General features: G+C 40.4%; 6 protein-coding genes and 1 pseudogene across 7 annotated transcripts in view; 4 read left to right on the plus strand and 3 right to left on the minus strand.

Annotated features, from left to right (window-relative positions):
* The window catches only part of LOC117503336 (zinc finger protein 513-like), a 12267-nt gene extending 3733 nt beyond the window's left edge, over positions 1-8534 (plus strand). Inside the window, exons 3-5 of the mRNA XM_034162555.1 lie at positions 2676-2807; positions 4322-5071; positions 6037-8534. Of these exons, the coding sequence (XP_034018446.1) occupies positions 2676-2807; positions 4322-5071; positions 6037-6953 (1799 nt within the window). The 3' untranslated portion in view covers positions 6954-8534. The remainder of the gene's footprint in view (positions 1-2675; positions 2808-4321; positions 5072-6036) is intronic.
* An 11121-nt stretch (positions 8535-19655) lies between these two features.
* Positions 19656-30669, plus strand: LOC117503337 (annotated as a pseudogene).
* A 2635-nt stretch (positions 30670-33304) lies between these two features.
* On the minus strand, positions 33305-68588 carry snx17 (sorting nexin 17). The gene is made up of 15 exons (XM_034162845.1): positions 67877-68588; positions 58729-58803; positions 54356-54473; positions 52013-52077; positions 50523-50633; positions 49784-49874; positions 47710-47797; positions 43428-43497; positions 42550-42642; positions 42172-42375; positions 37910-38038; positions 37119-37196; positions 33984-34082; positions 33882-33896; positions 33305-33794 (listed from the first exon to the last, which is right to left on the minus strand). The coding sequence occupies exons 1-15, from the start codon at positions 67934-67936 to the stop codon at positions 33675-33677; spliced, it is 1416 nt and encodes a 471-aa protein (XP_034018736.1). The 5' UTR covers positions 67937-68588; the 3' UTR covers positions 33305-33674.
* A 1263-nt stretch (positions 68589-69851) lies between these two features.
* On the plus strand, positions 69852-77189 carry atraid (all-trans retinoic acid-induced differentiation factor). Its single transcript, XM_034162593.1, has 7 exons — positions 69852-69972; positions 70067-70200; positions 74314-74382; positions 74841-74912; positions 74993-75114; positions 76792-76892; positions 76974-77189. Exons 1-7 carry the CDS (start codon positions 69880-69882, stop codon positions 77076-77078), a joined length of 696 nt encoding a protein of 231 aa, XP_034018484.1. The 5' UTR covers positions 69852-69879; the 3' UTR covers positions 77079-77189.
* A 3466-nt stretch (positions 77190-80655) lies between these two features.
* Positions 80656-89295, minus strand: eif2b4 (eukaryotic translation initiation factor 2B, subunit 4 delta). Of its 2 annotated transcripts, none has more exons than XM_034162421.1 (13): positions 89214-89295; positions 87681-87718; positions 87416-87590; positions 87096-87296; positions 86928-87010; positions 85338-85429; positions 85103-85217; positions 84123-84199; positions 83390-83492; positions 82542-82669; positions 82236-82413; positions 81088-81268; positions 80656-81001 (listed from the first exon to the last, which is right to left on the minus strand). In XM_034162421.1, exons 1-13 carry the CDS (start codon positions 89233-89235, stop codon positions 80802-80804), a joined length of 1593 nt encoding a protein of 530 aa, XP_034018312.1. In that variant the 5' UTR covers positions 89236-89295; the 3' UTR covers positions 80656-80801. The 2 variants fall into 2 exon arrangements, with proteins under 2 accessions (XP_034018312.1, XP_034018311.1); XM_034162420.1 differs by having other exon boundaries at positions 87096-87299.
* Positions 89296-117794: 28499 nt separating this feature from the next.
* nme6 (NME/NM23 nucleoside diphosphate kinase 6) lies at positions 117795-123012 on the plus strand. The gene is made up of 6 exons (XM_034162499.1): positions 117795-118000; positions 118472-118567; positions 118868-118970; positions 120773-120812; positions 122342-122502; positions 122692-123012. The coding sequence occupies exons 2-6, from the start codon at positions 118475-118477 to the stop codon at positions 122841-122843; spliced, it is 549 nt and encodes a 182-aa protein (XP_034018390.1). The 5' UTR covers positions 117795-118000; positions 118472-118474; the 3' UTR covers positions 122844-123012.
* Positions 123013-124759: 1747 nt separating this feature from the next.
* baalcb (BAALC binder of MAP3K1 and KLF4 b) lies at positions 124760-128721 on the minus strand. The gene is made up of 2 exons (XM_034162500.1): positions 128492-128721; positions 124760-124986 (listed from the first exon to the last, which is right to left on the minus strand). The coding sequence occupies exons 1-2, from the start codon at positions 128646-128648 to the stop codon at positions 124820-124822; spliced, it is 324 nt and encodes a 107-aa protein (XP_034018391.1). The 5' UTR covers positions 128649-128721; the 3' UTR covers positions 124760-124819.
* Between the last annotated feature and the right edge of the window lie 15458 nt (positions 128722-144179).

Raw genomic sequence — 144179 nt, forward strand, 5'->3', positions numbered from 1 at the left:
AAACAAAAATTCTGTCCATTAGTTCCTGGTATTATTGAACAAGTAATATAATTATTCTATTGAAGCAGAGTAGGAGATATAGCTAAGGTTAAAATAAATCAATAAATCAACACAAATATATCAAGGACTTATTCTCAACGTTGCACTTTTTGCATGTTGCAGTTTTACCTTGTTTTAGAAACATGTTTTTTCTAGGAAATGACATTTCTACCTTTACAAAAAATGTATTACTGTGTGTTAGTATGAAGCACAAACAAACTGACAATACAAGGTTATGTCTTTAACATTCAACTTTAAATGATAATGCTAAATATCAATGTCCCACAAAATTGATGGGAAAAAAAAGTGCTACTTTTGGGGTAAATTTCATGCATATCTCTGGAACCGTGCGGAATTTTTCCATGAAATTTTCAGTACCTGTCAGAGAGACTATAGGCAACTCACAGATAAATCTGGATGGTGCCAAATAAAATAATGGCTTGTTTATGACAAATGCAATGCAAATCAGCAGTTGGGCTTCATTATTTCTGAACTAGGCCTATATACACCAGGGGTGATGCATATTGTGAGATATGGATGCGTAATTAGCACCACCTGGTAGATATTACTCATCCGTATCACGCAATATGCACCACCCGAGGCAGCCATATTGCATTTTGGGATGGTGTGGGGAGTTTATGCGGTAAAAAAACTTCAAAATCTTGCTAGTTTGGATCAAATATTTAGCTGTGAAATCTGACATTATCAGAAGGCTTTTCGAATTTGACTCCTAAAGAGCAGAGGAAGCCATATTGCATTTAATATTATACATGAAATTTGTGTAGACGAGGGTGGTACAAATAGGAGTGTACTAAATCTTAATTTACACCTCAGTGGTGTACATAGCTTTTGCCATCATGATGACTCTCAAGATAATCTTATCAGATATTCCTGCCATATGTGGTACGTTAAGAGCACTCTAATCTGCTCGGAAGGACGTCAGGAGCGCTCAGACCGCAAATTGAGGATATTCCGCATGTTGGATTGTCTCGGCCTGATATCACAGCGTGTGTGTGGTGTCCCCCGACCACAAATGTGAAAGCGAGGTGACTGAAGCACAGAGCGGAATCCAAAATTAAAATGGCAGTCATGTCTCCACTCCTTTAAAGAACGCCTTTCTGTTTCTTTTTGGATCTTTTTTTTCCCTCTGTTTTAAATAGTCCACAAACTATCTCTGTTTGTTTACTCTAAAGCCACATTTAATCACAAGAGATTTTGCGAGATTTCCTGTCTGACCTGGGAATGTTTGTGTGTGAAATCTTTTTTTTTTTTTTTTTATCTCTGTGTGTGGTCTCTCAGGTATTGGAAATCTAATGCCGATTTTAAATTCTTGCCGGGTGAACCAGGCTTAAGTTATAAAAGAAAATGTCCGTGACAGCAGCAGTAAGTGTTTACTGTCAAACAGGAATAATCCGCTCTAAACCACTGTTTGTCTGTGGTGAGAACACAGACAGCTCGGAGGTACACGGTGCTTGTTTAAACACTTGTCAGTCAGCAAACATTACAAATGTTTGACTGCTGCAGGCTCCATCAAAAATGTGCTAACATATACGACGCCCTTCATGTCCTCACGTTAGTTCTGGATTGGACCCGTAACAGGCTGAGACGGAATCAACCCGACTTTGACAAAAATTTAATGTTCTACACTCCACATAGTGTACTTCATCTGCATGACTCACACAGACGCACACCAGTTTGTTCCACTGATTTGACCTATTTTGCAAGATGTTACAAAGAGGAATTAATTTATAACCTCACAAAGCGACGACTGGAGCCTGGGCTTCCAGTTTTAATATAACACTGTGCAGAATGCTAAAGCTCTCTTTCAGTGTCATTATCGTCTGTACATAACGCTAGAAAGTGACTCTCGCACCATCACCTACAGTCTGCCGCTGCAGACGATAGGAGCATTGTCATAACGACAGACGTGACGGACAACATGCTGTGCAAACTACGCAGTAGTATTTACATTCAAAGGTACTTTGAGCTTGTGGATTCTGCCCAATTTATCATATTCGTTCTAATGGTCTGAACTTATTTGTTGTTTTTCTATTCTCCATATTGTGCAACCATTGTTTTTATTGTAAGATAAGTGGGCTTCTGTAACCCACCACAAGAGGGCAGCATTACGCTAAAATAGCTGAGGATTTGTGGAACAGTGGAAAAAGAAGTTGGATTATTTGTCCCCCCCCCCCAGTTGATGCACGTGTGTAATCACAGCGATTCCACCTTGAGCCGTAGAGAGACTCTGCACTCCGCCGCCTGGCTGCTCGTTTTCAGTCTCATTCTTTCAGTCACTCTTCAGCGTTTGACAGTTTGGAATGTAAATCTGGTTTCTTGAGCCTCGTCATCGCACCAGCATTCTGCTGACTCGTCATACTCCGCCATGTCCTTAAATTTGTCTGCTTGTAACTTTTTGAAGAATGTAGCAATGCGACTGGTTTCAGTTTTCTGTCCGCCCGAGAGAACAATTTTAAATATTGCGTCAAGAAGGAAGGAAAAAAAAAAACTGTCTGGGACACACTGCGATGTTTGTTGTTCTTCTGCCTCAGGTCTTTTTCAGCAGCTCGATTCAGATGAAGTAGAACTTGTTTTTCTAATCATGGAATGTTTCTGTTGGCTCTCTTTGGCTGTAGTGGATTCTGAAGATGGTTTAGCCTTTGAAGCTCCAGGAAACCTCACCTTAGACACAGACTTCTTTCTCGGACAAGAGCTTGAGTTTGGTGATCCTGATAATGACAAGCTTCTAGTCCTGGAAAAGTTCTCAGGTTTGTAATCAAATGTTGAATTTGTGTGTAAAGGCAGAGTACATCCTGTTTTTCCCTCTCTGTGTGTGTCTTTGTCTCTTAATTACTGGTATTTATTTATTTATTTTTTTTGTCGTGTGTTTGTGTGTTTGTCGGTCTTAAGTGAGTATTTCCATTTTTATTTATTTAAAATTGAGCTTAAATAGCATCAGAATATTTAGTGTGTGCATGCAGGGGTTTGCCATTGTGAGCTTTTGGCCATTTTATTTTTTTGAAAAGGATTGCAGGTTTTGGTTACACACTGAAGGGAGTGACTGCTGACACCTCCTGGTCATTATCATAAAGTACAGTTTAACCCACAGTGTTTGGTTTACAGGAATGATGTTCATGAAAGGACAACAGGTTCATTCTGCTTCACGTAAGCAGTTGGTGTTTTTTTTTTTTTTTGGGCTTCTCATTGCCATAAAATGTTGGGATAAAATAAATGCAGTGGCAGACTAGTGCACTTGTTTCTCAGATATCCTGTGTGACGGCTGGAGAAATGAAATTTCAGTTGCAGCTCATATTTCCCATCATGACTCTGTCACAGAGAGTGAGGTGGAAAAAAAGCCCTGAAAAGTAGAAAATGGAGCAGAGACACCATTACTGTATAAGGGGTCATAAAAATAGGACCATTACCATCAAGGACGCCATTATAAGAAGGCATTTATTCATCATCATCATCATCATCATGCTGCCTGCTCTCCCACTACCCTCCTGCCATTACCATTTCCCCCCTCATCATCATCATCATCTAGCGTCATCATCGTTATCATCAGCCGCAGCCTCACCATTACAGTCATCATTAGGCTCTGTAATCATCCGAGGGGCTGCGGGGGGGGGGGGGGGAGGTGCAGGATAAAAGACCAGTCTTGGTTCTTACCTTCCTCACATCCTCAGTCAGCATCTGAATGGAGCCGCTTCTCTTTGTGCCGTGTGGATCTCTTTCTGAAAAAGCACATGTTCCAGACGGCGGCATCATCACCGACTGAAGTGGAGGAGTTTTCGTTTTTGCGGCTTTCTTCTTTACCTTTGTGTTTTTTTTTTTTTTTGTTTGTTTGTTTTTTAAAACCGTCAGGTGACCGCTAATTGATGTTGACTTTGCTGGTAGCTCTGTGAGCACTCTGGGTTTTTATTTTTTTTCATTTGACAAGTGGAAGAGCAAGGATGTCGTTTTGGTGGTGAACTGCAGATGAGAGTGGACTGACAGGTTTTTTTGGCGGGGGTTTGTCTGCACCTATTCGTTCCTTTGTAGATGTAACGTTGGTAACTGTTTTACTCCACAATGAAGGCTTTATGCCAAAATGCATGTTGTTCTGGTTTAAAAATAATTAGCATATTTCATTTAGTCACTAACAGCTGTGACCATAACAATATTATTGAGATATGAAGCTTGTGTGTGTTTTTATGACTTGTAAGTTTTGTTTCATAGCAGAAATGTGCTGATTTCATTTATTCTATCGATGGGAAACTGTTTCTTGTTTCTTCCTCTGCAGAAGTAGCTGCTGAGATTGGTTTCTCGGTGTATCCTCTGGGTGATGACGAGAGTCCGCCCTACAGCCAGCTCAGCATGGAAAGCGACATGGACAACTCGCACAGTGTAAACGACGGTGGACAGAAAGACGGCAGCCAGGGGGTCCAGCCCGAGCCCACTTTTCCTCCCTACCTGTCCTGCAGAGGCTGCGGTCAGCTCCGGGACGACCCTCTCAGGCCTGGCGTGGACCTGGTCGGTCCGTACTGCCTCAGGTGCTGCAAAGCCTCCAGGGAAGCCAAAAGCACAGACTTCTGTTCCCCATTTGGAAGCATGAGTGGGATTCGTTCCAGTTCCCATTCGCAGCTCGAAAGCGAAGGTGCGACAAACGGGATGGGTGAGCAAGGGCTGACGGCAGAGGACAAGACGCCCAAACTGCACTCGTGTCACCTCTGTGGCTTCTCCTCACGCTACGCCAACCACGTGAAACGTCACATGAAGGTGCACAACGGGGAGAAGCCGTTTAACTGCCTGCTGTGCACGTACGCCTCGGCCCAGCTGGTGAACCTGCAGAGACACCAGCGCATCCACACGGGGGAGAAACCGTACAAATGCGACAGCTGCACATTCGCCTGCAGTTCACTCGGGAACCTCAAGAGGCACCAGCGAATGCACGTGCCCCCCACAGGGGTGGGACAGGACGCCCCGCGGCCTGCCAGTGGACAAACCAGCCAGAAGACGCAGAGCGAGGAGAAAGGCGGTGCGTCAGCCAAGGGTGTGTATGGTTGAATTTGTCCAGTGGAATGATTCATTGATTAATTGCAATAATGAGTAACACTTATCTGAGCGTGCACATTGATATTCACTGATACTGTGTGAAAATGCTGCAAGGTTGTGCAAAAACAGTCACCATCTGCAGAAATGTTTCTATGGTAACTGCTTAACATACGCTTAGTGTGCTTTAAAAAATGCTATTTAAATGTTGAGATACACAATCTGTATGTAGGAAACACAGTGGACTTTAGAATGGACATTTTCTGCTGTTTTTAAAAACAAGTTGACAATATTTGTAATTTGCACACATCCTGGGTGTGACCTAAACTCCAGCCAGGACTGCAGGTGGTCCTACACAAAGCCTTTTTGGGGGACTTTAGTCTCTTCAAATCTTTGCACTGGAAAAAAAGAGTCCCCAACCTGGAACATTCTTTCTCTGAGCAAGGATGCACCTACTTGTGGTCTGGACACTCAGAGTTGGAGGTCCCTGGTTATGCAAATACCTTTGCAGAAGAACAACAGTCCAAGTCTTGAGGGTCCTGGTGCTTCCTGTCTTCCTGTGTAGTTAGATGTGGATGCTAACAAGTGGTGTAAAGCAAGTTGATGTTTTTGGTTTGAGGTCTTTTTGGGTGCTGTTGGAATGACTTTGTGTCAAATGAACAGATATTTTAGGAGACTCGAGAGGTGAACTACTTGCATTGTGAGGGAACATCAGTTAGAACCATGTGAAGTGTTATTCTGGGTGTGATCAATCACACAAACGTGTGGTGTTGAGATGCTAACCTTTCACCTGCTTGCGACAGATGGTAGTTCTGGGAGTTGGAGATGGACAAACTGTCCCTCCAGGTTGCTCCCAGACACGATTAACACTAATTTTGTAAACTGTCTTCTGTAAATTGTGCTGAGCCTTTTGATCAGCTACAATCATGAAAGATTTATAACTTTGCCACCTTTTTGATGTTTCAGATGTTTCAAGGCCGACGTCAAACTTGGGTTTGGGAGCTCAGAACAGTGACTACCTAACGGCGTTTGATGGGTTAAAGGGGGACACGCCGCTGCCCATACCAGCCTCCAACCACCAGTCTCCACCTCTGCTGGAAACCACAGGCAGCAGTAACAGTGTGCCGAGTAGAGGGGGCATGGCAGACGGCACCCTCCCCCCTTCTCTCTTCCCTTTCACTTGCCGGTTGTGTGGCATTGTCCTCGAAGACGAGGACGGTTCCTCAGCCCAAATATGTGCCAAGTGTACTCTCGAAATGCTGACTAAAGACTCCTCGTCATCGCCAAACAGCCCGGGTGAACGCAGCGACAAGGTGTACACCTGCGCCGCTTGCCCCTTCCTCACACACTACCCCAACCACTTGGCGCGCCACATGAAAACACACAGCGGAGAGAAACCATACAAGTGCCCACAGTGCGACTACGCCTCGGCACATTTCGACAACCTCAAACGCCACCACCGGGTGCACACGGGCGAGAAACCTTACAAGTGCCATTTGTGCGACTATGCTTGCGGGAACCTGGCCAACTTGAAGCGCCACCAGCGGGTGCACTCGGGCGCCAAACCCTTCCAGTGTGCCATTTGCAGTTACAGCTGCAACCAGAGCATGAACCTGAAGCGGCACATGCTTCGACACACGGGGGAGAAGCCGTACAAGTGTCAGGAGTGCGGCTACACTACGGGCCACTGGGACAACTACAAGCGACACCAGAAGAAGCACGGCCTGGCCACAGACGGCTGGGTCAAAGTTCCGACGACTGGAAATGACGAGGACAGCGCGGAGAAGAGGATGAGAGCGGGAAAAGATGCCGGCGTCGACATGCAGTATGTGTCGAGAGAGGGAGGGCAAGTACGCCCCTGTTACAAACATGAGATTGTATAAAATGTGACTCAGTAAAACTAAGCTACCAGCAAACAGAGCCTTTACGTTGTTTGAAGGTATGTCAATTCGTTTAGTGTTTTGTCTTCATAGGCTGCTACTTTGTCCATAGAATCCTGCACAAATATGAAAGATTGTTATAACGCCTTTGGATCATGTTCATGTTTGTCTTCGACTGTTGTGGGAAAACAGATTATTACCGTCTCATTGTGTTCAATCACATCAAGCCAATTCAGTTTGTAACACTAGATTCCAAATATCAAAGCAGTTCCAGTCTGTTTGGGTTAGCTCTAGTTTTTTTTTTTTTTTTACATTAAATCCATGATTTGCCGTGGAGGTTTACACACTGCCTACTTGAAAACTTAATTTCTGTGTTTATTCCACTGTCTGCAGCAGGAATATATCCACACACACACGTGCAAATCCACACTGCGTTTCTGTGACTCGGCACAATGAAGTCCTGCACAAGTGCACTGTGTCTGTTTTAGAAAGATCAAAAGTGCATAACTTGGGAACAAAGGAAAATCTGTCAGAATCAAAGTTTGGAACTTCTTGATTATGACTTTCTTTATGGCTAAATATTTGTGAACTTAAACTCTTGCACAAACAAAAAAAAAAATAAAGTTGAAGGCCATGAGATATCTGGTGGTGGGAAAAATAGCGATGCAATGAGCGTCCTAGTTTGCATGAAAGACCAGATTTTACGTCGGCCTAATATGACACGGTGCAGTCTGGCGCTAAACTAATCCCTTCCGTTTAATAATGTATGTACTACTAGTATGGTGCTGTTTAATAGTACTAAGCTGATTTTAATCATTTGACAAGTTGTTTGATGAGCTTGAACATGCAAGTCTCCATCTTGAATGGTATCATTAAAAAATAAGACCTCAGGATCACAAAATGCCAGAAAGACCAGTTTTATGTCTGGAGCCAGTCGTCAAACTGAAACTTTTTTTTTTGTAGTTTTTTTTTTTTTTTTTAAGGTCTGTAATATCATTTGATTGTAACATTCAGGAAAAAGCACAACCACGCACAGCTGCAGAAAATGTCACATTTGGAAGATGTGTGGTGAACAAAGCGCTTTCAGACACTCATTTGTGACGTTATACATGAATGTGTTTCATAATTGTATTTGCTCCACAGAACTGTCGCCATTCACGTTGATTTATTCTCTTCCTCTGAGTTCCTATTGACTGTGAAATCGGTCCGTTCTTTTGTACTTGAGGGAGGGAGGAAAATACTTGGTAGTCAGCATGTATGTAATACTTGTTTTATGTTGTAACTGTAATACACTGCTAGAAGTGCATACTTTAATATATGTAACATTTTCAATTCTGAATGTGTGAAGTGGCATTTAGCTAGCAGTGTGGGAAACATGATCATTTTAAGTAATTTCTTTGTGAATTACTGATATGCAAGTGAGATTTTTCAGGTCACCAACAATGGAGTGACGGAACAGAGCAGTGAATCCACGGATCAGCGGACGTCTCCATTTTTGTCTTTATGCAGTGTCTCACATAAATGCCTTAAGTGAGGAATTTGAAATACTACATGCATAAAGTTGATTTCATTGAATGTCACCAACAGACCACTTCTCATTTTTTTTCTGTCACATCTTTTTACACACATATTACTAATACAGGATTTCATACTGCGGACAGGAACCTGTGGTTTAACAGGCGCTACAACGCCCCAGGCTGTCAGATAACAGACACATTAACTGACAACAGTGGCTAACATCAGTTTATTTGATATGACAAATGCACCAGACAGCCATCACTGACCCAAGCACTAAAAAAAAAATAAACACGGAATGAATAAAGTCTATACAATCATCTTAAAATCGAATGCTAATTTATTTCTAAAAACGCACTTTAAAAGTGTAATTTGGCACCTACACTAACGTTCAGGGCCATGCGGTGGCCATGTTCTTGGGTTCTGACAGCAACATAAGTCGAGACACTTTTTTTTTTTTATATCAGTCTACTGTTGAAAGCGTATGGCGCTGAATGAAACATTTCTATGGAGAACTTTTTGTTGACAGTTCTGGCTTCCGGCAAATGTAAAACTGGATCAGTTGGCAGGGATTCATGTTGAGAAACTTTAAAACACTATATAGCGCAGAAATAAGGAAATGTCATTTTACAACCAGCGTGTTGTTCTTTGTCTGCTCTCCTTAATACATTAAGCAATCCTGAGATGATTTACATGCGTACTTAAAAAAAAAAAAAAAAGCTCAAGCGCCACTCGCCAACAACAAAATTATGAAAAAATTTGTAAACAGAATTCTAAGGAAGAAAAAAAAAGTACCCTAAACACGATGTAAACAATAACTGTTAGTCCCATTGAACAATTTGTTCTATAAATCTTAGTTTACATTTGATATGATTAAGCTATGAATGAAATGTTCAGAATACTTGCGTTGCTGGTAGATTAATATACAAAGTGACGTGATAATTTGTTGTGCAAAATGCTTTAGTAAACTATAATTTGGTATTTATGAGAAACCTTAAAAAGAAGTCATGGATTTACAGAGCCCCGGTGCTCTAGCTTCGACTCAACATTCATCTCCACATGTAATACTGTGCAAAACTGCGGCTTCGGCAAGTGCAAGAGGCCCAGTCGCGTCAGCCCTGCGCTACGTCGCACTGGCTGACGCTAATGTGAAGTTTCAAGCAAACCTCATCTGTCGCGTTTTTACAACCTGCGAGGCAAAAAAAACTTAAGGCATCGCACAGTGAAGGCAGTATGAGTGATGCGAAAATGCCATCGCTAACGCCTCGTGGAGTTTTCTTCAGACTTGGCACATGAGCAGCGTAAAAAAAATAAAAAAAAATAAATGAAAGCGACGTTTTGGTGTTAAGCCGAACATTTAACATCTGTACGCTGAAGGCTTTACGGTAGTAATTTCAGATTATTTCAAAAACATTTGCTGGACTCTTGCTGTGCGATCACTAGTGCCAGGTCGTACATTTTGCTCTCCAGTCGGAAAACACGCAGCCAGTCAGTTTTTTTCGTGCTCAAAGTTAAGAATATATTAATTTCCTTTGTACCTCCAAGAAAATTTTAACTGCATTAGATGAAAACAGCAACGCAAATACAAAAGTAGATAGAATTTGTTGCCCGGTTTACACCTGCAGCTTTTGGTGCTATTTGTAACGCCATGAGTTCAGCAAGATGTCAGTGAATCAGCTGAGATGAGCTTTTAGAGTGTGATGAAAATTAAACGAGCATAAGGCAGCAATTTCTCCAGGAAGAAGCTACAATCTTGCAAAAAAGAAAAGAAAAAAGACACCTGTGCTCTGCTCGGCTCAGCTTATAATGTCTGACGTCCTGTTTGTGACTCTGGAACAGGGGGACTTCAGAGGTCATCGTCCCCGATAACCTCAAAAGCATAGTTGCCGTGGAATTCGTTGCCGCTGATGTCATTTGCCGAGTTTGAGGCGGTGATCCCTCGGAGAGACACGGAGCTCAGCTTGGTCTGAACGGAATAATCAAAGCCGATTAGCAGAAGCGGTAGCGTGCACCTCTCGCAGTGGAATTAAGTGAAGAAAAACGATACTCACTGAAAGTTTGACAATTTGTTCACGGTTTGTGTCTGGGGAGTCCTGCAGCCAGATTAACATACATTGTAGTACGCTCCCAAAAAACAGTTCAAAACCAAAATTATGTTTCAACTATGCTATATCTCACCAGTAGAGGGGGAGATTTCACAGTTTGCTGACCGTCTGGCCTGTGGAGGGAACCGTTGTGTCGTTTCTTCAGCAACTACACAATGACATAAGAAATGGAGAGTATGACTAATAATATGACAGCAAAATCCACAAAGTTCTGAGTCGGGCTGATTTCAGTGCAGCGGCCAACGACAAAAATACAACCCCTGGAAATAATTATGGAATCACCGGCCTCGGAGGATGTTCATTCAGTTGTTTAATGTTGTAGAAAAAAAAGCAGATCACAGACATGACACAAAACTAGTCATTTCAAATGGCAACTTTCTGGCTTTAAGAACACTATAAGAAATCAGGAAAAATAATTGTGGCAGTCAGTAACGGTTTACTTTTTTTAGACCAAGCAGAGGGAAAAAAAATATGGACTCAATTCTGAGGAATAAATTATGGAATCACCCTGTAAATTTTCATCCCCAAACTAACACCTGCATCAAATCAGATCTGCTCGTTAGTCTGCATCTAAAAAGGAGCGATCACACCTTGGAGAGCTGTTGCACCAAGTGGACTGACATGAATCATGGCTCCAACACGAGAGATGTCTATTGAAACAAAGGAGAGGATTATCAAACTCTTAAAAGAGAGTAAATCATCACGCAATGTTGCAAAACATGTTGGTTGTTCACAGTCAGCTGTGTCTAAACTCTGGACCAAATACAAACCACATGGGAAGGTTGTTAAAGGCAAACATACAGAAAACTTAAAGCAATATGTCTCAAAAATCGAAAATGCACAACAAAACAAATGAGGAACGAATGGGAGGAAACTGGAGTCAACGTCTGTGACCGAACTGTAAGAAACCGCTTAAAGGAAATGGGATTTACATACAGAAAAGCTAAACAAAAGCCATCATTAAAACCTAAACAGAAAAAAACAAGGTTACAATGGGCTGAGGAAAAGCAGTCTTGGACTGTGGATGACTGGATGAAAGTCATATTCAGTGATGAATCTCGAATCTGCATTGGGCAAGGTGATGATGCTGGAACTTTTGTTTGGTGCTGTTCCAATGAGATTTATAAAGATGACTGCCTGAAGAGAACATGTAAATTTCCACAGTCATTGATGATATGGGGCTGCATGTCAGGTAAAGGCACTGGGGAGATGGCTGTCATTACATCATCAATAAATGCACAAGTTTACGTTGATATTTTGGACACTTTTCTTATCCCATCAATGGAAAGGATGTTTGGGGATGATGAAATCATTTTCAAGATGATAATGCATCTTGCCATAGAGCAAAAAACTGTGAAAACATTCCTTGCAAAAAGACAATAGGGTCAATGTCATGGCCTGCAAATAGTCCGGATCTTAATCCAATTGAAAATCTTTGGTGGAAGTTGAAGAAAATGGTCCATGACAATGCTCCAACCTGCAAAGCTGATCTGGCAACAGCAATCAGAGAAAGTTGGAGCCAGATTGATGAAGAGTGCTGTTTGTCACTCATTACGTCCATGCCTCAGAGACTGCAAGCTGTTATAAAAGCCAGAGGTGGTGCAACAAAATACTAGTGATGTGTTGGAGCGTTCTTTTGTTTTTCATGATTCCATAATTTTTTCCTCAGAATTGAGTGAGTCCATATTTTTTTCCCTCTGCTTGGTCTAAAAAAGTAACCGTTACTGACTGCCACAATTTTTTTTTCCTGATTTCTTATAGTGTTTCTTAAAGCCAGAAAGTTGCCATCTGAAATCAAATCAAATCAATTTTATTTATATAGCGCCAAATCACAACAAAACAGTTGCCCCAAGGCGCTTTATATTGTAAGGCAAGGCCATACATAATTACGTAAAAACCCCAACGGTCAAAACGACCCCCTGTGAGCAAGCACTTGGCGACAGTGGGAAGGAAAAACTCCCTTTTAACAGGAAGAAACCTCCAGCAGAACCAGGCTCAGGGAGGGGCAGTCTTCTGCTGGGACTGGTTGGGGCTGAGGGAGAGAACCAGGAAAAAGACATGCTGTGGAGGGGAGCAGAGATCAATCACTAATGATTAAATGCAGAGTGTGCATACAGAGCAAAAACAGAAAGAAACACTCAGTGCATCATGGGAACCCCCCAGCAGTCTAAGTCTATAGCAGCATAACTAAGAGATGGTTCAGGGTCACCTGATCCAGCCCTAACTATAAGCTTTAGCAAAAAGGAAAGTTTTAAGCCTAATCTTAAAAGTAGAGAGGGTGTCTGTCTCCCTGATCTGAATTGGGAGCTGTTCCACAGGAGAGGAGCCTGAAAGCTGAAGGCTCTGCCTCCCATTCTACTCTTACAAACCCTAGGAACTACAAGTAAGCCTGCAGTCTGAGAGCGAAACGCTCTATTGGGGTGATATGGTACTATGAGGTCCCTAAGATAAGATGGGACCTGATTATTCAAAACCTATAAGTAAGAAGAAGAATTTTAAATTCTATTCTAGAATTAACAGGAAGCCAATGAAGAGAGGCCAATATGGGTGAGATATGCTCTTTCCTTCTAGTCCCTGTTAGTACTCTAGCTGCAGCATTTTGAATAATGAAGGCTTTTCAGGGAACTTTAGGACAACCTGATAATAATGAATTACAATAGTCCAGCCTAGAGGAAATAAATGCATTAATTAGTTTTTCAGCATCACTCTGAGACAAGACCTTTCTAATTTTAGAGATATTGCGTAAATGCAGTCTTAGTTTTGTGTCATGTCTGTGATCTGCTTTTTTTCTACAAAATCAAACAACTGAACATCCTCCGAGGCCGGTGATTCCATAATTTTTGCCAGGGGTTGTATAACTGAAAATAAAACCAGGTTGCCCATTTGACCGAGTCTGCCCGAGTAACAGCTTGCGTGTGTCTCGGGGAGCGGGCGTGCTCTTTGGGAGAGGTTTTTAAAACATACAGGTTTTGAACAAGTTCAAAATTTTGGGGAATTCTGTCAAATTGGAAATGGACTGCTTCAACAACTTTTCATACACCAAGCTTATCCCTGGGTTATCCTTAGTGGTGTGACAATTGTGTGAGGTCGCTACTAGGGAACGTTTGGCACCAAACCTGGTTTGGTGCGAATGCTGGTCAACCGCGGTTGTACCTGTGCGATAGTTACCGCATACCAACCTTTTTGATGCTGCCGCCCGACTTCTTCACCATTAATTCATCCACCATCGACTGCAGGCAGATGCTCATCATGATTGCCTGAAATAAGAGTAAACATCCGTCAAATGTGGACTGTTCCGTTCGTGGTATTTCTTATTAAACCTCTACAAAGTGTACACTTCAGTGAAACTTTGATCAGTTTTTAAATTTGTCTTTTCACAAGTTTTGATGCACAAAAACTAAACTTAAGTCTGAGTCAGTGCAAAACAATCCCACATTCTTGTGAAATGGTTTTGTCTGGTTGTACTTAATGGCTCTGAACTGTTTAAATGGAGTTTTCATTAAGAGCATTCCAAACTGCAATAATGACAAAAAAATGGCAATTTTTAATTTTGCAGCTGCTTGAATCTGAAATGAAACTTTTGTTCACAAAATCCCTGTTTGTGATATGAAAAATTCTGCTGTTTCGGCTTCCTGTTTGTTCATTTTCAAAGGCGTGCACAGACGTTTGTAGACAGAAGCACAAACTAAAAGTGAGCCTGACTCCGAACCAGCCAACACAAATTAACAAGTCTTTGAAGTAAATAAAGCCAAACCAGTCAGCTGTGTAAAATGAGCCATCAGCAGTGATGTTCCGAAACCAAACAACTAAATAAAAGGAGGAAAACGCCACAAACCAACAGAATGTAACAGACTTTCCGATGTGACGTTATGTCAGTTTAGCTTCATAGTTATGAAAATTACCACTGAGGGGGTTTAACAGTGAGATCTGCACAGTTTAACCCCCAGATGGATGCTGGTGACCTCTGACCTGTTGGCTGGTGATGGTGACCCACTGGAGGCGGTCTTTGCTCATCAGGTACTCGAAGGCCAGTTCCAGTTTGACTTCGCATTTGGCTGAGCTGTAATGATTGGTCGTGCCGTTGGATATCGGTTACCTGCTGCGGGTGTGAGAAAAAGATCTAAAATAAAACCAAAGGTGGAGGGTTGCAGCCGGCTGTTTGTCATGCACTGCTGTGGTCCAAACGGAGAGAATTAATTGCTTGGATTTGACACAAATGGCAGTGGCCACCAGACTGAGGCTGAAAAAACAAGCTGATGCAACTTCAACTACACCTCCTCCTAATTTCCATCATCCATCCAGGTCTACGGTGCATTAAGCAAGCAAAACAAACCAGATTTGTCAATGTGATGCATCAAAGTTGCATCACATTTACATCTCTGTATCCTCATTAGACATTTACTCTGATGGACTACCCAGCAGTGGGGAATAAGTTTCATTACACTAGAAGTCTTTCAGAAAGCGCTGTAACTAGGTTAAGGATATGATTCCTCTTTATGTTCTCTAATGCCATATACCAACACAGTGCAGAGTAGCTACTTAAACTCTGTAAGTGAGCTAGAGTATCTCGTCAATAGTTTTACATCCTCACTGAAGACAACTTTGGTGCTGTAGCTCCTCTGAAAAAGAGAGCTTTAAATCAGAAGTGCCTGACTCCGTGGTATAACTCACAGCTTAAAGCAGATAACCCGTAAGTTGGAGAGGAAATGGCGTCTCACTAATTTAGAAGATCTTCACTTAGCCTGGAAAAAGAGTCTGTTGCTCTATAAAAATAAGCCCTCCGTAAAGCTAGGACATCTTACTACTCATCACTAATTGAAGAAAATAAGAACCCCAGGTTTCTTTTCAGCACTGTAGCCAGGCTGACAAAGAGTCAGAGCTCTATTGAGCAAGGTATTCCTTTAACTAGTAATGACTTCATGACTTTCTTTGCTAATAAAATTTTAACTATTAGAGAAAAAATTACTCATAACCATCCCAAAGACGTATCGTTATCTTTGGCTGCTTTCAGTGATGCCGGTATTTGGTTAGACTCTTTCTCTCCGATTGTTCTGTCTGAGTTATTTTATTAGTTACTTCCTCCAAACCATCAACATGTCTATTAGACCCCATTCCTACCAGGCTGCTCAGGAAGCCCTACCATTATGTAATGCTTCGATCTTAAATATGATCAATCTATCTTTATTAGTTGCTATGTCACCACAGTCTTTTAAGGTGGCAGTAATTAAACCATTACTTAAAAAGCCATCACTTGACCCAGCTATCTTAGCTAATTATAGGCCAATCTCCAACCTTCCTTTTCTCTCAAAAATTCTTGAAAGGGTAGTTGTAAAACAGCTAACTGATCATCTGCAGAGGAATGGTCTATTTGAAGAGTTTCAGTCAGGTTTTAGAATTCATCATAGTACAGAAACAGCATTAGTGAAGGTTACAAATGATCTTCTTATGGCCTCAGACAGTGGACTCATCTCTGTGCTTGTTCTGTTAGACCTCAGTGCTGCTTCTGATACTGTTGACCAAAAATTTTATTACAGAGATTAGAGCATGCCATAGGTATTAAAGGCACTGCGCTGCGGTGGTTTGAATCATATTTATCTAATAGATTACAATTTGTTCATGTAAATGGGGAATCTTCTTCACAGACTAAGGTTAATTATGGAGTTCCACGAGGTTCTGTGCTAGGACAATTTTATTCACTTTATACATGCTTCCCTTAGGCAGTATTATTAGGCGACATTGCTTAAATTTTCATTGTTACGCAGATGATACCCAGCTTTATCTATCCATGAAGCCAGAGGACACACACCAATTAGCTAAACTGCAGGATTGTTTTACAGACATAAAGACATGGATGACCTCTAATTTCCTGCTTTTAAACGCAGATAAAACTGAAGTTATTGTACTTGGCCCCACAAATCTTAGAAACATGGTGTCTAACCAGATCCTTACTCTGGATGGCATTACCCTGATGTCTAGTAATACTGTGAGAAATCTTGGAGTCATTTTGATCAGGATATGTCATTCAATGCGCATATTAAACAAATATGTAGGACTGCTTTTTTGCATTTACGCAATATCTCTAAAATTAGAAAGGTCTTGTCTCAGAGTGATGCTGAAAAACTAATTCATGCATTTATTTCCTCTAGGCTGGACTATTGTAATTCATTATTATCAGGTTGTCCTAAAAGTTCCCTGAAAAGCCTTCAGTTAATTCAAAATGCTGCAGCTAGAGTACTAACAGGGACTAGAAGGAGAGAGCATATCTCACCCATATTGGCCTCTCTTCATTGGCTTCCTGTTAAATCTAGAATAGAATTTAAAATTCTTCTTCTTACTTATAAGGTTTTGAATAATCAGGTCCCATCTTATCTTAGGGACCTCATAGTACCATATCACCCCAATACAGAGCTTCGCTCTCAGACTGCAGGCTTACTTGTTCCTAGGGTTTGTAAGAGTAGAATGGGAGGCAGAGCCTTCAGCTTTCAGGCTCCTCTCCTGTGGAACCAGCTCCCAATTCAGATCAGGGAGACAGACACCTCTCTACTTTTAAGATTAGGCTTAAAACTTTCCTTTTTGCTAAAGCTTATAGTTAGGGCTGGATCAGGTGACCCTGAACCATCCCTTAGTTATGCTGCTATAGACTTAGACTGCTGGGGGTTCCATGATGCACTGAGTGTTTCTTTCTCTTTTTGCTCTGTATGCACCACTCTGCATTTAATCATTAGTGATTGATCTGCTCCCCTCCACAGCATGTCTTTTTCCTGGTTCTCTCCCTCAGCCCCAACCAGTCCCAGCAGAGGACTGCCCCTCCCTGAGCCTGGTTTGCTGAGGTTCTTCCTGTTAAAAGGGAGTTTTCCTTCCACTGTCGCCAAGTGCTTGCTCACAGGGGGTCGTTTTGACCGTTAGGGTTTTTACGTAATTATTGTATGGCCTTGCCTTACAATATAAAGCGCCTTGGGGAACTGTTTGTTGTGATTTGGCGCAATATAAATAAAATTGATTTGAAATTGATTTGATTAGATGCCCTTTTAAATACTAAAACTTCCAAGATGATTTGTTTTAAACTAATTAGTTTTAGTTCTAAGAAACTGGTGGGGATGGACTAATTTATCGATTTGCCTGTTACAGGGTGCCTAGGAATAACGAATTTGTTGTGATTTTCAGTGTGAATGGAACAAGTTCTCTCAATAGCATTATTCTAAGTAAGAAACCTCATGAAATGTCGAGCAGAAACGTGTTCATTTTCACGTTAGAAAATCAGTTTTCCTTTATAAATCCATTCACTTGTCATTAGAGGCAAATAAAAACGGGGGGGGGGGGGGGTTCACAGATCTAACATCAGTGGTTTTTGAACTTTTCTACTCATTACATTTTCATTTAATACAATAAACCAAACAAATTTTGTTTTACTGTCCATTCAATGCCATTTTTTTTTTGGACATTCCAAATTGTGTTTACCGCCCACCCCCCCAAATCGCTTCACAAAAACAAGCATCTGTCGCACACGGCAACTGTTTGGATGCGTTTCTCATCTAATAAACGACGTGTTGTGGCTGCTTTGATGAGAACTGGGATTCTGATTCGGCTCGGGGGGGGAGTGCAGCGCTGAACATTTTGCAGGAGAGAAAATGACTTTGACCTCCAACAGCGAGCTGAGGAATGACTCACTGTGCTGATCCATGTGGGATCTCAGGCTGTGACCGCATGAGCCAAAATGAGCTTTAATTTGAGCTCCGTGTCTTTGGAGACTCATGAAAAGGCTCAACTCTTAGAACAGTAGCACGACGCCAACGTCAGCTAGTTCCCCAACCGCCACTTAAAGGGAGCCAAAACTACATACATCCTGATATTTCTTTTTCCTTGTTTTGTCTTCCTCAAATGTTTGTCTTCCTCAAATACATACATAGCAGACTGCATGTATGAACTCCGAAGTTTTAACTTCCTAAACAAACTGGGTGGGGACATGTTAGAAGAAAGCAGAGGCTGTGACATACATCACAGAAGTCTAAAATTAGCTCTTTCAGGCCCAAATAATACTTAAAACAGGAAATTCTCTGCACCCACAACCAGAATTGTAGCACTTAGGAAGTTCAACACTGAATGCTGTCGAAACCTAAGTGGCCAATGACGAATTCCAACTTTCCGATGTAGCGTAGCAATTAGTTTAGTGATAAATTCCGTTTGAAGGTGTGTACTTACAGACGAGGTGACCCGCCAACACCTCATGCGCGTGACCTTGAAGCTTCCCTCTTTCATCTGGTCATTGGGCAGCTTGACGTGGAAGTTGAGCTCGTTGTTGCCGGCGCTGACGATGACTTGGCAGCCCTTTTCGGGGAAGTCCGTGATACACGGGTCAAACTTGATGTAGCCATAATATTTCAGTGTCTGCCCTAGATGGATGAACTTCAAAAATAATAACAATAATACATTTTTTGGTGAATTCTAATGTGGGAAGTCTGAAATATTACACAAACTACTGTAATCAATATTAACGTTAAAAAAAAAACCCAAAGTTAATTGGATTTCATGAACTGACAGCAGAGTCCGAGCAGTCAAGGAGAGTTTTCCAAGCTTACTTCTTTTTTGGAGCCTTTCTCCTGCAGCGACTTGAGCTGCCTCTGCTGGTCTTTGTTGACAAGTATCCATCCTCGCTCAATGTCAGACACCGTCTGGCCACGCAAACACAAGAACTCAGTATTCGTGCAGGAACAAAAATGATTAATGCTTTGTCTCAATATTTTGTCCAAACAGCGCAGCAAAACATTTTTTTTTTTTTTTTTTTTTTTAAATACAGGCTCATGCACACGCTCACAAAAAAATGCATGTTTTGCTTGACTTTTTAAAAATGTCAAAGTAGTCACCTCAACAGTTATCGTTGTCTGATATGAACAAGGCCACAAGACTCAAGTCGTCAAATTAAAAACATGCTAATATTAAAACAGAGGAACCCGATTGATGGATTGATTTGAAATAGCACACTTAAAAAAACAAAAGTTTTAGCAATGCGTTGTGTCATGTTGGGTTGTCAAAGGTTCTTTTAAAAAAAGGCGCCGTTGCTCTTATTTTGAAGGGTTAAGCTGGAAGTGGTGTTTGATGATGGCGGAGCACAGGCGAATCAGAAAATCAATTAAGTTATGAAAAATAGCGTTAATTGCCTTTCTTTGTCGCTCCGGCTCTTGACGAAATGGCGGCTCTCCAGATGCTGTCCATCAGAGTTAAAACGCTTCACGGCTAATGGCCAGTACAGCAGAAACAAGAAGCGCCGCAGTAAACTGGATTATTTACGTGTTTTAGGTAAGTTAGCATGACGGCTAGCTGACGAAGTTGACGTTAGCTTTCGACTGAGAAATGAAGCTTTCAGTTAAATGTGTGAAAAGTAACACTCGGCCTTTAATCGCTATGATACATGCTCATTAAATTATAGTTTTTCCTGAAATTGTACTTGCGATTAATAAGGAATTGGCATGTTAATTTGCAGTACTGAACCATATGGTGGTTTCTGGGCGATTCATGAAAACTGACGGGAAGAGTCCGATTCATTTTATTTTCAGTGAGTGTTGTGATAGTTCAAATAAATATACTGTTTGTGTCGTGTTTGTCAAACGCTGAGAAGAAGCTTTGACGAAAACTGAGGGTTTCTTTTTTTTCGCGACACTCGAAATCGATTCGTGGAGTTTCACGATCCATGACGTCACCGCCGCAAAACGATGCGTGCGTCAATCCGCGGCTTCGCTTAAATGCTCGACACATGGTTCAAAGCTACGGCAGCTCCCGTAACACTGCTGGTTTGCGTGCCACTTGACGATTACTACCACAGACTCCGAAAGGCTAGTTGTGGTGTTCATCAAAAATATTACTGACATTCATTTTGTCGTTGAATTACAAAAAAAAAAAAAAATGCTCTGTTTCACCTGCAGTCATGATTGCTCTCCAAGAGCTAATATGTTAGCTGTTTTGCTAAACAGGCTGTGTTGATCTTTTCTGTTTAGTGTTAACATAAGTAAATACGATGTTTATTCCCATGAGGCTTTGCATAGGACATCTGATCAAAGTACTTCATGTGCTGTCAGTTCTTGTAATTTTGCCTTTGCACACCATAAGAGTTTAAATGAAACTGGAGATGTGCCTATCTTATAGAGTTTCAGCTTTGATTCAAGGGGTTAGAAATATTCACAACTGTAAGTTGTCCCTGTCAAATGAAATTGCTGTCCTTCTGTCCGGCAAAACCTTCCACGTCCTAAAACTCAAGATCCATTAAAGTCTGAGATTTTAAATTCTTGCATGAGGAAGTTTGTTTACCCAAAGACCTGTGTGCTAAGTTTTCATTAACTTCTGATTATTCTCACTCATGTTTTTGGTGTTATATGTAATTACTAGAGAGCTCTATAGAAATTGTCACTCTTTTAATGATAAAACTTGCTGCTTATTATTAAAGGTTTATTTCCTACAGTAGTTTTAGTCTGGGTTAAGGTCTGACAGTCATTATATCAACTTACTTCTTGCCTCGAAGGGCAAACTTGCTTGTAATGTTAACCATTTATGAATTATAGCCACAAAAGTAACCATCTACTGCAGCTAGATGATTAAAAGTAAGCACCTGCAGACATTCCTCAGCACCTGTCGTATATTAGAGAGGGAAGGAAACAACAAACAGTATGGAAAAATGTATAACCATAAGACGTTAAAATTACACGGTCACAAAAATGCTTTATAATAACAGCAGACTCATATCGGTTGGCCAATAGTATCAGCTGGTATGAGACCTTCACAAACATATTAGTGTCTGTTATTTGTGCCGATAACTTATTTTACCAACTAAACAGTGCAAAAAAAACAAAAAAACAAACAAAAAAAAAAAACACTTGTCTGTTTGAAGTGGTGTTGTTGTATATTTTGCCAAGCACAGAGTCTTTCCAACAACATTTACAATGTTGTCAAGCATAGCTGGGACCTCCATCACTCCTTGGTCACATTTAGTTAAGAGACAGAGGCAAAGTAACCAGCTGCCATTTATTTTCATTCAGAGTGGACATTTTACAGCCATGAGACAAGTCACTGCTATGACGCCAGCTAGTCAGGGCCTAAATAGATGTCAATTTTATGCAAATTATGAGGGATGTGATTTTATGCAAATTATGAAGGAGTGAAGGTGGCGCGATGTACGTTGGTGTTTTATGTTTAACAAAAAGCCTCAAATACATTATTATATTTCTTCATATATCTGTATCACCCCCCCCCCCCCCCCCCCCCCCCGCAAAAAAAAAAAAAAAAATCCATACTAGTCTGGCTCTACTATGTAATGTTTGTAAACTTGTGGTGATGGCAAAAATATTTTTCTGTCTAATTCTGTAGAAACACTGAACACTGTCTTTGAAACGGGTGTAAGAATGAGCTGATGGTTTTGGGAGTCTCCAAGAAGACCTTGCCAAAAAGAGAGGCTGACTGGAAGATGCCAAGAAAAAAACAGCAGAATCCACAGCCAGTCAAGTGTAAGTACTCTGGATGATGCTATGGTGTAATTAAACAGGTTTTTTTTTTTCTTTTTTTCCTGCCACATGTTTTAAATGTAGGATTATTCTGTCTGTCATTGCATAAAATCTTGTTAATGTGACTACAGATAGAGGAGATATAGCTTTTATACGGATAGGAAGTGGTCGGTAGTTTTGTATGATTACATTTGGACCTTGGCCATTAAAATTACATGAAATTAGGACATTGAGATGTGGATTTTTTTTTTTTATGATCTTTTTGTTTTTACATTAACTCTCTAATGTCCTTGATTCAAGACAAAGTAGTTGCTTATGCATATCTTAAAAAAAAAGAAAAAGAGATCAACATCAATCCAGAACTAAACCTATCGCCTAATGTGGTGAACACATTTTGGAATATTTTCACAATGGCAATCCTCTTGGTGGCCTTTTACATTTATTTCATCTCTACATTGATAAATGTGGTAAACCAGTTTCTGTTCAGATGAGCCTTGGCAGCATTGAGGCCCCTCTGGGCGTGTGCTTGTTACATATGGTTGTGTGTGCAGATGGCTGTCCGTGGAGATAAATATATAACAGGATAGTATTTCTATCACCGGAGCCCAGCATTTCAGAGTGCACCTGTCATCACTGCCTTTGATTGTTTTTTGTTGTTGTTTGTTTGTTTAGGGCTGACTATTAATCACATTATTGCAATAGTCATTAATGAAACAAACCATTGTGAGAGCCATGATGAACGGCTTTTAAAATGAAGTTAAACAAGCTAGATGTTAACCTGCTGAGAGCAGAGCACAGACCTGAGTGTTACTGAGAGTTTAGCAGCTAGCAGAGGCTGCTTTTCCCTTGTGTTTGGGTGCTTTCTAGTAACAAGTTAAACTGTCAGTGAGATTTCTTTCAGTTCTGACAGAGGTGAAGCATCACAGCTGCAGCTGATTACCTTTTTTGATATCCCCCCCCCCCCCCCCCCCCATGCGTGTATGTAATGCCTGGTTCACACGGCAAGATAATTAGGCCGATTTCGGACCCGATCTTCCGCTTCCGACAATCTTAAGGACGCCCCGACTATTGTGATGCGGATTGGCTATAGGCCTAGTTCAAAAATAATGAAGCCAAAGTGTGACATAACCATCAAAATTTAAAACTGGTCTTTTTTGTGAAATGTTATCATTTTAGGTCTGGTTATATACCAGAGTTTCAATATTTCTATTGGTCTCGGTTCAGTCATTGCTAGAAATTATCAGTGCATATATACTATAATGTGCTAGAGCGTAACGCTTGCGACAACAGTTGGAGGTATCTTCTTTAGTCTGCAGAAGCCTGAAACAAAAATTCTGTCCATTAGTTCCTGGTATTATTGAACAAGTAATATAATTATTCTATTGAAGCAGAGTAGGAGATATAGCTAAGGTTAAAATAATCAATAAATCAACACAAATATATCAAGGACTTATTCTCAACGTTGCACTTTTTGCATGTTGCAGTTTTACCTTGTTTTAGAAACATGTTTTTTCTAGGAAATGACATTTCTACCTTTACAAAAAATGTATTACTGTGTGTTAGTATGAAGCACAAACAAACTGACAATACAAGGTTATGTCTTAAACATTCAACTTTAAATGATATGCTAAATATCAATGTCCCACAAAATTGATGGGAAAAAAAAGTGCTACTTTTGGGGGTAAATTTCATGCATAGCTCTGGAACCGTGCGGAATTTTTCCATGAAATTTTCAGTACCTGTCAGAGAGACTATAGGCAACTCACAGATAAATCTTGATGGTGCCAATAAAATAATGGCTTGTTTATGACAAATGCAATGCAAATCACAGTTGGGCTTCATTATTTCTGAACTAGGCCTATATACACCAGGGGTGAATGCATATTGTGAGATATGGATGCGTAATTAGCACCACCTGTAGATATTACTCATCCTTATCACGCAATAGCACCACCCGAGGCAGCCATATTGCATTTTGGGATGGTGTGGGGAGTTTATGGCGGTAAAAAAACTTCAAAATCTTGCTAGTTTGGATCAAATATTTAGCTGTGAAATCTGACATTATCAGAAGGCTTTTCGAATTTGACTCCTAAAGAGCAGAGGAAGCCATATTGCATTAATATTATACATGAAATTGTGTAGACGAGGGTGGTACAAATAGGAGTGTACTAAATCTTAATTTACACCTCAGTGGTGTACATAGCTTTTGCCATCATGAGGACTCTCAAGAGATCTTATCAGATATTCCTGCCATATGTGGTACGTTAAGATCACTCTAATCTGCTCGGGAAGGACGTCCAGGAGCGCTCAGACCGCAAATTGAGGATATTCCGCATGTTGGATTGTCTCGGCCTGATATCACAGCGTGTGTGTGGTGTCCCCCGACCACAAATGTGAAAGCGAGGTGACTGAAGCACAGAGCGGAATCCAAAATTAAAATGGCAGTCATGTCTCCACTCCTTTAAAGAACGCCTTTCTGTTTCTTTTTGGATCTTTTTTTTCCCTCTGGTTTAAATAGTCCACAAACTATCTCTGTTTGTTTACTCTAAAGCCCATTTAATCACAAGAGATTTTGCGAGATTTCCTGTCTGACCTGGGGAATGTTTGTGTGTGAAATCTTTTTTTTTTTTTTTTAGCTCTGTGTGGTCTCTCATGTATTGGAAATCTAATGCCGATTTTAAATTCTTGCCGGGTGAACCAGGCTTAAGTTATAAAAGAAAATGTCCGGGACAGCAGCAGTAAGTGTTTACTTGTCAACAGGAATAATCCGCTCTAACCACTGTTTGTCTGTGGTGAGAACCAGACAGCTCGGAGGTACACGGTGCTTGTTTAAACACTTGTCAGTCAGCAAAACATTACAATGTTTGACTGCTGCAGGCTCCATCAAAAATGTTGCTAACATATACGACGCCCTTCATGTCCTCACGTTAGTTCTGGATTGGACCCGTAACAGCTGAGACGGAATCAACCCGACTTTGACAAAATTTAAATGTTCTACACTCCACATAGTGTACTTCATCTGCATGACTCACACAGACGCACACCAGTTTGTTCCACTGATTTGACCTATTTTGCAAGATGTTACAAAGAGGAATTAATTTATAACCTCACAAAGCGACGACTGGAGCCTGGGCTTCCAGTTTTAATATAACACTGTGCAGAATGCTAAAGCTCTCTTTCAGTGTCATTATCGTCTGTACATAACGCTAGAAAAGTGACTCTCGCACCATCACCTAGCAGTCTGCCGCTGCAGACGATAGAGCATTGTCATAACGACAGACGTGACGGACAACATGCTGTGGCAAACTACCAGTAGTATTTACATTCAAAGGTACTTTGAGCTTGTGGATTCTGCCCATTATCATATTCCGTTCTAATGGTCTGAACTTATTTGTTGTTTTCTATTGCTCCATATTGGTGCAACCATTGTTTTATTGTAAGATAAGTGGGGCTTCTGTAACCCACCACAAGAGGGCAGCATTACGCTAAAATAGCTGAGGATTTGTGGAACAGTGGAAAAAGAAGTTGGATTATTTGTCCCCCCCCCCCAGTTGATGCACGTGTGTAATCACAGCGATTCCACCTTGAGCCGTAGAGAGACTCTGCACTCCGCCGCCTGGCTGCTCGTTTTCAGTCTCATTCTTTCAGTCACTCTTCAGCGTTTGACAGTTTGGAATGTAAAATCTGGTTTCTTGAGCCTCGTCATCGCACCAGCATTCTGCTGACTCGTCATACTCCGCCATGTCCTTAAATTTGTCTGCTTGTAACTTTTTGAAGAATGTAGCAATGCGACTGGTTTCAGTTTTCTGTCCGCCCGAGAGGAACAATTTAAATATTGCGTCAAGAAGGAAGGAAAAAAAAAAACTGTCTGGGACACACTGCGATGTTTGTTGTTCTTTCTGCCTCAGGTCTTTTTCAGCAGCTCGATTCAGATGAAGTAGAACTTGTTTTTCTAATCATGGAATGTTTCTGTTGGCTCTCTTTGGCTTGTAGTGGATTCTGAAGATGGTTTAGCCTTTGAAGCTCCAGGAAACCTCACCTTAGACACAGACTTCTTTCTCGGACAAGAGCTTGAGTTTGGTGATCCTGATATGACAAGCTTCTAGTCCTGAAAAGTTCTCAGGTTTGTAATCAAATGTTGAATTTGTGTGTAAAGGCAGAGTACATCCTGTTTTTCCCTCTCTGTGTGTGTCTTTGTCTCTTAATTACTGGTATTTATTTATTTATTTTTTTTGTCGTGTGTTTGTGTGTTTTGTCGGTCTTAAGTGAGTATTTCCATTTTTATTTATTTAAAATTGAGCTTAAATAGCATCAGAATATTTAGTGTGTGCATGCAGGGGTTTGCCATTGTGAGCTTTTGGCCATTTTATTTTTTGAAAAGGATTGCAGGTTTTGGTTACACACTGAAGGGAGTGACTGCTGACACCTCCTGGTCATTATCATAAAGTACAGTTTAACCCACAGTGTTTGGTTTTACAGGATGATGTTCATGAAAGGACAACAGGTTCATTCTGCTTCACGTAAGCAGTTGGTGTTTTTTTTTTTTTTTGGGCTTCTCATTGCCATAAAATGTTGGGATAAAATAAATGCAGTGGCAGACTAGTGCACTTGTTTCTCAGATATCCTGTGTGACGGCTGGAGAAATGAAATTTCAGTTGCAGCTCATATTTCCCATCATGACTCTGTCACAGAGAGTGAGGTGGAAAAAAAGCCCTGAAAAGTAGAAAATGGAGCAGAGACACCATTACTGTATAAGGGGTCATAAAAATAGGACCATTACCATCAAGGACGCCATTATAAGAAGGCATTTATTCATCATCATCATCATCATCATGCTGCCTGCTCTCCCACTACCTCCTGCCATTACCAATTTCCCCCTCATCATCATCATCATCTAGCGTCATCATCGTTATCATCAGCCGCAGGCCTCACCATTACAGTCATCATTAGGCTCTGTATCATCCGAGGGGCTGCGGGGGGGGGGGGGGGAGGTGCAGGATAAAAGACCAGTCTTGGTTCTTACCTTCCTCACATCCTCAGTCAGCATCTGAATGGAGCCGCTTCTCTTTGTGCCGTGTGGATCTCTTTCTGAAAAAGCACATGTTCCAGACGGCGGCATCATCACCGACTGAAGTGGAGGAGTTTTCGTTTTTGCGGCTTTCTTCTTTACCTTTGTGTTTTTTTTTTTTTTTGTTTGTTTGTTTTTTAAACCGTCAGGTGACCGCTAATTGATGTTGACTTTGCTGGTAGCTCTGTGAGCACTCTGGGTTTTTATTTTTTTTTCATTTGACAAGTGGAAGAGCAAAGGATGTCGTTTTGGTGGTGAACTGCAGATGAGAGTGGACTGACAGGTTTTTTTGGCGGGGGTTTGTCTGCACCTATTCGTTCCTTTGTAGATGTAACGTTGGTAACTGTTTTACTCCACAATGAAGGCTTTATGCCAAAATGCATGTTGTTCTGGTTTAAAAATAATTAGCATATTTCATTTAGTCACTTAACAGCTGTGACCATAAACAATATTATTGAGATATGAAGCTTGTGTGTGTTTTTATGACTTGTAAGTTTTGTTTCATAGCAGAAATGTGCTGATTTCATTTATTCTATCGATGGGAAACTGTTTCTTGTTTCTTCCTCTGCAGAAGTAGCTGCTGAGATTGGTTTCTCGGTGTATCCTCTGGGTGATGACGAGAGTCCGCCCTACAGCCAGCTCAGCATGGAAAGCGACATGGACAACTCGCACAGTGTAAACGACGGTGGACAGAAAGACGGCAGCCAGGGGGTCCAGCCCGAGCCCACTTTTCCTCCCTACCTGTCCTGCAGAGGCTGCGGTCAGCTCCGGGACGACCCTCTCAGGCCTGGCGTGGACCTGGTCGGTCCGTACTGCCTCAGGTGCTGCAAAGCCTCCAGGGAAGCCAAAGCACAGACTTCTGTTCCCCATTTGGAAGCATGAGTGGGATTCGTTCCAGTTCCCATTCGCAGCTCGAAAGCGAAGGTGCGACAAACGGGATGGGTGAGCAAGGGCTGACGGCAGAGGACAAGACGCCCAAACTGCACTCGTGTCACCTCTGTGGCTTCTCCTCACGCTACGCCAACCACGTGAAACGTCACATGAAGGTGCACAACGGGGAGAAGCCGTTTAACTGCCTGCTGTGCACGTACGCCTCGGCCCAGCTGGTGAACCTGCAGAGACACCAGCGCATCCACACGGGGGAGAAACCGTACAAATGCGACAGCTGCACATTCGCCTGCAGTTCACTCGGGAACCTCAAGAGGCACCAGCGAATGCACGTGCCCCCCACAGGGGTGGGACAGGACGCCCCGCGGCCTGCCAGTGGACAAACCAGCCAGAAGACGCAGAGCGAGGAGAAAGGCGGTGCGTCAGCCAAGGGTGTGTATGGTTGAATTTGTCCAGTGGAATGATTCATTGATTAATTGCAATAATGAGTAACACTTATCTGAGCGTGCACATTGATATTCACTGATACTGTGTGAAAATGCTGCAAGGTTGTGCAAAAACAGTCACCATCTGCAGAAATGTTTCTATGGTAACTGCTTAACAATACGCTTAGTGTGCTTTAAAAAAATGCTATTTAAAATGTTGAGATACACAATCTGTATGTAGGAAACACAGTGGACTTTAGAATGGACATTTTCTGCTGTTTTTAAAAACAAGTTGACAATATTTGTAATTTGCACACATCCTGGGTGTGACCTAAACTCCAGCCAGGACTGCAGGTGGTCCTACACAAAGCCTTTTTGGGGGACTTTAGTCTCTTCAAATCTTTGCACTGGAAAAAAAGAGTCCCCAACCTGGAACATTCTTTCTCTGAGCAAGGATGCACCTACTTGTGGTCTGGACACTCAGAGTTGGAGGTCCCTGGTTATGCAAATACCTTTGCAGAAGAACAACAGTCCCAAGTCTTGAGGGTCTGGTGCTTCCTGTCTTCCTGTGTAGTTAGATGTGGATGCTAACAAGTGGTGTAAAGCAAGTTGATGTTTTTGGTTTGAGGTCTTTTTGGGTGCTGTTGGAATGACTTTGTGTCAAATGAACAGATATTTTAGGAGACTCGAGAGGTGAACTACTTGCATTGTGAGGGAACATCAGTTAGAACCATGTGAAGTGTTATTCTGGGTGTGATCAATCACACAAACGTGTGGTGTTGAGATGCTAACCTTTCACCTGCTTGCGACAGATGGTAGTTCTGGGAGTTGGAGATGGACAAACTGTCCCTCCAGGTTGCTCCCAGACACGATTAACACTAATTTTGTAAACTGTCTTCTGTAAATTGTGCTGAGCCTTTTGATCAGCTACAATCATGAAAGATTTATAACTTTGCCACCTTTTTGATGTTTCAGATGTTTCAAGGCCGACGTCAAACTTGGGTTTGGGAGCTCAGAACAGTGACTACCTAACGGCGTTTGATGGGTTAAAGGGGGACACGCCGCTGCCCATACCAGCCTCCAACCACCAGTCTCCACCTCTGCTGGAAACCACAGGCAGCAGTAACAGTGTGCCGAGTAGAGGGGGCATGGCAGACGGCACCCTCCCCCCTTCTCTCTTCCCTTTCACTTGCCGTTGTGTGGCATTGTCCTCGAAGACGAGGACGGTTCCTCAGCCCAAATATGTGCCAAGTGTACTCTCGAAATGCTGACTAAAGACTCCTCGTCATCGCCAACAGCCCGGGTGAACGCAGCGACAAGGTGTACACCTGCGCCGCTTGCCCCTTCCTCACACACTACCCCAACCACTTGGCGCGCCACATGAAAACACACAGCGGAGAGAAACCATACAAGTGCCCACAGTGCGACTACGCCTCGGCACATTTCGACAACCTCAAACGCCACCACCGGGTGCACACGGGCGAGAAACCTTACAAGTGCCATTTGTGCGACTATGCTTGCGGGAACCTGGCCAACTTGAAGCGCCACCAGCGGGTGCACTCGGGCGCCAAACCCTTCCAGTGTGCCATTTGCAGTTACAGCTGCAACCAGAGCATGAACCTGAAGCGGCACATGCTTCGACACACGGGGGAGAAGCCGTACAAGTGTCAGGAGTGCGGCTACACTACGGGCCACTGGGACAACTACAAGCGACACCAGAAGAAGCACGGCCTGGCCACAGACGGCTGGGTCAAAGTTCCGACGACTGGAAATGACGAGGACAGCGCGGAGAAGAGGATGAGAGCGGGAAAAGATGCCGGCGTCGACATGCAGTATGTGTCGAGAGAGGGAGGGCAAGTACGCCCCTGTTACAAACATGAGATTGTATAAAATGTGACTCAGTAAAACTAAGCTACCAGCAAACAGAGCCTTTACGTTGTTGAAGGTATGTCAATTCGTTAGTGTTTTGTCTTCATAGGCTGCTACTTTGTCCATAGAATCCTGCACAAATATGAAAGATTGTTATAACGCCTTTGGATCATGTTCATGTTTGTCTTCGACTGTTGTGGGAAAACAGATTATTACCGTCTCATTGTGTTCAATCACATCAAGCCAATTCAGTTTGTAACACTAGATTCCAAATATCAAAGCAGTTCCAGTCTGTTTGGGTTAGCTCTAGGTTTTTTTTTTTTTTTACATTAAATCCATGATTTGCCGTGGAGGTTACACACTGCCTACTTGAAAACTTAATTTCTGTGTTTATTCCACTGTCTGCAGCAGGAATATATCCACACACACACGTGCAAATCCACACTGCGTTTCTGTGACTCGGCACAATGAAGTCCTGCACAAGTGCACTGTGTCTGTTTTAGAAAGATCAAAAGTGCATAACTGGGAACAAAGGAAAATCTGTCATAATCAAAGTTTGGAACTTCTTGATTATGACTTTCTTTATGGCTAAATATTTGTGAACTTAAACTCTTGCACAAACAAAAAAAAAAAATAAAGTTGAAGGCCATGAGATATCTGGTGGTGGGAAAAATAGCGATGCAATGAGCGTCCTAGTTTGCATGAAAGACCAGATTTTACGTCGGCCTAATATGACACGGTGCAGTCTGGCGCTAAACTAATCCCTTCCGTTTAATAATGTATGTACTACTAGTATGGTGCTGTTTAATAGTACTAAGCTGATTTTAATCATTTGACAAGTTGTTGATGAGCTTGAACATGCAAGTCTCCATCTTGAATGGTATCATTAAAAATAAGACCTCAGGATCACAAAATGCCAGAAAGACCAGTTTTATGTCTGGAGCCAGTCGTCAAACTGAAACTTTTTTTTTGTAGTTTTTTTTTTTTTTTAAAGGTCTGTAATATCATTTGATTGTAACATTCAGGAAAAAGCACAACCACGCACAGCTGCAGAAAATGTCACATTTGGAAGATGTGTGTGAACAAAGCGCTTTCAGACACTCATTTGTGACGTTATACATGAATGTGTTTCATAATTGTATTTGCTCCACAGAACTGTCGCCATTCACGTTGATTTATTCTCTTCCTCTGAGTTCCTATTGACTGTGAAATCGGTCCGTTCTTTTGTACTTGAGGGAGGGAGGAAAATACTTGGTAGTCAGCATGTATGTAATACTTGTTTTATGTTGTAACTGTAATACACTGCTAGAAGTGCATACTTTAATATATGTAACATTTTCAATTCTGAATGTGTGAAGTGGCATTTAGCTAGCAGTGTGGGAAACATGATCATTTTAAGTAATTTCTTTGTGAATTACTGATATGCAAGTGAGATTTTTCAGGTCACCAACAATGGAGTGACGGAACAGAGCAGTGAATCCACGGATCAGCGGACGTCTCCATTTTTGTCTTTATGCAGTGTCTCACATAAATGCCTTAAGTGAGGAATTTGAAATACTACATGCATAAAGTTGATTTCATTGAATGTCACCAACAGACCACTTCTCATTTTTTTTCTGTCATCTTTTTACACACATATTACTAATACAGGATTTCATACTGCGGACAGGAACCTGTGGTTTAACAGGCGCTACAAACGCCCCAGGCTGTCAGATAACAGACACATTAACTGACAACAGTGGCTAACATCAGTTATTTGATATGACAAATGCACCAGACAGCCATCACTGACCCAAGCACTAAAAAAAAAAATAAACACGGAATGAATAAAGTCTATACAATCATCTTAAATCGAATGCTAATTTATTTCTAAAAACGCACTTAAAAGTGTAATTTGGCACCTACACTAACGTTCAGGGCCATGCGGTGGCCATGTTCTTGGGTTCTGACAGCAACATAAGTCGAGACACTTTTTTTTTTTATATCAGTCTACTGTTGAAAGCGTATGCGCTGAATGAAACATTTCTATGGAGAACTTTTGTTGACAGTTCTGGCTTCCGGCAAATGTAAAACTGGATCAGTTTGGCAGGGATTCATGTTGAGAAACTTTAAAAACACTATATAGCGCAGAAATAAGGAAATGTCATTTTACAACCAGCGTGTTGTTCTTTGTCTGCTCTCCTTAATACATTAAGCAATCCTGAGATGATTTACATGCGTACTTAAAAAAAAAAAAAAAGCTCAAGCGCCACTCGCCAACAACAAAATTATGAAAAAATTTGTAAACAGAATTCTAAGGAAGAAAAAAAAAGTACCCTAAACACGATGTAAACAATAACTGTTAGTCCCATTGAACAATTTGTTCTATAAATCTTAGTTTACATTTGATATGATTAAGCTATGAATGAAATGTTCAGAATACTGCGTTGCTGTAGATTAATATACAAAGTGACGTGATAATTTGTTGTGCAAAATGCTTTAGTAAACTATAATTTGGTATTTATGAGAAACCTTAAAAAGAAGTCATGGATTTACAGAGCCCCGGTGCTCTAGCTTCGACTCAACATTCATCTCCACATGTAATACGGTGCAAAACTGCGGCTTCGGCAAGTGCAAGAGGCCCAGTCGCGTCAGCCCTGCCTACGTCGCACTGGCTGACGCTAATGTGAAGTTTCAAGCAAACCTCATCTGTCGCGTTTTTACAACCTGCGAGGCAAAAAAAAACTTAAGGCATCGCACAGTGAAGGCAGTATGAGTGATGCGAAAAATGCCATCGCTAACGCCTCGTGGAGTTTTCTTCAGACTTGGCACATGAGCAGCGTAAAAAAAAATAAAAAAAAAATAAATGAAAGCGACGTTTTGGTGTTAAGCCGAACATTTAACATCTGTACGCTGAAGCTTTACGGTAGTAATTTCAGATTATTTCAAAAACATTGCTGGACTCTTGCTGTGCGATCACTAGTGCCAGGTCGTACATTTTGCTCTCCAGTCGGAAAACACGCAGCCAGTCAGTTTTTTTTTCGTGCTCAAAGTTAAGAATATATTAATTTCCTTTGTACCTCCAAGAAAATTTTAACTGCATTAGATGAAAACAGCAACGCAAATACAAAAGTAGATAGAATTTGTTGCCCGGTTTACACCTGCAGCTTTTGGTGCTATTTGTAACGCCATGAGTTCAGCAAGATGTCAGTGAATCAGCTGAGATGAGCTTTTAGAGTGTGATGAAAATTAAACGAGCATAAGGCAGCAATTTCTCCAGGAAGAAGCTACAATCTTGCAAAAAAGAAAAAGAAAAAAGACACCTGTGCTCTGCTCGGCTCAGCTTATAATGTCTGACGTCCTGTTTGGTGACTCTGGAACAGGGGACTTCAGAGGTCATCGTCCCCGATAACCTCAAAAGCATAGTTGCCGTGGAATTCGTTGCCGCTGATGTCATTTGCCGAGTTTGAGGCGGTGATCCCTCGGAGAGACACGGAGCTCAGCTTGGTCTGAACGGAATAATCAAAAGTCCGATTAGCAGAAGCGGTAGCGTGCACCTCTCGCAGTGGAATTAAGTGAAGAAAAACGATACTCACTGAAAGTTTGACATTTGTTCACAGGTTTGTGTCTGGGGATCCTGCAGCCAGATTAACATACATTGTAGTACGCTCCCAAAAAACAGTTCAAAACCAAAATTATGTTTCAACTATGCTATATCTCACCAGTAGAGGGGGAGATTTCACAGTTTGCTGACCGTCTGGCCTGTGGAGGGAACCGTTGTGTCGTTTCTTCAGCAACTACACAATGACATAAGAAATGGAGAGTATGACTAATAATATGACAGCAAAATCCACAAAGTTCTGAGTCGGGCTGATTTCAGTGCAGCGGCCAACGACAAAAATACAACCCCTGGAAATAATTATGGAATCACCGGCCTCGGAGGATGTTCATTCAGTTGTTTAATGTTGTAGAAAAAAAAGCAGATCACAGACATGACACAAAACTAGTCATTTCAAATGGCAACTTTCTGGCTTTAAGAAACACTATAAGAAATCAGGAAAAATAATTGTGGCAGTCAGTAACGGTTACTTTTTTTAGACCAAGCAGAGGGAAAAAAAATATGGACTCAATTCTGAGGAATAAATTATGGAATCACCCTGTAAATTTTCATCCCCAAAACTAACACCTGCATCAAATCAGATCTGCTCGTTAGTCTGCATCTAAAAAGGAGCGATCACACCTTGGAGAGCTGTTGCACCAAGTGGACTGACATGAATCATGGCTCCAACACGAGAGATGTCTATTGAAACAAAGGAGAGGATTATCAAACTCTTAAAAGAGAGTAATCATCACGCAATGTTGCAAAACATGTTGGTTGTTCACAGTCAGCTGTGTCTAAACTCTGGACCAAATACAAACCACATGGGAAGGTTGTTAAAGGCAAACATACAGAAAACTTAAAGCAATATGTCTCAAAAATCGAAAATGCACAACAAAACAAATGAGGAACGAATGGGAGGAAACTGGAGTCAACGTCTGTGACCGAACTGTAAGAAACCGCTTAAAGGAAATGGGATTTACATACAGAAAAGCTAAACAAAAGCCATCATTAAAACCTAAACAGAAAAAAACAAGGTTACAATGGGCTGAGGAAAAGCAGTCTTGGACTGTGGATGACTGGATGAAAGTCATATTCAGTGATGAATCTCGAATCTGCATTGGGCAAGGTGATGATGCTGGAACTTTTGTTTGGTGCTGTTCCAATGAGATTTATAAAGATGACTGCCTGAAGAGAACATGTAAATTTCCACAGTCATTGATGATATGGGGCTGCATGTCAGGTAAAGGCACTGGGGAGATGGCTGTCATTACATCATCAATAAATGCACAAGTTTACGTTGATATTTTGGACACTTTTCTTATCCCATCAATTGAAAGGATGTTTGGGGATGATGAAATCATTTTCAAGATGATAATGCTCTTGCCATAGAGCAAAAACTGTGAAAACATTCCTTGCAAAAAGACACATAGGGTCAATGTCATGGCCTGCAAATAGTCCGGATCTTAATCCAATTGAAAATCTTTGGTGGAAGTTGAAGAAAATGGTCCATGACAATGCTCCAACCTGCAAAGCTGATCTGGCAACAGCAATCAGAGAAAGTTGGAGCCAGATTGATGAAGAGTGCTGTTTGTCACTCATTACGTCCATGCCTCAGAGACTGCAAGCTGTTATAAAAGCCAGAGGTGGTGCAACAAAATACTAGTGATGTGTTGGAGCGTTCTTTTGTTTTTCATGATTCCATAATTTTTTCCTCAGAATTGAGTGAGTCCATATTTTTTTTCCCTCTGCTTGGTCTAAAAAGTAACCGTTACTGACTGCCACAATTTTTTTTTCCTGATTTCTTATAGTGTTTCTTAAAGCCAGAAAGTTGCCATCTGAAATCAAATCAAATCAATTTTATTTATATAGCGCCAAATCACAACAAACAGTTGCCCCAAGGCGCTTTATATTGTAAGGCAAGGCCATACAATAATTACGTAAAAACCCCAACGGTCCAAACGACCCCCTGTGAGCAAGCACTTGGCGACAGTGGGAAGGAAAAACTCCCTTTTAACAGGAAGAAACCTCCAGCAGAACCAGGCTCAGGGAGGGGCAGTCTTCTGCTGGGACTGGTTGGGGCTGAGGGAGAGAACCAGGAAAAAGACATGCTGTGGAGGGGAGCAGAGATCAATCACTAATGATTAAATGCAGAGTGGTGCATACAGAGCAAAAACAGAAAGAAACACTCAGTGCATCATGGGAACCCCCAGCAGTCTAAGTCTATAGCAGCATAACTAAGAGATGGGTTCAGGGTCACCTGATCCAGCCCTAACTATAAGCTTTAGCAAAAAGGAAAGTTTTAAGCCTAATCTTAAAAGTAGAGAGGGTGTCTGTCTCCCTGATCTGAATTGGGAGCTGGTTCCACAGGAGAGGAGCCTGAAAGCTGAAGGCTCTGCCTCCCATTCTACTCTTACAAACCCTAGGAACTACAAGTAAGCCTGCAGTCTGAGAGCGAAGCGCTCTATTGGGGTGATATGGTACTATGAGGTCCCTAAGATAAGATGGGACCTGATTATTCAAAACCTTATAAGTAAGAAGAAGAATTTTAAATTCTATTCTAGAATTAACAGGAAGCCAATGAAGAGAGGCCAATATGGGTGAGATATGCTCTTTCCTTCTAGTCCCTGTTAGTACTCTAGCTGCAGCATTTTGAATTAACTGAAGGCTTTTCAGGGAACTTTTAGGACAACCTGATAATAATGAATTACAATAGTCCAGCCTAGAGGAAATAAATGCATTAATTAGTTTTTCAGCATCACTCTGAGACAAGACCTTTCTAATTTTAGAGATATTGCGTAAATGCAGTCTTTAGTTTTGTGTCATGTCTGTGATCTGCTTTTTTTCTACAAAATCAAACAACTGAACATCCTCCGAGGCCGGTGATTCCATAATTTTTGCCAGGGGTTGTATAACTGAAAATAAAACCAGGTTGCCCATTTGACCGAGTCTGCCCGAGTAACAGCTTGCGTGTGTCTCGGGGAGCGGGCGTGCTCTTTGGGAGAGGTTTTTAAAACATACAGGTTTTGAACAAGTTCAAAATTTTGGGGAATTCTGTCAAATTGGAAATGGACTGCTTCAACAACTTTTCATACACCAAGCTTATCCCTGGTTATCCTTAGTGGTGTGACAATTGTGTGAGGTCGCTACTAGGGAACGTTTGGCACCAAACCTGGTTTGGTGCGAATGCTGGTCAACCGCGGTTGTACCTGTGCGATAGTTACCGCATACCAACCTTTTTGATGCTGCCGCCCGACTTCTTCACCATTAATTCATCCACCATCGACTGCAGGCAGATGCTCATCATGATTGCCTGAAATAAGAGTAAACATCCGTCAAATGTGGACTGTTCCGTTCGTGGTATTTCTTATTAAACCTCTACAAAGTGTACACTTCAGTGAAACTTTGATCAGTTTTTAAATTTGTCTTTTCACAAGTTTTGATGCACAAAAACTAAACTTAAGTCTGAGTCAGTGCAAAACAATCCCACATTCTTGTGAAATGGTTTTGTCTGGTTGTACTTAATGGCTCTGAACTGTTTAAATGGAGTTTTCATTAAGAGCATTCCAAACTGCAATAATGACAAAAAAATGGCAATTTTTAATTTTGCAGCTGCTTGAATCTGAAATGAAACTTTTGTTTCACAAAATCCCTGTTTGTGATATGAAAAATTCTGCTGTTTCGGCTTCCTGTTTGTTCATTTTCAAAGGCGTGCACAGACGTTTGTAGACAGAAGCACAAACTAAAAGTGAGCCTGACTCCGAACCAGCCAACACAAATTAACAAGTCTTTGAAGTAAATAAAGCCAAACCAGTCAGCTGTGTAAAATGAGCCATCAGCAGTGATGTTCCGAAACCAAACAACTAAATAAAAGGAGGAAAACGCCACAAACCAACAGAATGTAACAGACTTTCCGATGTGACGTTATGTCAGTTTAGCTTCATAGTTATGAAAATTACCACTGAGGGGGTTTAACAGTGAGATCTGCACAGTTTAACCCCCAGATGGATGCTGGTGACCTCTGACCTGTTGGCTGGTGATGGTGACCCACTGGAGGCGGTCTTTGCTCATCAGGTACTCGAAGGCCAGTTCCAGTTTGACTTCGCATTTGGCTGAGCTGTAATGATTGGTCGTGCCGTTGGATATCGGTACCTGCTGCGGTGTGAGAAAAAGATCTAAAATAAAACCAAAGGTGGAGGGTTGCAGCCGGCTGTTTGTCATGCACTGCTGTGGTCCAAACGGAGAGAATTAATTGCTTGGATTTGACACAAATGGCAGTGGCCACCAGACTGAGGCTGAAAAACAAGCTGATGCAACTTCAACTACACCTCCTCCTAATTTCCATCATCCATCCAGGTCTACGGTGCATTAAGCAAGCAAAACAAACCAGATTTGTCAATGTGATGCATCAAAGTTGCATCACATTTTACATCTCTGTATCCTCATTAGACATTTACTCTGATGGACTACCCAGCAGTGGGGAATAAGTTTCATTACACTAGAAGTCTTTCAGAAAGCGCTGTAACTAGGTTTAAGGATATGATTCCTTCTTTATGTTCTCTAATGCCATATACCAACACAGTGCAGAGTAGCTACTTAAACTCTGTAAGTGAGCTAGAGTATCTCGTCAATAGTTTTACATCCTCACTGAAGACAACTTTGGATGCTGTAGCTCCTCTGAAAAAGAGAGCTTTAAATCAGAAGTGCCTGACTCCGTGGTATAACTCACAGCTTAAAGCAGATAACCCGTAAGTTGGAGAGGAAATGGCGTCTCACTAATTTAGAAGATCTTCACTTAGCCTGGAAAAAGAGTCTGTTGCTCTATAAAAATAAGCCCTCCGTAAAGCTAGGACATCTTACTACTCATCACTAATTGAAGAAAATAAGAACCCCAGGTTTCTTTTCAGCACTGTAGCCAGGCTGACAAAGAGTCAGAGCTCTATTGAGCAAGGTATTCCTTTAACTAGTAATGACTTCATGACTTTCTTTGCTAATAAAATTAAACTAAAATAAAACTATTAGAGAAAAAATTACTCATAACCATCCCAAAGACGTATCGTTATCTTTGGCTGCTTTCAGTGATGCCGGTATTTGGTTAGACTCTTTCTCTCCGATTGTTCTGTCTGAGTTATTTTCATTAGTTACTTCCTCCAAACCATCAACATGTCTATTAGACCCCATTCCTACCAGGCTGCTCAAGGAAGCCCTACCATTATTTAATGCTTCGATCTTAAATATGATCAATCTATCTTTATTAGTTGGCTATGTACCACAGGCTTTTAAGGTGGCAGTAATTAAACCATTACTTAAAAAGCCATCACTTGACCCAGCTATCTTAGCTAATTATAGGCCAATCTCCAACCTTCCTTTTCTCTCAAAAATTCTTGAAAGGGTAGTTGTAAAACAGCTAACTGATCATCTGCAGAGGAATGGTCTATTTGAAGAGTTTCAGTCAGGTTTAGAATTCATCATAGTACAGAAACAGCATTAGTGAAGGTTACAAATGATCTTCTTATGGCCTCAGACAGTGGACTCATCTCTGTGCTTGTTCTGTTAGACCTCAGTGCTGCTTCTGATACTGTTGACCATAAAATTTTATTACAGAGATTAGAGCATGCCATAGGTATTAAAGGCACTGCGCTGCGGTGGTTTGAATCATATTTATCTAATAGATTACAATTTGTTCATGTAAATGGGGAATCTTCTTCACAGACTAAGGTTAATTATGGAGTTCCACGAGGTTCTGTGCTAGGACCAATTTTATTCACTTTATACATGCTTCCCTTAGGCAGTATTATTAGGCGACATTGCTTAAATTTTCATTGTTACGCAGATGATACCCAGCTTTATCTATCCATGAAGCCAGAGGACACACACCAATTAGCTAAACTGCAGGATTGTTTTACAGACATAAAGACATGGATGACCTCTAATTTCCTGCTTTTAAACGCAGATAAAACTGAAGTTATTGTACTTGGCCCCACAAATCTTAGAAACATGGTGTCTAACCAGATCCTTACTCTGGATGGCATTACCCTGATGTCTAGTAATACTGTGAGAAATCTTGGAGTCATTTTTGATCAGGATATGTCATTCAATGCGCATATTAAACAAATATGTAGGACTGCTTTTTTGCATTTACGCAATATCTCTAAAATTAGAAAGGTCTTGTCTCAGAGTGATGCTGAAAAACTAATTCATGCATTTATTTCCTCTAGGCTGGACTATTGTAATTCATTATTATCAGGTTGTCCTAAAAGTTCCCTGAAAAGCCTTCAGTTAATTCAAAATGCTGCAGCTAGAGTACTAACAGGGACTAGAAGGAGAGAGCATATCTCACCCATATTGGCCTCTCTTCATTGGCTTCCTGTTAAATCTAGAATAGAATTTAAAATTCTTCTTCTTACTTATAAGGTTTTGAATAATCAGGTCCCATCTTATCTTAGGGACCTCATAGTACCATATCACCCCAATACAGAGCTTCGCTCTCAGACTGCAGGCTTACTTGTAGTTCCTAGGGTTTGTAAGAGTAGAATGGGAGGCAGAGCCTTCAGCTTTCAGGCTCCTCTCCTGTGGAACCAGCTCCCAATTCAGATCAGGGAGACAGACACCCTCTCTACTTTTAAGATTAGGCTTAAAACTTTCCTTTTTGCTAAAGCTTATAGTTAGGGCTGGATCAGGTGACCCTGAACCATCCCTTAGTTATGCTGCTATAGACTTAGACTGCTGGGGGGTTCCATGATGCACTGAGTGTTTCTTTCTCTTTTTGCTCTGTATGCACCACTCTGCATTTAATCATTAGTGATTGATCTCTGCTCCCCTCCACAGCATGTCTTTTTCCTGGTTCTCTCCCTCAGCCCCAACCAGTCCCAGCAGAGGACTGCCCCTCCCTGAGCCTGGTTCTGCTGGAGGTTTCTTCCTGTTAAAAGGGAGTTTTTCCTTCCCACTGTCGCCAAGTGCTTGCTCACAGGGGGTCGTTTTGACCGTTAGGGTTTTTACGTAATTATTGTATGGCCTTGCCTTACAATATAAAGCGCCTTGGGGGAACTGTTTGTTGTGATTTGGCGCAATATAAATAAAATTGATTTGAAATTGATTTGATTAGATGCCCTTTTAAATACTAAAACTTCCAAGATGATTTGTTTTAAACTAATTAGTTTTAGTTCTAAGAAACTGGTGGGGATGGACTAATTTATCGATTTGCCTGTTACAGGGTGCCTAGGAATAACGAATTTGTTGTGATTTTCAGTGTGAATGGAACAAGTTCTCTCAATAGCATTATTCTAAGTAAGAAACCTCATGAAATGTCGAGCAGAAACGTGTTCATTTTCACGTTAGAAAATCAGTTTTCCTTTATAAATCCATTCACTTGTCATTAGAGGCAAATAAAAACGGGGGGGGGGGGGGGGGGTTCACAGATCTAACATCAGTGGTTTTTGAACTTTTCTACTCATTACATTTTCATTTAATACAATAAACCAAACAAATTTTGTTTTACTGTCCATTCAATGCCATTTTTTGTTTTGGACATTCCAAATTGTGTTTACCGCCCACCCCCCCAAATCGCTTCACAAAAACAAGCATCTGTCGCACACGGCAACTGTTTGGATGCGTTTCTCATCTAATAAACGACGTGTTGTGGCTGCTTTGATGAGAACTGGGATTCTGATTCGGCTCTGGGGGGGGAGTGCAGCGCTGAACATTTTGCAGGAGAGAAAATGACTTTGACCTCCAACAGCGAGCTGAGGAATGACTCACTGTGCTGATCCATGTGGGATCTCAGGCTGTGACCGCATGAGCCAAAATGAGCTTTAATTTGAGCTCCGTGTCTTTGGAGACTCATGAAAAGGCTCAACTCTTAGAACAGTAGCACGACGCCAACGTCAGCTAGTTCCCCAACCGCCACTTAAAGGGAGCCAAAACTACATACATCCTGATATTTCTTTTTCCTTGTTTTGTCTTCCTCAAATGTTTGTCTTCCTCAAATACATACATAGCAGACTGCATGTATGAACTCCGAAGTTTTAACTTCCTAAACAAACTGGGTGGGGACATGTTAGAAGAAAGCAGAGGCTGTGACATACATCACAGAAGTCTAAAATTAGCTCTTTCAGGCCCAAATAATACTTAAAACAGGAAATTTCTGCACCCACAACCAGAATTGTAGCACTTAGGAAGTTCAACACTGAATGCTGTCGAAACCTAAGTGGCCAATGACGAATTCCAACTTTCCGATGTAGCGTAGCAATTAGTTTAGTGATAAATTCCGTTTGAAGGTGTGTACTTACAGACGAGGTGACCCGCCAACACCTCATGCGCGTGACCTTGAAGCTTCCCTCTTTCATCTGGTCATTGGGCAGCTTGACGTGGAAGTTGAGCTCGTTGTTGCCGGCGCTGACGATGACTTGGCAGCCCTTTTCGGGGAAGTCCGTGATACACGGGTCAAACTTGATGTAGCCATAATATTTCAGTGTCTGCCCTAGATGGATGAACTTCAAAAAATAATAACAATAATACATTTTTTGGTGAATTCTAATGTGGGAAGTCTGAAATATTACACAAACTACTGTAATCAATATTACAAACGTTAAAAAAACCCAAAGTTAATTGGATTTCATGAACTGACAGCAGAGTCCGAGCAGTCAAGGAGAGTTTTCCAAGCTTACTTCTTTTTTGGAGCCTTTCTCCTGCAGCGACTTGAGCTGCCTCTGCTGGTCTTTGTTGACAAGTATCCATCCTCGCTCAATGTCAGACACCGTCTGGCCACGCAAACACAAGAACTCAGTATTCGTGCAGGAACAAAAATGATTAATGCTTTGTCTCAATATTTTGTCCAAACAGCGCAGCAAAACATTTTTTTTTTTTTTTTTTTTTAAATACAGGCTCATGCACACGCTCACAAAAAAATGCATGTTTTGCTTGACTTTTTAAAAATGTCAAAGTAGTCACCTCAACAAGTTATCGTTGTCTGATATGAACAAGGCCACAAGACTCAAGTCGTCAAATTAAAAACATGCTAATATTAAAACAGAGGAACCCGATTGATGGAATAAAACAGCAAACTGATATGTGTCAACATGTAGGTCAAAGGATGGGGAAGACGAAAGTTGTGAATAATTAAGTGTACCCAAACAATACCGTGTTGTTGAAATAATAAACATTTCTGCTAGCCAACTCAGACTGTAACTGCAACGGCTAGTTTCCAGCCAGTGTAATCACAACAGCACTGGCAGTACTTGACTCCTGCTGATTGCAGTAGGCCTTGGCGTGACTTTGGATGTCATTGGCTGCAATGCATGCTGGACAATGCAGTCTTCAATCACCTGCAACATTTTCTCCAGTAATAGCGCATTAATTTTAAAAGCGACTACGCATTTGTACTCCAGAAATTTGGAATATGCCCATTAACACCATTGGAAAAACTCACCGTGTGACATTTTCTATTTCTCCCTCAGACACACACACACACACACACACACACACACACACACACACACACACACACACACACACACACACACACGTATTCATATTGACCCTTTACCTGGGCGTAGAGTAGATTCAAGCCAATTCGGTTTTCCATGACATCACTATCGTACGCCATGTCCCAGTAGCTGTAGAAACAAAACAAAACCATTCCCAAGTCTCATTTATATGGAGCTGAGTGAGTGTGATACACACAAAATAAGATTCCTATCTGAAATTCCCCTGTGAGGTTTCAAGGGCACAGCTTGTCTTCCCCCCAGCTGCCCCCCCCAAAAAAAAAAAACTAAACTATTTTGCAGATATGACGTTCACACCTACACATGCATGCAGCCAAACTTTGATTTGTTCTGACTTGATAATCACATCAGTCTTTTTTTTTTTCCCCCATTTCAATCCTCCACTCAAACATTGTCAGTCACCCCCCAAGCCCTCACAACGCCACAGTGAAACTAGGTCAGAAGAACTGAGTGAGACTTCCTCTGAGGCAGGAGAGTAAACATCCTGTGTAATTCAGTCAGCAGGAGCCGGCGACACAAAAAACAAGACTGACAGGAGACGACGCCACGGCAACTTTTCATGTCTTGTCAAAGTGACACGCTGCTCATTATAACCAACAATTCTTTCCCCGTTCCGCAGTGACAGGTGTGCATTGAAGATTGTATCCATGTTGTGTAGCAGCTTCTGAAAGCGTTGATTTTCTCAGACGCCTGACTGTGTGGATATTCTGACTGATTCACGGATCCCCAATAAGTTGATGGACATCATACCCGGTGTTGGGAAAGTGTCGGTACACGGACCCACAACAGGGGGCGCAAAGGAACGGACAATGGAGTAGGTCAAATAACAACACTTTACTGTTGTGAATGTGCACAACAAATACAACAGATTACAACAATAGATCAGAATCAATTCACAAAGGTGTCGTGTGGGCAGGCTCGAAGATAGGAGACACCTGTCCAAAGCAGAACCGGAACCACATGATTTCCTCCGCCACCAGACCCCGGGAATACTGGAGCCGCCAAGTCCTGAACTCCCAGGTGGCCACTGCCTCCGCGTGTCGGACCTGGTACTGCTGGCGAGGAACAAAAACACAATTAAAGGTGGGCGCGTTTGCACCCAGTAATCCGCACGGCAGGAAAGCTACCTCCACCTCTCGTTGGAAAAAAGGTCTGTTATCACTCACAAAAATCACAAAAGGTTACTGTCAAGCAGTCAGCTGAGAATATTACCTTCCAGGTAGAACGATATCTCGTCAAAGAGGTGGAGACGTCGTCCTGCTGATGTACCCCTGCTGATTGGTAACAGCTGTTGCAGGTGATGCGTGACAGCTGTCACCCTAGCTGCTCCTGTGAGGCGGCTGCGCCCTCTGGTGCCTGGAGCCCGCACTCCAGGCAGGGCGCCCTCTGGTGGTGGGCCAGCAGTACCTCCTCTTCTGGCGGCCCACACAACACCCGGCTCATGTACATCTCAATGAATTTTTGAGTTCCTCAGTTATGATCAATACATGCGCGGACTGGGTGCCAGGTAGGGTTGTGGACACCAAAATCTTGGGTGCTTTTGTTGGACAGGAACGGCTTAGCGACCATGACTTTGCAAATGATGCTGTGATCTTTGTGTAATCAATGGAGGCCCTCACTGAAGCACCTGAGAAACTGAGCGAGGAGTTGGAATGTGTGTCTCTCATTCTTTTCAATCAAGACCAAGACCCAGGTCTTGAATGACTTTCTAGACTCGGCCATCAAAATAGCATCTGTGTGCGGTGAAAGATCCAGTTATGTCAGCAGTGACATTAATGTCTCTGGGTAATCGAGTCTTTGAGATCAAGAAATATTTGGGAAGAGCTTATGGAGTCGCGAGGCCACGAAACAGGTGTCTGGTGCTAATATCCCCACAGGAACATGAAGGTCCAAGTCTTAGAGTCATGGTGTTTCCTGTTTTACTGTATGGTTACGAGAACTGGACTCAACCAGCACCAGGCAATGAACTCAGACCAAACTAAGGGCCCTGTCCCACTTTTGTGTATGGATTGCGCACAAAATTGGCCCATATTCGCCAAACATCCACAATATCCGTGTAACATGCCTGTATGAGTCGGCCGTCATCTGAACACGCCCGTGATCATCCGCAGAGGCACGCATGTCTGCAGCCAGGATTTTTGAGTAGCTCAAAAATCTGGATGCGGATGACATCCACCTTACATACTCCATATATACTCAATTCATACACAATACATACTCACTCTATGTGCTGTATATCTGCCGTTAACCGCTGATATCCGCAACTGACGGGGATTTGCGGCTTGGCAGCGGACCAGGACAGTGTGTAAAACAGATATATATCGTGCCCATCATGTTCACATCACAAACTAAAATAAGTTGTAGTGAATGCAGACAGACTGGCCACAAATAAAGCGTTTTTATTACATCTGCTTTGCAGACAATCTGCGAATGCATAACAAACACGTCACGTAAACCCAAAGTACTATATGTGGCGGAAAGCGACATACCTGCCAGTCAGTGCCGGTCCGGCTGTGTAAATCCACAAAGACGTAGCTGCTGCAATCCAGGACTTTTATTTAACACCAGCAAAAGGTAGAGTTGCTGTTTAACCACAATTCACGCTGAAGTCTGTTTTCTGTGAGACTCTCAAACAAAACAAAACCACTGTCTCACACCCCGAGTGGCTTCCCCCCTCCCGCTCCCCAAACTCATGAACAGTTAACCCTCGCATGACAAAATAAACATTAACTCTGTGATCAACTTGTTCAAGTCCAGCAAACGCTCCAGAGGCTGTACTGTTGGTGTGGATAGTGATGCGGAAAGGTCCGAGTGAGCTTATTTTATGACCGCAATGCAGAGGCCGTGCACGCGCAACACGTGCAACATGTGCGCGATGCACTCATAATGCACCCGTAATACTGCCGCAACAATCTCAATGTGTTGGATCAGTTTCCTCACTACATGCGTTATATAACCGTGATTGTTCGTTATATATTCGCTATATATTATTAATATATCCGTAATTCATACTGGGACATTTGTCATTTTTGGCCGTTTTTGTTGCGGACGACAATGAACGCCTGGAATTTGTGTACTCAATTCATGCGCAATTAATCCTCTCCCCAGTGGGACAGGGCCATAAGGTTCTATCAGGTATTAAGACATTCTCACACATTTTTAAAATTTTATTTTTGAAACACACCACAATTATTCAACCAAAAAAAAAAAAAGAGCTCTACTGGTGAAAGTAAACAGTCTGGATTTCTAAGGTGGGGTTCGTTCACTGTGAGAACAACTTTCATGTAAAGTGTTGACCAGCATTATGGCAGCAAAATGGAATTCTGCTTTAAAACACACACAAACAGGCCAGAAATCAATCCAACAATCCATCAGATTAAACACTCTCCCATTACAGACTGGCCCCCTCCACCCCGCCTACATCTAAAATAACATGTGATGAAGTTACGGGGGTGGAAGAGAGAGAGAGAGAGAGAGTGAGTTGGATTTATGAAACAGTACTTTCTTACATTATGACATCATAAAGAAGAACCTAACCTTCCTGTCTTCCATGACATAGCACTCAAGTGTGTCTTTATTTTTTAAGCCTGCATCAGAGGCACTAACTGCATTTATTGGGATGTTTAATTTGCACACAGCTTTTTTCCCCCCATGTCTGCCCCCCCTTCCCCCTTTCCTGTGTAATTACAGCGATTCCCCACTGATTTTCCTTATTATACTTAATTGTCAAAACAACACTTCAGCTGTCAAAGCAAACCAAAACCTGACTGATGGTCTGAAAACTTTTGTATACCGACAGTCAAATCAATTTAAATAACTAAGCAAAACCGGAATGAAATCTGGTAGAGCTCACAAATACGAGGCCCCAAATGCAGTGTTCAAGTCATCAATCTGTGATGTCACATCTTTATCTGGACCCCCTCAGTCACCAATTCTGTCCTTTGGTATCAAAAAAAGCCCTTTTAGTAAATCTGCTAACAAACCAACAGACAAATGTGGGCGAAATAACCTCAAAAGGTTACAAACTGGGTGCCACTTTGCAAAAAAGGCTGCAAAAACCACCATTCATGCTTACATTGCTCTGCGATTTTAGCAGAAGCGACAACAGAAATAAATAAAATGAGCTGTACTAAAGATGGAGCGCTTCACCATCTGAATTACGTCGAGTACAGCAGATATAACTTAACGTACGCTTTACCGCAAGAAAAACCCGGGACTGTCTTTACATGTATCGATGAATAAAACATGAAGAGTCTGAAGCATAATTAAGCACTGGATGAAGCACAATGAAATGAAGCCTTAATTGCTGCACACCGTCTGTACCTTTTGCGTAGGAGGATGTGGAATTCCGAGCTGTGCAAGCTGGTAATGGACACGTACGGCAACTCAAACTCCTGCAGCTTCCGCACAACTGAGAACAACAAAGACAAAAGGAAGGGGGTACAAACAGTCATCTCAAGGACATTTTTGAACAACTGCAAAAAATAAGAGGCCAGAAGAGTCCATCTGGGCCAGTCCCAGCAGGGGAAATTAGGAATCTGCAGCTGCCAAGGAGAGCTGCTGGAGAAAGTGATTTTTGCTTGCTCTGGTATTGCGTCAATAAAAGTACAAAAAAAAAAAAAAAACACTAAATCCAACAACTGAACAGCAGTTTAGTGCAACTGCGTGCACTTTAAAGGTGAAAATCTTTCCAGGAATTAACACACACACACTGAATGCTTAAAATGTTTCGTAACATTCTTAATCCAAACCTCAGCGGGGAAACTGCAAAAACATTAAAATGCAGATTGGAGTCCCGGCACTGTTCTGCTTCTGTCTGACAGGCCTTTTGCATATTTTATAGCATATTCTGATTCATGCACATTCCTGAAAAACTTGCAGATGGAGAGAACTTTAACTGGTCCATCTTTCATGTTATGTCAACACGCTGCTCAACATTTTATTCTTGTTGATGAGTCGCGTACAGCGCGTGGCTCGTCTTCAGATTGGCTGATGATATTTGCAGATTCCATTTTATCTGGAATTTGCAGCTTGGGGTGCCGAGGAACATTTGGCAGACAGAAGAAAACCTTCAGAACAGAGAGGATTTGAACGGATTACTCGTGCCTTGCTTACGCGTGATGATGAACGGTGATCAAAATATGACTCAAAGGTGGGGGGGAAGTGACAGGAGTACATGAGGCATGTATGATAGGAAAACCAGGGCAAATAGCTTAACAAACCGTGACATTGTAAACACTTCAAAATCTGCCAAAACCAACGCACGGCAAAGCATAAACAAGGCAAATGATTGCAGTTTCTCAACTGCAACTGACCAATGGGCCCTATCTTGACAGCCTATGCATGGTCTATAAACTAAGTGCATTTGATGTGTGTTTAAGTCCAATTTGCTGTTTGGCGTACCTGCATTCTGAGTGCAAACTAGGGCCGAGAGGTCAAAGGGTTTGGACTGACTTACTGAATTAGTCGTGGGTGTTTCTTGGCCGTACCAGGAAGTAACCCAGTGTGTCATCTGCCATTCCCTTTATGATGCGCCGCTGTTTCAGAAGTGGACTCAAGTCAGATTTTACAGTGAATTAATGGATTACAAAACTCTCTTCACTTCCTCCATCGCTGGCAGGGAACATAATGAGTAGAGTCGTTAATTTTGGAGAGGTGGGGCACACCCTCCAGTTAACATCTGTCACTGACATCAACACACAAGAGTATTTTAAAGTAATCTGAGATGAATATGTGACAAAATGAAGCACAGTTTTCTGCCCACAAAAATTGGAAACTTTGTTTTTTTGTTTTTAAATAAATCAAAAGGGACTGTCCTGAAAATTATGCCTCCATGTTGGTTGCATCAACAAAGCCCAACACCTCATCAGAAAGACTGTGGTGTGCGCTCTTACACGTCCACACCCAACAGTAATCCTGCATTTTTATGTTTCTCTAATAAGTGGTGAATAATTTGGAACGACGCTTTAACTTGCAGCTTCATTGTATCGAAAAAAGTGACTCCCTCAGTGGACGTTAGCTTGAGAACGGCATTTTGTAGCCATGTGACAGATTCCAAGCTCATGTGTAAGCGCACACAACACTAAATACAAAACTGTTCCACAGGAGTTAAAAAAAAGAAAAGAAAGAAAGACGGCACTGGATTTAAGTGTTCAAACGTATTCAAGCCAGTGACACCTGACTGAATTACAAAATTCATTTATTAGGCGAGTGCAACACGAGATACAAGTCTCACATGCAGATGCCATTTTTCTCATAATTAATCTCTTGTGCATTTTCTTAGGCTGGTCCTTGGCTGATACTCAATAAATACTGAAGGCGACATAGTACTTTATGCAGAATACTTTATTTTCTGTTCTTATTCTCTTCCTTTTGTGAGCGCACTGCTGAAACTTACATGTTATGCCGCCGTCCACACCTTCGCGGACAAGGAACAAGCTGAAGTACCCCACGAGGTCGTCGGGGAGGTCGAGCTTTATTGCAACAGACTGCAGAAAAAATGGAAAAATATTAAAATAAATTGCTTTAAGACATCTATTTTCAATGAGATGTGAGGAAAATAATTTAATTTATCTAATTTATTTCATTATATATATAGTACCAAATCACAACAAAGTTGCCTGAAGGCGTTTCACACAAGTAAGTTCTAACCTTACCAACCCCCAGAGCAAACACACAGGCCACAGTGGTAAGAAAAAAACTCCTCTGAAGAAGAAACCTCAAGCAGACCAGACTCAAAGGGGTGATCCTCTGCTTGGGCCATGCTACTGACAAAAATTACAAAACAAGTCACAAAACGAATATAAAATATAATAGAAAATAATCTGACTTTAAGACAGACGGGGGAAAAGCCAATGGGGGCTGGAAATAACTAAAAAACTGTTGTTTTTGAAGACATACAAAGTAAATGGACATAAAATCATAATTTCCAAGTAGTATTATATATATTGTTTTTTTAAATAACCAGTTACACATCTACCATAAAAACCATGGGTTTGAAACAATCCAGTTATTTTTTGTTATTTAAAGAACACTAAGTACATACTGTGCAAAAATGGTTTTCATTTGCTTTTCACAAAGAAAAACAGTTGGAATATCACAATATGAACGCAAATGGAAGACAATCGAGCACTTACCTCAAGGACATCCTCTGTCTGATCCGAGGTCAGAATGTTTACTGTGACCTTCTGACCATTGGAGAGGCAAATATCTAGAGCAACGTCTTCTGTAGGAATATGCTGTGTCTCCTAAAAGAACAAACACCACAAAATCCAACAGAGTGGATTAACGTCAATGCTTTATGTTCCCAGGAGACAAAGAGGAGGATGCCGAGGAAGCTACTCAGCATCCTGGAGAACATGTCCCACCCCCTGCATGCCACACTGACATCCTGTCAGAGCACCTTTAGTCATAGACTGAGATGACTGAGGTGCACCACAGAACACCATAGGAGGTCTTTTCTAGCTGTGGCAATCAGACTGTATAACCCCCCCTCCCCCCTTCTGCAGGATGAATATATAATGATCAGAGTTATGCGCAATTTTGTCAAACTTCTTGTGCAAATATCTTCTAGTCATTTTGCATAAATTTGTTGTACTTATTGTAAAAAAAAAAAAACATTTACTGTTTTTGTACTGTCAAAATAATTTCCTTCGGGATAAATAAAGTTTATCTTATCAGTCGGTCCTTCATGTACAAATCCAGTTAACTCAGTTCTTCAAAGCCAACTAAGAATTATATTAGACAAGCTGTAGTGAATCATCAAAACTAATTATGCACCCCCTGTAGTAATTGTGTGTGTAAATATTAATATTATATTCCCTCAAGCAGTACCTCTCCAACAGCAATTTGTCATGGTATGGATCGTGACAGTCACACTCTGCTCTCTCCATCAAATGTTCTTATTAATGCACAGACCACAGGCAGTGCTTTCCACAAAAACAGTGCAGCCAGTGGGAGGGCAATGCCTTTTACATTCATCAATCTGTCCACAAGCAGGTATGCTGTTCTGCATATGTTGCTGTGACAACCAATCCAGCATCTGCTTCCAAGAACTGGGATCATTCCAGAATGTCAACATGATCTGACTCAAAGAAATTCACATCTGAACAATAAAGCTTTGGTCCTGGAGTAATCTGGCATTTTTAGCCCATTTAAAATCCAACCAGCAACAGCAGCAGCAAAGGCTACACACACCATTTTCATGTTTGAAATTTGGAAATGGTTTGTGTAGGAGTTCCCAGGTTTTTCCCACTGATTGTGTTGACTCTAAGAACAGGCACGCACGCTATGTTCAACAAAACAGTTGCCAAGGATTTCCACCTTTCACACAGTGGCCAGTGTAAATCAGAAAGGCGGCCAAAATAATTGAAACGTCACTGTACCGAGCAACTACATCAAAAACAAAGGCCATAATGAGCGTACGCGCCACCACAAACTGTGGCGATCAGCAGTAATACAGTGCATTCGTTCTACTATACCGTCAAAAGTAATTACAAGAAAGTGACACATCACTGCATCAGCCTTTTTTGGATGAACAGACACACTCCCAGCCTCTTCACAGACATGCTGATGCAAGACAAAGCAGTGTGTGTGTGTGTGTAGGAAGAAATAAAGCTCTACCAACCTGCTGGGCTTTCCTCAAGAAACTGTTAAATATCTCACTGGCTCCGAGCAAAGGATCCTGCCGTACTGTGAGGAAGCAGAGTGATCATAGAGTTAGACATGTGCACAAAACTCTGCACAGTGCAACACAAAACTAACTGGAAATGAAGAATACACACATGTGCCTTAGGAGGAATCATAAAAATTAGCTATTTGTTACATTAAGTTATGTGGAGCTTCAAGAAATCGTAAAATGTTGCAAAGCATGATATTTTAGCCCTTAGAAATGAGTGAATGAAAGGTGGACTCGAGTTTTGCAGAGTACTGCATTGCTTTTACGATAACGTCATGCAACTTTAGCAAGCGTCGGCTGACGTCCAGTCGTTTTTCCCCCAAATTAAACCGAACTCTGACAAAATGCGCATGTTCCGTGAGCCATTTGCATCGCAGCAGGTTGTGTTTGTGATGGTTAATTTCCCATAACTGTGTAAAAGCCGTGATGTAATGGACTATAAACTTGCAGACAAATACACCCTGTGCGTGTGTGTGTGTGAGAGAACGCTCTCAGAGCAAATACACACTTCAACAACGCTTCCTTGTTCTGCTGTTAACAGCCAGCGGCTCAGAGCATGAAAACGAAGCCTCAGCGCGACTGCCAGCTCCACTTATTCATGTGTGTGAGTTTAAAGTTCAACCCTGACCTGTTTCGTTCATTTAGCTAACAGGGTGGCGCTTGCCAAACTGAGATGTGAATCGTTTCAACATGCGATGATGTTTTAGAGAAATCCTTCAACGCATTAGAAGCACTGACTAACAGAAATGATTCATGGTAAAATATACAGAACAGACAAATTAATTGAGTCCACCCCCGAAATTCTATCGTGTTCTAACTCGCCAGATTAATGACAAACACATTAACATTTCGGTGAATTTTGACACATCAAATCAATCAAAAAACAACAACAAAAAAAAGTTTGCCTCTGTAATATCTCATTGGCATATCTTCCACCTACTGCATGGTTAGTGGATGCAGAATTGATGATGAATTAGGAGCAGGTGTGCTTGTCACTGAGACCAACAGACCATTTCTGCACAGAAATGTAGTCATTCTGACAAACAATTTTTTTTTTGATTGTTCAACGGTGGTTACTTTCTAAAAGTCAGACTTGTCCACATAACCCTCTTCAAAGGACTTTTATATGAACGTAGTAGAAGCAGACACTTATTCGCTCTTTCTCCCTGTCTCTCTCAACGTGTGTGTAGTTTTGAAATTACATCTGCAAATATCCTTGTTTATCAGTTTCTTTCATATCCAAAACCTGGGTTTAGTGGCCACCGAGGCCATAGCTACTGATCTAAACATGACACATAAATAAGTCATTTTTTTCAACCCGTTTATGAACAGCCTGAAACCCACAATATTTTATATATCGTCATACAAATTTTTTTTTTTACTGAAGATTCATATCCTGATGGGCAAGAACTGATTCAATTTTTTAAGGTCATAGGTCAAAGTCAGGAAAAATCTCCATCTTTAACATTGAATGAATGTTCAAAAATTAATAACTCTGCCAAAAAAGATCACATTTCTTTCATATTTGACAGCATTATGTAGGATGGTATCCTTTATCGACTGACAAAGTTTGATCTGGATCTGATCCAGAATACAGATATTATAGCCATTTAAATGTAACATTGAAAGCCCAATTCAATGTAGATTTTACATTATATCTTAATCAAATGTGCCTCAAACACTCTAATATTTGAAAGTGAGGTGCAAACTGGCACTCTCAATGAATAGACTAAGTCTGATCCACATTTGATCCATATTGTGGATTTAGAGGCTATTTGATTTTAACATTGAAAAGCCCTTTTGATCTATATTTTAGCTTGTGAAAATACACTTCTAACAAGACTCTGACCTTGAAAATATTTCCCAAAGTAAACATTTGTGGAATTGGAAACTAGTGGTGGCGGAGGTTTGCACTCTGAGTGTGGTGTTCTAGTTAGAGAAGGAAAAGGAGGGAACTTTCCAGACACAGAAACATCAGATGATGCTCATTTAGTTCAGTGCATCTGTTTGACATATGAAGAAAATTTCACAATAATTTGTGAAATTTTCTTCATATGTCAAACACACACACACACACACACACACACACACACACACACACACACACACACACACACACACACACACACACACACACACACACACACACCAACTCTGAGAGGAATAGCTAATTTAAACACAGACAGAAAGAACCACACTGCAGCTGGAATTTCAATGCTCCCAGAAATGGTGAAATACAAAACAAACCCTCTGTGAAACAGTGTTCAGTGGGGGGAGAGAAGAGAACCTTACCAGCCTGCATGTATTTTTCCAGATGTTCTCGTCTCTGCTCCACCTCAGCAGGAGTCAGCGTGAAGATCTTCTTTGGGGGGAAGGCAGGAACTACGTTGCTGCCATATTCCTTCTTTATCTGTCAGTACAAAATAAAGGCTGTGAAGTTACACTTCAGCCTGCTTCACAGTATGTGTTCTATGTACAAGCGCTAGACTGTCCAAATACTTTTGGCTTCTAAAAATGTAATGTCAAAATGTGTGAAAGTGCTTTTAACTTCTAAATTATTTGTATGTACATTTTATATGTATGAATTTCTTTAAACCAAATTAAAACCACCCAACTATTGCTTTAATTACTTGGAAAGTAATTAAAGCAATAAACTCCAATAATAAAAGAAAAAAAATGACAATAAGTACACTGCAACAATGCACACTCCAGATAACAGTCGAGAGCATCACGCTGAATAATTCTTCAGCTTTTATAAAAACTGTTTGTCTGTGCAGATGAATTTCACTTCAAATATTCACCCTCATCTACAGCGATCCATTCAGGTCAAACTGTTAACATTTAAGCATTTAATGCACAGCAGCAGTGAAGAAGCTGCAAATTAGTATTTCTAAGAGGAACATCAACAGATGAATCAGAGGTTTATTTTAAGCTGTGTCTGAAGAATGAGCTGGTAGAGTTTCCAAGCACAATGCAGACACATCTGGAACGCTGATGTCCTGTCATTCCAAGTTTACTTTGTCTTCCAGCTTTTTGAATCATTTGGTCCTACTGAAATTTATTTATTTTTTTTAGCATTTTGTAAGTCAGGCTGCTTTGAACGGTGGAAGTTTTAGCCCAATCCTTCACCGATTTTTAGAATTAACTGCCTTAATTTGATCCTTGGTGCAGCTAGAGGCAAAAACCAATCACACCCATTAGGAAATAGCTCACTTCTCAAATCTAGAAAACGCCAGCAGATGCAGCGTGATGAAAGAAGGCCTCAGTGCATACTGGAGCAAGAGAGAGGAGACTTATTGGTGTTTTTCAGTAGACCAGCACAGGCACTGGTTACCCATACAATCAATCAATCAATCAATTTTATTTATATAGCGCCAAATCATAACAGTTGCCCCAAGGCGCTTTATATTGTAAGGCAAGGCCATACAATAATTACGTAAAAACCCCAACGGTCAAAACGACCCCCTGTGAGCAAGCACTTGGCGACAGTGGGAAGGAAAAACTCCCTTTTAACAGGAAGAAACCTCCAGCAGAACCAGGCTCAGGGAGGGGCAGTCTTCTGCTGGGACTGGTTGGGGCTGAGGGAGAGAACCAGGAAAAAGACATGCTGTGGAGGGGAGCAGAGATCAATCACTAATGATTAAATGCAGAGTGGTGCATACAGAGCAAAAAGAGAAAGAAACAGTGCATCATGGGAACCCCCCAGCAGTCTAAGTCTATAGCAGCATAACTAAGGGATGGTTCAGGGTCACCTGATCCAGCCCTAACTATAAGCTTTAGCAAAAAGGAAAGTTTTAAGTCTAATCTTAAAAGTAGAGAGGGTGTCTGTCTCCCTGATCTGAACTGGGAGCTGGTTCCACAGGAGAGGAGCCTGAAAGCTGAAGGCTCTGCCTCCCATTCTACTCTTACAAACCCTAGGAACTACAAGTAAGCCTTCAGTCTGAGAGCGAAGCGCTCTATTAGGGTGATATGGTACTATGAGGTCCCTAAGATAAGATGGGACCTGATTATTCAAAACCTTATAAGTAAGAAGAAGAATTTTAAATTCTATTCTAGACAATTCGATACGCACCTCGATACACTACCAGTGATACGATACGTCCTTGTTCCCGATTTGATACCGATTCAATTTGTCACAATGTGATAAGATGCAATTTGATGCAATATGATTAATGATGGGTACTGATAAGATTTTATCTATTGATTCTGCTTATTGATCTGATTTTTTACTAATTCGTTTATCAATACCTCTCGTGAATTTTCTGTGTACTAAAAGTAGGCTTTCCAGATTTTCTATGTCAACATTTTATTGAGTTTTAAAGTAAATAAATATGAAATTGGTCACTGGATCCTTGATCTCTGGACATAAATAAATATAACGCAATGCTAAAATACCCTCGCCCATATGAACATTGTATTCTTTATAATTTGCAGTTGTCTAAATAATTATTAGGTTCCAAAAACTGAGTTTCCAGCTAGCAACCAGACTGTGATGTCACGGTGCAGCTCTACTCTGACTGGCTGTCACCAGGCTATTGATGTCATCATTTTTGTTGTGGTCGAAATATGCTTTCTGGCTTCTGTCCGTGGTGCATTCAATGTGCATCGGGAAGAAAAAAAAAAAACGATACAAGCAGGCAGTGACAGATCCATTGTGATTTCAACCGTCAGTTGAATTGATGCACACTGAATGAATCGATATTTGTATCTACATACAGATTTGTATCGATTAATATCCACATGTCTAGTACCCAGACATCTACAACTATATTGTCAGGGATACAAATACAAGGTCATCATAAGATATGGCTCAGATCATCATAGCAAAGAAGATTTGTTTTTAATGGCAGCAAGGAAAAAAATCATGTGCATCTGCAGCACACGGGTTACTTTGTTTCTCCTGCTTAGTGAGATGTGCAGGTAAAATACACGTTAAACACTTTTCTTACCAAAGTTACTTGCTTTAATGATTGTCATTGTTTAATCACAAATGGAGTTTGTGCATTTACTGATGTTAAATAACTGGTTCGGCTTGAACAGCTGTTCATTAAACAGCCTCACGGAGCTCCGACAGGCATAAAACAGTTCGATTCCTGTTTTCGCATGTGGATTGTCCCATTGTAAACACTGGGAGAGCTGACAATGCAGTTTGTGGACGAGCGAACACAGCTGCTGGTCGTTTTGTTTACCATCCAGCATGCCAGTATACTGCTGGCTTCCAGGTTTGACGACGACACGTGCATACCCTCTCAAGCCTCAAATTGTCAAATCTGATTTGGACCAAGATCCTGTACAATAGCTGCCAACTGACTTTAGGGTCATACGGTCATAGATTTTCTGGGGAGCAATAAAAAGGACCTATCGCCATCTTTGCAGTGCCTGATTCTGCCTAATTCCGTGCCAACCCGTAAATCACCAAAAAGGTGGAGCATGGGCAAGACCGGCATGACCTGGGGAGATGAATGAAGCCCCAACATGCCCTAAAGTCGCAATTCCCAAACAAGCAAAGCAACAGCTAACGGGCTAACTTTGGTTCAGTTGTTTGATCAATGCAAATTTTGTGGACTTGGTGGTAGTTTTCATAATGGATGGCTCGAGTACGCATATCAAAATGTATGACCAGCTATTGCTGTCTCCAAGTTGCCGTTTTTTTTTTTAATAGGGGAAGTGATGGTCTAACTAGGTAATAATACCCGTGAATGTGAACAATGTAAGGGGCTACAGCAATTTGACATTTAGCTCTAATGACCTGCATCTCATTCTTTAAGAGGAGCAGAGTTGTTATTTTGGATTTTAACAAATAGTTTTAAATATCATGTCCTTTGAAGAATGATTCAGTTGATGCTTGATGCTCCCTTAACTGCTTATATTGCCTTTACTTTGTTTGATTGTATTTAGTGGAAGAACTTGTATTCCACCTCTCCTACAATTCCAAAAATGTAGGAGAGGTGATGGTCTAGTGGCGTTGGGCTTGAGACCAGAGGATCCTTGGTTCAAATTCCAGCCTGACTGGAAAAATCTCTAAGGGCCCTTGGGCAAGGTCCTTAATCCCCTAGTTGCTCCCGGTGTGTAATGTGCACATTCTACGGCAGCACCCTGACATCGGGGTGAATGCGAAGCATTATTGTAAAGCACTTTGAGCATCTGATGCAGATGGAACAACCGCTATATAAATGCAGTTCATTTACCATTTCTAATTAGTGGCAACGGTGCTAATGTAAATTAAATAATACCAAAATTTCACTCAATAGAAATACTGGAGCCTTCATGCTTACAGCATCATGTAGTGTCTCACAAAGAAAAAAAACAACAACAAAAAAAAACCTAAAAACCTTCAAGCAAATAATTCTAAATTTTCCATCATTAATTTCTTTGTTTAAGAACCCCTTTTCCTGCAGGTGAAGTGAGGCGCAGGCCAAGAACATTCTTTCCGTGTCAGCTACTCCACAAAACCTCGTCTGCAGTTTGGTCCAAAATAAACAGCACAGGACATGAAGCCACTGTAGTTATGATCCAAAGTGAACAAAGGCTAAAAGAACAGTATATATACACACACCACATGATGCCTAGATAAAGGTCACGCTGAGCGGGTGTGACATTTTAAGCAGAGGTCAGCACTTCAGACGGGCCACTCACTCACAGACACACATGCTCCACTGTCCTACCTGCTCATGGAGGCCAAGAAGCTGACTGTAGCGTACCCGGCAGTGCAGAACACCATTCACGTGGATGTTGTAAGCCTGTGGGGAGGGGAGGAGAGAGCACAGACAAATGAAGTGAGGAAAACACAACAACAAAGCTTATTTTCTCCACAGGGACTGTATAAAAACTGTTTCTTTTTAAGATCTGGCCTCATTATCCATAAATTTTAAGTGAATATAATCTATAGTTTCTTACATTCCTTCTTTCACTATCCCAGATGCAAACGGGTACAATGTCTTTGCTGGGGAAGAAACCTGTGATAGACCGGTGTCCTGTCCAGGAGGAGTCTCTCATCCACTTCACGCTAAAGATTCCAGAGATAAATATCAGCACAATGGGTGATAAAGTCTGTATAGGACTTAACTCCTTCTATTGTGTTTACTCAAATTTCTCAGCTCATCATTGAGAGGATGAAGTGGGAATCTGATTTAATCAAACTTAATTGAGTCTCATTTGAGCAGATGGGGAAAAACAGAACCTGCAGCATCCTTTCTAATCAGCATTACACAAACACTAATGAAAACAGGAAGCAAGAACGTGTGGAATCTTTAATTCTTTCACTGAGATGCTCCGTCTCTGAACAGTCACTGGACACCTTTTATCCAAATGTGCTTGTTGCAACATGTGCTATGCAAACAAACATCGAGCTCAGAAAATTGATCAAAGTTAAGTTCATATACTGTACATTAATTCAAGATCGTACCAGATATACCTACAACTTGTAACGGCAAATTGACAGCTGTTGCTAGAGGACTGCAAATATATATATTTACTGTATTTAGAAGTACAACTTGTGTCAACAAATAGAATGAGATGAAATTCCCCCACAGTGCACGTATGAAAGAAGAGCACACAGTATGTTTATTGGGGACGTTTCCCTTCCATCTCAACAAATATTTTCTGTCGACATGCAGTGTCATGTGGCAGGAGTTTTTAAAAACTCTAGAACTGCGGTGGGTCCTGGAAAGACCCACCAGGTGAAGGAAAGAACATGTTGCTGTTCTGCTGCATCCCTATGGGGGGGGGGTCACCTTGGCATCTCTGCCATCATTCCCATGTGGTTTGGAAATGAGTGAATGTTTTCACAGTTGCTAGAGTGCTAATCCTGCCATCTATCCTGTGAGGACATTTGCACAAGGCGGGGACATCCTGCAGACTTCACATTGTACACAGGACACAGACATTTGGGTTTGGGCAGTTTGCTCAAGTACAGCCCACTTTAGCAGTTAACATGTTGGCATAGAATCCAGTTCTCTAAAATCCCGATATGCCAAATACACACCCTTTTAAAGAGTCTGCAGACAGCTGCACAGCATCACTGTGATGAAATCTGCCACTGATCTCTCCAGCAAATGAGGCAACCACAAAGCCAGACAGCTAACCTGTAGAGTTCATAGGCAATTTTCTTTCCCTAAATAATCAAACGCTGCAGCTGGACCGTGACACTGAACATTTTGGTGTGATAATTTGCACTAAAATAACAGCAACAATGAACATGTTTCTGGGAAAATGTTCATATATATATATATATATATATATATATATATATATATATATATATATATATATATATATATATATATATATATATATATATAAAAATGCACATTTTTCCATTTGTGCATCTGAAGGGAGAAAAAAAAATCATTACTGAAAACCAAATCTGCACTGTCAGTTTCCCAATTCCTCAATGTATGAATTGTGTTAAACTCTCATATGTACTCAAACATGTACCGAGCCCAGGCGTGGGCAATCATGTGCCATGAAGGGCTGAGACACTGCAGGTTTTCCTTGGTACCAATCACCTCAGCAGGTGATTTCATTGACGATCAGAAGTTTATGTTCAGGGGAGAAGCTCATCAGCAACCCACCAGCTGAGGTGATTGGTTGCAATCTTGGAAAATCGAGTACTCACGAGTACTCGATTTTACAGCAGTCTCTGTAGCTGTTTGTTGTGAACGCCGTATACCTTGAGATCAGTTACAGAAGTGCACAAAGTAATGCCGGCGTATCATCGGATGGTCACCAACAACCTAAATCTAAGATGGTATGACTTCTGTGTGACGTCCTTTAACAAGATTTCATGACTGAATGACTTTCTGACAGTTCAATGGACTCGAACCCATAACTCCCCCAATGCACTGCAGCAGACGCTAATAAGAGAAACTTGCAGAGACCAAGACCTGTCACCACCTCTACTTCCACACAGGCTATTATAAATAATTTTTTTTCCCATGGTTTATGTACAAATTATGATTAAGTCAAAGCACTTTCACTACCTCTTGCTTTGCAGTTTGCATGGAGTTGCAGTGATGTTCTACAGTCATTCCTTCCTTTAATCTTGCATGCAACTATATAAACAATGGAAAAATAATTGCAAGCTGAAACTGCTGTGGGGGGGGGGGGGGGGAGCCAAAGAATGAACTAAAAGATGGTACATCAGCAGTATCCAGGCAGGAAGGAAGGGTGATTTTGCAAAATGCAAAGGGTTTGCATGTCTGCACCACTTTGTTTTTTTTGTTTTTTTAACTCACAGCAGACAAGATGGATGATTCATTAATGTTGTGAAATAAACACTCGTAGCCTAATATCTCTGAATGAATGTGATTTTATTTACAGTGTGTGTGTGCGCGCACACACACATGCGCAGAGAGAGAGAGAGAGAGAGAATTTTTTTTAGAGATTAACTTTGAGATATTCTGAAAGGCTCACTTGAGAACAACCGTGTGCACACATTAATTACCAACAAAACTGTTTAAGGACCTGTGGCCCACTCTTGGGCCGACTGTGCTGGAAATTATTAATCTTTCTTTAACTTCTGGATCTGTTCCTAAATGTTTCAAATCTGCAGTGATTAAACCATTACTTAAGAAACCTAATCTTGACCCTAGTGTATTGACAAACTATCGGCCGATATCAAATCTATCATTTTTCTCTAAAATTCTGGAAAAAGTGGTGTCACAGCAGCTCGTGGACTATCTTACTGAGAATAATCTCTTTGAGCCACTGCAGTCTGCTTTTAGAAAATATCATTCCACAGAGACGGCTCTCACTAAAGTGGTGAATGATCTTCTGCTTACAATGGATTTGGACACCACTACGGTTCTGTTGCTGTTAGATCTCATTGCTGCATTTGATACAGTGGATCATCATATTCTACTTGACAGGCTGGAAAATCATTTTGGGATTATTGGGAGTGCCCTTGCATGGCTGACGTCATACTTGACCAGTCGTTCTCACTGTGTTTTGTACAGTAACACTACCTCTAACCTTAAGCCCCGTTTACACATAGATGGTAAACTCTCCCGGAAGCGTCACGGCAGAGATTTTGCCCCCTCCGGGCCATTTTAGGGATCAAATGCCGTAGTTAACGCCGGCATACGGGGGCGTGGTTTGGTTCCGGCATCACTGGGAATCGTCGCAAAAATTATTCAACATGTCGAATAATTCCGGGAGCGCTCCTGGAGAAGTGGCCTGACGACGAAGACAACGCAAACAACAGCGTTTGATACTTTTTAATCACCGTGTCATCCCGCCCCTTCCTGTAGTGCCGCAGTTTACACCGCCGTAATTGGCGGCCGGCGTTGTATCCCTAACCAACGGCGTGTAAAACGGCGATAGAGCCCACATCGGTGTACTCAAAGGCGTTTTAACCGGTGACAGAGGCAGACAAAACGGCGGCGCTAGCAGACAGTACGCTGTTCTAATGGTGTTCCAAACGGCCGATAGGCGGCGGTCAGTATAAAAACGCTAGCGCGCTGCATGCAGGTCTCTCACTCGCGGCTAGCTCCAGATATTTTTGCAGAGAAGCTCCAGTATACCTCCTAAAATAAAATTGGCAGCGGCAAGGACTTACCAAGAGGTCTGGTTCAGGGGTAGCCCTGTGGTGGAAACGAGCAACACGTTGAGGAGGGGAAAAAGAGAGAACAGAAAAGGCTGAAAGGTGAGCTCCCTGTCACTCCCTCCCCCTGCACTGACAGCTGCTTCAGCCTATTACACTCTGGGGGCGGTGCCTATAAGCAAAAGTTCCTGGAGTAACGCAGGATTTGCCTGGATAAATCCAGCGGTACACAGGGCATTATCGGCGGCAGCAGAACACCGCCGTTCTCACGTGCATCTTAACCTGCGATTGTAAAGGATAGAACTGAGCATTAACCTCCGTTGCCTGACGTGTGCCGGATGCTACGGTGTCAAAACTCCGCTTTATTCGGCGGATTTAGCGGCGTTTTATCCGCGTATTTGCGGCTACTATGGCGATCAAAATGCCGGCGAAATGCTCCGCCCCTTTCCACCGCGAAAACAGCCGGAACTACCGCAAACTTCGGTCTACGTACTACCCGCGGACAAAACCGTCTGTGTAACCTGGGCTTTAGTGACATGAAATTTGGGGTTCCATAGGGGTCTGCCTTAGGCTCCCTGCTTTTCTCCCTTTATATAGCACCCCTTGGGAACATATTGCGGCATTTTGGGATTACCTTTCACTGCTATGCAGATGATACTCAGTTATACATGCCAATAACTGCTGGTAATCTCATTCACATAAAATCCTTTGAAGATTGCCTTGCAGTAGTGAGAAGTTGGATGTCTAGAAACTTCCTACTTTTAAATTCTGATAAGACTGAAATGATGGTTCTTGGTCCAGTGAGACATCGGCATCAATTTGACCAGTTAACGCTCAGCCTCGGCTCGTGTGTTATACATCACACTGACAAAGTGAGGAACCTTGGGGTAATTTTTGATCCTTCATTGTCCTTTGGCCTCCACATTAGAAATATTACTAGGACTACTTTCTTCCACCTGCGAAATATAGCGAAGATTCGTCCCATCCTATCTATGGCTGATGCTGAGACCCTGATCCATGCGTTCATCTCTTCCAGATTGGACTACTACTGCAATGTTCTATTTTCTGGTTTACCGCAGTCTAGCATTAGGGGTCTGCAATTGGTTCAAAATGCTGCAGCCAGACTTTTGACACGAAGCAGAAAGTTCGACCACATTACACCCATTTTGGCATCTCTTCACTGGCTTCCTGTCCCAGTGAGATCAGATTTTAAGGTTCTGCTACTAACCTATAAATTTATTCATGGACTGGCACCTCCCTACCTTGCTAACCTAATTAAACCTTACGTACCGGCCCGGGCTTTATGTTCTCAGGACTACTTTGTGTCCCTAAGGTGAATAAGAAATCTGCGGGTCACAGAGCTTTCTCTTATCGTGCCCCTGTTCTGTGGAATGATCTCCCTGCATCAATAAAACAGTCAGGTTCTGTGGAGATTTTCAAGTCCAGACTTAAGACGCAGTTATTTTCCCTTTCATATGGCTAGCATACTGGTACAGTTTTGTTTTACGCTTTTTACTCTTAATTCTTTTATTAGAAATTGGAGCGGGGTGCGGCCTCAACTTTACCTAAATTCTGTGTCTTTTAGTGAAGTTTAGGGCTAGTGGCCGGCGATCACCTTAGTATTTCTGTTTTTCTTGTTGTTTAATGCTGGCAAATTATACAGTATTTTTTGTCTTTCTGATGCCTGATTCTGTTTTTTCTCTCTGTTTAAGGTGCAGCGCCATCTATAGATGGGAGTTGTATTTGTGTTGGTGATCCTCCCGTCCTGTGCGCCAATAGCATTTCTTGTATATTCGTCCGTGAATTGTTCTGTAATTTATGTTTGTAGCATGGCCCAAGCAGAGGGTCACCCCTTTGAGCCTGGTCTGCTTGAGGTTTCTTCCTCAGAGGGAGTTTTTTTTTTTTTTTTTTTTTTTTAACCACTGTTGCTCTGGGGGTTGGTAAGGTTAGACCTTACCTGTGTGAAGAGCTTTGAGGCAACTCTGCTGTGATTTGGCACTATATAAATGAAAATAAATTGAAAAAAATGAATATATAATACTACCATTAATATATGATATTCCACATGCAGGCAGTAAACTGGCAAACTTGGCAAAAGTGTAAAAACAAACAACCATCTGCAAAATCAATTAGTTTCCTCGTCCCCATTAAATGAGTCACTATCAAATACAGCAGCACACAGGTTTCTGTTACTCAAAGACACATCCTTTAAAAATTGGGGAACCTGAAAGAATTAGATCTACTAACTACTGTAAAGTATGAGCAGTCTCTTTTTGTGCTTAAACAACAATAGCCCCACTAAAAAAAAAAAGAAAAAAAAAAGAAGAACTGCAGTATTTGACACTTTGTATAATCCTGTGCAAACACTGCGGATTCTGCAGCACATTGGTTCCAATGTACACACGTCTTCTGTCAGCATTATAATCAAGTAAAGTCCCTTCCTATGGGCTCTTCACAGGAAGGTCACAATAACAGTCACGGGACCGCCTGCTGAACGCCAGGTCTTTAAAGTCCACATGACAGCACAGGCTGTGCGTGCACTAGATAACTCACCTGAAATGCTGAAACTGCAGACTTTTAATGATAGGACTACAGCTTTAAACAACAACAACAACAACGCACAAGGAAAGCAAACACCATGAGCTCAACTGTGGCGCAGTCCAAAACTAACCGTGAATTTCTTGGAAGTAGCGTGAACTCTGAAGACAGAAGTGTTTTCTAATGCAAATAAAAGAATTGCTCTCTCCCTTAATGCTGGAATATATGTACATGGGGGACATGTGAGTGACATGCAAAAAAAAACAAAACAAAAAAAAAAAACAGATGTTGCAGATGTTTTTGGAACTCTCTCATTACTGAATGATTAAAAGTTAATTGTTACACCACGAGTAACTCACGTAGAGTCCATTTTGCTTTTATATTTGCACACTCATGAGGGGAACATATAAGGATGCGATGCACCCCACGTGCTTGTTGTTAAATCATTAACCATTGAAAATGAGTCCAGCTGCTCATATTTCAGAGTCTGATAACTATCTAACAGACACAAAGACTGAAATTATATATATATATATATATATATATATATATATATATATATATACATACATACATACATACATACATACATACACACACACGTATATATCTCATTTCAGCCTTTCTTTGGGGGGGGCACCCCTAGTCCAATATACTAGTTGCTAGCACATACAGGGTGACTCCCCCCCGTATGTGCTAGCAACTAGTATATTGGAGTAGGGGTGCCCCCCTCCCCCCAAAAAACAGAATCCATAAAAATTGTAATAAATCCTACAATTTTTCAATTGTTCCAATCGTCTTTCCCAACATGTCTTGGTCAACCAAGGAAAAGACATTTTGCCTGGAGGCCTACTTTGCCAACAAATCATACATTTTGGAGCATAATTTGAAAGAACATGACTTTTATGCAAAGCGACCAAGATAACAGAAACTTTGAGGAATGATCGTACACAGACTGAAGTGTATATCCAGCTAATTTCAAGATATTTGCTGGACTTTTGTGGAATTTATTACAATTTTTAATCAATTCAATTTATTTAGTTTATATCGTGCCAAATCACAACAAAGCCGCCTCAAGGCACTTCACACAAGTAAGACCTAACTTTAACAAACCCTAGAGCAAGCACACAGGTGACAGTGGTAAGAAAAAACTCCCTCTGACGATATAGAGGAAGAAACCTCAAGCAGATTTTTATGGGTTCTGTTTTTTTGGGGACACCAAAAAAAAAAAAAAAAAAAAAATACTACAGTATGTATTGGTGGTAGCAAATCTTTTGTGAAGTACTTGAATCAACAAACTCATCAACCTCTGCATGTCAGATCATATAAGCATCTTGATAGACTTCCTTTACATATGTAATAGACATGAAATTGTGGGACTTTGACCATAATAAGTAGAAAACCCAACTACATTTAATGCTTAAAAGGTAAACAAAAAAACATTTTCAATTGTGAACCCTTTAATCGGGTAATTTACAATAATACCATGAGCAGGTAGCTCAGTGGATAAGGAGTTGGCCTGCCAATATATATATCTGGGTTCAAATCCCACTCATTCTGTCTGTCCCTTGGAGAAGACACTTAATTTTCATTGTCTCATTGCACTCAGCTGTAAATGGATACTGCCTCAGCTGGGGAAATAACCTGGGTCAGATTGGTGTCCCATCCGGGAGAAGTTGTGGACTCTTCACACCACAGAATTCAAAGATAAGCTCAGGTCTCATAGAGACCTGATTAGGCAACTCATCACGATTATGTTGAATATCAAAATAGTCTGCGACTAATTTAATAACTGACAATCTTTTTTAAAAGCTTTGTTTTCTCTCAAAACTGATGAAAAACAAAATTCTCTTTGTGGTAAATGCCAGGCGTCGTGTTTGGAGGAAACCAGGCACCATCCCTACAGTGAAGCATGGTGGTGGCAGCATCACGCTGTGGAGATGTTATTCAGCAGCAGGAACTGGGAGACTAGTCAGGACTGAGGGAAAGATGAACGCAGCAATGCACAGAGACATCCTGGATGAAAACCTGCTCCAGAGCGCTCTTGACCTCAGACTGCAGCGACCGTTAGTCTTTCAGCAGGACAATGATCCTAAGTACACAGCCAAGATATCAAAGGAGTGGCTTCAGGACAACTCTGTGAATGTCCTTGAATGGCCCAGACCTAAATCCGACTGAACATCTCTGGAGAGATCTGAAAATGGCTGTGCACCGACGCTCCCCATCCAACCTGATGGAGCTTGAAAGGTGCTGCAAAAAGAAATGGACAAGACTACCCAAAGATAGGTGCACCAAGTTTGTGGCACCATATTCAAGAAGACTTGAGGCTGTAACTGCTGCCAAAGGTGCATCAACAAAGCATTTGATTTCTTAGTTTGTTTGTTTTTTAATAAATTTACAAAAATTTCAAAAAACTTTTTCGTGTTGTATTGAAGTTGACCGGATTTGAATGTTTGTTGCCATTTCGGCTCTTTTAAGTCAAACATGTACAAGATGACACCAATGGTTGTTTTTGTTTGTTTTTTGAGTTAAGGCCTACACAAAGATGGCTATGATGCATTCTTCCTCACTCACTCACCCACTCGTTCGCATTTTTGCAGAAACGGCTGGCGATTGTTTTCCTCGTTCGATTAATCGATTATCGATTAATCGTTTCCACACTAAGACAGTTCGACATGTGTAGCCGCTAGAACCGGTGTTTTTAATGAACCTAAAAACAAAGTCGTACTTACCACATATGTCGATCCATTTTCTCCCGATCGAACCTCGGTTTCGGGGATGGAAAAATGCATCTTTTATCTCCGTATTACGGCGAACACTTCAACAAAAAGTCCACTGTGGAGGAGCAGGAGGAGACTCTTCCCCGGCGGGATGGAGTTCGGGGGTAAAGCGGTACCAGGGCCTGGACTCGAACCGGCAAACACACAAAAAAAGGGGGGGGGGGGGGGGGGGGAAGAAACTTCTCCACGTCAGTGTTAAACTTTTCTCCACGGAGCAGCCATGTTTGGAAGTGCGAAGTAATTACACCTTTACCGCTGGCGTTAACATGAACTATTTTCCCCACGTTTGTCCAAAATTTTCGGTAGCAACCACTCACTGTATGAACGGTGACAAAACGCACAAAATACAGTTAGTTCACCTGTAGAAAAACAAAAAGCAAAACAAAAAAAACAAAGTTTAAAAGCCGCAGCTGGATACCGCAAAGCCCACTGCTGCGTCGCACAGAACCGAAACATGAAGGGGACCAGTTAGACTTGCTGTGGTTCCGTTTGTTCCCCTGCCCCCGACATGTGCAAAGGAAAAAAAAAAAAAAATTCAGACTGAAAAAAGGCGTCGATAAAAGGTGAGATAAATAGAAAAAAAAATCAGCTATACCCGCGCCATAAAGCCATTATGTGTCCAACGTAATATAGTGAGCCATCAAGAGATATTGCAACAACCCCTCTGGTTCGAACCATCTCCTTTTCAAGCGGAGGTGGCAGTGAGCAGTAGCAGCGTTTAACAAATCCCCCAAATAACAACGAATTACACCAAAGATTTTTACTCATACGTTTTAAAGCATAAATATAAATATGTAAAAAAGAATAACAATACAAGAAATGCACAAATAAGGTTTATTGCTGTGTATTTTATCTTGAATGCCCCCCTCGGATCACGTCTATGGTCAAGCCGGTCAAAAGCGTTGTTGAAAATAAATAAATAAATAAATAAATAATAAAATATATAATATATATATAATATAATATATAATATATATATTATATATTATAATATATATATTATAATAATATATATATATATATATATATATATATATATATATATATATATATATATATATATATATATATATATATATATATTCTACAGTAATTACATGCTTGTACCTTTATTTATAACTCTGTTATTATGACAATGACAAAGTATCGAATTGAAATGTAAATATATTATGAAAAAATGCATAAATACGCTTTTAAATGCACATTTTGTTAAGAAAGGTTTAATAGTAATAACAATAAATAGTACAAATAACAGTAACAATAATAATTTGTTGTTATGGGTGAAGTGCTTTGGATAATTTTTTTCTCAATGTAATGTTATAAATAGTACAAAATATACAAAAAGCATTCAAAGATCAGAAACAAAAGCAAGCTGTGGGGTTAGTTAAAGCACATTTTAAGTAAGAAACTGTTTGCATTTGTGATTTTAATGGATTCAAATTTGTATTTCAACCTCGACAAAACGCTGTCCCCCCCCCCCCCCCCCCCCCCCCCCCCCCCCCCTAAACATTTGTACTTATGAATATTGAATTGTGGTCACTTTTTGAAAGCAGTCAAAGAATATAATAACATTTAAAAAGAAGAAAAATCTTCAAATATATTTTTGAAATAATTAACATGGTTGCAGGAAAATCACTGTTAAACGTCACTGTGGCTCCGGGGTCATAATAATGTAATTATTTTGCGATTTTTTTTTTTTTTTATTTTTTTTTTTGATAATTGTGAATGTGCAAATGTTATGGGGAAAACAAAAGTTCTGAATATTAAACTATCCCAATTCTTTTTTTTTCTTTTCTTTTCACAATAATGTTGTACTGACGCTACACACGAATGTACATGTTAGTAAAATGGAAAATTACCAACGCCTACAAGCCTACATCTTTTTTTTCTTTTGGGTTGTACTTCCTGTCACGTGAGCTGCATCGTGTCTGGTCACATGATTTCAGTCGACAACAATGACAGCTGGGAGATTCCAGCTGAAAACAGGAGCTCTGCTTTTAATTTTTAAATTATGTTTTTACACGAGTTCCCAACGGACTGAGCCGCAGGTAAGAGTTGGGAGTTGTTGTAGTTTTTAGTAGAAACGATAAACGTGCTTCTTATTACCATTTTTTTTTCCCAATTTATTTTTGTTGTTTGCAGGTATGCGGTTGGTGTCGTGGTTCGGTCGTAAATGACTCCGCGGTGGGTCAATTCTGCGACGCGTCCGCGGGTCGGACAAAAGGACGCTGCTGTTTGAGAAACGACAGCAACTTTGACGGTGAACGCATCATCGGGTAGGAATTTTTGCCATATTGTGCAATGCAATGAATAATAATTTAAAAAGACACAAACTATAAAATCAGAACACGATCAAACCAGGCAGAGAAGTTGTACAAACATCAGACAAGCCATCGTATAGTGCAGTTCCTCAGAACAGTCTATAGGGGATAAGTCCAGAAAGCAGAGGTGGGCGATACCGGGAATTTTGGTATTGATCCTATACCAAGTAAATACAGGCCCAGGATCGCTGATATCGATACCAATACCGATACTTTTTCATATTTAAACTTCATAGATTTCGCCAAACATTGTATGTGACAACAAAATACTTTATTATCACAATGTGCGCAGCAGTCAGTGCATGCGGGAGAAGAAAAAAAGCTTGAGTATCGACCTTTTTACACGAGGATCGTTCAATATCAATACCAGCGTTGGTATCGGTATTATCAACATTAGGATCGATCCGCCCACCTCTACCAGAAAGGGTTTGACAACATAGCACTCACATCAAAGTCAACATTTAAACCTCTAGGATCTAATGAGCCCAATGTGTATATCCAAAACAGTTCCCTTTGGGACAATCTCTTATTAATGTTGCCTCCTCTGGGCAACTTCACTTGCTCCATATCCTGAAAGCAAAGCGAAGAGACGGTGTGAGTGCATTCTGTAAAATGACAAGTTACTAGGTACGTAGTTGGGATCAGCCTGGCTTATCGAACTTTTATGTTCACTTATCCCTTTGTTTTAAACATGTTGTTTTCCAACATATACCTTGTCACAAAGGCACGTCAGTATATAAATCATGTTCTTGGTTTTGCACGTGATAAACCACCTCATCGGAAAAGAGATACCAGTCTTAGGATGTTCAAAGTCCTTTGTTTTATGTGTATGATTACACTGGGCACAACTACCACATTGATAATTGGCATCTTTTAATGGTGCCCAAATGGTCTGCTTGGGGTCTGTATTTATACTGGCCTTTACTACCTTGTATGCCTAGAGAACTACAACTCCCAACTAGACACTGGTGAACTCATACAAGTGTAACTTCTTTAGATGATTACATTGATTGTCTTCTCAGTTGTTATCAGTATGTACTATTATCTATCGTCCACCTGGTCGTTACTGTGAGTTTCTCTGTGAATTTTCAGACCTTTTGTCTGACTTAGTGCTTAGCTCAGATAAGATAATTATAGTGGGCGATTTTAACATCCACACAGATGCTGAGAATGACAGCCTCAACACTGCATTTAATCTATTATTAGACTCTATTGGCTTTGCTCAAAAAGTAAATGAGTCCACCCACCACTTTAATCATATCTTAGATCTTGTTCTGACTTATGGTATGGAAATAGAAGACTTAACAGTATTCCCTGAAAACTCCCTTCTGTCTGATCATTTTTTAATAACATTTACATTTACTCTGATGGACTACCCAGCAGTAGGGAATAAGTTTCATTACACTAGAAGTCTTTCAGAAAGCGCTGTAACTAGGTTTAAGGATATGATTCCTTCTTTATGTTCTCTAATGCCATATAACAACACAGTGCAGAGTAGCTACCTAAACTCTGTAAGGGAGATAGAGTATCTCGTCAATAGTTTTACATCCTCATTGAAGACAACTTTGGATGCTGTAGCTCCTCTGAAAAAGAGAGCTTTAAATCAGAAGTGTCTGACTCCATGGTATAACTCTCAAACTCGTAGCTTAAAGCAGATAACCCATAAGTTGGAGAGGAAATGGCGTCTCACTAATTTAGAAGATCTTCACTTAGCCTGGAAAAAGAGTCTGTTGCTCTATAAAAAAGCCCTCCGTAAAGCTAGGACATCTTTCTACTCATCACTAATTGAAGAAAATAAGAACAACCCCAGGTTTCTTTTCAGCACTGTAGCCAGGCTGACAAAGAGTCAGAGCTCTATTGAGCTGAGTATTCCATTAACTTTAACTAGTAATGAGTTCATGACTTTCTTTGCTAACAAAATTTTAACTATTAGAGAAAAAATTACTCATAACCATCCCAAAGACGTATCGTTATCTTTGGCTGCTTTCAGTGATGCCGGTATTTGGTTAGACTCTTTCTCTCCGATTGTTCTGTCTGAGTTATTTTCATTAGTTACTTCATCCAAACCATCAACATGTTTATTAGACCCCATTCCTACCAGGCTGCTCAAGGAAGCCCTACCATTATTTAATGCTTCGATCTTAAATATGATCAATCTATCTTTGTTAGTTGGCTATGTACCACAGGCTTTTAAGGTGGCAGTAATTAAACCATTACTTAAAAAGCCATCACTTGACCCAGCTATCTTAGCTAATTATAGGCCAATCTCCAACCTTCCTTTTCTCTCAAAAATTCTTGAAAGGGTAGTGTAAAACAGCTAACTGATCATCTGCAGAGGAATGGTCTATTTGAAGAGTTTCAGTCAGGTTTTAGAATTCATCATAGTACAGAAACAGCATTAGTGAAGGTTACAAATGATCTTCTTATGGCCTCGGACAGTGGACTCATCTCTGTGCTTGTTCTGTTAGACCTCAGTGCTGCTTTTGATACTGTTGACCATAAAATTTTATTACAGAGATTAGAGCATGCCATAGGTATTAAAGGCATTGCGCTGCGGTGGTTTGAATCATATTTGTCTAATAGATTACAATTTGTTCATGTAAATGGGGAATCTTCTTCACAGACTAAAGTTAATTATGGAGTTCCACAAGGTTCTGTGCTAGGACCAATTTTATTCACTTTATATATGCTTCCCTTAGGCAGTATTATTAGACGGTATTGCTTAAATTTTCATTGTTACGCAGATGATACCCAGCTTTATCTATCCATGAAGCCAGAGGACACACACCAATTAGCTAAACTGCAGGATTGTCTTACAGACATAAAGACATGGATGACCTCTAATTTCCTGCTTTTAAACTCAGATAAAACTGAAGTTATTGTACTTGGCCCCACAAATCTTAGAAACATGGTGTCTAACCAGATCCTTACTCTGGATGGCATTACCCTGACCTCTAGTAATACTGTGAGAAATCTTGGAGTCATTTTTGATCAGGATATGTCATTCAAAGCGCATATTAAACAAATATGTAGGACTGCTTTTTTGCATTTACGCAATATCTCTAAAATCAGAAAGGTCTTGTCTCAGAGTGATGCTGAAAAACTAATTCATGCATTTATTTCCTCTAGGCTGGACTATTGTAATTCATTATTATCAGGTTGTCCTAAAAGTTCCCTAAAAAGCCTTCAGTTAATTCAAAATGCTGCAGCTAGAGTGCTGACGGGGACTAGAAGGAGAGAGCATATCTCACCCATATTGGCCTCTCTTCATTGGCTTCCTGTTAATTCTAGAATAGAATTTAAAATTCTTCTTCTTACTTATAAGGTTTTGAATAATCAGGTCCCATCTTATCTTAGGGACCTCGTAGTACCATATCACCCCAATAGAGCGCTTCGCTCTCAGACTGCAGGCTTACTTGTAGTTCCTAGGGTTTGTAAGAGTAGAATGGGAGGCAGAGCCTTCAGCTTTCAGGCTCCTCTCCTGTGGAACCAGCTCCCAATTCAGATCAGGGAGACAGACACCCTCTCTACTTTTAAGATTAGGCTTAAAACTTTCCTTTTTGCTAAAGCTTATAGTTAGGGCTGGATCAGGTAACCCTGAACCATCCCTTAGTTATGCTGCTATAGACGTAGACTGCTGGGGGGTTCCCATGATGCACTGAGTGTTTCTTTCTCTTTTTGCTCTGTATGCACCACTCTGCATTTAATCATTAGTGATCGATCTCTGCTCCCCTCCACAGCATGTCTTTTTCCTGGTTCTCTCCCTCAGCCCCAACCAGTCCCAGCAGAAGACTGCCCCTCCCTGAGCCTGGTTCTGCTGGAGGTTTCTTCCTGTTAAAAGGGAGTTTTTCCTTCCCACTGTAGCCAAGTGCTTGCTCACAGGGGGTCGTTTTGACCGTTGGGGTTTTACATCATTATTGTATGGCCTTGCCTTACAATATAAAGCGCCTTGGGGCAACTGTTTGTTGTGATTTGGCGCTATATAAAAAAAAAAATTGATTGATTGATTGATGTACCACAAGTACAACTCTACAACATTTAAAGTGTACATGTTTGTGTGCTCCTCAGGTTGGACCTCTCAAACTGTTCATTAACTCAGATTGAGGATCTTCCGGGAGCATCAACAGCTTTAATAATGTACGTACTGATAATACCATTTCTTTAAAGCTACAGTGTGTCAGATTTATGCATATTTTTGCTCATTCCTATTGAAGTGAATGGAAATTCAATTTTTATGTGGACTGCTGACCAATAATGTGTAAATGTAGCAAAGCAAATTATGCAAATACAGATTTGGACTTCTGCGACATACGTCACAGGAGCAAAAAATGAGCTGTTTCACCCCTGCATTTTGTTTATAGCAGCAGAATGACTACAAATATTATAGAAATGTAGGATTTTAGAGATGAAACATCAAGTATATTCAACTGTGAAAAGTAGAGAAAAGCAATTTTGCACAAAATTACCCTTTAAACATCAGGTCCCAAAGGCAACAATGGCATATGGGGCTGATTCTCAACCATGTGTCATTGTTTTTTTTAATTTGCATGGATACGTACTGTTGTTTAAACCTTTATAAACATTTTGCATTTCAGAGACCTGTCACTCAATCCAATTGTCAACATAAGTGACTCACTGTTTCAAGGATTCCTTGATTTAAATAACCTGTAAGTATCCTGTTACAAACAGTCACATATTTGGTAACAGAGCTCATTTTGTATGACATCACACTTTATTTATTTTTAAGGATTTTACCAGCAGACATACCGTGTCCAGGGGGCAACTTCTCCTGGAATAAAGTAGAAATTAAAGACGGAAATCATCTTTGCGAAGGCCAGAAAAATATGTGCAACCAAACTGGACAGCTGTGTAAGTGTGTCCTACTTGGGGATTTGAACGCAACATTTCATTCTCATTGTTTTAGTGATTACAGTGGAACGTATTCACAGTGCTTCACTTTTCCACATTTTGCTATGTTGCAGCCTTATTCCAGAAAGGATGAAATTAATTTTTTTCCTCAAAATTCTACACACAATACCCCATAATGACAATGTGAAAAGGTTTTTGAGATTTTTGCAAACTTATTAAAAATAAAATAAACTAAGAAATCATGTGTATGTAAGTATTCACAGCCTTTGCCATGAAACTCAAAATTGAGATCAGGTGCATCCTGTTTCCACGGATCATCCTTGAGATGTTTCTTCAGCTTAGTTGGAGTCCACCTGGGGTAAATTCAGTTGATTGGACATGATTTGGAAAGACACACCCCATCTACATATATGGTCCCACAGTTGACAGTGCATGTCAGAGCACAAACCAAGCATGAAATCAAAGGAATTGTCTGTAGACCTCCAAGACAGGATTGTCTAGAGGAACAAATCTGGGGAAGGGTACAGAAGCATTTCTGCTGCTTTGATGGTCCTAATGAGCACAGTGGCCTCCATCATCCGTAAATGGAAGAAGTTTGGATTCACCAGGACTCTTCCTGGAGCTGGCAGCCCATCTAAACTGAGTGACCAGGGGAGAAGGGCCTTAGTCATCGAGGTGACCATGAACCTGATGGTCACTTGGTTAGAGCTTCAGCATTCCTCTGTGAAGAGAGGAGAACTTTCCAGACGGACAGCCATCTCTGCAGCAATCCACCAATCAGGCCTGTATGGTAGAGTGTTCAAATGAAAGCCACTCCTTAGTAAAAGGCCCATGGCAGCCCACCTGGAGTTTGCCAGAAGGCACCTGAAGGACTCTCAGACCATGAGAAAGAAAATTCTCTGGTCTGATGAGATAAAGACTGAACTCTTTGGCGTAAACCAGGCACCATCCCTACAGTGAAGCATGGTGGTGGCAGCATCATGCTGTGGAGATGTTTCTCAGTGGCAGGAACTAGGAAACTAGTCAGGATTGAGGGAAAGATGAATGCAGCAATGCACGGAGACATCCTGGATGAAAACCTGCTCCAGAGTGCTTTTGACCTCAGATTGGGGTGACGGTTCATCTTTCAGCAGGAAAATGACCTGAAGCACACAGCCAAGATTTCAAATGAGTGGCTTCAGGACAACTCTGTGACTGTCCTTGAGTGGCCCAGCCAGAGCCCAGACCTGAATCTGATTGAACATCTCTGGAGAGATCTGAAAATGGCTGTGCACCGACGCTCCCCAGCCAACCTGATGGAGCTTGAGAGGTGCTGCAAAGAGGAATGGACAGAACTGCTCAAAGATAGGTGTGCCAAGCTTGTGGTATCATATTCAAGAAGACTTAAGGCTGTAATTGCTGCCAAAGGTGCAGCAACAAATTTCTTAGTGTATTTTTAATATATTTGCAAAAATAAAAAGAACAACTTAATGTTGTCATTATGGGGTGTTTTGTTAGCAGAATTTTGAGGGTAAGACTTTTAAATGTCTCCATTTTGGAATAAGGCTGTGGCATAACAAAATGTGTAAAAAGTGAAGCGCTGTGAAAACTTTCCCAATACACCATATACTGTGATGTGCACAAATGATGCAAAGTTCTGTCGTCTCTTTTCATTCCTTAATAACCAACGATCCACAGCTGCTAACTGTCCTCAGAACTCCCTGTGTGCCCCCTATGGCCCTGGCTTTTTCGAGTGCAGCTGCACTGACAACTACCACGGATACAAGTGCTTACGAGAGGTCAGCTCACTCACACGTCTGAGTTCAGTGACACCACTGTCTTTGTCATTTTTGTAAAATCTATATTATTATATCCAACAGGGGGAGTTTCCAGCTCTCCTGGTGTTTGTACCTCTTGGGGTGTCTACGTTGGTCATCTCATCTTTGCTGTGGGTCATTGAGAGGCGTAAGGCCAAACCGGTCTGACCCCCTGCAGGCTCCCTTTGGTGGGCTGCTTGTGTTTTCATTAAGGAAAATTTTTAAAACTGACAGTATACTCATAGTGCAGTGATTGAAAATGGATTTAAACAGCAACTTTTTTTTTTTTTTTTTAAATTCCATTAATAATTACCACTACACTTGGGGGTACAAGTAAAAGTGACATTGGTGGCCATCAGACCTAGGTTTTGGAAATTAAAGAAAATGAACAAGCAACATGTAGCTTCAGCCACACCTGCTCTTAATTTTCATCATGCATATATTCATGATTATTCCTTGCAACAAGCCTGTCGATGTCTAGTAAGTGGCAGACGGGTCTGTGGGATATTACACAAGCTAAACAGAGTTGCTTTTTGGGTTGATCTGGTGCATCAAAATTCGCCAACACAATTAGTTGATCCTCGTTATAGGTTTTTAATTTGGTGAGTTCTAAAATGAGTCTTTATGGTTGTTATGGCGTTAACCTGGAAGAGATGGACTCCTTTATCTTCATTTACTGTTTTACTGTTTACATGCCGAGACTTTGGCAAAAGCCGAGCAATGAATGAATATATATATATACGTGTATGTATATATATATATATATATATATATATATATATATATATATATATATATCCTCGTTATAGGTTTTTAATTTGGTGAGTTCTAAAATGAGTCTTTATGGTTGTTATGGCGTTAACCTGGAAGAGATGGACTCCTTTATCTTCATTTACTGTTTTACTGTTTACATGCCGAGACTTTGGCAAAAGCCGAGCAATGAATGAATATATATATATACATGTGTATATATATATATAAAATTATGTTTCACTGACCGTAGATTAGAAGTGGTCGTTAATCAGTGTTTGAGATTTTTTTTAACCAATTGTGCAAAACGTACTGAATGTGCAATTTACATGTCCTGAAGCACATTTTAAGGAATAATTACTTCTATGTGGAAATTTTTACTTGTTTAAAGCAAAACCAGTTTTAATAGTCATGTATGAATCGAGACCACTGAAACTTCTGCTCAACTCAGCTTTAATGTTAATGCTTGAATATTTTATTTATACACTCACACACATATATATGTATTAAACATTATAAAGTTGGGCATTAATGTTAATTATTTCACATAGTGTCACATCTCCAAATCACATAAAAGTAACTATGTAGTGATGTTGTATATTCAACCATGCATTCTTAATTTCAGTCTCAGAACAATTTGGAAAATATGAGTGACAGTTGGAAAATAATTTTGATACTTTGTGTTTGAGTAAAATTTGTTGTAGCCAATTTTTAGTATTTGAAAATGAAACTGACACATTTCAAGCTCCATACAAAAAAAAAAAACAGACCCAACACTGACTGGAATAATGAACATTTAGAAATTTGTTTCAAGTTTGTTACTAATTTGCAGTACTGAGGAAAAAATTTTTGGTACAACCCCTGGCAAAAATTCTGGAATCACCGGCCTCGGAGGATGTTCATTCAGTTGTTTAATTTTGTAGAAAAAAAAGCAGATCACAGACATGACACAAAACTAAAGTCATTTCAAATGGCAACTTTCTGGCTTTAAGAAACACTATAAGAAATCAAGAAAAAAGTTGTGGCAGTCAGTAATGGTTACTTTTTAGACCAAGCAGAGGGAAAAAATATGGAATCACTCAATTCTGAGAAAAAATTGTGGAATCATGAAAAACAAAAGAACGCTCCAACACATCACTAGTATTTTGTTGCACCACCTCTGGCTTTTATAACAGCTTGCAGTCTCTGAGGTATGGACTTAATGAGTGACAAACAGTACTCTTCATCAATCTGGCTCCAACTTTCTCTGATTGCAGTTGCCAGATCAGCTTTGCAGGTTGGAGCCTTGTCATGGACCATTTTCTTCAACTTCCACCAAAGATTTTCAATTGGATTAAGATCCGGACTATTTGCAGGCCATGACATTGACCCTATGTGTCTTTTTGCAAGGAATGTTTCCACAGTTTTTGCTCTATGGCAAGATGCATTATCATCTTGAAAAATGATTTCACCATCCCCAAACATCCTTTCAATTGATGGGATAAGAAAAGTGTCCAAAATATCAACGTAAACTTGTGCATTTATTGATGATGTAATGACAGCCATCTCCCCAGTGCCTTTACCTGACATGCAGCCCCATATCATCAATGACTGTGGAAATTTACATGTTCTCTTCAGGCAGTCATCTTTATAAATCTCATTGGAACGGCACCAAACAAAAGTTCCAGCATCATCACCTTGCCCAATGCAGATTCAAGATTCATCACTGAATATGACTTTCATCCAGTCATCCACAGTCCACGATTGCTTTTCCTTAGCCCATTGTAACCTTGTTTTTTTCTGTTTAGGTGTTAATGATGGCTTTCGTTTAGCTTTTCTGTATGTAAATCCCATTTCCTTTAGGCGGTTTCTTATAGTTCGGTCACAGACGTTGACTCCAGTTTCCTCCCATTCGTTCATTTGTTTTGTTGTGCATTTTCGATTTTTGAGACATATTGCTTTAAGTTTTCTGTCTTGACGCTTTGATGTCTTCCTTGGTCTACCAATATGTTTGCCTTTAACAACCTTCCCATGTTGTTTGTATTTGGTCCAGAGTTTAGACACAGCTGTGAACAACCAACATCTTTTGCAACATTGCGTGATGATTTACCCTCTTTTAAGAGTTTGATAATCCTCTCCTTTGTTTCAATTGACATCTCTCGTGTTGGAGCCATGATTCATGTCAGTCCACTTGGTGCAACAGCTCTCCAAGGTGTAATCACTCCTTTTTAGATGCAGACTAACGACCAGATCTGATTTGATGCAGGTCTTAGTTTTGGGGATGAAAATTTACAGGGTGATTCCATAATTTTTTCCTCAGAATTGAGTGAGTCTGTATTTTTTCCCTCTGCTTGGTCTAAAAAAGTAACAGTTACTGATTGCCACAATTATTTTTCCTGATTTCTTATAGTGTTTCTTAAAGCCAGAAAGTTGCCATTTGAAATGACTTTAGTTTTGTGTCATGTCTGTGAACTGCTTTTTTTTCTACAAAATTAAACAACTGAATGAACATCCTCCGAGGCCGGTGATTCCATAATTATTGCCAGGGGTTGTACTTTCCTGTTTGCTCACACACTGGGTATCATGTTTCTCCTCGCGAGTGGTAGTTTAAAATAGTTACTTTGCTGACTGATTTGGTGCATCAGCATTTGCCAAATTTTAATCAGTTAATCCTCAGTGTATGTCCTTTTAATCTGGACAAACACAATACTTCTTGTTTTTGTGTTTAAAATGGAGAAGATGGACTCATCTGTGATGGCACGTCCACTCTTTACTTTTCAAAAAGCTGTTGAAAATGAGTTATGTTGATGGTTTGAGTTCTTGTTTTACTCCCGTGTTAACTTGAACCCTGTGTAAGATCAGTCTTTAAAAGTAGCACTGCACTGTTACCGCCACGGTGGAATGGCACTGTTGTAACAACAAATGACATGTCTGTACCCAAAATTATAGTACACCATGAAAATAAATGAATCCAATCCCATCACAAAATGCACGTGGACTCTTTAAAAAAAAAAAAAAAAAGCCTGTGACCTTTCAGATATATTTATTGCATGCTAAAAGCACTTTTTGTTTCCTTTCTTCTTCATAGTATGCAAGCATTCGTGCACACAAACTCTTCCAAAGACAGAAACCAGCACCGGGGGCTCAGATTCTTGTGATCATTCACTGGTCCACGTTTTTGACTCGCAGCACCACGGGGACCGAGGTGCATGGGATCATTCCAAGTTCTGTGATAACCAGGTCCACAAAATCAGGTGGTGTCACGTCGTAGACCAGGTTAAGCAAACCGAGCGTGGGCTCCTGCTGCCAGTGCTCCAGGTGCGTGGTCCCTGCTCGGCTGACAATGAGGTCATCTGGGTCGTCTGAAAAAGGACAAGACATAGTCTTGATCGTGTCACTTGACAAGCATTGTACAAAACGGACTGCGAGCCACCGCGTGTCCTCGTACCGAGTTCATTCGACACGAAGGAGTCGGTCTGCACTCTCTCACAGAACTTGTAGGTCTCGCAGCAGACCAGCACAGGCACGTTAAAGGCTTTGGCCACAAGTGCAACTTGTGACGTTCCCACACGAGACATGACGTAACCGTTTGCCAGCAGAGCGTGAGCGCCAAGGAAGACCTTCGATACCTACCAGGCACAAAAAATGAAATAAAATCAGTGTTGGTCAAATCTGACTTTGACATTCAAACAACTCTTCGGTAACTAACCAGAAATTTTTTTTATTATCTATTAAATACTTTTTTCTCGGATTATTTAGCCTCCAAAATGTGAGAAAATTGTGGAGAAGAAGTTGCCATCAAACTCTCATCCTAATCTCTTTCTGACAGTTGGACAAATAAAACCAGCTTGATCTCATTTATCATTCATTTAAAGCTGTTTAAAAACCAGCTAATTCTTCACATATAAATGAACTGTCCTTGGTGTAACAGTTTTAAAAAAAATTTAATATTTAGCAGATTACAACCAGTTTAATATGTCTGAAGAGATTTAAAAGCCATTTCAAATGGTTTAAAAGCATAACTCTTAGCAGATAACTAGTTTTAGGTGATTCACTGATTTAAAAATGTTTTAAAAGATTCAAAAGCAGGTTTAACCGCTCTATCCTTTGTGTTCAAACCCATATCTATAATTTAGCAGATTACCAAGTTTAAGATGGACTAAAAGAAAATTTAAAACATTATCTTTAATTTAGCAGATTCTAAACTGCTTAAAACATGTTTTGAAAGGATTTAAAAGTTCAAAACCATATCTCTATTTTAGCAGATTTAAACATGTTTCAGACCAAATCTGTTGGTATATTCGCAACAGTATAAACTTGACAGATTTAAATCATGTTTACCCCTTTTTACCCTCTATAAAACCAGACTGCATCAAATTTCCCAGATTACACCAAGTTTTAGAATAAAATAATTTTAAAATGTTATATATATATATATGAAGTGTTTAAAAGTAGATAAAGTAACACCAGGTTTTTTTTTTTTTGATCCAAACCAGGATTTAGCTGTTGATCAGAAGAACAACAAAACTTTATGATTTTACAAAATGATTCCAGCAGCATTAATGTGTGCGCCAGCTGCTGGTATGAAGGTATTACTTCTGGGAGGATGTAGGAGACGGCTGAAATTAGGACATAGGTGCATCTGATGCCTCTCTGGACCAGGCGCCTCAGGGCCTCCCGGCCCTCCAGCCGCGGTCTGCTGTCTACCACGATCACCCGAAACTTCCTTTTCTTCTTGAAGGCCTCACACAAGATGTGGTTGACAAGTGATGAGCTACCAGTAAAAAAAAACAAAGAGGAGAGGAGTAAGCGCAAAGAATGAAGGAGACCAACGTCTTTACAGGGCAAGAAAATGTTGAAGTCAGTTTAAAGACTATAAGAGCTGTAATGGCACGAGTTTACCATCCGTAAACTAGGATGACGTCTCCATCACTGATCTTTTCTATGGAGGACTTTGCAATAGCTTCAGCAGCGAGGACGATCTTCTCGTTAATGTAGCTCTCGATACACTTTTGCAGTTTGCTCTTTGCCTAAATGAAGCAAAAGAGATGTGAGAAAGAGCCTGAACACCAAAATCAGAACTGACAAATTGATTTTTTATTATGTCAGGTGGACAAAACCAGCATTGGAGCAGAATATGGAATTTTATTATTAATTTATTTGAGTGCACAGTGGATCTGCAGCTACCATCTTTGGTTATTTGGTCAGTATAAGGAAAGTAATTATATTGACATGTCAGTAGGGGGCAATGTTGAACTTTGGTGTCTGTGCGCCCATAGGGTGGTATTGTTTTGTATGCATTTACACAAATAATTCCAAGAGCTTTGAAACTATTTAGATGAAAGATGATGTGTATGTGGTTAATATAATTATTTTAACATGCGGTCATATCAGCTTTGAACTTGGGTGACTTTCAAAAGTCAAACTAAAGATCATAATGGTTAAACTCAAACAGTTTGGAGCCAACATGGGTTAAACATAAGCAGTGTTAGAGAAAACATAAGAGCAAGTGATAATTTTCCAATATTTCTGTCAAGCAGATTTAAAAAAAAATTGTATATGGCAACTCCAGTAAACTGCTGCAGCCAACACTCCTTACGAGGTCGAATTAAAGCATGAGGCTGCTGACTTTTGAGTTTTCAAGGATTTTTGGAAAGCTGGATTTGGAGTCTAATTGTGGCTGGGTGTAATGACAAGAAAAAAAAACCCACTCCAGCATATGGAATGTGGCAAAAAACATGAAAACTAACCTCTTTGTCTTTGCACTGACTGGGAATATTGGAGATTTCTTTCTTGATGTACTTAATTGCATTACCCATGCTGGCTGACAGAGGGCGGCACTGATTCAAAAAACTGCAACAGAAACAACAACAAATAAATTAGCAATCCCACATACTACATTCTTGTCTGGTGCCATGAGTTAGCTTGACATAAAGTCCTGAAGGGTCTCATTTATCAACAAGCGTGATCGGGAGATGACATGTCCCCACAAATTACTAATACAAAGTGTCAGTACACCGTTATGCTAAATATGAACGAAACCAGTTAACTGGTTCTTGATCTCGCTAACAAGTCAAAATTAAAAGACAGACGGACATGCTAATATACATTACACCCTCCCCCTGCATTTTATACCAGGGGGATAATAATAATAATAATAATAATGAGTAGCGCTCAGGATTTGGACTCCAGAGCTGTATTTGGTGTGCCAGTCCGCACAGCTGGAGCACATTAACAGCCTCACATGCAGCCAGCAATTATTCAATTAAGCAGGTAGAGCTGATTAGGAATGCCAGCAGCAGCTGGTGTGGATCTGGAAAAGCTTGATAAGAGACATAGAGGCTCATAGTTGAGACGTCTGGCCACTTTTATGCACAGGATTGAATCATTTTATGATGTGATAGATACACATACAGCTGGGAGGAAAACTACCTGAATTTAGGAATAATCACTTCTAAGTCAAGATAGTGACTCTTACTGTACCTGATATAAGGCTTCAACTTATTGACCAAGTCTCTGGATAGTTCCTCATTGGGAGGGGTAGTGTAGTCCCTTATTACCTGAAGAAAATAAAAAGACAGGATGTTTAGAGTTTACAGTTAAAGTCCTTCACAACCTCATAATCCAGGAAATGTCCATGGGCTGGAAAGAGGTGAATTTCAGTTAATGCCCCAGTACACTGTGGCCTACATCGTTTTGAATGCGCCTGATCACAAAAGCAAAACCCAAACAAACAGACTTATGACTGATTTTGCCACTAAGTAAACACTACATATGGTGCAAACACATTTATTTTTAAGTCTTCTTTGCTCAAACAACTATTTGCATCACTTTGTTGAATAAAATCAAAGCAACTTTAATTTGACCAAAAATGTAATCTGCAGCACAAACAGAATGACCTTTCACCCATTTTTTTTTACATTTCCTGCATAAGTCATTAACATATACACAAATAGGCCAAACTATATCCTTTTTGGAATCTTTATGATCAGACAAAAAAAAAAATAAGGCGATACTTTTCAACACTGGAGCATTTTCAAGTTCCTTTTCGAGAACCTTAAATTACCCCTATCTGGCTACAGGTACCAATCTGGGAAGGTTATTATACATTTTAAAGTAACATATAGAACATGATGTTTTGGCACCTCAGGAGAAAACAAATTAGATTAAAATTGACTGCAGGCTCACAGACTAATATGTCAAACCTTACCAAACATAATTTTATGGACCCCCCTGTCAATCTCAGAAGAAATTTCACTTGATAATTCTTTGATCCCTCCCAAAATGTAATGCCAATTCCAGGCAAGCATCAATGTGCTTCATTAAAACTGGTTCTTTAATTCTCCAAACAAAGCAGCAAAGAAAAGAAACATGCATCCTAAGTTTTCAGTTGTTGCTGAGGTTGCTGCCAGTTTAAATACTGATGTTTGGACGGTAGGGTGGCGTGGACTGTGGGATGGGACCTGTTTAAAGGCGTGCAGCAGGGCAACAGAGCGAGCGTTGGATCCTGCCACAATGCCCTGTGAATACTGAAGGCCCAGCCGCACAATAGCAGGATGAATCACAGAAGATGGAATGCTGCAGCAGACAAAAAATTAAGAATAAATTAAAACTCAATCCATGCAACTGAAGCACAGTGGCACAAATTAATCAAATAGTTCTCTAATCCTCAAGGTTACTGGACTGGAGACCGTTTACCTGAGTTGTTGTGTGAGAGGGACTTTGCGACTGTACTGATGGAGGTGAGAAAACAGGCTGACTTTACACTCGTATTCTGACCGGACTGGGATCTGAAATACAGCAAATTATATCCTACAGTCAACAAGTTCAAACAAAACTGAAGTCATGAGCTTAAAAGACAACCAGCCATAATTCAAAACCCAGTTTAGTCAAATGTAGTGAATGCTAGTAAAGCCCAGTTCTCTCTTTCATACATGTGCATCCCAGAAGGTCACGGCTTAAAACCCTGTCCACACCTTGGAAAAGCTCTAAGATTTCAAGAGGGTGTCTGTGATTAAGTGGGATATTCCATCATTGTGCCTTGTTTTTAAGTGTGGATAGATTTTCAGAGTGTTAGAAAGTTTAGTTTTTTTGTTTGTTTTGTTTGTTTTATTTTAATTCATGATGGACTTTTTACATGATGCTTTGCATTGTTGCGGAAGCACTTAATGCTGTACAGGTCATGACATAATCATTAGTTCTTCTGTAAAGCAGAGAAGCTGTGTTCAAATTCCACTGCTGGCATCCTCCACTTTGCGTGCACATCACAAGTCTGGCATGTTGCATCATCAAAATGCATGTTAAATGGCATGCACTGGTTTGTCACGGCAACACACTGTGACCACGATGGTCAAATACAGCATCTGTAAAACATCAGATAGTGGCCCAATCCACCTATCGATCTCACGCTCCAACTTACCCCAATTGTGAACAAGACCCCAAGATATTTAAACTCCTCCACCTGGGTCAGGAACTCTCCCCTGACCCAGAGGGGACAATCCACCATTTTCCGACAGACCATGGTCTCAGGTTTGGAGGTGCTGATTCTCATCCCAGTCACTTCACACTCTCCTGCTCAGTGTGTATTGGAGGTCACGGCCTTTTGAAGCCAGCAGAACCACATCGTCCACCAAAAGCAGAGATGCAACACTGAGGTCACACAACTGAACACCCTCTGGTCCCTGACTGTGCCTTGAAATACTTTCCAACATCACGAATACAGGATTGATGATTAGGGGCAGCCCTGGCGAAGTCAAGCACCCACCGGAAACAGGTCTGACATAATGCAGAGGATGCAGACACAGCTCCTACTTTGGTCATATAGAAGCCCAGATTAGCAGCCCTCCTCCCCTGCTGAACACACCCTGGACTAAGAACTGCCTCCCTTTCCTGAGGTGCCTGACAGTTTTCCAGAACTGCTTTGAGGCTGACTGAGTCATTTTTTCATGGTCTCAAGATCAAGGTCATCCATTTTCCAACTTGACTGAGGTTGGAGGGGTCTAGGGTCACATAGCTTACAGGAAAAGTGTATCAGGATACACTTTTCCTGCAAGTTTGGTGACCACAGGCCCTCCATTCCAGAGCAGTTGTGCTAACCATCCAACTGTTGATGTCACCTAATGCCCACCCGCCAGGGCGACTACACTACCCCTTCTGAGGGGTTAAAAAACAAACAAAAAAACTTTTTTAAAATATGGTGTGTGCTTTGAGATGTAATCAAAAATGCCACCACGTTTCAAATAGCTTTGAATGGGATGAGTTGAAACAGACTAAGGTAAAGTCACCAACCTGTTGCCTTTCCAACTTCTTGGTCAGTTTCCTATAAACGTCTGGGTTGTCCAATTGGACGTGTTCTGGGAGCCTCTTCACCACTGAAAGTACAGACTGAGATGTTCTGAGTTCTGTAAGATGTGACTTAACATTATCAGATCACAGATCTCTGGGTAATTCCGTTACCTGGCTGCAGCTCATTGGGTAATGCTTTGGGTTTACTGGCAGGAACCTGCTGTCCGACCTCTCCCTTCTTACTCTGTTTGGAAGACCTCTCAGCCTCTTGTCGAGCTCGCCTCTCAGCTTTCAACTCTGCTTTACTCTTAGCAGGTTTGTCTGAGGGGACGGGGTTTTCTGAGGCAGATGATGAAACTACAGGAGGAGGCACTGCTGAAGCGAGCGACACAACACAAAAGATGAGGCTTAGTAAAAACATGCACCATCTCCAGCACTAAATGCCGATGGGAGAAGGAGCTGCCCATCTTGAAATAAAATGGCGCACCCACCTTTCTGTGATGCTGGCTGAGTTAGTGGCTGAGAAGCTGAAGAGCTGACATGCTTTTTTTCTTTCTCATTTTCTTGGAAAGCCGCCGCATCTTTTTTCTCCTTGTTTTTCTTCTGCTGCTTCTTCTCTTTTCTCAATCGCTGCTTCTCCTCCTTGGTCAGTTCTTTATCTTCACTCTTCCAAGCAAAGTGAGGAACAAACAATTCAAATGTAAATCAGATTATACCAACAACCTTCAAGAAACTCACAAAACTTAAGCAACAAACCATTGTGCGCTGCACGTCATCTGTTGTGGCAGGTCCATCTGTAAGACAACATGATTATATTAGCAGTGATATTTGTCAAACCCACTTCTTCTTCACTTAGATTTTAAAGATATCCCCTAACAAGATTAAATAGATTGTGAAATATTGCACCACTGCAGGTATCAACTTCACTCGGTGTCTGAAATGGGGAGTTCCACCACCTGCCACATACTGTTGAGAAAGCTGCAGGGTCATTCCATGTCAAATATATGTTGCTCAGTAATATTGGCCGAAATAAGCCTTTCACAAACCTATTGGTATCAGTGTTATTCTTGCCGATATGTACACTTAATAACACTTACTGAATAAACATTACAGAAAAAGCACTTTGGCCTGTTTGAAATGGTGTAATTATAAAGTTTGTCTAGCAGAGGCTGATTTTTCTGCATTGTTTACAATGCGGTCAAGCATGGATGGGACCCCCATCACCCCCTAGCGACAAGCAACACAGGCAAAGGGACCAATCAGAGTGACCAATTTTCAATCAGAGTGATCAGAGTGGTTGTCTGTTATATTGAGTTACTTATAATAAAGTTTGTGTTTAAACTGTAAAACATCCAAGTCTCAATTACAATTTTTTTGTCAAAAAGGTTTAATACCAAAATTTTGGGAATCGTTGCCATTTTCAATGTATATATTGGCACTTATATGTATTGTGATTTTTCTTTTTAATTCGTCCCTAATTAGCTGCAATTTTGTTTGAGTATCTCACTAATCAAGAGGATGTGCAAAATTATGACCATTCTGGGGGTTACTTATGAATCCTATCCCCCAAACGTTTACAAAATTCTGAGAGCTGTCCGCAGAATCTTTGCTGATTTGACACGGAATGACCCTGCTCAGTTATGTCACCTCCATCCTCCAGGCACAATGGAAGTAGAAACATCATAACTGGGCCTACAAACTTACATGAGACCTGTCAGAGTGGGCGTGGCAAGCAACAGCTCATTTCCATTAAAACATCACACATAATCAGGTTGCCTCTTAAACCTTTTTCTTTTTTTTTACCTTGAAGGATGCATCAGCCATGATCACACATTTCGAACTGTTCTGCAATCACGTGGTAACATATGGCCTCTTTAATGAGTTTTAAATGTCGTTAGCCAGCTTATTACACTGAAATTGCAGAGGTTTGCATCATGCCAACAATTTCAGTCACAGACATGGACAGTTCCAATTATCCCCGCAACATAGTGTGAACGTAATAATAATAATAATAATAAATGCCGTCCGGTCATTCTGTTGATTTTTAAAACGCTTTCACGGTGGGATGATGCAATAATAACATTACGACGCTGTCGCTACATCTGGCTGCAGTGCTAACGCTAGCAGCACCAACAATCTGCACCTTAACATTGCTCGAACACAACCCGACAAAAGGCTGAAATTAAAAACCACAAGCGCAAAGTATTTTGCCCATGTTTCTATTGCAAATGAACTGAACAGCCTATAAAATTTGACAAAACGCAGTTTTTATTCACTCATAAAACTCACCCGATGGTGTGTTGTCAGCCATGTTTACGACGCTGCTTCGCGGTCCCCTGATGCTGCAGGAACGACCGCTATGACGAACTATAGCGCCCCTGGTGGATAAGTTAAGGCAAGGATTTTTAAAAATTTTTTATTCTTTTATTTATTTATTTTTTTTCAGGTTGCATCCTTTAACATACAGTATTCTTGTTAATTTTTAGCACCTCTGACCCAGTAAGAGAAACTATTCATTTACAACGATTAACTTTAATTTGAAAACATACATGATAGCAGATATTACATTTTATAGCTGCAGTTGCCAAGACTTTTGCAAAAGCCAAGGAATATTATTGTTTTCATGTGAGTCTATTTCATCTATAGTTTGCCAAACAGCTGCCAAACCTCTGTTTTACACTTCAGGGTGTGACATTTGTGTTCTCTCTATCAGCCGTTTGTGGACACCTAAAGTCAAAAAAGGGATTTATTTATTTATTTATGTATGTATTTTTTGGCAGGGGCTGTAAGATGATTTATGGCCCTGATATGACTATGCCTTATGCCTAATTCTTACCTTATGACGTCACAAAGATCAGAGGGTGATAAAATCCTTCTTTGCTCATTGTTTTATCATCCTTATGTCAGGGAGTGCAAAAATTCAGAACTATTCCATTCTATCAGCTAGCACCATGCTAATGAACGACCAGTTTTGTTTTAATCAGTGCATACTATCATGCACTTTTGTGTTTATATATATATATATATATATATATATATATATATATATATATACACGAGGTCTGTGATAAAAGTAACGGACCTTATTATTTTTTTCAAAAACCATATGGATTTGAATCACGTGTGATTACATCAGACATGCTTGAACCCTCGTGGGCATGCGAGAGTTTTTTCACGCCTGTCGGTTACATCATTCGCCTGTGGGCAGTCTTTGAGTGAGGAGTGGCCCACCCTCTCGTCGTTTTTTCATTGTTTAGGAATGGCTCAGAGACTGCTGCTTTGTTTGATCAAAATGTTTTCAAAATTGTAAGGCACAACTGAGTGGACACCATTCGATAAATTCAGGTTTTCGGTAAAAATTTTAACGGCTGATGAGAGATTTTGGTCTGGTAGTGTCGCTTTAAGGACGGCCCACGGTGCCTGACGGCGATCTGCGCTTCAAGGCGGCAGCATCTCGCCGTTTCAAGTTGAAAACTTCCACATTTCAGGCTCTGTTGACCCAGGAAGTCGTCAGAGAACAGAGAACTTTCAGAAGAAGTCAGCATGAGGAGTTTATTCGGACATTCCATTGTTAATGGACAATTTGTAATGAAAGAACATGCGGGCCGGACCCGACCGCGGGGGGTCGCGACAGGAAAAACACCTCCGTTGGAAAACTTAACGGGCAAGTTGGAACATGCCCAAGCTGTTAAACAATTTCTCAGTTACTCACTTGTTGAAAGCCATTAAAAGCCGCCTGAATTTTACAAATGGTTTTCAACACGGAGGTGTTTTTCCTGTCGCGGCGCACACAGATTTGCCAAGTCGTCACGGAAACGACTCGGCGAATTTGTGCGCACGTCTTTCATTAAAAAATGTCCTTAAACAGTGGAATGTCCGCATAAAGTCCTCATGCCGGCCTCTTCTGAATCTTCTCTGTTCTCTCACGACATCCTGGGTGAATTAAGCCTTAAATTAGGATGTTTTCAGGTCGAAACAGGCCGACGACGGCGCCTGGAAACACTGCGCAACGTCCCGCTCCGTGGGAAGTCCTTACACCGACAGAAACACCCCATAATCTCTCATCAGCCGTTAAACTTTTCACCGAAAACCAGCTTAATTTCTCGAATAGTGTCCACTTGGATATTCCTCACAGGTCCACAAAAAATGTTGATAAAGCAACGCGCGCCGTCTGCAGCAGCTATTCAGACAAAGAGATTCTGATGGGCAGGGTGGAGCACTCCTCACTCAAGGCCTGCCCACAGGCGAATGACGTCACCGACACGCGTGAAAAAACTCACGCATGTGCACGAGGGTTCAAGCATGTCTGACGTAAAAACATATGAATCAAATCCATTTATTTTTTGAAAAAAATAAAAAGGACCGCTTTTTTCGTCACAGACCTTGTGTATATATATATATATATATATATATATATATATATATATATATATATATATACTTGATAATTAGGGAATAACCCTCTTGTGTCTGATTTGCAGACGTTCATGCTGGTTATACGGCCGCAAATAGAGCATTACCGGCGACACATTAGCGGAGCCAGTAAAAAGGAGTTTTACGGCAACTTTAGCGGAACTGTAAAATGGTTATTTGCGACCGTATAACAGCATGAACATCCGGAAATCATCAGACACAAGGGGGTTATTACCATTCTAATTCAATTTCATCGTTTGCACGGTTTATTTTTCTGTAGGTAATTCGGTCAGCGAGGCTTACCGTCGAGCCGGGGCCATGTCACTCCAACAGCGGTCAGGGCGTGGAGTAATTCATCAAATGTGAAATGGTAATTCTGTATCAGAATCCACATCAGTACTTTCGTATGGTAGCTTAAATTCACCCATTTAGGCGGTGGCGGCGGTATGCGACTTTCTCTCGCTCTCAGCTAACAGCGCTAACAGCTAGCCGCACGCACAGCTGGTGTTCTGTCGAATTGTGTGTCTCGTGACATAAATCTACAGTTCCACGTCCCGGCAATATTGCGCATGCGCAGTTGCGCGGAGGACAGGAATGACATTTCACAGGAATGACATCGCATCAGAACACCGGTCTGGGCGCGGCGTAATACATCCAAATGTGAAACATTCGAATATTTTGCCACCGTTATCCCGATATTATACGGTCTGAAATCTCACACGCTTAACCAAACAGATTCATGTGATTGGATTAGAATAATTAGTAACTTACATTTAATTTTCACAGAACTAATGAACTCCTTCATGTGAAGAATATATGCAAGACGTCCATCTGCACTGCAATAAATGAATAATTCTTTATCAAGTTTATGATACTTCTATATTTTAAACAATGTGATGATGTGTGTTGCATTATTTTGACCTCCCATTGTATTTGTGACTGGACAGTGTGACACGCTTTGTCCTTAAGCCACATAGATATGGAATATAAATGTGGCTAATTTCATAACCAGAATATTAAATACCTACAGTTCTCTTTTATGGAGCGATGTGGAGAGTCAAATCATTGGGCAGCACAGTGGCTTAGTGGTTAGCACTGTTGCCTCCCAGTAAGAAGGTCATGGGTTCATTACCCACTTGTGGCCTTTCTGTGTGGCGTTTGCGTGTTCTCCTGTGTTTGCGTCAGTTTCCTCCCACATTTAAAGACATGCAGGTTAGTTGAATTGGAAACTTTATAATTGTCCAGGTCTCCCTTGAAAAAGAGATCTCAATGGGACTAACCTGGTTAAATAAATAAAATGCATAACTGAGGTCTAGGTTGTTGAATTTAAATGCATACAGTAATGATCAAAAGATTTAGGCTCATCAAAGGGGCTTTAAACATTCCATTAACATAATAATAACCATAAATTGTTATTACTCATTGAAATAAAAAGTAATAAAACTGCATAACTTCTTTTGTGTTTTCTCCTGAAATTTATATGAAAAAAAAAAGATTGCATTTAATTTGCTTTTTTTTTCAGTTATTTTATAACAAAGGGATCATCCATAATATCGAGGACAAAAAAAAAAGACTCAAGTATAAATAAATAAGGGGTTAGGTTAGACCTCACCCATGTGAAGTGTTTCGAGGCAGTTTTGTTGGGATTTGTCACTACATAAAATTGCATTGAATTAAAAAAAAGTGGGGAAGGGGGGAAAAAAAACAGTTTGCAAATACAAATGTAAGTACTAGACATACTGGTTTGCTGGGTACTACTGTATATTGTTTAGTGTATATTATTAGTATTATTATTAGTAGTAGTAGTCGTCCATTTATTTTGCATTAGGAATTTTTAAAATTTTTTAAAATAAATTGACAGTTAACACATTTGCATATTAATTAGAAATAAAATAATCCATGCGCAAATGAAGTATAGGCTCTTTTTAAAAACAAAATTTTATTGCAATGTTGAAAAAAAAAAATCAATCACTGCACACATCACAGTCTTTGTATGTGAATGAATGAATGAATTTTATTGGCTCTAATGATCTCCAACTGGGCCTAAAGACAAATACAATGAATCATTTCCTTTTTGAAACACACACAAAATCAACATCAATCTCCAAAACAGAATCAAAATATTGAAATGAGTGAGTGAACCATGACATCATCATCATCGCTACACTACCACCTTGATGTTGCAGTGTCACCGCTGTGTTCTGCTCCACGCCGGCGCATCTGCTGACTGAGTTCACGGCGCAGTAGCTGGTTGAAGGGGACCAAACCTCACAGAAACACCTGACTTGGTTCCGTTTGACCAGCCACAGCAAGGCGTGTAGCTTCAGCTGCAAGAGGCAAAGAGAGAGCGAGAAGATGAAGAGAGATAAGGGAGACGCAACCAAAAGAGAAGTGCTGCGGGTGACCACGGCGTCTTCTTCAACATCACCTGATGACACAAAAAAGACAATGACAACAAGTGTTACCAAGCAGATCGTGACTATTTAGAGGTATGTAAGCTCTGACAGCCGGCGGCGTTTCCTTCCAAATGGAACGTACAAGGGTGAACCTTCACGCTTTGGGCCGGTTCATTGCCCTCCCTCCCTCTGAGTCCTGTGGTTGCCATAATGGGTGACAGCTGTGCTCCGTCAATCCTCTTTGAGCGTCAGCAGCTGGGGCAGGGCTGGAATCTTTAAAAAAAAAAAAAAAAGCTCCCGAGACCCGATCAGCAGCCCTGGGAGCAAAGTGTACACGTGCCTCGAGTGACAGCCTTTCAACACTCATCGTCCCAAGCACCCCATTTGCCTAGAGAAGCTCAAGAGACATTGATTCCATCGACCTGATTCCGGTGCTCAGGCTCCCTTGAAACCACACACTTCCTTACATTCCATAAGTAGTGTATTAATATGGGGATATAAGGAAGCATGTCCGCACAAGGGGCAACAACTGGATTCTCCTTGGAGACAAAGCATCCTTTCTTTGAGAGGGTATAACGAGAACACCTGGCTTTGCAATGGTTAACTGCAATGGACCGCAAACAGCCACAGGGTCAAGTTTAGTTGCAATACCCTACAACCGCCTACAAGCCGGAGGTTCTCAATCAAAAGGAGAGATGACACGTTGAGTTGAGGAAAAACACAACCGTTTGATTTTAGCAGAGTTTTCGAAGGGCGAGGCAACAACAAGGAAAGGTCACCGGCTACTCCTAAACATTAAGCCAAGTTATTTTTAACCTAACAACAGACTAACAATAACCCCTAGAGAACTATTCCAGACATGAGCTAACAGGACATCTTCATGTTTGAAGGGTCATTTGAGCAAACATCCTTAAATCACTAATTGGTGGATGTAGTCCCTGTTGGGGTATGGTGCCAAAGTATCCCTTAATTACCCAAAAACTACCAAGTGTCAATGGTGCCAAATGGATGAGGTAAATAGATCTCCAGAATCTTTGACATCTTTGGAGGTAAAATGCATTTCTAGTTGTTTTCTTACCCACCTTTGTCTTATTAAAAAAAAAACTGTTGTTCCCCTTGCGGGTTCCGAGTAGCAATGGCTCAGACGGCGCCCCCAGCAGTTTTGGTCAACCTCTCTTCTACTGTTACTTTGTAAGGGAAGTGTTTCCTGACAATAAGTGTTCCTACAGACTACTTCCACCAAATGAGCCTTTCGATCTTCTGAGAGAAACTCATGATGCTACCAAATTTTGACAATCCTGCACAGTACCTCACCTGACCAATGGTTCCTGGTTCTCCTGGGGTGTATTGGATCTGGTGTTTCACCATCACCCCTGCACCCCCACCCCCCAATAAATAAACAATCAAACATCAAGGACAAACATCTAATAACTGGTTTGGCAGCTGATTTTGCGACTACAAGTCAAGAAAAATGAATTTGGAGAATGTTCAAGGGTATAGTTCAAGACACACCAAGTAGTTCTTCTAAAAGCAGATATAAACGACAGATTAATCTCAGACCAACATTCCTTCCCCTCTCTCAAGCTCACCCTGCTCCTCTCTTCAACGCCACTTCAACCGTCCTCCTTGGTGTCATGCCGGTGGATTGTGCCCAGAAGGGAACTTGCAGATCAGCCTTTTCTATCCCATCAGGAGCAACCCCCCTCCGAAGCGGCCTCCCACCTGTTGGTGTCCTTTAGAAGCCCGGGCCTCTCCTGCGCCTCCTGTCCGGCCCAATCAGGACCCTGACAGGGGGGAGCCAGCCTGTGAAATCACACCTCTCAGCTGTTCATGCTGGGCTTGAGACATCCTACACCCCTGCCGTTCCCTCTGTTCAGCCCCCATCCCACCCACCCTCGATTTTTACACCGAATGTAGAGTGGCTCCTTTTGGGGGGGTGTAAGAGGTTTTTATTGGTTTGGGATACAATCAGAACAGCAGTTAGTCCATGAGTCATAGCTACCATCATTTAGTTTCGGCTCATTTTTTATTTTTTTGCCTCCAGTTTCATTGCAACTATTAGTGCACTTATGCTGCATTTATATCAAAACCCTTTAACTGTTTTCCTTTTTTTGCAGTACTTTTCATATAACAACTGCATAGTATCTACCTTTATTGGATCTATCAACAAAGTGCCAGAATAGATACAAATCTGCAGTCGTGTACTGTGGAATTACACAAAAACAGTTTTATTCTATTTCCCCCAAAAGTACAGAAATTAATAATCTGGAGGTGAGAGAGGGGGGCTTTTGCCAAAGGATCTTCGGTTCAGTTCCATGTCTGACAACTCACGAAGGTGCCATTCAGCAAAGTCTTTAATCCCCAAGTTACTCCCAGGGTGCAGTTGAGTACCTGGCTTTGGTTTGTGAGTGAGCGTGTGAATGGTTGAACGTGAGGCATCATTGTAAAGCACCACAGAAATGGAGTCAATTTGAAATTTATGGATCAGGATCCAGATGTGGTGTGTTTGTTACTTTCTTAAAGTTACAGAAATCATTTCGGGGTTTTTTTTTTTTCAACATTTCAGTCTATTTGTTAAAACGCACACTCTGGTGTTTTAATGTATGGCAAGTAAAAATAAGTTTGTGATGCTGATGGCCTCTGGTCATAAGAAACCAGAGATGAATTTCAATTTGCCATAAAAGGACTATAAAGAGCAAAAATAACAAAGGAATAAGACCAGAACCTTGTGGAACACCATTTTTAATTCACTCTGCCAAGCAGGTTTTCATTTCCAGTAGTTGGTCTGTTTCTGATAATGTGATTATTCAAACATTACTATGTCAACTTACACTAAAGTTAGAGAAATCTGATTTTTTTTTTCAACATTTCAGTCCATTTCTTGAAACAAACACTGGTCTTTAATGTATAGCAAGTAAAATATGTTAATGATGCTGATGTCCTCTGGTCATAAGAAAATAGAGATGAAATTCAATTTGCAGTAAAAGGACTATAAAGAGCCAAAATGACAAAGGACTAAGACCAGAACCTTGTGGAACACCATTTTTATTTACTCTGCCATGCAGAGTTTCATTTCCAGTAGTTGGTCTGTTTCTTAAAATGTGATTGCACAAACATTACTGTCAACTTACATTAAATTAGTTGTAGAGGTGGTGCATGGGCCAAAGAATAATATGAAGCCACATGACCTTGCATGACCTTGAAAGGTCAAACTCATCTTGAATGGCTATTTCAAAGAATTGGCTGAAGGGACAGTTATTCTATGAACTGGTAACAGTGTAGGGCTTGTATAGCAAAAATGTAGATGAGTGGATGGGCAAGTTCGTCCTTTCCAGCCAGTTTGTGTAAATAACCAAAAACAATAAATGCTGTCATATTGTACATCACAAAATTAAAAGAACATACAATGAGGATAAACTGTTTCATATCTGGGGAGCCTTCACACACCATATCAATCAAAAAAGAAACTTTGCTCTGCCAGTGTAATATCCCATTGTCGTCTCAGCCACATGTTGGATTGTTAGTGATTGCTAAATAGATAATGGAAAATTAGAAACTACTGTAGTGTGCTACAATATACATGTAGTTTGTCTGCCACATGCTGAACACAACATGTGCTCATCAATGCGCTCCGCTCACCAGCACCTTCACATCACCATCAACTAACAGCTTAACCTGGGAACCATGGGGAGAAACATGCTGTCCACTGTGGAGAAACACAGGACAAAATATACAACGGGGTGAGAAAGTAAGAGTGGAATTCAAGAATGGACAGAACGTGTCACTGGGGATGATACCAGATCTTTTCTTTGTTACTGCAAATTAGTGACAGTAAACTCGAAAATACTCTTCTAGGACATTTTGAAACATTTGCAACACCTGTGTTTTGATACTTTGGGAACATTTGGAAACATTTGCAATATCTATGTTTTGAAACATTGTCGTGGAACATTTGCAAACCTTTGCAACACCCGTGTTTTGAGACATTGTCGTGGAACATTTGGAAACCTTTGCAACACCTGTGTTTTGAGACATTGTCGTGGAACATTTGAAAACCTTTGCAACACCCGTGTTTTGAGACACTGTCGTGGAACATTTGAAAACATTTGCAACACCCCTGTTTTGAGACACTGTCGTGGAACATTTGAAAACCTTTGCAACACCCCTGTTTTGAGACAGTGTCGTGGAACATTTGAAAACATTTGCAACACCTGTGTTTTGAGACACTGTCGTGGAACATTTGAAAACCTTTGCAACACCTGTGTTTTGAAACACTGTCGTGGAACATTTGAAAACCTTTGCAACACCTGTGTTTTGAGACAGTGTCGTGGAACATTTGAAAACATTTGCAACACCTGTGTTTTGAGACACTGTCATGGAACATTTGAAAACATTTGCAACACCCCTGTTTTGAGACAGTGTCGTGGAACATTTGAAAACATTTGCAACACCCCTGTTTTGAGACAGTGTCGTGGAACATTTGAAAACATTTGCAACACCTGTGTTTTGAGACACTGTCGTGGAACATTTGAAAACATTTGCAACACCCCTGTTTTGAGACATTGTCGTGGAACATTTGAAAACATTTGCAACACCTGTGTTTTGAGACACTGTCGTGGAACATTTGAAAACATTTGCAACACCTGTGTTTTGAGACACTGTCGTGGAACATTTGAAAACATTTGCAACACCTGTGTTTTGAGACACTGTCGTGGAACATTTGAAAACATTTGCAACACCCCTGTTTTGAGACACTGTCGTGGAACATTTGAAAACATTTGCAACACCCCTGTTTTGAGACATTGTCGTGGAACATTTGGAAACCTTTGCAACACCCGTGTTTTGAGACACTGTCGTGGAACATTTGAAAACATTTGCAACACCTGTGTTTTGAGACACTGTCGTGGAACATTTGAAAACATTTGCAACACCCCTGTTTTGAGACATTGTCGTGGAACATTTGAAAACATTTGCAACACCCCTGTTTTGAGACACTGTCGTGGAACATTTGAAAACATTTGCAACACCTGTGTTTTGAGACACTGTCGTGGAACATTTGAAAACATTTGCAACACCCCTGTTTTGAGACACTGTCGTGGAACATTTGAAAACCTTTGCAACACCTGTGTTTTGAGACATTGTCGTGGAACATTTGGAAACCTTTGCAACACCCGTGTTTTGAGACACTGTCGTGGAACATTTGGAAACCTTTGCAACACCCCTGTTTTGAGACAGTGTCGTGGAACATTTGAAAACATTTGCAACACCTGTGTTTTGAGACACTGTCGTGGAACATTTGAAAACCTTTGCAACACCCGTGTTTTGAGACACTGTCGTGGAACATTTGAAAACCTTTGCGACACCCGTGTTTTGAGACACTGTCGTGGAACATTTGAAAACCTTTGCGACACCCCTGTTTTGAAACATTGTTGTGGAACATTTGAAAACCTTTGTGACACCCCCTTTTGAAACACTGTCGTGGAACATTTGAAAACCTTTGCAACACCTGTGTTTTGAAACACTGTCGTGGAACATTTGAAAACCTTTGCAACACCTGTGTTTTGAGACATTGTCGTGGAAGATTTGAAAACCTTTGTGACACCCCCTTTTGAAACACTGTCGTGGAACATTTGGAAACCTTTGTGACACCCCCTTTTGAAACACTGTCGTGGAACATTTGAAAACCTTTGCAACACCTGTGTTTTGAGACATTGTCGTGGAAGATTTGAAAACCTTTGTGACACCCCCTTTTGAAACACTGTCGTGGAACATTTGAAAACCTTTGTGACACCCCCTTTTGAAACACTGTCGTGGAACATTTGAAAACCTTTGTGACACCCCCTTTTGAAACACTGTCGTGGAACATTTGAAAACCTTTGCAACACCTGTGTTTTGAGACATTGTCGTGGAAGATTTGAAAACCTTTGTGACACCCCCTTTTGAAACACTGTCGTGGAACATTTGAAAACCTTTGTGACACCCCCTTTTGAGACACTGTCGTGGAACATTTGAAAACCTTTGCAACACCTGTGTTTTGAAACACTGTCGTGGAACATTTGAAAACCTTTGCAACACCTGTGTTTTGAGACAGTGTCGTGGAACATTTGAAAACATTTGCAACACCTGTGTTTTGAGACACTGTCATGGAACATTTGAAAACATTTGCAACACCCCTGTTTTGAGACAGTGTCGTGGAACATTTGAAAACATTTGCAACACCCCTGTTTTGAGACAGTGTCGTGGAACATTTGAAAACATTTGCAACACCTGTGTTTTGAGACACTGTCGTGGAACATTTGAAAACATTTGCAACACCCCTGTTTTGAGACATTGTCGTGGAACATTTGAAAACATTTGCAACACCTGTGTTTTGAGACACTGTCGTGGAACATTTGAAAACATTTGCAACACCTGTGTTTTGAGACACTGTCGTGGAACATTTGAAAACATTTGCAACACCTGTGTTTTGAGACACTGTCGTGGAACATTTGAAAACATTTGCAACACCCCTGTTTTGAGACACTGTCGTGGAACATTTGAAAACATTTGCAACACCCCTGTTTTGAGACATTGTCGTGGAACATTTGGAAACCTTTGCAACACCCGTGTTTTGAGACACTGTCGTGGAACATTTGAAAACATTTGCAACACCTGTGTTTTGAGACACTGTCGTGGAACATTTGAAAACATTTGCAACACCCCTGTTTTGAGACATTGTCGTGGAACATTTGAAAACATTTGCAACACCCCTGTTTTGAGACACTGTCGTGGAACATTTGAAAACATTTGCAACACCTGTGTTTTGAGACACTGTCGTGGAACATTTGAAAACATTTGCAACACCCCTGTTTTGAGACACTGTCGTGGAACATTTGAAAACCTTTGCAACACCTGTGTTTTGAGACATTGTCGTGGAACATTTGGAAACCTTTGCAACACCCGTGTTTTGAGACACTGTCGTGGAACATTTGGAAACCTTTGCAACACCCCTGTTTTGAGACAGTGTCGTGGAACATTTGAAAACATTTGCAACACCTGTGTTTTGAGACACTGTCGTGGAACATTTGAAAACCTTTGCAACACCCGTGTTTTGAGACACTGTCGTGGAACATTTGAAAACCTTTGCGACACCCGTGTTTTGAGACACTGTCGTGGAACATTTGAAAACCTTTGCGACACCCCTGTTTTGAAACATTGTTGTGGAACATTTGAAAACCTTTGTGACACCCCCTTTTGAAACACTGTCGTGGAACATTTGAAAACCTTTGCAACACCTGTGTTTTGAAACACTGTCGTGGAACATTTGAAAACCTTTGCAACACCTGTGTTTTGAGACATTGTCGTGGAAGATTTGAAAACCTTTGTGACACCCCCTTTTGAAACACTGTCGTGGAACATTTGGAAACCTTTGTGACACCCCCTTTTGAAACACTGTCGTGGAACATTTGAAAACCTTTGCAACACCTGTGTTTTGAGACATTGTCGTGGAAGATTTGAAAACCTTTGTGACACCCCCTTTTGAAACACTGTCGTGGAACATTTGGAAACATTTGCAACACCCCTGTTTTGAAACACTGTCGTGGAACATTTGAAAACATTTGCAACACCTGTGTTTTGAGACATTGTCGTGGAAGATTTGAAAACCTTTGTGACACCCCCTTTTGAAACACTGTCGTGGAACATTTGAAAACCTTTGCAACACCCCTGTTTTGAAACACTGTCGTGGAACATTTGAAAACATTTGCAACACCCCTGTTTTGAAACACTGTCGTGGAACATTTGAAAACATTTGCAACACCTGTGTTTTGAGACACTGTCGTGGAACATTTGAAAACATTTGCAACACCCCTGTTTTGAGACACTGTCGTGGAACATTTGAAAACCTTTGCAACATCCCTGTTTTGAGACACTGTCATACCTTTGCGACACCCCTGTTTTGAAACACTGTCGTGAAACATTTGAAAACCTTTGCAACACCCGTGTTTTGAGACACCGTCTTGGAACATTTGAAAACCTTTGCAACACACGTGTTTTGAAACATTGTCATGGAACATATGGAAACCTTGGAAATACCACACATCCATATCAAAACAAAGTCATCACATGCTGTGTGAAATAGGGCCTCATTATTTCATCAATTGTTTCAAAACAGTCCTGTCACTTTACACCCTCTGGTGTTGAAACATGAAGAAAACAAGAAAACAAGTATATGAACTGTGATTGCAGTGTATTGATTCACAAACAATTAATTAACAATTTACTTAATTAATTTAAGTAACAATTTTTAAAAAATTAAAAGCTGCATTGAAATGAAAAACAATCAAGACTTTAATTCAAGGGATTTGACAAAAAACATCATATTTAAGAATGACATCAATTTTCTACACAGTTCCCTTCCTTCCCACACCCCAATTTTCAGAGGCCATAAGTATTTGGACATACTCAATACGTGGATTATTAGGAATGCAAATTATTCCACTTTACAGGCAGTTTTATTTTAACACATGAGGTTATGAATACATGAATGTTTCCAAGTTACTGACTAGATCTTGGACTTAATTTACATCAGAACTTTACAATGAGTCTTGTGAAGGAAGCCACCAAGACATCCCTGACAAGGCTTCTATGGCTGTGATTGGAGAAATTGTAGAGTGCAGCTTTTGTCTGCCATCTAGTGCCTCACCACTAAGTGGCACCAAATCCTACACACTGTAGCTTTAATGCATTTAGTCCCATATGCCAACAATCAAATTATTATTATTGTTTTACCTTTTCCCATTCTTCACATCCTCATTTCTGCATTCTAACAAACAAGGCAAATCCTTAAAGTAATGTTAACGACGCACAATCACTAATGTGCGATGATCCCGAGTAGGCTCTGGTGTGCTTATGGCACCATTAAACACAAGCCATGCATTCTTCAGAGGAACATCTCACCAAACACTGACTGTATTATTTTTTTTAAAGGGGGTTACTGATCATTTACCGATAATTAATGATCTTTAGCTCCATATATGACAGTTTGGAGTCATGCGAGTGAGCATGCACAGATCTGCCATCCTGTCAAGGCAAATGGGCAGAGCTCAGGGGTTCATTTTCCTCTGCTGCAAGCACAAGCCACTCCACTAAGGTCAACACCTGTGTTCTAAAATCAGCTCCGGTGTTGGGTGCGATAGGAACCGGGGCCTCATTCACAGAAAGCTGGAACTTAGAGAAGGGAGCTTATATTGAAACCCAATCCTCTCGCTATTTTCGAGGCACTCGCCATCCACAAATAGCACCCATCGCATCTTTGTAACTCCAGTTTTTCCTCTGCCGCAGGATGTTGTTTAAATTTGACAGTTGTTCCATATTTCCTGTGGCAATCGTCCAGGGTGTATCACAAATGCAACATTTCCACTAATGTCAGCCATGCGCCAAGGCCTTCCAGATATAGCCGGGCACTAGAAATATCAAACAGCTTTTGTCGTTGGATGAATTCTCGCCTGCTCACGCCGGACACAATGGGTAAGACACAAATTCTAATCCCACTGTTCCTCAGAATGGGACATCTGATCACAGAGGGACTGGTTTGACGTTGATGTTCTAACAAACTGGTCAACATCTCACCCACCAGATGGTTTTGAGACTTCAACCCCTCCCAAAACTATTTAACACATAGCGATGGCATGAACAAAGCTTTGCCAGGCTTTGCACAAAATGAGACGTTTGGTTTGAAAAATGATTCACTGTTTCAAAATGACTTGAAACAATCACATCGGAAAATGATTCTCTGTTTCGAAATGTTCTACAGTGAGGTGAAACAAATGCTTCAGAATACATTTCACTACTTTGAAAACCTTAAACATGTACGGTGCGTTCGGAAAATATTCACAGCGCCGCACTTTTACACATTTTATGTTACAGCCTTATTCCAAAATGGATAAAATTCATTTTCTTCCTCATAATTCTACACACAGTACCCCATAATGACAATGTGAAAAAAAGTTTCTTGAGATTTTTGTAAATTTACATTAAAAAAGACTAAGAAATCACATGTGCATAAGTGTTCACAGCCTTTCCCACAAATACATCATCTTTCTGCTGATCATCCTTGAGATGTTTCTACAGCTTAATTGGAGTCTACCTGGGGTAAATTCAGTTGGTTGGACATGATTTGGAAAGGCACACCCCATCTACATATATGGTCCCACAGTTGACAGTGCATGTCAGAGCACAAACCAAGCATGAAATCAAAGGAATTGTCTGTAGACCTCCAAGACAGGATTGTCTAGAGGAACAAATCTGGGGAAGGGCACAGAAACATTTCTGCTGCTTTGAAGGTCCCAATGAGCAAAGTGGCCTCCATCATCTGTAAATGGAAGGCGTTCAGATCCACCAGGACTCTTCTTAGAGCTGGCCGGCTGTCTGAACTGAGTGATTGGGGGAGAAGGGCCTTAGGGAGGTGACCAAGAACCTGATGGTCACACTGTCAGAACTCCAGCATTCCTCTGTGGACAGAGGAGAATCTTCCAGAAGGGCAACCGTCTCCACAGCAATCCACCAATCAGGCCTGCATGGTCGAGTGGCCAGACAGAAGCCACTCCTTAGTAAAAGGCACATAGCAGCCCACCTGGAGTTTGTCAAAAGGCACCTGAAGGACTCAGAACAGGAGAAACAAAATTATCTGGTCTGATGAGACAAAGATTTGAACCCTTTGGTGTGAATGCCAGGCATCATGTTTGGAGGCAACCAAGCACCATCCCTACAGTGAAGCATGGCAAGATATCAAAGGAGTGGCTTCAGGACAACTCTGTGAATGTCCTTGTATGGTCAAGCCAGAGCCCAGATGTGAATCTGATTGAACATCTGGAGAGATCTGAAAATGGCTGTGCACTGATGCTCCCCATCCAACCTGATGGAGCTTGAGAAGTGCTTCAAACAGGAATGGGCAAAACTGCTCAAAGACAGGTGCACCAAGCTTGTGTCATCATATTCAAGAAGACTTGAGGCTGTAATTGTTGCCAAAGGTGCATCAACAAAGTAGTGAGCAAAGAGTGTGAATACTTACGTACAGGTGTTTCCTTAGTTTTTTTTATTTTTAATGCATTTGCAAAAATTAAAAAAACATTTTTTTCATGTTGTCATTATGGGGTGTTGTGAGAAGAATTTTGAGGGGAAAAAATGAATTTACTCCATTTTGGAATAAGACTGTAACATAACAAAATGTGGAAAAAGTGAAGCGCTGTGAATACTTTCTGGATGCACTGTATATGAAACATTTGCTTTAGAAAAGAATTCAATGTTTCAAAAATAGTACATGCAACATTTGCTTCAGAAAATGATTCAATGTTTTGAAATCGTAATAGTGCATAATACACTTGCTCCAGAAAATGAGTGTTTTGAAAATGTTAAATAATAATGCATGAGACATTTGCTTCAGAAAACACTGTTCAATCTTCATTTAACAAAAAAAATGACTCCTTTTAGAAATGTTTGTGAAACTGCAGAAAATAATTGTTTCAGAACAAAGTCATTGTCTTAAAACACACAAACTATTTCTTTTAAAACAATTCAGTATCTTGAAAATCATAAAACACTATCGAAGAATGACTTCAGGAAAGAATTCACAGTTTTAAACACAAATCTTTAAGGGTTTTCTGAAATATTCAACACGCTCGAAACACTAAATGAGCCGGTGACTTCAGGAAAGGATTGGGTTTCGAAATGCTTGAATGACGACAATCAAATGGGCAGTGTACCTTGATATTTCAACTGATACTTTAAAAACCTTAATTAAAATGTAAAATTACATCTACTGGGTCTTGTTGTTGCTGTTGTTGTTATCAATGAATAAAATGAGGGGTTTGAAAGAAGAGGACTTAAGTGGTTGAGGTGAATGTTAACGTCAATGAGGTTATTTTTATCCCGTGTCCACATGCCTGAGCTCCTGTTTGCTAATTGCTTTGTTCCCCTCCGTCATACCTGATGTCCCACTGTTTCTGCAGGCAGATCACATCACAGGAGGAAGCATTGTCCCTCAGGAAGGCCGGTCCAACAGCGGACACCACACATTTCTATGACCACATTCATGTTTCTATACAGAGCACAGTCTGCTACGCCACACCTTTTTGGATTTATGTGATGTCAGCTTCATAAAAACTATTAATTTGCCATGAATATAAAAAAAACTTGGGGTCCATGAGTCAAACCTACTCTAGTCGCAATGGTTCCTGAACTACAGACTTGGGTGATTTCAATGCAGTTAACATCCCAAACACTTTTTCCTGTATGGGTGATATTTTAACTACGGGCACTATTGGCCTTGTAAATGTAATTTCCACCACACCATTGCCTTACAATATAAAGCGCCTTGGGGCAACTGTTTGTTGTGATTTGGTGCTATATACATGTGCTCTGATGTCACTGTTTATCTCCATAGAAACTACTCAAACAATCTTTCATACAAACTGTTTAAAGGGACATTACAGTGTTGTGGTGGAAATTACGGCAATAGTGTGGGACAACTACATTTTGTTTAAAAAAAAATCACAACAGTTGTATGACATTGAATACCCCAATTATGTTTTGATTATTTTACTGATTTTATTCAGAGATATTTTAATACATTAGAAAAATGTTTCTTTACCATTCATTTTTATCATTGAAGATCAAAAGTCTGGGTGTGGGACAAGCACAAAACGGCAATATTTGCATATAATGATGCTGAAAAAAGGTGAAAAAGTCATCATAGACTACTACAAGTAGAACAAATTTCTTAACACACTTTCATTGTAAAGATAACTATAAAAGTGTGAAATTTCCCCTTTTTTCTGTTTTTCATACAATATGATCAAAGGACATAATAAGTGCCCGTAGTCTAAGAATCACCCGTATGTGTGTTTAAACACATGCAACGTGGGCCTTGTTAAGCTAGGTGACGTCTGAGCTAGTATGGACTTAGATTTGCATCTCGCTAAGATTCCATGTCCAGCATCTCAGGTCTGTCCAGTAGACAGCAGTCGTAGGAACAGCTAAGGCAATTCGCAGGACTGTCAAATGCCCAGACGTCTGAGATATAAGGTCACGGGATCACTACCCACCTGGACCATGTGCGGAGTTTGCATGCTCTCCACGTGTTCCTGTGGGTTCCCTCTGATTGCTCTGACTTTCACCCACTTCCAAAGACATGCAGGTCAGGTAAACATGACATTGACCCTATGTGTCTTTTTGCAAGGAATGTTTTCACAGTTTTTGCTCTATGGCAAGATGCATTATCATCTTGAAAAATGATTTCATCATCCCCAAATATCCTTTCAACTGATGGGATAAGAAAAGTGTCCAAAATATCAACATAAACTTGTGCATTTGTTGATGATGTAATGACAGCCATCTCCCCAGTGAACAACCAACATCTTTTGCAACATTGCGCGATGATTTACCCTCTTTTAATAGTTTGATAATCCTCTCCTTTGTTTCAACTGACATCTCTCGTGTTGGAGCCATGATTCATGTCAGTCCACTTGGTGCAACAGCTCTCCAAGGTGTGATCACTCCTTTTTAGATGCAGAGTAACGAGCAGATCTGATTTGATGCAGGTGTTAGTTTTGGGGATGAAAATTTACACGGTGATTCCATAATTTATTCCTCCGAATTGAGTGAGTCCATATTTTTTTTCCTCTGCTTTGTCTAAAAAAGTAACCATTACTGACTGCCACAATTTTTTTTTCCTGATTTCTTATAGTGTTTCTTAAAGCCAGAAAGTTGCCATTTGAAATGACTTTAGTTTTGTGTCATGTCTGTGATCTGCTTTTTTCCTACAAAATTAAACAACTGAATGAACATCCTCCGAGGCCGGTGATTCCATAATTATTGCCAGGGGTTGTATAACTGCTGGGATAGGCTCCAGACCCTCCCTAACCCTTAAGTGGAGTGAGCAGAATAGAAAATGAATGAATGGGGAAAAATATCCCTTTCGTTATTTTGGGGATGGTGGTATGTGTCATCCTGAAGCTGTAATCCTCTACCAGAAGCCTGGGAGTTTGAGGGTTCTCCACAGTATCTTAGCTGTTCTTAGGCCTGCACAATTCTAGATTCCATCAAGTGACTCTCAAGTCATGAATCAGCAACTCCCATGTCAAGTCTCAAGTCAAAATGACCACCAATTGTTTGCAAGCTGACTTGACCTGCAGATTAATGACTTGACAGTGACTTACTCCCACCTCTGGAGACGTCTGATGTTGTGCCTGGAATCTGCTGGAGCTACTCTTCCAGTTTTGGGGTTACAGTTACTAATCCTCCTATTACCACTGGGATCATTGTGGACTTTACCTTCCACATCTGCTCCAGTGGTTTCTTCAGCCATTGGTACCTCTCAAGCAGTACAAAAATACTACAAAGAACTCTTTTTTTTGTTGGTTTAGATGGCATCTATTACCATGAGTAATACCATTGAGATTGCGAAGTCTGCCTGACCGTATATGACTAACATGACTGAGATCACCAACTGAGTCAACTTGACTGAAGGTTTTTGAAGTTGGGGTCAGTTATCAAAGATGCCTTAACCATTAACAACTGGTTTCTTGGCATGAAAAGGTATTGCATCGTCAGGGTCCAATGGACGTAAGACAATGTACAAACTCATCAAAGTGTGAAAATGTGCTCAAGTGACTTTTTTAGGAATATTGATAATTGTTTGTCCAGCCTCCTTCATTTGATAGAATGGTTGGCAAAAGAACACCATCTAGAGTCCAGTGGACCCCCTTAGTCTTGAAGAGTGTTAAAGTCTAGAAACGTGTATCTTGCAAATAAGACTCCATGAACATATGTCTAGATGTTCCTGAGACATGAAATATCATTTACATGTGAAATTTAAAACACGATGCAGCATCTATTCATTTATTTCAAATTTTCAGAATTTCTCCATCAATTGGCTGTGTTAACTGGAAAAAAAAAACAATTTAAATAAATCAGCTTTAAATTGTGAGGAGTTAATTGCTTTTCAGGGAGAAACAAAGAAGTAAAAGTGAAGCTTGTGATCCTGACAAAGCTGAAACGGATTGCTTTGTGGCATGCTGCTGACTCATTACGCGGTATGACATGAATGCCACTCTCTGTCCTTCTCTGGGCACGCCAGTTGCCAGGACTGAGGTTGACACAGCTGTTGCAGCAAGCCTGGGTCCCGCATGGTGAAGCAATGCCACATAAAGGTCAAGGGTTGCAAGCATTTAGGCTAAAGGAGAGAACAGGTGATGGAGAGGTGAAGGCGAGGTTCTCCTGAAGGAATTCCGTGGTGGATGTTGGAAGCCTTTCAGCAGAATGCAACTATGATGGTTCTTGAATTCTAAAATGATATGTATGTGTGTGTGTGTGTGTGTGTGTGTGTGTGTGTGTATATATATATATATATATATATATATATATATATATATATATATATATATAAAATGACACAAGCTAGTAATTGAAAATTAATCATATTTGCGCCAAATGTGACTTGTCAACAAACCCAACTGACCCACGTTGTAGTGGTTTTATTTTAAACATTGTTTCCATAAAATATGAATGACTACATCTCTCATCAGACTCTTGTATATGATATGACATTTTTTGTACCAATTTTTATACTCCATCCAATTATAGCTATAACTTGGTAATGGGAAGTCATATTTACATAATTTATATTGTCTTGTTGTTAAAGGAAAACATGGATGTCTGTAACAAACCAGTTTTATTTTTTTAAAGCAAGCACGCAAGCAAGCTAGCTATATGCTAAAAGGTGTTGCTACTGGCAGTTATTTGTACCTTTTTTTTTTAGTAACTCCATCCAATTATAGTTATAACTTGGTTGTAGGAAGTCATATTTACAGCATTTACATTGTCTTGTTGTTAAAGGAAAACATGGATGCCTGTTACAAACCATTTTTTTTAAAGCAAGCTATCTAGCTATATGCTAAAAGGTGTTGCTACTAGCAGTTTTTTGTACTTTTTTTTAAAACTCCAATTAAAGTTCTAACTTGGTAGTTGGAAGTCATATTTACAGCATTTACATTGCTGTAAATATGTTGTTGTTAAAGAAAAACATGAATCCCTGTAACAAATTACTGTACAAAGTACTGAAACAAAGACAGACAGTAAAGTTATAGGCTAAAAGGTGTTGCTACTAGCAGTTTTTTGGAGTGTTTTTTTTTTTTACTCCAATTAAAGTTGTAATTTGGTAGTGGGAAGTTATATTTACATCATTTACATTGTCTTGTTATTAAAGGAAAACATGGATGTCTGCAACAAACAAAGTTTTTTTAAGCAAGCAAACTAGCTAGCTAGTTATATGCTAAAAGGTGTTGCTACCAGCAGTATCTAAAACCATTTATTTTTGATTTTTCCAAACTGTTTCATGCAGGACATAGGTTTTAAAATAAATGAGTAAGAGTTCTGACAATTGACTGTGTTTACCATGTAGACTGTGTCAACAGTATTCTGGCTACCAAGAACTGATTGAAATAGAATTCCAGCTGGAAGGAATATTTTTATTTTATGACTCTACTTCTATGTCTTTTGGGTTTATTGGCAGTTGGCAATCCTGTTAATGCATAAAAGAAAGAAAGAAAAAACTACTGTAGAAGGGACACCTGCTGACCAGATGTCCCCTCACACAATGCACCCTTCACTATTCTCCAACTCAGTCCCCCTATGTCCAATGTTACTTGTCTACTGCTTTCATGATTATCTTAAGTTTCTCTGTTTGGCTGATAGCTTATGCCCAACTCTCAATAAGATCTACTATAAATAAATCAAAATCTGATTTGGGTACACAGGATATCCAAATGTTTTAGTTGTGTGTTGTTTACTTGGACCAATGTTGCTGTAGTCATCACCTTCTGAACATACTCACGCCTCTGCATAAGAAATTCTAAACTCACTCTTGGATTTCTGTCCTGCAACAACCTGTTGGCTTAAGTCCTGGCCATCCCATAAATAGGTAAAGAGGTGGAGCGTGGGCATGTCCATGTGTAACCTGGGTGGGACAACTGATGCCCAAACACATCCCCATCTTAGAGTCACTGAACAAGGTCAAGTTAACAGGATATGCTTGGGTTGCATTTTTTTTTTCTTTCACCAAAACATCAAATCTAGGCTTATTGCATTTCTGATGTACCTTCTGGGAAATTATAGCTGAACTTTCAGGTCTTCTTTTTAAGAAAATCCTCCTCTATACCACTTCATCATGAAGCTGTATAACCGGTGATACAAAATGCAAAACATGCACTATATGCACAGTTTCTACAATCACAGCCATAGAAGCCTATAACTTCTTCTGGGTGTCTTGGTGGCTTTCCTCACTCTTCTACTTCTTGCACAGTCACTCACTTTTCCTAATGTAGCAGGATAAAGGTCCTGGGTCCTGATTGAAAAGACATTCCCGTTAGCTTGGCTAACGGGGAATTCCCCTTTGGCTGACCTGGTAGAGGAATGGTCTTTAGTGCGAGCCGTCCAGGGTTGAAAACCCACCTCCGTCCCGGCCACAAAGGTCCTACAGTCACAATTGGTGTTGTCGGCAGGATGTGGGTAGTCACAGAACATGCTTAAATGCACCTGTGACTTCGGGACGAAATAAAAAATGGTGGGGAGATATATAGCAGGATGATGGTCCTGGGTCCTGATTGAAAAGATGTTCCCGCGAGCTTGGCTAATGGGGAATTCCCCTTTGGCTGACCTGGTAGAGAAATGGTCTTTAGTGTGAACTGTCCGGGGTTCGATCCCACCGCCGTCCCGGCCACAAAGGTCCTACGGTCACACCGGCCACAAAGGTCTTACAGTCACACTAAAAACTGTTTCCTCCACACAGATTTATCATAGAGTGCCATACTGTCTTTATTTCTTCATAATTGATGTATAAAAAGTCCAAGACATATTCAGTGACTTGGAAATGTTCATGTATCCATCCCCTGATTATTATCTACAGGGATTATACTGTAGCGGGATGAAAGTCCCGGGTCCCAATTGAAAAGACGTTCCCACTAGCTTGGCTAATGGGGAGTTCCCCTTTGGCTGACCTGGTAGAGGAACAGTCTTTTGTGCGAGCCGCGTGGGTTCGATCCCCACCGTCGTCCCGGCCACGAAGGTCCTGCTGCTTCAATCTGGCGTCACGAACAAGATGTGGATCACAGAGTATGCTAACATGCACCTGTGACTTCGGGACGAAGTCAAAAATGGTGGGGAGATGTGTAGCGGGATGAAAGTCCCGGGTCCCAATTGAAAAGACGTTCCGACAAGCCGTGTGGGTTTGATCCCCACCGTCGTCCCGGCCACGAAGGTCCTGCTGCTTCAATCCCAAAGTGTTCCATTACTTATGCAACCCATCATCTTGGCTTTTAAATTTTTAATTTTTGCTTTGAGTTTGAGTCTAAGGAAGATAATTTTTGAAATTTTTATATTGAGAAGCCCGATTTTTACTTTTTGTATTTGAAATGACATAAACAAATTAAAATGTGTGAAGTACCAATGGGGCCCAATACTTTTGGAGGACACTGTATGTATGTATGTAAAATTAAGATAATGATGTGTATATATCTCCCAAATAGCAATAGGTAATTATTTTAGGATGTTTCTTTGGTCATAGAATTTATTAAATGACATAAAATGTACTTTGTGATTACAGCCGATAAATTTGGTTGTAATTTGTTGAAACATTAGTTTTGAGTAATTATTGGAAAAATACTGAAAAACGTTCAAAAAGCCATCTGAATTATATATATTCATTCCAGTTGCAGTTCGTAATTGGTAAATACTGCCATTGTGTTGCAGCGTTACTGTCTTTACTGTCATAATATGTTGTATAATTGGCTTGGCGCTAGCTGTGATGTCAAGGAGCTGACATCACACCTAACATTAGCATGAGCTGCCTTCATTGTGAGCAACACAATCTATAATGTGCTTTAAAAAAACTTTCATACATTCATGCTAACATAAATACATGTTAACCTTATCCCAGGCCTTTAGTGATGCAACGCAATGCTAGCATAATGCTAACGGGGACACATTAGCAGGAAAATTCATGGACTGTTAGCATTAAAACTCACTAGCATTACGCCAACTCTACATGAAAACTTGCTGGTGTCACATAACGCAATGCTAACATGCTAACATTTGCATGAGCTGACTCTATTGTGAGGAAAGGGATTCATAATGTGCTTGAAAAAAACATATATGAGGTTCAATTTTACTCAGAAAAATCTGACTGTACTAGAGGTGGGCAGATCAATCCTAATATCGATAATATCGATACCAACGCTGGTATTGATATTGAACGATCCTTGTGTAAAAAGATCGATACTCAAGCGTTTTTTTTCTCTCCCACATGCACTGACTGCTGCGCACGCAGATTCATCAAAGTCTACTCTCTGTCTAAGAGCAGCGTTGCGCTGTGTCACACAACACGGAGCAGTGCACCCTTGTATTGTGGTTTGTCAGCCCTTTACCTCAGGAGATTTTGTTTTAAGTTATGTCAAGTGATTTTTTTTTTTTTTACAAAAATGTTGATTGTGATAATAAAGTATTTTGTTGTCACGTACAATGTTTGGTGAAATTCTATCCTGGGTCTTTTGGATCCTTTGGATCTATGAAGCTTAAATATGAAAAAGTATCGTTATCGATATCGGCGATACTGGGCCTGTATTTACTTGGTATCGGATCAATACCAAAATTCCTGGTATCGCCCACCTCTAGACTGTACATCTTTGCGTAAATTTTACACATTGCCTGAAAAAAATATCACAATACTATGTGCATTTTTTTGGACAGACTAACATCTAACAGACAGATTTGGGCCTGAGGGATTTATGGTATAGATGCAGTCGGTATGGACACCCACGTGCTTGTGGGGGTCGATAGGCAGCTGCCGGACTGCCACCAAAAGGGAACGACAACTGCTGGAGAACGAGCATCAACAGCAGCAGCAGTGCCACCGAGATAAAACGCAAGAGTGGTTTTATGACCAGCACCGAGCGGGAGGGATCAGCTGAATCAGCTGCTCAGCTGAGGATGTTTAAAGCCAGAGTCAGCAGCGATTTCTGTTCCCTCTCACCTGTTTGGTGTCCCTCCTCAAACCTGACCGTTGAATTTGCAAATGATATGCTATATTGTCAGTAGAGAAGATCTTAATGAACCTAATGGAATTCAATGGTCACCCTGACAACATGTTTGGAGCGAGAAATCTGTAATAAACCTCTGTCTGATTTTGAAAAATTGAATACGGGGAGATGGATTTTAGGCCAGGGAGGCTTTGAATAAATTTGGAAGCAGATCTCTTTTTAAATTGTCTTTTCCTTTTATCTTTATCTTATCAAAAACAAGCCTTATGACATCATAAAGATCTGTACATACTGTAATAAAACAACAAAATGCTGCTGAATATGAAATATTTATACATCAACATAAATAAATGCAATGTGTCACCACTTTTGTTTTTCCTTTTTTCTTCTTTGTGGAAGGTAACAGCTGTGGTGTCACCCCGAGTCACATGACATGGGTATAGGGTTGAAACTTCTAGGATGTCAGACCTCCATCGCTCCTCTCTTCTCTCCTGATCTCTCTCTCTCTCTCTCTCTCTCTGTGCGAGTGTCGATCCCACACAGACTTACACAAGTGTCTGGTTTTAAGGGTGGGGCCTTTTCTGTATGGCTGGCATGTGCTCAGTGTGTGTAATTTACACTGTATGTCTGATCTGCCACATTGATGTCATTCCTCAGAGCAAATTTTATGCACGTTGCTGTCGTGTGTGCCGAGAATTACTAAACAGACCATCTGCCCATTAATAGTCCACCTATTATCCACTAAAGGTAACTTTTTTTTGCTGGAAATAAACCACAAAATGAAAAATCTAATCTGAAAGTTCAGCCGTATGTTCCATTAGACTTTTAATATCGCAAATCGTTAACAGTTCTTCACTTTATTGTGATTTAAAGCTACAGTGTGTCGGATTTAGGGGAATTTATCAGTATAAATGGAATACAGCATTCATAGCATCTGTTCATTCCCAAATAGTTATCTGCAACTAATCTATGTGTTTTCAAAAGGTTAAAATTAATCCTTCATATCTACATGGGAGCGGGTCCTGTCACAGAGACCGCCATGTTGATACAGTAGTCCAAAAGGGACATACGTGCTCTACTTTTGCCATTTTCAGTGCAGCTGGAAGTTTGAAGGGGAATAAAAGGGAGAGAAATCAATGGTTGCACTTCTACTGGTTGCTAATGCAGGCTAACAACGAAGATCATACATGTTTCTTATAGCATCAGAAGGCAAGGGAGCATGAATCGTCTTTGACAAATAAGCCAAAATGTGAACACAAACAATATTGCAACCTGCAATGGTATAATGCAATCTGCAACCTTGCCACTAGATGACACTAAATTCTACACACTGTAGCTTTAACTCCCCCCCACACACACACCTAAAAAAAAACAAAACGTTATTCCAGAAAAACTTGGAGATATTGGCTATTTATTTTTGCTTGGTTGTTGTTTTAAATCATTTATATTTGTTAAATTAGTTAGAAACTGCCATCTATACTCATATATATTGCTAGGTGTGAAAAATGAGGCTTTGCAATTTTTATTAATCATTTGAACTATCAGGAACCTTTGTGAAACACAGTTTTCTTATTCCTGATTCATGCACAACAAATCTCATTTATAAAACACTCTTATGCAACTTTTTCCAAAAAATTAAATAAAGACAACCCACTAGTAGATCCATACAATAGTAAATACACAGCGGGGAAAAAAAAGAAATTAGAAATTGAAGCAATACAGAGGGAAAACACATATTAAAATGGAACACATTTACTTTTCAAGGAGACATATGAATGTATATTGATTTGAAAGTAACAGAGATATTAAAGTGTATTAAACATGTCGACCAAAGTGAAGTTTAATTTGCAGAAATGCAAAGTATATACAGCTGGTAAAATAAGTATTCAATGCGTCACCTTTTTTCTCAATAAATATTTTTAAAGGTGCTATTGACATGATTTTATTTTATTTTTTTTTACCAAATGTTAGTAGCAACCAAAGTAATCCACACATACAAAGAAACCAAAACAAATAAGTACACAAAAATAAAGTTATGTGCAATAATGTGAAATGACAGAAACAAAAATTTATTGAGCACCTGAAGAAAGGGAATTGCAAAAAGGTATGGAAAGCCAAGACACCAGCTGCAATCTATCAGTAATTAGAAAGCAGTCCTGCCCCTTGTCAGGGCAAATTAATATCAGCTGGTTCAGTCCCAACTGATGGCCAATAAAAAGACGTCTCATTACCAAGGTGTCACACAAGAAACATCTCATGACTGGTAAAAGCGAAGCGCTCTCTCAAGATCGTCACAACTTTACTCTTGCAAAACATACTGATGACATTGGTTACAGAAGTATTTCTAAACTTCTGAATGTTCCAGTGAGCACTGTTGGGGCCATAATCTAGAACTAGTAAAACATCATTTTTCACCATAAACTGGTCACAACCAGGTGCTCCTCACGATATTTTTGACAAAGGACTGAAAAGAATTATCAGAAGAGTTGTCTAAGAGTCTAGGACCACTGGTGGAGAGCAACTGAACAATTGTTTCAAAGAAAACAATAAGTAATGTACTCAAACACCATGGCCTGTATGCACAGTCACCACACAAGATTCCGTTGCTGAAGGAAAAAGCATGTTGAAGTGCATTCAAAGTTTGCCGCACAGCATTTAGACAAGCTTCTGAAATACTGGAAGAAGGTAGCCTGGTCAGATGAGACCAACATTGAAATCTTTGGATGCCATAATACACACCATGTTTGGAGGTCAAATGACCCCAAAAACACCATACCAACAGTAAAGATTGGTTGTGGGATCATCATGGTGTGAGGCTATTTTTAGCATCTGACACTGGCAAACTTCATATATGTAATTGAAGGAAGAATGAATGGAAAAATATACCAAGACATTCTTGATAAAAAAAAAATCTACCAGGATGATGAAGATGAAAGGAGGGTGGACATTTCAGCAAGACAATGATCCCAAACACACAGCCAAGGAAACTCTCAATTGGTTTCAGAGAATGAAAATTTAGGCTGCAAGAATGGCCCAGCCAATCACCTGACTTGAATCCAGCAGAAAATCTGTAGAAAGAACTAAAGATCAGGGTTCATAGAAGAGGTCAAGATCCGAAGACTGTTTGTGTGGAAGAATGGGCCAAAATCACACCTGAGCAAAGCATGCGACTAGTTTCTCCATACAGGAGGCATCTTGAAGCTGTTATCACCAACAAAGGCTTTTGTATAAGTATTAAATACATTTCAGCAAGTGTGTACAACACTTTTTCACTGTATCATTCCATTTTATTACACATACCTTAATTTCTGTACTTATTTGTTTTGGGTTCTTTTGCATGTATAGATTACTTGGGTTGTTACTGACATCTGGTGAAAATTTCATGTTGGTAAGACCTATATATATATATATATATATATATATATATATATATATATATATATACTCAGAAAATGGTGACACAATACTTTTTATAGTTATTTTTTAGACAACTGAATGAGGCTGAGTCATTCTTACTTAAATGAGAATTAGACCCCCCCCCCCAAAAAAAACAAAAACAAACAAACAAAAAAACAAACAAACAAACAAAAAAAAACAAAAAAAACAAACAAACAAAAAACAAAACAAAAAACAAAACAGTCCTTTAAGTCTGTCTACACTTAAATGCAATTTCACTTGTGGAAATTTCATTTTTCTTCGAATGCACTATGGTAATATTAGTATGTTGTTGCATCACTGTCAAACATCTTGATGGACCTATGATCGGATTTATGTAGCATTGCCACAGCCACCAGAAGGCCGCTTTTATGCAATTAATGTATTTGACGTGTAGATTTTGGTGTTCCATCAGCACATGAGTCACAAAATCCTGACCATTCCTTTTCCAAGATGGCGGATAAAAGTATCGCGGAAAGGAACTCAATGTTAGTTCCCTGGTGTCTTTGTTGTGGAACGTTTCGCGTTGCTTGTGTTTCTCGGGACAGCTTTGGCAAACGGATCGGGTGTTTTTAACATTGACTGTGGTCATCATGTGTATTTTCGATAGTCATATTATTTTTTAAACCTTCACTTTTCTGTCAGTTTTACGTGGAAACTTTATGGAACGGAGTTTATTTTTCCGATAACATGATGGCGTCCGTTCCGAGGCGCCTGAGCGCAGTTTGAAAATCTTTTCCTGAGGAACGTAGTCACAGCTGAGGTTGGTAACTTAATACCGAATTAATGAGAGATAACCTACATGTTTGACCAGTGTTAATTTGAAAATTATGAACGTTTAATTTTTAAAGATGCTAGAGCGTCGAATTACGAATCACTGGCGACATCTAGCGGCCAAAAGCGGCGTGGAGCGGCAAAATCCCCTGTTTTAAGGAATTTTTGTGCCTCAAACTTGAATAAAGGCTTCATATGACCTGAGGTTCACGAAGGATGAAGTTGGTCTAATTTATATTTGCTGATGATCTTTAAGTAAGGTTGTAACAGTATTTTTCACCCCCCCCCAAATTCCAGATTGTCACTTTGAGGCACATCTGTAATTACTGCTATTACACAGAAGTGTCACAACTGTTTCAGTGATCTTGAATACACTGAAGTATTTCTACTCAGTGTTGGTGCTTTTCGTGGACTGCTTTAACTGCGCTACAGCTGCTATTATTTCGGTTTCTTGTTTTAGGCGATGTTATTAGCAGCTGGTCGTCTGTCCAAAGCACTGCAGCTCACGCTGGCCATCATCAAGCCAGATGCTGTGGCTCATCCGCTGATGTTGCAGGTGAGATTTCCTCTGTAATCAGGCGTAACGTCTTCGAAACTAGTTTGTGATTGCTTAATTTGTCTGTCACACAAAATAATTGCTCATCGAGACCTTTTTGCTCGACGTTGTCTGTCAGTACTCCACACATTCATTCACGTACGGTCTTGACAGTGTCACAAACTCATGAAAGATGCGATAGTCATAAAATGTCCCTCTCGAAGTCGTATACACTGGATCCGTTTGCGCTGCGTCTACACTTGATGTAAACTTTGCTTTGTGGTTCAGTGGTGTCAAAACATATTTTTGTTTCTCGTGCAGGCCCTTCACCGAGTAATCCTGGAGAATAACTTCATTATTGTGAGATGTAAAGATCTGGCGTGGAGAAGAGCTGACTCTGAGAGGTTTTACGCCGAGCATTCAGGTGTGTGGTTGCCTCATCTGCTTTAAGAATGTGCTAAAATGAGTCCAAGCTTCACTTTGCTTCTGATGCAGCCAAAATAGCCATCTTTGGAAGCTCAAAAGAAGAACAAAAATGTATGTATGTATGTATATGTATATATATATATATATATATAAAATCAGTTCATATTCTTCCAACTGAAAATGAATATTTTTGACATGATTGCTTGTTCAATAGTTAACCACAAAAAATTTGCTATATCACAATACATTATTACATCCAGGTTCACACTAGTTATTCAAAAAGTTATTCAGTGGAAAACATTCATAAATGATTTATGCTTCTTCCATGGAGTATAATATAATATGATATGATACAGGCTCTACGATACTGTTATCACAATATGCAATGTATCGTTCCATTCCTCCTTTTTTGGTTTTGACTGACATGCTTACTTTTTAAATATGAGTAGATGTTACCAATAGGGCTGCAACTCATGATTATTTTATTTCTTGAGTAATCTAAAAAGTTACTGACTGATTAATTGAGTTGTTTGGTCCATAAAATGTGAGAAAAGGGGTGAAAAAATGGCCTATTTGTCTGTTTTCAAGGGACCAAGATTATGCCTTCAAATGTCTTTTGTCCATAATGAAGCAATATTTAGTTTACTGGCAGAAAGGAGTAAAGAAATTAGTAACTCTTGGTGGAATGATACACAAACTTCACAATATAATACATATTCCAATACAACTACTACGATTCAATACATATCACGATACATAATTACATCACTGTTCACACATAACTATATACATACATATATACACATGGTAAATGTTTAATTTCAAAGAAACAATTAGTATATTTTAAAAAGTCGTTTATGATTCTTCTGCATCAGGTTATTATTTCTTCCATACAGTAGTTTATTTTTCATGGTGTCGCGATAATCCTTTCAATAAATGACGCATGCTCGACGATACGATTATCACAATACATGTTTCACCCCTAAAATTAACAAAAATATATTACATTTAAGAAGCTGAAATCAAAGAATTTGGATATTTAATAAACAAAAACTTGCCAGTTAATCATTACAGCACTACTTATTAACCTGAATTTTCATGGTAAGAGAGAAAATGAGTCCCATCTGTTCTGGTTGTATTAAATAGGTTATCTGTTGGGTTTTCATCCACAGTTGGACAGTCCAAAGGACTGTGTTTTTCAGATGATTTCACACCAACCCTCTTTTTATTTGGATTTGTCAGTTTTGGACAAATTACAGGAAGTTCCAGCAATCTCCTCCCTTGGTCTCTCCCGGTTTGCTGGATTATTTGTACTCTACTCACGCTTTCCTCTGGGCGATGACGAGACAGTTTTTGAACAACGATGTTGTTTGTTTTGGGGAATTGGAACTTGTTTCTTGTGCTGCATGGGGAGCTGTGTGATAAGACACTGATACCACTGCACTGAAGTAAACATACACACCTTTTCCTCCACTGATTGGGACTGTAATACTTTGTTTGTTTAAAACACACCACCTCCAGAAGCACGTTTGGCTACAAACCTAATTGCAACACACACACACACACACACACACACACACACACACACACACACACACACACACACACACACACACACACACACACACACACACACACACACACACACACACACACACACACATGTGCACACGAAAATCTGTGGCTCAAGTGTTTGAATGTGAAGCCGCTTTTAAAATAAAGTAAAATGTCTCTTGTTGTAAGAATCTTTTCTATAGGTGTCTCAGACTAATGTGATTTTATTAATGCATTTATTTTTAGGGCGATTCTTTTATCAAAGACTGGTTGAGTTCATGTCAAGGTAAGCCCTGCACCCCACCCACATCACAGTAGTCTAATCCCCAAACTGAACCACGAGTGTGCGAGTTGTTGATGTTTTTGTATGATTTCTGTCTTATGTGTTTGAAATGCTACACTGCTGACTGGAGAGTACAGAAAAACTCCCTACAGTCACTGCGGCTCCCATTTGGTGCTCTTCTTCATGTTTTGTGTGATTGCGGCAGAACGCCCAGTTATCAGCGAACTGCTACAATTCATGCTGTGCCCCTGGAGAAGAGCTTTTGCATGCAGAGAGGCCACTGGATTGCTGAAATGTTCACGTCACCATGTGGCAGCAGTCAAGCCGCAGACTGGAAGGAAGTTTTGTTCAGCTGACACAGCTTGATCCTATTTGGCAATGTTTCTTCCAAAACTAAAAGAATGTTAGCATTTTATGCTCAGTATGCAATTGGAACTGAGCTTTCACCACATTATCAGCAAAATTTAACCCGAAATATTGATCATTAAACCAGCACACAATTGTGCTGTGATTGTGTAGCATTTACAGCATATTTAAAGTTACAGTATGTAGGATTTGTGGGTGTTTGTTAGAATTAATGGAATATAACATTTATAACCATGTTAAGTAGTTTATAATTACTTGCAACAATGAATATGTGTCTTCATGAACTTTGAATGAGTCCTTCAGGTCTACGTAGAAACAGACCCCCTCGTGGAGGCCGCCATGTTGCATTGTCATGTTGATACAGTAGCCTAAAGAGAGCAATGCAAAGCGTGGTTATGCCCTTGCGTGCAGATGAAATTGGTCAGTGGTTTTATAGTAGAGGTGAAAATAATGACATCTAGAAATTTTTTTTCTATTGCAAAAGACTGGTGCTTTGAAGCTATTATTTGGTTGAGTAAATGCTAGTATATGCTCTTGTGAAAGATTGCTGCTTTACATTTGGTATGTGTTGTATTGACTGATTTTCAAAAGGATACTTCCTCGAGCCTTCCCAATACACCACCAAGAAATGGTTTCAATCAGATGAGGCATTCTTTAGTTATTGCATAGAAACAAAATTTAAGATGGCACCCTTGGCAGCCATATTGGATGACAGATGAGCCCCATTTTCGAAAGAAAGATCCTGTAGCCTCCCCCAATATACCATCAAAAATTGGTTTAAATCCAGTGAGTTATTCTTGAGTTATTGCGTGGGAAAAAAAATCAAGATGGCGTCTTGGCCATATTGGATAACTGTTATTAACCATTTTTGAAAGGAACCACCAAGAAATGGTTTCAGTCAGACAAGGCCTTATATCCATGTGGCAGGGTCAAGACATAATGGGCAAAAAAACAACTTACTGCCTCTGCGTCCATCTGACTAGGCTCATACATTTTAGGAAACATGAATCCCCATCGCCAAAGAAGCAAAAAACGTAAAGGCAAACAAAACTGATTCTGGTGATGACACAATGCAGTCTTCAAACACACCGCTGGATGGCGCTAAATCCTACATACTGTAGCTTTAACCATAATTTCACCAACTTCTCTTAAATTTTCTCCCACAGCGGACCAATACGTGCGTATATTTTAGCCAAGGAAGATGCCATACAACAATGGAGGGCCTTGATGGGGCCAACAAAAGTGTTCAGGGCCAGACACGAGTGTCCGGCTTCCGTCAGAGGCCAGTTTGGGCTCACGGACACACGGAACACCACTCATGGCTCAGGTACGTGCAGCAGTAAGACCTTGGTCAAGTTGGACTTTGGCTGTTGGCCACCAGAGGGCAGAGGCTTTGAATGGTTGTGTGCGTGGCTTTGTGTATCAAGATGAAATTTTGTTAACTTAGAGGTTGGGCTCGGCGACAGAGGTTAGGATTGATCTTTCCCTGGTTTGAATCTCAAATTCTCCTTCTCAGATTCTGTTGAATCGGCACACCGAGAGATCAGTTTCTTCTTCCCAGAATTCTCTGTGGCTGACTGGATGGAGAAGGAAGAGCCATCATTCAGGCAAGGACAGATACATTATGACCAGGAAAAGCAGATCCACACACTTTCATCGCCATGCTGACCCCAGAACAGCCTTTCCTGCTACTGGTTGTCGGCCATAATGAGAATGCTGCACTTTCACATTTATTGTACACAGATGTTTGCGATGTTGTTGGGGTTCTTTTGTTTTACTTACCTCAGTCCATAAAACTGCCACAGTATATTTGTGTTAATAAAATACAACCAGACACAATTTTGTCAAATGTTTAATGATGCAGACTCCACTTATACACTTATTTAAAAAAAACTTCAATATTCTCTATTCAGAAATATATAATACTATAAAATTAGAATTGCACTCACAGAGCACAAACCTGTTCCACCAAGTCCAACAGTCTTCTGTTTCTTTCTGACTTGAAAGGGTTATGTTTTTTTGGGGTTTTTTTTTTATTGCTTCGCTAACATTCTTTGGTCCTGATCACTTGACTTTCAACCTCACCAAGGAGGTTTAGTCTGTTTTACTTTGAGCTTATAATCAGGACCAATAGAATGAAGATCAAAGATAAAAGGGGGTGGGTCATAATTAAAAGATTACAGCTCAAAGATCCATCCACACTTTGATGGTAAAGCTCAGAGGGTGGATCGGTCTAATCTGGATCAAAGCTCAAGGATCAAAATGCATGATCTGTTACTTGACTATGATCAGTTGAGTCAGGATTGAAGCTTAAAGGCTGAATCAGGAACTACTGAAGATTAAAGAGCCATTGTAAGATTTACGTGTTGATTATGATTAAAGGAATCAGGATCAAAGATAAAAATTCAACAAAGCTGTGGTCTGCTTGGTCAGATTAAAAGTTCAAAAGAATACATGAAGTGAGGTCTGTTCTTTAATTGGGATTAAATGAGTCAATATCAAAGGCAGGATCAAAGTAATTAGGAGTAAAGGTTAAAGTTGTACAGACCCCTTGGGTCTGTACAAAAAGTCAGGCAACTCTTACTTGACCCATCATACCTCACTGACGGCAACAAAAAACATTCACTAAAAGACACTAGAATGCAGTTTTGAACAAAGTAATGGCTTGTTGAATTGGTACAATTAATTTTAAGGTATTTTGTATCAAACTGTCTGGTTAAGTTATAGTTTTATGTTTTAATTTCTTTGATCAACCTACAGTTTGTGAATATAGACATCCATATGCGCACAGAGACACTGTAGTAGTTGTGACAGTCACTGCAGAAGCATCTAATCCCAGTTACCCAGTTTATAGAAACCTGGCCCCAGCATTTTAAAAGAAAAGTGACAATTTAGCTCATACATTTAAAAGTCTACGAAATCAAATGTCAGTTTGCCTTGATGTACAAAAGCACAAAGTATTTCATGGCACTCATTTTTGTCTAAGACTTCCAGTCGTCACTGCTCTTAGGTGTTGAGTGCCGTTGCCTGTTTTCAGCATTTCCCTCGGCTTCATATCCTCATAGTTGGTGACGGACATCTTGACCTTCACATTCTTGTCCACCCGATGAAAGCTTTGTGATACGGTAATCGTCCCTTGCTTGGTGGACATCCGACTGTCCCGCCAGTTTGTCTGCCAGTGATGAACAATGGAAGATGAAGCATTAGGAAAAGAAACTGGTTTTAAATAATGTACCCAGAGGTGGGTGTCCCACAGAGACTACTGGTTGGTCACCAAGTTTCTTATTTGACAACATATGATTTGGTGTCGATGTTTGTTTTATTTGGGTTTTTCTGAAATCTCCACATGCATTAAAGATCCAAACGGGACACCCGATGGTTGCTTGAATGTCCCCCAGCAAGTTTCGCATTGATGAGACTCTAGTGTTAGCCGCCAAGAAGCAAGTTGGAAATTTGACCATTTATTCTTGGTAGAATTGGTAGAGTTCTATTAAATTATTTTGACTGACTCAAACTCACAGTCTGGATATCTCTGATGGCATCATAAGGTCAGGACTTTGGGAAGGCTGTAGGCGTCATGAAGCAATTTGTACTTTTTCCAAAAAGAGACTTGCCTCAGTCTTTTCAGTATGTCGAACCCTCCTTCACTGCACTGTGTTGCCAGATGTTGGTAAAGCCGCCTCCTGGGGCACGGAGGCCGGTGTCACCAGGCTCGTCCTGGGTGTCACATCATCCAGATTGACCTCGCACACGGACGAGCAGACCTTCAGGTAAGCCTGAGCGGGAGGCGGGAAGCCGTCATTGAAGAAATCTGGGAAAATGGAAAAACAAATTACTTACTTGGAAAGAGAACTGACTGGAAACTGGAAATCATAAGTTGGGAACTTCCAACTTCTGAAAAGCAAGCGGTCAAATGATCAACTCTGAAAACAATATGGATGCCTGGAGTTGTTGGAAAGTGCCTTAGATGATTGGATGATTGTATTCCTATTTGTAGTCTTGCCAACTTTGCCAATAGGCAGACTGGAAACGGTTGAAGTTCAGATTACTTTTGAGTTGGAGCTCGTTAATTTCTGACTTTCCGATGCGTCATGAATGCAGCATGTGTAGAGAGAAGGCAACACTTCTCAAACTGGGGGTCAAGGCCGCAGAGTCAACAGATCAGTCCGAGAGAATATTTATATTTGAAATTGTGGACATTTTTACAACTGCCACATCAAACGTGTAAAGTCGTCACTAAAGAAACAAAAGTTTGTTTTTTTTTCAGTTTGGACGCACGGTGCAACTGTGTTGAGCAACCCGTACACCAAACCAACCATGAAAACAAACGAAAGCGATGATCAAAGTATTTGAAGGTCTGAATGGAGTTACCATGGTAACAGCCAAAACCAACAAAATGTATCGACTACTCAGATTTTAGACTAGAAAGCAGATTTTATCTTCAGATTACTCATCGACCCACAACTTCCTATTTCCCCCTCCTCATTACCAAAAACATCTCTTTTAATTTATCATTATTAAGTTTTATTATACTTCTGAAAGAAATGTTATTTTGATCTTGATTTTCAGTATGAATACAGACCGTGAAAGCGGGGCCTCGTGATCCTTCTGATTTTTTTGGGGGGTTTAAGCAGAAGGTGTTAGAAAAGTTTCCATTTAGATGATCATAAAAAATAAATTTTTTTGTTAATCAGCAAATTATTTTTTGCCACTCCTCCATTGTAGTACTACTGTTTGGTGCAGTCTTTGTGTTTGATGCTTGCTGATTAATTTAGGCAATTTTCAGCCTGTTTCATCTCACTGTGGGGCGATCAAAGCTCTTGTTGCCGCACTGATGTGCAACCGTATCTGTTGCCATGAGAGACAAGTCGTGTTCCAGCACGCTGCCTTTTGATGTGGCCTATTATTCACAATCTTTTATTCACAATCAACATTTCAAAGACATTACATCCACAATACAGTGCAAAATCCCACAAAACTGCATTAGATGCTGATTTTGTTTGCAGCCCTACAGCCACAGGAGATGAAAAAAGCTTGAAAAGGCTGTTTTGTTGTTCCTTCAGTGCATCTGTGTTAAAAGTACACACCTGAATGTGGGTCATCAAAACTGTTTTTAGCAATTATTCAATGTTTAGACTTAAAAGGAAAAAAAAAATACCGGCAAGGCAGTCATATACATCCACCAAAGTATTAAGAGCTAATACTGATAGAGGACTGGTTTCACCCTTTGCTATTTGTGATGTCATAAAGCAAGAATGCCCAACAAAGAACTCAAAGAGAACACTTTGTCAGGATCACCAACAAAATTTAATCAAGATTTCCCTGATTCAATGACCATGTAAAATTTATACATTTTAAATTTTACATCAAATGTATTTGTGCACTGCTTTTTCAGATAACCTGTGCAAAATCAAACAGGATGATCAAATAACTTGTCCTTGCCTCATGTGACTGGGAACAAATGATATACACTCAACAAAAATATAAATGCAACACTTTTGGTTTTGCTCCCATTTTATATGAGATGAACTCAAAGATCTAAAACTTTTTCCACATACACAATATCACCATTTCCCTCAAATATTGTTCACAAACCAGTCTAAATCTGTGATAGTGAGCACTTCTCCTTTGCTGAGATAATCCATCCCACCTCACAGGTGTGCCATATCAAGATGCTGATTAGACACCATGATTAGTGCACAGGTGTGCCTTAGATTGCCCACAATAAAAGGCCACTCTGAAAGGTGCAATTTTATCACACAGCACAATCCCAGAGATGTCGCAAGATTTGAGGGAGCGTGCAATTGGCATGCTGACAGCAGGAATGTCAACCAGAGCTGTTGCTCGTGTATTGAATGTTCATTTCTCTACCATAAGCCGTCTCCAAAGGCGTTTCAGAGAATTTGGCAGTACATCCAACCAGCCTCACAACCACAGACCACGTGTAACCACACCAGCCCAGGACCTCCACATCCAGCATGTTCACCTCCAAGATCGTCTGAGACCAGCCACTCGGACAGCTGCTGGAACAATCGGTTTGCATAACCAAAGAATTTCTGCACAAACTGTCAGAAACTGTCTCAGGGAAGCTCATCTGCATGCTCGTCGTCCTCATCGGGGTCTCGACCTGACTCCAGTTCGTCGTCGTAACCGATTTGAGTGGGCAAATGCTCACATTCGCTGCTGTTTGGCACTTTGGAGAGGTGTTCTCTTCACGGATGATGCAAAGGAGATGTGTTGCACTGCATGAGGCAAATGGTGGTCACACCAGATACTGACTGGTATCCCCCCCCCAATAAAACAAACTGCACCTTTCAGAGTGGCCTTTTATTGTGGGCAGTCTAAGGCACACCTGTGCACTAATCATGGTGTCTAATCAGCATCTTGATATGGCACACCTGTGAGGTGGGATGGATTATCTCAGCAAAGGAGAAGTGCTCACTATCACAGATTTAGACTGGTTTGTGCACAGTATTTGAGGGAAATGGTGATATTGTGTATGTGGAAAAAGTTTTAGATCGTTGAGTTAATCTCATACAAAATGGGAGCAAAACCAAAAGTGTTGCGTTTATATTTTTGTTGAGTATATATAAAACTGAGGAGTTTTCACAATCTGTAGTAGGGTGTCATGTAAACAAACAAACAACAAAAAACATGCTAGGAGAAAATCAGTTATGGTGAACATTTACTCTGGTATTCACTTTTAATCATAACAGATCTCTGAAGCTGAAGCTATGATGTGAATATCTGATCAATGAAAGGACAGTGTGTTCACATGTGACCATTGTTTACATGCTTTGGTCCACTTACAAATAATGTCACATGCTAGCAAACCAAACCATGGGAATAACTTAACATTTATAACTGTAATCCAGACCACACAAACTACTCAGTGCACAACCAAACTGTTTCTGTGCCTGTTGCTTTAAATGGGCTGGTCACGCCTCTTTTCATTTTTGAGAAGACATGTCTCATTGTCCCTCACTCTGGCTTTGAGTACAGACCAACTCACTGCGCATGTCTCAGAGCAAACAGGAGCTTAGATTAGCAGTTATGTGACATATGTCGCGGACATCTAAAACACACCATTTCAGACCTAGATTTTGTGTATATCTGGGTAGTTCCCACATACACAGATTTAGAATTGTGTGACTTTGAGGATGTTTAACATCAAACTCCAGCTACATTTTAGAGCAAAATGTAGATCAAGCCAAATTTTGCACAATATGACAGCTTTAAGGTGTGGTGCTTAAATTGCTGTTTCAGTTCCATGAAATATTGATTCCTTCATATCTTCAGTCATATTTAATTCTTACCACGGCTGATCGTCTTCTCACAGTCTTCAGAGGGGAGGCTGTGGATCGACGACAAGGGAATATCAGCATCTGTGCTGGTCAGCCATGTGGACTCTGTCTCCTTGGTCCAGCTGTCCAGAGTGTCCACAGCATCAGTCCTGCTTCCGCCACAGCCCATGTCTCTGCACACATTGAGCCTCTGTCACATTATGAATCAAACCAATCACTGACATCAACATCATACTGTTTGCATCAGAGAATCAGGCCAGATATTCTTTTATGACATCATATAGTCTCATACTTACAGCTTTGAGCCCACTCGTGATAACCAACCCTATTACTTTAATCCACCCAAGATCACATTAAGGAGTCCTTTCTGTGTCGAACTGGTCATTTCCTCTCTGAATACCTGATGGCAGCGTCCTCTGGAGCCCAATTAGAGCAAATAGACTAAATGTGCAGAAGGAAGCCAGTAATAAGCACATCTCCACAGCTGTGAAATGGAGAGATGGAGCAGAGAGAGGAGGGGGAGAGAGAGAGAGAGTGATCAAGGTAAAATCCATTTGTGTACATGACACTGCCAATGTGTATTATTTATTACTACTGCATTTTACTAGGTTATGTTATTCCTCTCGGTTCTTTTTGTAATATACTGCCCCTTACAAAGAACAAAATCGATATATTCCTCAATTTATTGAAAACCAGGCCCGGGTCCCCAGAGACAGAGCCCGCACACGGACTCCATCTTCTGAAAGACCTTGAACATGGCTGACATATGGCTTCTTTTTTTTTCCCCAAGACAATATAGGCGGTACAGTGGGTAGGTTTTAGTCTCACAATCTTAATTGTACTGGCTCCCCACAGACAGGGGGAGCCCTCCCTTTATCTGAAACTTGTGCATGCGTGATGGAAGTGAAACTTAACTCTTATGTTGAAACTTTGAACCAGTTAGAACCAGGTTCCAGACACTTCTAAACAGATAACAAAAGCAAATAACTACCATAAAATAAGGAATTAGTATAGATATTATCTAATAGTTACTACATTTAATCCACCTACCTAATACCTAAAAAGTAAGTCCCTTCGGCTGCTCCCTTGTTTGCACTCGGGGCCGCCACAGCAAATCCAAGGTGGATCTGCATGTTGATTTGGCACAGGTTTTACGCCGGATGCCCTTCCTGACGCAACTCCACATTACATGGAGAAATGTGGCAGGGGTGGCATTTGAACCCAGAACCTTCCGAACTGAAACCAAGCGCATTAACCACTTGGCCACCTACCTAATACCTATTCATTCTAATTTTCAAAGTGCAGTTCACCTAATTAATCATCTTGGTTCATGACAGTTTTCACAGTTACACTTCTGTCATTATTTTCAAATAGGTTTTAAAGCATTTTTAAGTGATAATGTAAAATATTAACCAGTGGACCTGTTGTGTGCCTGCATGGTTGCCATCCATGACCATTAACAATGGCAGTGATTTCTGAAGTTTTCTGAAAATTAAGGATGTGGAGCAACTTTCCATGTTGTTACACTGACACAGTAGATTTGATTATTGGGGGAGGCGCATTTAACAAAAGTGTGATTAGAGTGAGCGTATGTGGTCATAGCATACGCTGTCACACATTAGTGGGCAATGTTAGCATATATGGTCATGTATTAATGGTCAGTGTTAGCATGTGGTCACGTACAGTAGTGTTCAGAATAATAGTAGTGCTATGTGACTAAAAAGATTAATCCAGGTTTTGAGTATATTTCTTATTGTTACATGGGAAACAAGGTACCAGTAGATTCTCACAAATCCAACAAGACCAAGCATTCATGATATGCACACTCTTAAGACTATGAAATTGGGCTATTAGTAAAAAAAAAAGTAGAAAAGGGGGTGTTCACAATAATAGTAGTGTGGCATTCAGTCAGTGAGTTCGTTAATTTTGTGGAACAAACAGGTATGAATCAGGTGTCCCCTATTTAAGGATGAAGCCAGCACCTGTTGAACATGCTTTTCTCTTTGAAAGCCTGAGGAAAATGGGACGTTCAAGACATTGTTCACAAGAACAGTGTAGTTTGATTAAAAAGTTGATTGGAGAGGGGAAAACTTATACGCAGGTGCAAAAAAATATAGGCTCTTCATCAACAATGATCTCCAGTGCTTTAAAATGGACAAAAAAATAGAGATGCGTGGAAGAAAACGGAAAACAACCATCAAAATGGATAGAAGAATAACCAGAATGGCAAAGGCTCAACCATTGATCAGCTCCAGGATGATCAAAGACAGTCTGGAGTTACCTGTAAGTGCTGTGACAGTTAGAAGACGCCTGTGTGAAGCTAATTTATTTGCAAGAATCCCCCGCAAAGACATGTGCAGAAGAGGTTACAATTTGCCAAAGAACACATCAACTGGCCCAAAGAGAAATGGAGGAATATTTTGTGGACTGAAATGGGTGTTTCAACAAGACAATGACCCCAAGCACACTAGTAAATGAGCAAAATCTAGGTTCCAAACCAACAAAATTAATGCCTCGCAGATGTGAAGAAATCATGAAAACTGTGGTTATACAACTAAATACTAGTTTAGTGATTTACAGGATTGCTAAAAAAGCAGTTTGAACATAATAGTTTTGAGTTTGTAGCGTCAACAGCAGATGCTACTATTATTGTGAACACCCCCTTTTCTACTTTTTTTTTACTAATAGCCCAATTTCATAGTCTTAAGAGTGTGCATATCATGAATGCTTGGTCTTGTTAGATTTGTGAGAATCTGCTGAATCTACTGGTACCTTGTTTCCCATGTAACAATAAGAAATATACTCAAAACCTGGATTAATCTCTTTAGTCACATAGCACTACTGTTATTCTGAACACTACTGTATTAATGGTTAGTATTAGCATACGCTGTCACACGTTAGTGGAGAAATGTTAGCATATATGGTCATGTATTAATTGTCACTGTTAGAATGTGCGGTCACACATTAGTGGGCAATGGTAGCACATATTAGTCATGCATTAATGGTCAGTTTTAGCATGTGGTCGCATATTAATGGTTAGTGTTAGCACACTGTCACACATTAGTGGGCAAAGTTAGCATATATGATCATGTATTAATGGTCAGTATTAGCATATGTAGACACACATTAGCGGTCAGTGTCAGCATATGCGGCCATGTGTTAGCGGTCAGTATTAGCATATGTGGTCTCACATTAGCATATGTGGCCACACGTTAGTGGTCAGTAGCATATACAGGCACCCTAACTGGTTATGCTAGCGGAAAGGCTCAACTGTGGTTAATGTTTTTGTTTTGTATATTTAAAAAAAAAAATACAACTGAAACATGAGAACATATGGCAGTAGCTGTAAGCTTTAAGGCCCCATTCTGACATACATGATTTTGACCACTACTTTGCACAAATACATGATGTCAAAGTTGTCATGGTGAATTCTGATCACGCGCTATACTAAAACTAACATAATTTTATATTTAACATTTTGTTGCATGGGATAAAATTAATAAAATGAATTTTGTGCCAACATCAATTGAGGTATCTTTAGTAAGACGTAGATGATGTCATCAGAAATAGGCATGGCTTCAGAGCACACCTGTAAAGGAAACATTCCATTTCCTTGGCTCCTTTCCTCAAGTTGTTCCCTCACGTTGAAAACGTGACCACGAAGAGAGAAAACTGAACAGTGCAGCACAAATACTCAGACTGTCTAAAGTTACAGGTTGAATATAATAAAATATCCATGATGGCTTTTCACTGTGTAGTACTACAAAAAGTACACTGGGAACGCAAAAGCTCCAACAGATGAGATATTCACTACTCTGGCCAGAAGGGGGCTGTCACAGACCAACTCTACACTTTTATGATTCTCTTGTAAAATTAAAACGGTTTCTGTGTTCTTCACTTGTTGAGGGGTCAGAGCACATCGTGACACACACACACACACACACACACACACACTGGGATCAAGACTATATGGGCACTCGTTGGAGCACATACCTTTGCCAAGATTCTATAGTACCCTTTAAATGATGTTAATGTTAAACATTGTTCACCTTTGTTCACCATTGTTTCAAACTAGACTTTGATCTTTACTGAAAACTCATCTTTGATAAAATCTCTAACCTTTGATTTTGGCAGTTCTTTGATCTTGATCTCTCATCTTTGATCAGGTTTGTAAGATTTTATTGTGATTGTTCTTTGTTCATAATCACTCATGTTTGACCTTGATCCTTCATCTTTGATCAGGTTCCTAACCTTTGATTATGATTGTTCTTTATTCCTGATCACTCTTCTTGAATCTTAATCCCTCATCTTTCATCAGGGTCCTGACCATTGACTTAGATCATTCTTTGTTCCTGAGCACTCATTCTTGATCTTGACCATCATCTTTGATCAATTTCCTAGCCTTTGATTGTGATTACTGAACTTAGATCCATAGCACAGACCTTTGAAAATGATTGCTGTTCTTTGATCTGCCCATTGATGGGTGATTCTTAGACTACGGGCACTTATTATGTCCTTTGATCATATTGTATGAAAAACAGGAAAAAAAGGGGAAATTTCACACTTTTATAGTTATCTTTACAATGAAAGTGTGTTAAGAAATTTGTTCTAGTAGCCTATGATGACTTTTTCACCTTTTTTCAGCATCATTATATGCAAATATTGCCGTTTTGTGCTTGTCCCACACCCAGACTTTTGATCTTCAATGATAAAAATGAATGGTAAAGAAATGTTTTTTCTAATGTTTTAAAATATCTCTGAATAAAATATCAGTAAAATAATCAAAACATAATTGGGGTATTCAATGTCATACAACTGTTGTGATTTTTTTAAACAAAATGTAGTTGTCCCACACTATTGCCGTAATTTCCACCACAACACTGTAATGTCCCTTTAAACAGTTTGTATGAAAGATTGTTTGGGTAGTTTCTATGGAGATAAACAGTGACATCAGAGCACATGTATATAGCGCCAAATCACAACAAACAGTTGCCCCAAGGCGCTTTATATTGTAAGGCAATGGTGTGGTGGAAATTACATTTACAAGGCCAATAGTGCCCGTAGTTAAAGAATCACTCTGATGCGGATCCACAACAAAGTGGTGCTTCCTAGGACCAAGCGCCGCTGCTCCACCATTTCACTGAAAGCAGTTCTTTTGTTTTTGCTTACTCCTGCTAACAAACAAACAAAGGAAATCATCCTCTTTGACAGAGGTAAATATGATTCTCTACTCTTATCTGATTATTATTTAATTGCAAATAGCTGTAAAATATTTAATTAATATAATACAGATGGGATTTGTTAATTTTCTCATGAATATATGAAATATATTTGAATTTTGATTCATGTAGTTGACAGATGTGGGTGTTGTGTTGCCATTAGAAGTGAAGAATCATGGAGACGAAATTTGTTACACTTTGCCCTACACTCCCCTACACACCTAAATGAATGCGCACATGCACACAGCTCCTCGCACTGTGCACATCCACACCAGCAGAGGATCCTGGTTCATAGCCTCATAGTGCAGAAGTAACACTGACCTTTTAGAAACATGATTTTTGCTGAATAATTTCCTGCACAGTAGCCGTTGCTTTGTTTGTCAGCTACCAGCCTCATGAATCTCACTTTGTGTGGACACTTTGGTCAATATGAGGCCGGACAGCTGTGATTTGTACATTCTACTCCTCTGTCCTATTGGACTCCTGGTCAATAGGACTGTCTTCCCATTACCCCATTGATTAATGTGCCACGCTGCCAAACGCTACACTGGAGAGACCCAAGGTTGAGCTCTCAACCATTTCAGCTGCAAACAAGCCGGCGTGCCCATAGACCTAAATCAAACACTCGCCATTTATTTACATTTACAACAGACTTTTTCCCCTTTGTGTCATCAAAATCTACCGAGCCGCTCGACTAACAGCAGTTTGGAAAGTAGAGGACATTCAAAGAGCACCTATAAAGGTCAAATTAAAAGTGAAAAAGTAAGCTTTTGTGTTGTTTTTCAACAAGATTTCTATGGTGTTCGGATTCTTTTTGTGCAAATGCGTTTATCCTAACAATAAAAAAAAGTTCTCAAGAGCCGGCATAATATCATCATGGCTCCAAGATTTCTTCCTGGTCACTTTTTCTTTTTAATGTTTGGAAGCAGATGGTGCCGAATTAAGAGAGTATGTGGGTGGGCAGACGGTTAGAAGACACACAGCTGCTCTTACAGTCGCCCGTTTGTGAGCCGGGGCATTGTCCTAATAAAACAAGACCTCCTTTATCAGCATTGCTGGGATTTTGGTCTTTACTGGTTTACAAAAGTAATGGAAGGCTTTGCCATAATACCTGTAAATAATCAGTTCTATTGCCAGTTTTCTTCATACAAGTCAGGGGATGGATACATGAACATTTACAAGTCACTGAATATGTCTTGGACTTTATTTATAATTATAAATCCAAAGTTATGAAGAAATACAAACATTATGGCACGCAATGGAATATCTGTGTTGAGTAGATAGTTCTCAAAAACTGAGTGACTATGCAAGAAGGAGAAGCGTGAGGAAAGCCACCAAGTCACCCAGACAACCCAGAAGAAGTTATAGGCTTCTGAGGCTGTGATTGGAGAACTTGTGCAAAGTGCATTTTTTGCATTTTGTATACACCACCTACTTTTTCTGGGTTGTCTTGGTGGCCAAGAAGGTGATGTTTGAATATTTTGTACATAGCAACATTTCACTCAAAAGGTTAAGGGAGCAGAGCATGAAGATGAAATTTGGAGATCAAGTGGGTAATGTTCTGGAAAATGAGTGATTTTCGGGTTACCGGCCGTTAGGCCGCTAACCCTATGTCATGGCAGGGCGTCCATCATCATCATCCATCGTTGTCCGTTTATTGCAATATCTCAAAAACAGTTGATAACTTTTTTCCTAATTTGGCAAGGGCGTAATATGGGTCATTGACATTGTTCCCATCTAAAAATTATAATCGTAGATTTGTTTGTTTGGAAATGGCGGCCATTTTATGCCAGAAATAGCCATTTTGAGCACTTAAAGGCAATTTTCTAAAAAACTGTCTAACTTTTCTTTTAATTTAACAAGGGCACAATATTGGTCACTGACATTATTTCCCTCCCAAAATTATTTGTGTAGATTCATTCGTTTGAAAATGGCAGCCATTTTTATGCTGAAAATGGCAGCCATTTTGCCTTGGGCTTTAATTGAGCTGGTAACCCACAGGGCCCTTGGTATTCTAGTTTTTACTTATTATTATTATTATTATTATTCATTGTTTGGTCTTACATATTTTCCCAGACAAACATGTGACCTTGGTTGAGGTATGAATTCTCTGAGTGCCTTCTGGATTCAAAAAGTTAATCATGTGACGCGACTAACCTACATAATAGTCCCACCAGTTTATTTTGATCATATTCACACCAACACCCTGCTGGTGCGGCGACGCTCAGGGTAATGATGCTGCTAACAGGCAAACAGCTGTGTTGTCACTGACATTACAATTGCCGAACATTGCCGTGATACTCTGGTTTGTGCACATTTTACATTTGTCCACCTTTTGCCAAATCGGGGACATTCTTATTGAGAAGGTCCCCAGTTCGAGGCCCCCGTGCCTCATTCTCTTTGTGGGTGATTCTTAGACTACGGGCACTTATTATGTCCTTTGATCATATTGTATGAAAAACAGAAAAAATGGGAAATTTCACACTTTTATAGTTATCTTTACAATGAAAGTGTGTTAAGAAATTTGTTCTAGTAGTCTATGATGACTTTTTCACCTTTTTTCAGCATCATTATATGCAAATATTGCCGTTTTGTGCTTGTCGCACACCCAGACTTTTGATCTTCAATGATAAAAATGAATGGTAAACGTTTTTTCTAATGTATTAAAATATCAGTAAAATAATCAAACATAATTGGGGTATTCAATGTCATACAACTGTTGTGATTTTTTTTAAACAAAATGTAGTTGTCCCACACTATTGCCGTAATTTCCACCACAACACTGTAATGTCCCTAAAAAGTGTGTATGAAAGATTGTTGGGGTAGTTTCTATGGAGATAAACAGTGACATCAGAGCACATGTATATAGTGCCAAATCACAACAAACAGTTGCCCCAAGGCGCTTGATGTTGTAAGGCAATGGTGTGGTGGAAATTACATTTACAAGGCCAATAGTGCCCGTAGTTAAAGAATCACCCTTGTACGTCTGGAGTCGTGTCAAGAAGGGCATCCGGCCGAGGCAAAACAGGAGAAGCCAAAAGAAATGAGAATTCTTTATAACTTTGCATTTTCTACACCCTCTGTGCATTCTCCCGCTCCACCACCTCGTCCTGAACATCTGGATGAGGTTGATAGTGGATCACACACTCTCTGTTGATTTGCAAACTTTCGCAGGAGGGCATGAACATGTTCTGGCAGCTTGTGTCAGCAGGAGAGTGACTGAGCCAATGTGCAGCCGTGAGGCAGAAAAATCCAAACTTTTGACCAGTGAGATCCAGCGTTGGAAAACTAATTAGGATGCTTGAGTTTAGGATGCTCTTATGTCACGCACATTTCTCCAAATTAGTTCTGCAAATTGTGGAGGCTGGAGCCACGCGGTGTTATTGGCTTGGCACCAGTCCATCACATCCCTGGCACTTTTTTTTTTGGCAGACTTTTGCCTTCCTCCTTGGATGGGCAGCGGCGGAGCTCTGCCAGAGATCCCTCCAGAGGTCATGCTCTTTCAATCCGTCATATTTTGTGTTAACATGACACCTTTTCATTACTGCAAAGTGCTCCAGAGGAGCAGCAGACAGAATAAGGAAGGCGGGGCCAACACATTAGGATAAATAACCAATAATAATGCAGATGGTTTGATTCCTTTAAAGGTTATTAAATTCTTGTGGGGTAAAGCGATCATTGTTAACAGTGGAGGCAAACAGCCATTCAGTGCATTAATCACAATGACTAGTCTGGCCTTATACTTTAAAGGGGTTATGTTGTGCAAAATCAGCTGTTTTTATTTTCTACCTTCGACAGTCAAACATCCTCAAAGTCCCAAAATTCCATGAAGCTACTGTGCTATGAATCAAATTTAGGCATGAAATGGTTCATTTCAGATGTCTGTGTCATATGTCACGGAAGTCCATATACAAATACCATGTGCTCTATAAGACACGCCCCCTGAACCCTATTTTGCCTACACCATGTGTGGGAGGGAGATGGATGGGACTCGCTCCAAGATCATTTCAAGAGCTAATTTTCTAAGCTAAACCAAAACGCCGCTCTTGCTCGCTAACCTCTAACACCAAACTCTAGCCTTTTCTGGTGGTGGAAAAATAAGAATCTGTACTTGAAATGTCATCTGATGTTCTACCAATGTCGGATTATTTGGCTATTACAGTGCTTCTTCTCACTCAACCTTCTGAGAGGGGGTGGGGCAGGCAGCGCATCCTTTCCATTTAAAGCTGTACAGCCATTCAGATTTCACAAAACTGACAAAATTTAGTTTCCACTGAAATCTAAGCATCATAGGTTTCATTTGAATGAAGATAACATATTTAATTGTGGGAATTCCATGGTAAACATTGTCCTTTTTTCTAACACCGTCATGCAGATGAACTGCACATGTGTGAGGTCTTGAGATTACCAATGACCTGACCCACTTGCTTGATGCACCTTCCAGGGGAATGTCCGCTAACATTCATAAGATATCTTGTACATCACTTTGGAGGTGTTATCTTGTTTCAAAAACAGCATTTTTAGATTTAGAAGTGTTTATTTCTCATTAACTTTTACAAAAATTTATGACAAACATAGATTTATACAGGAATAAGTGGTTTGGCGTGTTTCCCGCCATCTGTGTTTATTTTGTTTGAATGAGCAGCCAGCTGACATCATGCTGCCTTTCTTTACTCCGATTGGTAGTCGCCCTGTCCTTCCCAGCATCCTGACTGGGGTAAACCCCCATGTTATTTAGGACATTGCAACCAAATTCAGGTCATGGCTTCTGATTGCTTGAATTTCTACCCACCAGGGGTCTAAATTCTACATCATTTCCAGAGGGCATGAATGTTGATCATATTGGCAATATATTATGAACACCTTATTTAAATGCTAAGGAATAAAATTATAGTGGTGCCAAAGAAGATACTTATGACTTAAATACTAAAAAAAACAAAAAAAAAACAAAACAACATAGGCCGTACAACTTTATAGCAACACCCACAGAAAAGGAGATGTTTAGATATCTAAAAGTATCTCTCTTACTCTTTATTTATTTCATTATGCATTTGTGTAAGACTGTGGACTGCTAACAGTTTTGCTTCTGCTAACAGCAGTCAGCGAAATGTGTAAAGCTACAACTGATAACGCACTTTCCTGAATGTGTATCACAATAAATATTTTAACAGCAAAGCAGTGATGGCTGGACAGTCGCAAGATTTAATGTGCAAAAAATTGAAATGCTAAGCTCTGTCTAATGCTACCATGCTAACTGGCTAAGCTAATAAAGCTTACACACGGCCACTACCAGCCAAGAGCAAGTCAAATCTGTTCCAAATTGTTCAATCCATTGGCATCGTATGCCTCAGACATGCTCAATTCCTCTTATGCCACCATGTTTTTCTGACAGTTCTCTTTTGAAAAAATTCATGCAGCATCTAGCTACAAGGAAAAAGGTGCATTAATGATGAAAACCTCCAAGAAATTTTTACCAGGAATTGATAAGGGAATTGACAAACAATTGGCCCATTAATTAAAATAAATAATTGCAGTTTAATCAATTACCATCCCAATTGCTTATTATAAGAGAAGGCAGTGGAGCATGAAATCCTGTCACTAAAGAAGCGAAAACATGAAATGAAACAAAATCATGACCGGTGACAGCATAATGCAATGTTTAATGTCACCAATAGATGGTGCTAAATCTTACACACTGTAGCTTTACATTTTAGAACACACAATTTATTATAGTTTCATCTCTATTGTTAAAAATCATCAAAGAACCCTTCAGGAAAAATAAATGGGGGCTGTGTCTAAATTCCATGTGGTGTCCAGGAGTTAAAGCGATGTCTGTCCTAAAATTGATTTATATAACAAAGGCGTTCTTCATCGCTGATTTATGTTTGTTCCTATATTGTGGTTTGCACCAACAGCAGAAGCGGTAAATCGATCTCGAGCGACTCGTCTAACCTCTCTTCCGCCTTATAAATTCTTTTGAAGGACGGCTCATAAATGCAGCCTTTGCACTTTATGTGCTTCACTCATTTTATCCCGCTAAACACACAACACTAATCTGTGAAAGGCAAAGAATATTCCAGAAAGGGCATTACAGCAGCTTAGTGGATGCGTGAGGGAGCATTAGTATTCATGGAATTTCTCCGAACGCACTCTTAGTCTTAAGGAAATTATCTGTTTGAACTCAGTGAGACATTAAGTGAGTTACTCAGAGTCTTTGCTGAATGGAGGGGTGAAAATGAAACATTTTCTTTTTAATAAAATGTTGTCTTTGCTGGGTGAGATTAGACCCTAACCCCCGTGAAGTGCCTTGAGGCAGTTTATGTTGTGATTTGGCACCATATAAATGGACTGAATTGAATTGAAATTTCCAAAAGTACATCTTAAAAAATAGGGTAGTCTTATAATCAGGTCTGTCTTATATCTGAGCCAAAATGATTTTTCAAACACCTTATGGAGTTTGGAGTGTGTCTTTCAGAACTAAACAAGACAAGAAAATCCAATTCTCCCAGAAGACTCAATGGGTAAAAATCAATTAAACAAACAAACAAACACACAAAAAACCAAATGGTTGATACAAAGTTATAAATCTGGTTTGGCCTTGGTGAGATGAGCCAAGCTGATCTTGAGTCTTGCCAATGGAGGCAAAGCCCAACCATCGTGGGTGACGAGGACTAGTTTGTGGCAGAGGAAGGAGCGTCAGGGAAGGGGAGCTGAAAAAAACCCAGAGAGGTTAGTAAGACGTCAAAGCTTTTGAAGGATGTGCCTGTAACCGATTGGTTTGCAATGACTCTTAACGGTGGCATGTGCTTTGGATTGTGATGACAATTAGCTGATTGTGAGAGTGACTGAATCATGAGTCCTCTGGGAGAATTTGCCCTTGATTTCTGGTGATAGTGCCAGGTTATTATAATTGCCAATTCTTACGCTACTAGCATTTATTATTGTCTTGCGTTGCTCAGCCTGATGAAATCAAGCACAGCTTTTGCAGTTTCTGCCAGTGATTGCCGTGGAACAAACACCATGAGTAATCTCTGACATATTTGACGCAAGGTCACAAAACACAGATGGAAACGAAAAGTACGGCACAGAGAGAAGGAAGAAAGCTGGAGGCACGCTTCAGTTGATGTGCCTTCAATCACGGAGCTGTCAGAAATTATTTAGAAGAAGACGAAGGGGTCTGCTGCACTTATATCTGCACCTGTACGTTCTGTCATTGCTGCTGATGTGAACTGTGATTGTAGTTGAATAGTGTCATTCTCATATTTGACGGTGAGTGGAAAAAGGTTTCTTGGAATGAGATGTTGCTTTCGGAGCCGACACCTAGAAGAGAAAATTCAGGGAAAATGTTTTTCTTAAATAATTAACATGGTTGTATGTTTTCATCTCATAATCCTGGCATGGGTGGTGTTCTTCATCAGGAAAGGCCTGATTGAGGAGGTCTGCTTACACAGAGAACAGCTCTTGGTGTTCCTCTGATTGTGTCCATCCCAGTTGATACAGCTCATGGAGAAAATGGGTATAAACACAGGAACCTTCAGGAGATCCAGACAGATTGAACAGGAGACCTTTGCTCTGTCGGGTGGACATCCTGGCTGCGTCTCTAAATACCAAATCCTGTCACTTTGCACATAAACCTTAAGTCTGTTCTGTGATGTAAAGCAGATCGTACCAATTTCTCCATGACTTACTGATCAGCAATGGTGTTTCTTAACATGATGACACAGGAACTGATCCTCGCCCTTATTCTTTACCCTAACCTTCTAACCCAACCATGTTTAAAGGCTTAGAAACATCCATTGGTGTAGAAATGCCAACAGCAATAGAGGAACATCCATCTGTGTTCACCAGAAACCTGACGGAATGTGGTTTATCAGGTCTAGCACGCCAAGACGTTACACCCATTAGAAGGGAAGGACAAGGTAGCATTTGGATGGAAGGCTTCTCTTTGGAAACCTGCTTTAGTTCAACCACATTGGGATGGGAGGTTTCCAGCATGAACCACCTGCTTAACCGTCGATAAACAGTTTGGTTGTAGTCAAAACTTAGTCTAGTTTACTTCAAAGCTTTGATTTGGTTCACTTGAGTTCTTCAGATGTTGAGCTGCTCTCGGTCTCTCCTATGTCTTGCATCAACAGAACTGGTCTAGTATTGTATGTGGGGTGGGTTGATTAGAAAAACCTTTATTGTCGTCACATGAATACGTCCAACAAAACTTGTCATCTGCATTTAACCATCTTAATTACAGTTAGACACAATCCAACCACTAGGAGCAGTAGGCAGCCACAGTCCGGTGCCTGGGGACCAACTCCAGATGGAGAGGTGCTTAAAAGAGAGTAGAGCCCAATGAGCCTGTTTTTGATAGTAGGAGGAAACCCACGCCAAAACGGGGAAAACATGCAAAATCCACACAGAAAGAAACTGGACATGAGTGGAATCAAACCTGAGACCTTCTTGCTATAAGGCAACAGTGCAAACCACTGAGACACTATGCTGCTGTGGTTGGCGTAATTCCGGTTCTATAGGACTCTTCCTTACCAACTGCAACAAATCTTTTAATTAACATGGGGTAGAAATCTAGTAAATGAGATGGTAACGGAGAGACAGCAGGACAAGTTTAAAGGCAAAGTAATTTGCAAAAATGTAGTAAATGTTTTGTTAGCCTTTTAAAATCAGCAGATGGCGTGTGATGTCACAGAGGCGGTGTTGAGGCAGCTACAGATTACCATGAGGACAATTAACTTTAACACTTTGGTCCTATTGATTCTAATAGAGATCAATTATGTGCCGGACGTTTTGCACTGTTTGTGTGTAACGGATGCCGGCAGAGCCGAACTCGACCCAAAGTGCGACAGCAAACACATAGTCTGTTTACCTCCTGATGGTACAATTACTCAGTCTGCCTAAAAACATAATTTATCTCTTCAATGGACAATTACAGTACTCGGGAAAATGGACAAAGTGTAGTTCTAAGTGGATGTGTGAACATTTTGTTCATTCTTGATAGTTTTAGACAAACCGATTGGATGAAAATTAGTGTTGGAAGAGTATTCAGCACTTAGATTTCTTAAGACTAGTCCGCAATACCAAATCATAAACGGTTGGGACTTTATGGAAAATTCAATCTTAAAAATGGAAAGAATAAAGCAGTGATTCCTACATTTGGCTTGACTTATTTCATTTCAGGCAATATGAACCAAAGATATTTCATGTTTCTTACCCGAGGCCAAAATATGGCCATCGGGTATTGCAAAGATTTTACGTCTGTTCTTCCGTCTGTCTGTCTGTGTGCAGCATAACTCCATTCCTGTTACTGCCAGGGTATTTAAATTCATAGGAAGCATGAATGGGACACAGACCTTGGACAAATTCGAAGATGGCTAACCTTGACTTATTTTAAGTGGTCAAAAGGTCAAATTTTTTCTACACACTCTTTCATTGATTACATGCTCAAACGCCCGAGGGTACTTTAGCATTGCGTTCTATAGTTTTATTTTCTGCTCAACTTCTTTTCATTTGTTAATATCCCTTAATTCCTGTATTTAAGACTTTTAAAACCTTTAACACATTCAAATAAATATGTTTTGGCATTCAGGATACCAAGCAGTGAAACATTTCAGGTGTTGTTATATCCCATGATGCAAAGGATACAACAGTATGGGGTGGTTGTTTCAAAATTCTTGCACAGTCTCTGTTGGGGACAGCTCAGGACTCCAGGCAAGCCAGTCCAGTATCCATAGCTTCGTCTTCCACAGCCATGCCTTTGTTGTGTGTGAAGAATGTGGTTTTGTAATGTCTTGTTGGAAATGCATGGACGTCCCTGGAAAAGATGTCGCCTTGAAGGCAGCATGGGCAACTGTTTGTTGTGATTTGGCGCTATATAAAAAAATTGATTGATTGATTGATTGATAATGTTGCTCTAAAATCTCATCTGTATTTTCTGTATTAATGCTGCCATGACAGAAGTGGAAATTATCTTTGCCAAGAGCACTGACACAACCTCATACCATGACAGACCTGGTCCTTTTTGTCTTTGCTCTGGAGTACACGCCATCCATATCTTTCAAAAAGATCTGAAATTCTGATTTGTCTGACAACAATACACATTTTCACTGTGTGATAGCCGAACCCTGATGTCTCTGATCTCAGAGGCATTGACGCCACTACTGGACCGTGTTAACATAAAGCTTCTTTTTTGCACAGTAACATTATAAGGGGCGTTTGCTAACATAATTCCATATTGTAGTTCTTGACAAAGCTTTTCCATAGTAATAAGATAAGATAAAACTTTATTGATCTCACAGTGAAGAAATTCACACAATCCTTTGCTCATGTAGTTATATCGGCTATTGATGAATAACAGTTCTTGATGCCAAACAGTCTAAATGATTCAAAATCATGGTGTTCGTGCCCTTGTTCTTTATGCACTATGCACTGAAATTCCCACCATGGCAAGGTCAGTCAAAGGCCAATCATTTGGGGAA

Source organism: Thalassophryne amazonica, chromosome 21 (genome assembly GCF_902500255.1).
Source record: "Thalassophryne amazonica chromosome 21, fThaAma1.1, whole genome shotgun sequence".
Classification (NCBI taxonomy): Eukaryota; Metazoa; Chordata; class Actinopteri; order Batrachoidiformes; family Batrachoididae; genus Thalassophryne; species Thalassophryne amazonica.

Bases quoted from the DNA above. Each gene is read 5' to 3' on its own strand.
- snx17 (XM_034162845.1), bottom strand. From the start codon at position 67,936: ATGCATTTTTCCATCCCCGAAACCGAGGTTCGATCGGGAGAAAATGGA. The intron at 52,078-54,355 runs GTAAGGTTCTCT...GCTTCCTCACAG, and splicing joins GGAAAAATACATGCAGGCTG to TACGGCAGGATCCTTTGCTC. The intron at 37,197-37,909 runs GTCAGAGGTCAC...CTCTTATTTCAG, and splicing joins TCACCATCACCAGCCAACAG to GCAATCATGATGAGCATCTG.
- atraid (XM_034162593.1), top strand. From the start codon at position 69,880: ATGACAGCTGGGAGATTCCAGCTGAAAACAGGAGCTCTGCTTTTAATT. The intron at 74,383-74,840 runs GTACGTACTGAT...TTTGCATTTCAG, and splicing joins GCATCAACAGCTTTAATAAT to AGACCTGTCACTCAATCCAA. The intron at 76,893-76,973 runs GTCAGCTCACTC...TATATCCAACAG, and splicing joins GATACAAGTGCTTACGAGAG to GGGGAGTTTCCAGCTCTCCT.
- eif2b4 (XM_034162420.1), bottom strand. From the start codon at position 89,235: ATGGCTGACAACACACCATCGG. The intron at 87,300-87,415 runs GTGGGTGCGCCA...CGCTCGCTTCAG, and splicing joins TCAGCCAGCATCACAGAAAG to CAGTGCCTCCTCCTGTAGTT. The intron at 85,430-86,927 runs GTTGGTGACTTT...GCTGTATTTCAG, and splicing joins AGAAGTTGGAAAGGCAACAG to ATCCCAGTCCGGTCAGAATA.
- nme6 (XM_034162499.1), top strand. From the start codon at position 118,475: ATGTTATTAGCAGCTGGTCGTCTGTCCAAAGCACTGCAGCTCACGCTG. The intron at 118,568-118,867 runs GTGAGATTTCCT...TTTCTCGTGCAG, and splicing joins CTCATCCGCTGATGTTGCAG to GCCCTTCACCGAGTAATCCT. The intron at 122,503-122,691 runs GTACGTGCAGCA...TCTCCTTCTCAG, and splicing joins GAACACCACTCATGGCTCAG to ATTCTGTTGAATCGGCACAC.
- baalcb (XM_034162500.1), bottom strand. From the start codon at position 128,648: ATGGGCTGTGGCGGAAGCAGGACTGATGCTGTGGACACTCTGGACAGC. The intron at 124,987-128,491 runs GTAAGAATTAAA...CCATTTTCCCAG, and splicing joins TGAGAAGACGATCAGCCGTG to ATTTCTTCAATGACGGCTTC.